Source organism: Ctenopharyngodon idella, chromosome 21 (assembly GCF_019924925.1).
Source record: "Ctenopharyngodon idella isolate HZGC_01 chromosome 21, HZGC01, whole genome shotgun sequence".
In the NCBI taxonomy this organism is placed as follows: Eukaryota; Metazoa; Chordata; class Actinopteri; order Cypriniformes; family Xenocyprididae; genus Ctenopharyngodon; species Ctenopharyngodon idella.
This window is the reverse complement of record NC_067240.1, coordinates 5347197-5491375: the sequence shown is the minus strand read 5'-3', so window position 1 is coordinate 5491375 and position 144179 is coordinate 5347197. Positions and strand designations below refer to the sequence as shown.

The 144179-nt window shown below is 36.3% G+C and overlaps 5 protein-coding genes and 1 long non-coding RNA gene across 13 annotated transcripts; 3 read left to right on the top strand and 3 right to left on the bottom strand.

Moving 5' to 3' along the window:
• Window positions 1-7272: 7272 nt before the first annotated feature.
• Window positions 7273-10784, bottom strand: crhbp (corticotropin releasing hormone binding protein). 2 transcript variants are annotated; one of them, XM_051878814.1, is made up of 7 exons: window positions 10618-10784; window positions 9909-10002; window positions 9508-9665; window positions 8266-8476; window positions 7929-8083; window positions 7724-7841; window positions 7273-7628 (listed from the first exon to the last, which is right to left on the bottom strand). In XM_051878814.1, the coding sequence occupies exons 1-7, from the start codon at window positions 10702-10704 to the stop codon at window positions 7474-7476; spliced, it is 978 nt and encodes a 325-aa protein (XP_051734774.1). In that variant the 5' UTR covers window positions 10705-10784; the 3' UTR covers window positions 7273-7473. The 2 variants fall into 2 exon arrangements, with proteins under 2 accessions (XP_051734774.1, XP_051734775.1); XM_051878815.1 differs by having other exon boundaries at window positions 7941-8083.
• Window positions 9646-14268, top strand: LOC127504259 (uncharacterized). Its single transcript, XR_007927321.1, has 3 exons — window positions 9646-9700; window positions 11531-11597; window positions 13501-14268. It is a non-coding gene; the product is annotated as an uncharacterized LOC127504259 (long non-coding RNA).
• Window positions 14269-32670: 18402 nt separating this feature from the next.
• aggf1 (angiogenic factor with G patch and FHA domains 1) lies at window positions 32671-48156 on the top strand. Of its 2 annotated transcripts, none has more exons than XM_051878264.1 (16): window positions 32671-32776; window positions 32863-32919; window positions 33434-33654; window positions 33801-33900; window positions 34518-34705; window positions 38788-38925; window positions 39004-39204; window positions 41447-41957; window positions 42130-42232; window positions 42335-42386; window positions 45079-45180; window positions 45279-45444; window positions 45572-45651; window positions 47318-47445; window positions 47583-47682; window positions 47773-48156. In XM_051878264.1, the coding sequence occupies exons 3-16, from the start codon at window positions 33451-33453 to the stop codon at window positions 47977-47979; spliced, it is 2280 nt and encodes a 759-aa protein (XP_051734224.1). In that variant the 5' UTR covers window positions 32671-32776; window positions 32863-32919; window positions 33434-33450; the 3' UTR covers window positions 47980-48156. The 2 variants fall into 2 exon arrangements, with proteins under 2 accessions (XP_051734224.1, XP_051734225.1); XM_051878265.1 differs by lacking the exon at window positions 41447-41957 and adding an exon at window positions 39548-39614.
• Window positions 48157-49265: 1109 nt separating this feature from the next.
• Window positions 49266-112714, top strand: pde8b (phosphodiesterase 8B). Of its 3 annotated transcripts, none has more exons than XM_051877375.1 (22): window positions 49266-49498; window positions 79327-79383; window positions 84497-84687; window positions 86166-86225; window positions 86323-86380; window positions 88688-88776; window positions 88869-88947; window positions 89387-89527; window positions 89673-89761; window positions 89895-89949; window positions 93415-93466; window positions 96482-96559; window positions 96882-96958; window positions 98832-98996; window positions 102356-102413; window positions 102954-103083; window positions 103199-103397; window positions 104779-104996; window positions 105078-105216; window positions 105294-105461; window positions 106280-106409; window positions 108660-112714. In XM_051877375.1, the coding sequence occupies exons 1-22, from the start codon at window positions 49454-49456 to the stop codon at window positions 108767-108769; spliced, it is 2388 nt and encodes a 795-aa protein (XP_051733335.1). In that variant the 5' UTR covers window positions 49266-49453; the 3' UTR covers window positions 108770-112714. The 3 variants fall into 3 exon arrangements, with proteins under 3 accessions (XP_051733335.1, XP_051733334.1, XP_051733336.1); XM_051877374.1 differs by lacking the exon at window positions 49266-49498 and adding an exon at window positions 55245-56033; XM_051877376.1 differs by lacking the exon at window positions 49266-49498 and adding an exon at window positions 78854-79241.
• Window positions 112715-115323: 2609 nt separating this feature from the next.
• On the bottom strand, window positions 115324-130207 carry wdr41 (WD repeat domain 41). 3 transcript variants are annotated; one of them, XM_051877378.1, is made up of 13 exons: window positions 129663-130207; window positions 127809-127924; window positions 126886-126934; window positions 123949-124077; window positions 123814-123876; window positions 123553-123664; window positions 122210-122272; window positions 121907-121978; window positions 121607-121791; window positions 121400-121521; window positions 121235-121320; window positions 118918-119054; window positions 115324-116098 (listed from the first exon to the last, which is right to left on the bottom strand). In XM_051877378.1, exons 1-13 carry the CDS (start codon window positions 129708-129710, stop codon window positions 115958-115960), a joined length of 1323 nt encoding a protein of 440 aa, XP_051733338.1. In that variant the 5' UTR covers window positions 129711-130207; the 3' UTR covers window positions 115324-115957. The 3 variants fall into 3 exon arrangements, with proteins under 3 accessions (XP_051733338.1, XP_051733337.1, XP_051733340.1); XM_051877377.1 differs by having other exon boundaries at window positions 121907-122008; window positions 129663-130204; XM_051877380.1 differs by lacking the exon at window positions 127809-127924 and having other exon boundaries at window positions 121907-122008; window positions 129663-130203.
• Window positions 130208-137854: 7647 nt separating this feature from the next.
• otpa (orthopedia homeobox a) lies at window positions 137855-142626 on the bottom strand. Of its 2 annotated transcripts, none has more exons than XM_051877373.1 (3): window positions 142477-142626; window positions 141622-142022; window positions 137855-139112 (listed from the first exon to the last, which is right to left on the bottom strand). In XM_051877373.1, the coding sequence occupies exons 1-3, from the start codon at window positions 142511-142513 to the stop codon at window positions 138591-138593; spliced, it is 960 nt and encodes a 319-aa protein (XP_051733333.1). In that variant the 5' UTR covers window positions 142514-142626; the 3' UTR covers window positions 137855-138590. The 2 variants fall into 2 exon arrangements, with proteins under 2 accessions (XP_051733333.1, XP_051733332.1); XM_051877372.1 differs by having other exon boundaries at window positions 142438-142619.
• Between the last annotated feature and the right edge of the window lie 1553 nt (window positions 142627-144179).

Here is a 144179-nt window from a genome sequence, read left to right as displayed (position 1 = left end):
ATAAGACTTTCATAAGGCAAACCCAAGGACAAAATAAGCTCAAAGTTTGGTACATCTGTTAGTACTGTTGTATCAGACGGCTCTCTGATCTCTGAAGTATTTCTGAGAACATATGCATTCGCAGGAGCTTGTGAGATGTGGTCAGGTGGTCACAAGGGTGGCACTTCTGATTGTTATTGTAGCTGTGCATCTGTCCCGCTGACGTAAATGACACAATCAAATATTGTGTAGCCTACAAAAACCACTCTAATCAGATTCTCAGATGTTCATTTGATTTCCATCTTAGATATATCAGTTGTTGCTTAAACAGAGCTGGGTGAAAAAGCTGATGGAGGGAATCAGATAAAGTCGCCATGAAATCACAATGGACAATTCTTGTTTTTTTATGAAATATTGCAGTGTTTATTATAAATTATTTATCCGTGCACATCATTATTTTTTGTTAAATTCATGTGCCCTTGTAATCTTTAATCAAAATTCCCATCCCACTTGCAGCGACATCTCTTCTCTGATGACGTGTTTATTGGCACGAAGGTCATGTCACTCACATGAGATCCACCAATAGCAAACCACAACCATCCAATCAATTCCTGATGAACAAGATCAAGCCCCGCCATACATTTTTTCTTGTTTGAGAAGCAGTTTCACTCAGATATACATCACAATAGGGAAGAAAAGTTTATCAGTTTCATGCCGACTTTAACAGACTGTCATCCCCAGACAGAGAGTGTCATGAACAACATAAGGGCTGATCCCTTGAGCGTAAGTGATGACGCTTTGAAGTGATGCTTGAGTGATCAAGAATATTCCAGTGTACTGTACAAATAAGCCTTCCTTTGATTCCCCCATCCTCATTTTTTCCCTTGCATCCTTCTTTCCTTCACATCCTAAGGGGGGTGGAGTTAGGAAGAGAGGAAAGGAAGTGAGTATGCACAAATAAGAAACGTGAAGCAGCCTAGATGTTGAAATGAAATGTTTTTGAGTAAAGTGGGGGAGCTGTAGTGTTTAATATTCTGTTTTGTGAGGATTAAGAAGAGTTTCTGTTGTGGTGTAGTTTTGGGGGTTACCATTGTGGTGAATAGTGGAGCTTATGCTTAGGTTAAAAACGGGAATAGCATCTTTAGACACAGACATTGGGTATGAAATTAGATTAGGTTTGGTGAAGTTTATTTTTGACATTTTATTGGGACTTTTCTGTTTAAGAAAAACAAGTTGTTTGAATTTACATTCATAATAACTATTTTAAAGGGATAGTTCACCCAAAAATGAAAATGATCCCATAATTTACTCACCCTCAAGACATCCTGTGTATATGACTTTCTTCTTTCAACCAAACACAATCAGAGTTATGTTAAATAATATCCTGGCTCTTCCAAGCTTTATAATGGGAGTGAATGGGGCTCAAGATTTTGAAGCCCAAAAAAGTGCATCCACCCATCATAAAAATAATCCACACGGCTCTAGTGGGTTAATAATGGCCTTCTAAAGCAAAGCAATTGTTTTTTCAAGAAAAATATCCATATTTAAAACTTCATAAACTAACTGGCTTCCGGAAACGGCCGTACGCAAGTCGAGTTCAGGCGAAAGAGTGACCTCTGACCCAACGCATGACGTATTGATGAACGTGGAAGTGCAGAGGAGAGAACAAAACAAAACACTGGTCATAAATTAGAAGTCTAAAACGAGAATTTTTAAAGAGAAACGCTGGAGGATTTCATTATAAGAGAAGAGGAGCTTGAGTTTGTTGCCCAGCCCTATTTGTTTAACCCTCGAGAGGCATCTAAGCTTATGCTACTCCTACATCATGCGTCAGGTCAGAGGTCACTTTTCCACTGGAACCATACTCACGTATGGCCATTGCTGGAAGCCAGTTATTATAGTTTATAAAGTTTTAAATATGGATATTTTTCTTACAAAAAACCTTCAGAAGGCCATTATTATCCCCATGGAGCTGTATGGATTACTTTTATGATGGATGGATGGATTTTTTGGGCTTCAAAATCTTGAGCCCCATTCACTACTATTATAAAGCTTGGAGGAGCCATGATATTTTTTAACATAACTCTGATTGCGTTTGTCTGAAAGAAGACAGTCATATACACCTAGGATGGCTTGAGGGTGAGTAAATCATGGGATAATTTTTATTTTTGGGTGAACTATCCCTTTAAGAATATTGATATTCAGATGTTTTAAAGTCACAATGAAATGGAAGTAGCAACAGCATATTCTTCTGTATTGTGTTGTACATCCAAGTGTAAAGGATTGTTGAAAAAGAAAAAAATGTAGGGCTGGGACTTCATCTATGCATCGGTTGTTGATTGGATGTCGAGTTGTGGGCGTGGCACTCAAAAGAGGCAGATGAACATGATTTTGCAGGGGCATGGTTTAAGTGGACTAAATGATTGGAGAAGTCTGGCATCGGTCCTGTCACCAGACAGAAGTCTGTTGTTTTCACCAGAAGACCCAGTTGACTTTTTGATTAAACATTAAGAGGACTAATTAACAAAGTTTGAGAGGAGCACGTTCAGATAATCTACCCAATCAGCGCAAGGAGGCCTATATATAAAAAGCAGACTCACTTCTTTGCCATGACAGTTTTCCAGCATCCTTCCTCTACCCCAGCTCCTCATTCTCAACTTTTCCTATCCCAGCCAGGGGCATACTCTGAATTCAGGCCACATTCTGAGTCCAGACAGCATGCCAAATATGCATACGCTTTACTCTATTCAATTATATGTAAATGTGAACCCATATTCTTTTTAAAGCTGAAAAGCCATTCATTGTTGTTGCATGGAAAAAGTTTTATTCAAAAATGTACCTTTAAAAAAAATGAAAGTTATACAGGCCTGGAAACAATATTTTTGAGAGTTTTAAAGCAAACTTTCAGTTACAACCCCAGATCTTTAACTGCACATTGTTAGCAAATTAATAATTATTAGCTAATACATTTTAATGCCTCTCGTTACTGTGATTCTATTGGAGGAAATGAAATCTGTTTAATAAAGCTCTCAAATTCAGTTGTCATTTTACATCTTGATTTGATCACTTTGACATGTTTTGCAATAGGCTACTTTATGAACGTGTTATTGTGAAACTCAGCTAGGCTGTGCTAAAACATCTCATGACGCAACCCTCTCCCGCAATCTCAATATCTCTCTTCCTCCTTCTTTTTTGTCTTTCTCTCTTGCTTATTCTCACTAACAGTCCCACGTGTGGTAGTGGTGGTGTAATTTCCACCGTTGGCTGATTTCTGCGCTGATGTGCGCAGTAGGGGACTAGCGCAGCTGTGCTTACCTCTTTGCACGTCCTGCTGGGATTCTCAGTTCGTTATCAATTATTCTGCTAAACTCTCTCTGGAGCGCGTGGTTCCGACCGGGATAATGTGAACGCCAACCTTTAATCAAGCGCGAGGCGACCCGTCTCATCAAATCCCACAGAGACGAAATAAGAGTCGTAGTTTCTCAAACACACACACACACACATTTCATTCATAAAACATTATGTATGAATGTTTCACACAACATATTAAATAGCCTAAACTTTTTGTTGTTGTTGTTGTTGTCAAATGATTTTTTTTGGTTTGATTTTTTAGGCTACTCGATCTAGATCTATATAATATCTTTATACTTTCTTCATTCAGGTAGGCTATATGTTATTGGTCTTATTGTATATGAACCAAACAGTTTATATGCCCCACTGACTTCTATAGTATGGCAAAAACAATACTATGGAAGTCAATGGGGCCCATAACTGTTTGGTTTCTGACATTGGAACAACTTGAGGGTGAGTAAATGATGACAGAATTTTCATTTTTGGGTGAACTATCCCTTTAAGCCCAAAGTACACTTAAAGGGGTGGTCACACTACACATTTCATTCCATTGACTTCCATTCAAATTCAAGCTCCTGCATAAAGTTTCGCATTTCGTTGCATTCCAGGGTTCAAGTTTGGTGAACTCTGACCTGCGAATTCACATCACAGGAAGACATGTGACCAGTAGAAGACCGATACATCAAGGCGTGACCTCTTGGCTGAATTAAAAAACAATATTTTTGCAGTAAAGTCAAGTAGATTGTATATTTTTACATTTTGAATGTAATACTATTTGAATTCATGTTTATAAAAAAGATACTGCAGAGTGTGACGTCACATCATGACCAAAGAAATTTCACAAGCTCAAAGTCTAGTGTGACCGCAGCTTTAGTTTTTTTATGCTTATGCTAGTGTATGAGTATAGTCGAACATGTAGCCTTTCAAAGTATACTCCATTCAATAGCGTGCGAGAACGCAGGCGGTCAACACATGCACTCTAGAAAGTTTCATCTTTGTCCAGTGTCTGCACTATTTTTCTCCAGAAGTTATGACAGATAAAAAAAAGTCTTTGTATTCTTTTAAACTAAAGTTGTGGCTATCTCATAACCCCCTCACACAAGCGCTTGTCAATGCAGGCGTCTGCTGTTGTTGCAGTCTCAGGTATTTTATTGTTGTTCCATCTCTTTGGTTGTGTTTTCTACTGTGAAACAACGTCCCATGCAGGCCAGTGTTGCCACCTTGTGGAAAAACGGATTAGTGCGAAAAAATTCAATGCGCATGTGTGACCTGCGCATAAAAAGTACAAAAATCAGGCAGCGTGCATTCTGGTGGAGAAATTTGCTTATTCACGCTTAATTTTGTGTACACGTAGAAACCAAAGTAGACTTCGGGCTTTACTCTTTTTTCCTTAAATTACACTTAAATTACACTCAATTATGTTGTTTTTATAATAAATAAAGTTTAGAATCAAATAATCATATTCCTACTCCAATTCGTTTTTTTTTTTGTTTTTTTTAAATCGTGACTGTCATAACTGATTTATTCAAACATACATTAAATATTGAAGAACATTATAATGAATATGTAACGGTGCATAGCTATATAAATCAGAATGCTGCTTTCTAGAGTTCACTTTTCTAGCTGACTAATGAGCTTGTGGTCACTGAATATGTTTTTCTGAGGTAAATGTGACGTTACGTGACATTGTTTACAAGCTGTTTTATTGACGTCTTTCCGAGGTTGAAACGCTGATTGAGCTATTACACGAGACATGATGTGGATTTCGGTAAGTTGTACTGTATATTTTAACATACCTTCAGATGTTTAGTCATGTTTATTTCGCGCTGTAACTGGTATTAAGGCGGAGGAGAGGATGTTCACATGCGCTTCGTGCTGCCGCTTCTCTTTAACTGAGGGGCCAAAGCGATCTGTCACGTCACATTAAACAGCGCCAAAACGGTATTTTTTATTATTATTATTTTTTTAATCTCAAAATAAGATGGACGTCATTTGAAATCTGAGACTTTGCTTCATACCAAAAGTAACAAAGCACAAAGATTAAATTAATAAATGGGGGGCGCGCTACATGTTCTGTTCATTTATCAACTGAAAACAGACTAGACTAATCGATTCTTGGGATTTAAGAATCGATATCAGTTCGTAAAAATGAGAATCGATTAAAATCGAGAAATCGATTTTACCCAGCCCTACAAACCATGTTCCCGTTTGCAAATCAGCATCCTTAGAAACGCTTTAAACAACTCAGAACGTCAGTGGAGAAAGGCATATAGTTCATCATAACATCGTTATATACATCATACATCCGTTATATTGCTAATATACGCAATTTTTCATATCAACAGAAAAATATACCAGGATAACCTGGCTTCTTGAAACTCTCCTGCTTCAGAGAGCAGTTATAGTTAATGACGTGCTAAAGCCCACCAGCATGTTGACGCCCTTGGTTGTGACGTCAGAAACACCAGCGATTTCTAACCGAGTATAGAAAATACTCAGCAATGGTGTTGACTTATGAATTTGCACATGGTTTGTATATTAAAAATACCACATAGACATATAAACAACATTAAAATCTTGATTTTTACAACAGGGGGACTTTAAAGGAGCAGCTACATTATATAATTCAGTTACAAAAAGATCAGTATTTATCTGGCACAAAAAGAATGTAATTTAGGCTAAATGCATCCAACTCAGGCCTGGTGTCAGGGGGGGCTTAGCCCTCCCTGCAATGATCTCATGCCCCCTCCCTCCTCCCCAGCAAAGCCTGGCGATGGAACACGATTTCAGCTGAGGGGGACACCCAATAGGTCATCCCATTAACATTACCCGAGCAGTTAAAAAATATGCTAAAAAACCATGTTCATTCAGGGACATGCATTTATTGCATGCACCAAGAGTATAATGTGTTTAACATAACTAGCCATCTTAGGCTGGTAGCAGGAAAAGTTTATATAACCGCACCTAAAACCCATTTTTAAATAGCAGTATATAATATTAACTTTGGGTGATCTATTCCTTTAAGTACCACCACTTCTTTTAGTGTCTGCGTCACGTTGGGGGACAGTCAAGATGTTGAGGGGACCTTGACGACGCCTAGCGCATGCAAAAAAAAAAGACGTGTCCTCCATCATAGGACAGATTTGACAGGATAAGGCAAAACTGAACTCCTCTGTGCTCATGATGTGAGCAGTTTGTCAGCGATAATGGCAAGCATCTGCAGTACAAGAGTGTGACGATAAAACATTAATCGATCTGTTGATTTAACAATGGTGATTAATTGCAGTCTATTGAATTCAGGGCAGCAATTTTTTTAATGAAGAGGCCCAAATGACTTGAGCTCATTAAAAGGATAATTGTGTATCTTGTCCTGGCATGTAGAGTTTTAGATGTGATTACATTTTTTGATAAAATGGCTTAATAACAATGCAGCTGATATATACTAGAGTGCTTTGACATTTTACTTTGCATTCATAAATCAGCATTGATATTCTTAAGCAATAATTGCTTTTTAGCGCATGATGACTGCTGACATTGGGTAACAAAAATTACATACCGTGAGATAATTAGATTCTGCTGTTTTAATGGCACTGAAAAAAAAAGCCAATAAGCATTGCAAATTCATTATATATATATAATAAAGCGATGTGTTTATATTCAGTAAGTTCGGGCTTGGTCACCAAGTAATTTGTGACATAACTAGTTCAGATAATTTGATGAGTAAATGTCAGTGTTTTCTGATGTAAAATTAATAATTACTGTAACCAGAGTTTGCTTTGCTCATGTCGACTGATTTTATTACAAAAGTTCTTTAATACAGATAAATAAATAAAGACAATTACATTTTTCGTACATACTGTATTTTAATACTTGTGCAGTACCGCTCGCTAGATTCCAGTTTTAATTTGGGCACTTCAAAATGAAACATGCTGAACAAAACAGTGATGTGCACCAACACAAGTACATATTTTTATTTAACATCAGCCACAGATCTTACAAGTTCATGATATTAAAAAGAACAGAAGAGTCAAATGAGAAGATGATGCAAAAAATAAATAATTTTTTAATAAGGAAAATATACAGGCTCAAACTCAAGTTAGTTTGGCATCCCCCCTAACAAGAGCAGGGAACAGGGAGAGGGTCTTATGCTCTTAAACACACGTCTTCAACGCTGTTGCCCTTCATCTGCTGAAGCTCTTGGTGGCCCAGTAGCCGATATCGGAAACTAACTCGATTTACAAACTTCCCGCTCGACACCATTCTGACCACAGTGTTATCACAGCCGACCTTCATTTGAGCTGAAGGGAAGATAGATATGGGCAGTTTTATAAGATTCTTTGTAACTCTAAATGAAGATGTGAAGATGCACAAAAGATAAAGAGAAAATTCTCACCTGGTCCATTAAAGGAGTAGCAGAGATCTGCCATAGGGAACATCTTGGATGTGTCCATGCCGTTTCCGCCCAGAAGCTCGACAAAGTCTCCAGAACCAGCACAGCCGAGAATGGACCGCTACATAGATAAAGCAGAAGTCTCAAACTCATCATACAGATATATTTTGTGTAAATGCTACGTTTCTTGACCAGAAATCAGATGTACCTGTATGCTCACCTTGAGATCATTGTGTTGGCCAAGACTGAGCTCTCCAATCTGGATCTCTACTGGATAGATTATGGAGAAACTGCAGTTCCTGTGCTGCTGTGGAATGACCATGGTGAAACTGCCCTCTGGGGTCTGAGAGACAACATTACAGGCTACAAAAAGAGAGAGAGACAGATGGTTAACCATCAGTATTTTACAAGTTAAGCTATGAGCATGGATTCTGCATGAGCCAAGTGTCATTCTGCTAAATCTAAATGCTCTGAACCCTTTGGGACAAAACCAACAGTTCATTAGTACTTGCAAAATGCCATGTTTTAAAAAAACGTGCACTTACGGAACGGGTTGATGAGTTTGCGGAATGTTACTGTGAAGCTGCTTCCTGATTGGTGGAGTCTGAAGAACAGCATGGCGACGTTCTGAGATGATCGTGTGATTGGTCGAGACACTCCGTTTTCGCAGTAATCAGAATAACGCTCATACAGAGGAAGAAGATGGTCCTGTGTGCTGGGAAACTTCTCGCCCTTCATAACCCAGCCATCAAATACCTTCAAGAAAAAAAAAAGTTTGCATTCAACAGCATCTACTGCATTCAGTGTACTATAAAAATGATTGTTCAAAGCTGAATATTGGAGTACATTTTACAAGAAAATACTACTTCAAAATATAATGTTTGATTCAATGTGTTACTTTCCATTTCTGAAATATACTAGCAATTTCTGAGTGAAAATTGCTTTAAAGCCATCTTTTTTCCCCAGTGCAGTTCTTTTCAGTTCAAGTTAACTGTGTTGAACTCATTTTAGTTCAGGTCAGGTTCAGTTTACATAATTCCCTTCAGTTCAAACCCGACTGCAATAGTTCCAGGTCAGTTGAGTTCATGCCAGTTTTGTTTCAGTGCTAATAAATTGTAATGAATTTCCACTTATTTCATGTCCGTTCCATTGAACAGGAATTAATTCAGTACATTAACTGTAACAATATCCCGTGTGCGTTTTTCAGTCCAATTAAACTGCATTTAATTGGCATAAACCTTGCACAGTCTATGAAAGCTGAACTTTTTCAGAATGTATGACGAAATTAGTTTGGAATTACTTTTGCAGTTTTGCTTAATTGGATCATTTTTTTTTAGAGCAGAATGTGTTTGATCAATGGAAATATGGTTGTTTGTGTACGGTTTGGCTTAAAATGACATCACACGTGATGCTTAGTGTACAATCCACAGGTACAGATATACACCCAAACACACCTGCTGTTTTTTCTCCATATGTATAATAAAATAAGTGTCTGTAATACAATTAAATGACATTTTGTAATCAAGACAGAAAAACAACAAGTATGTAAGTTGTTATGGGTGATGAATTGTGTATGTGCAAACTGTAAAAATTATTTTCATGATTTGTTATCACATTTTTTCTTTTGTCAAATCAACTCATGGTTCAGATAACATAATATTTTGAGTTTCTGTTGATTAAACCAATCGCCAAATTTTTAATTTCAATGAACTCAAAATTTTAAGGTAACTTACTTTTTTAAGTTAAACCAACAATTCTTTTTTACAGTGCATGTGTGAACATTTCACCTTTATGAAGTCTCCTCCTCTGCAGTCGATGTTGACCGAATCATACTCGATGCTAATGATGTCACTAGGCTCGCCAATGAAAAACACAGCGCAGTTTAACTGTGGACGTTCTGCTGTAAACGTAAACTGACCCTCTATGGCCACCATATCCAGACATCCTGAGAGGCACGGAGGAAGATAAAGACAAGAAAAGGTGAAAGGGCTGCACCATATGAAAATATACACAGTATATGTGATGAATAACCACTCTTTAAATATTAAGTAGTGCCTATATTGTGCTACCATATCAATTAGACAGTTAAAAAATGTATTTATTAAAACAAATATGAAGTCAACATAATGATACGTCATCGTGAGACGTGTGTTTTTTGGCAAATGAAATCCCAGAGGTTGTCACTCACTCAGCGCTCTGCGGTACACAAACTCCTCTGGTAACTCTCGCTTTAATTCATTGCTCAGCAGAGATAATAATCCTTCCGGGCTGATCTCGTTATCCTGATAAAACAAGAAACAAGACATGGTAAAAAATAAGCAATATTAATAAATTAGGATTGCATTTCAATCAGTTGTGCTCGAGAAAAAAACAATAGGATTTTTCCAAAATGGTTGGAAAGAGCTTGGAAGTTTCATAAAAGGCTCTAAAATATTATACAAAATACATTATAATATACAAAAACATATATTTAATCATACATATTTAATGCTAAAGCATATGTGCACTAGTAAAACTACTTTCACCATGGTGTAACCCAATGTAGTCAGCTTTAGTCTTATTAAACAATGGTTTTGCATTGAATCAAGCCTTTCAATTTAGATGTTACCACGTTTAAGTTACCTGACAAACATATTTTACAGTGCATACACTCACAATGAATGGCATAATAAGAATTGTACATACACATAATTTAGCTACAAATATATATCATATATATTATTTAGCATATACAAACATTACATTGTAGCTATAATGAATGTTAAATGCCAAAGTACTAATAAAAAACACATATATTGAGGTCACAGTAAAGGATATACACATCAAAAGTTGTATAAAGCTACTCTAATGATTGTGTCTATGTGTGAGAGAGAGGTGAGCAGGTGTGAATATCTCACCTGTATGTCCAGAAAGCGCGCGTGTCCTCGGAGAGCCGTGACGCTCAACAGGAGGAAACACAGCTGTGCGCGCGAAGTGCCCGACATCTCCGTGCCGTCTGTCCGCGTGGATTTGAGCAAAAAGAGAAAAATTCCGAGAGCTCCCGACCAGACTGCTCCTTTTATACCCCCTCACATAAATAGAAAAGGGGGGGCTGCCTGTATGGATCAATTGATGCGAGTCCGCGAGCTCGAGCGAGTGAGTGAGTGAGAAAGAAAGAGAGAGAGCATGACAGATGCCTAGTGTTTATTCTAGTTTAATAGTATTAATTTAATTGAATAGACTACTAGTAAAACATAGACTTTAGAAACTTTTTTTAAAAATTGTAGGCATACTAATAAAATGCTAAAAACTATAAAGGCATTCACAGTAGTAAAAGAACAGCTGTAGCAGGCTAAGAAATGTAACAAATGAGATTTTTGCCTCATAAATAGGCATCTAATAAGTACTAGTAAGGAATATGCAGTGATTATTAACTGATTATGTTCTAGTCACTATTAGAATACATACTAGTAGGCTTTCTAATGAATACAAGAGACATAAAAATAGAGATATTTTTTAATTATTGTATGTATGTATGTATGTATGTATGTGTGTGTGTGTGTGTGTGTGTATATATATATATATATATATAGTATACAGTAGGTCTGTATAATATTCAAAATAAGTACTATAAACAAAACATAAGTTGTTTTTTAATCATTTAAATATATATTCATTAAATATATGCATACATTTAGATTCACATGTTAAAACATCAGCTTAAAAAGACACTAAAAGATTGGTGCACATCTACGACCTCCTATACAAACCCATTTGGTGTAGTTTTTTGTTATTATGTCTTTGAGATTGACTTCTTATCTTTATCTATAGTGAAGATGTGCACTCCTGATTCTCAGCGCAGGGAAACATGAGGGAATTTCACTGCAGTGGGAGGATGGTAAGGTGGACTGATTGAAGTAATGAATGTCACAGTGAGTCAGTGAGGTATGATTGGGTGCTTTAAAGAAATAGTTCAACTAAAAAAAGAAAATTCTGTCATTTACTCACCATCACGTCATTTCATACTTGTATGAGTTGCTTTCTTCTGTGCAAATAAAAAAAAACCCAACGTGAACAGCCTTTAAAAAAATGTATTTTGTGTTATACAGTCACAACGGTGTGGAACAACATGAATGGGAGTAAATAATAACAGATTTTTTTTTTTTTTTTAATTTTTGGGTAAACTAACCTTTTAATGTTTATTTATTGTAATATAATGAGGCAGGTGAACTTTTCACTTGCATATTAATATTACTGTCCACTAATTGTCTCAGACTGGTGTTATTTTCTTACACCTACAGTGAACCAACTGTGTCAGGTGAGCTGAATAACAGCGTTTCACCTCAGTAAAACAAAGATTCACTGCTCTTAAACCTAATTGCTCTCAGCTTGAACGTCTTTGAGAATGTCGCTGAAAGTCACCTGCAGGTCAAAACCCAATCAGAATGTGTGTGTGTGTGTGTATGTGTGGTTCCTTGAAAACAGCTTCATAAGAAAACTGAATAATGTCTGGGTGTTTTAGGGTGCATTAAGTATTATTTCAGCAGAAGGTCCCGACCACAGTATAAAGATTTAATACAGTCATATCAAGCATTTTTATGATTATATTTATTTTTTCTGTGTTTCGTGACTATTTTTCACCCTCTCTCTGAACGGTCTGTTTAAGGAACGCCCCCTTTGTGTGCTGTGATTGAGTTTGCTGCTCAAACAGCAACGTGTATTTATCCGTGTGACGTCAGGAAATTGTGGGAAAGTATAGATGAGTCATTTTTGCTGTAGTTCAGTAAATGTTCTTGTTGGAAGTTTTAAGTTGCAGTGTACTTTTATAGTAAATTTTTTTCTCTATTATCTCATGATCTGACCTTTAAAAATGATGTTCATTCAGCTACTTTAAGTAATGTAAAATGTGCTGTGTATGTTTACTGGGGCTGCAATGGTTCAACTTACTCACGGTTTTTAATCACGGTAGGGTCACGGTTTCTGTAGGCTATGATTTGGTATGTGGTATGCTCAGGGGAAAAAGGACTATACTGTCAAATAAAAATAAAGAAAATAAGAACAAATAGTCAAACTACAAGCAACAGCACAAAAATACAGTAGAGAAAAGATACAAATAAACAGTGCTCTTCAGGTTTTTCAGGTATCAGTAGTTTTCAGGTAGGCCTACAGAAATTGAATAAAATAGCTAATCAAATGTAAAAACAACATTGCATATAATCTTTACTCTATAAATTAAATAAAGATGAATCATTATTAAGGTTACAAAAGCAATTCAATCAATAGCAGTGAGTAATTTCCATGTCTTTTGTTGTTTGATTAACATTAAAAACACAGACAGCAGGGAAATTAGGCGGCCGTCACTTTAAGGGGCTGTTTACACGACACCGTTTTCAACTAAAAACAGAACACTTTTTATGTGTTTTGGCTGTTCATTTACATGACAACAGCGTTTTGGTGGCCTCAAAACTCAAACTTTTGAAAATGGATTTCAAAGTGCAAGTTTCTGAACCGTGTAAACAACAAATAAGATACAATGCACGGATACAGTACACTGATAGCCCACTAAACACATGCGTTTAAGTTCACTTAAGACATAACCTACTATGTTTGGTAGGATACTCGCCAAGACAGGCATGTTTACATAATTTTTGTGTGAATTTGTCAGTTCAAGCTCAAGACTTGAGAACCGTTACACCCCTAATGTGTACTGAGGTTTTTTAAGGGCTTTCTAACACATTGCAATGAAACGGATCGCTTGCTGTTTGTGTTTGTCCTTACGCAGTGTGTACTATCATCTTCAGGGAGCTGCAGACGTTCCTACCCATCAAACACCCTGTTCTGGTATTTGAAAGCCGGCTTTTGCTCGGGTGTCCGCTTCTATCAGAGTCTTACCTGCCCCGGGTGAACTGAAAGGTCAGCTGTCTTTCTCACACTCCCTCTCTGGAATCAGGGGACATTTGCCTCTTGTGAACTATAGGGCCAGTACACCTTTCTGACTTCTGGCAGAATGTGAATGGATATATTCAGAATGGCATACTATGGTATTTGTGCAGTATGCATATGTATGTGCGCAGTATGAGATGTTTTTTGTATGTGTTGTATGATCTGAAATATATTTTTTTCAATATTCAGTATACAACCTGTGCATGTTGCATTTAAAACTGTATGCAATTGACCTTCCATATTTTGTATTTTATGAAGAAAAATCCCTGTCTTGACTCTTTACTTCATCAGAGTGCCACAAGTTAAGACAATTTACAAAAAAAAAAAAAAAAAAATGGATTAAAACTGCAAAATAAACATTTACTTATGATGGACCCCAAACAGGTTTCTTGATCACTCCTCCCATCTGCCATAGAGTGCAACAGTGCCCGGCCACTTTTTCAGCAGCGTTGGTTCCGGAAGTATTTTTTCCATTCATTTCTCCTATAGGGATTTTGAAAAAGTCTTTGTCAAAGCGTTATAAGCGCTGAACCAAACCAACTAGCTACGAGGTGAATCATAAAATTACAAACTTTGATTTGAAGCAAAAAAAGTATTTTAAAAACCGGACAAAAATACAAAGGTAGAAGACTGGGTACTTAACGGCTTTAATAACAGAAAGAACTACAATCCCATGAAGCATTGCGAACAGCATAATGGAATTAAAAATGGAGAAATATGAAACTGCTAATTTAAAAATGTTGATTATATATATATATATATATATATATAGGAACAATATATTTTAAGTTTATTGCAAAATATGCAAATATAGGCAAATATTTAAGTATTTTGAGAGACCAGGGAGGCCATCTTGATTACATAATTAGCAATGCTTCATGGGAGTGGGCGGAGCTAAATAGCTCTTTTGGTGCGGTTTGCTTGTTTCGATTCTGATTGTTGGAATTTTCTGTACAGCATCATGGGTAATGTAGTTTTTCCACCATGAATCCCACAGTTAAACATGATTATTTTAAAAAATAAGTTGAAATAATATGGGCTGACGTCTTCAACAGAAGCAAATACTATCGATTAACAACCTCATAGCTCACAGTAGGGCTGTCTTTAAAGGTTTATTAGTTATCGTTAAAAATCAATTTCCCTATGGAAAAAATGAATCGAGTTTTTACTTCCGGAACCTGACTGTTGCACTATTGGTCAAACATACAGTAGTCCTGCCCCCAATTCATGCCATTGGTTGAGCTAGTATTGCTGTGTCAGGCTGATTTAAACTGTTAACCTGATACCCATTATGGTGTATTTTTTAGTTTATTTTATTATTTTTTACATTTGTTAAATGTAGTTTAATAAATTAAATTTTTATTATTATTAATTATATTTATATTATTAATTATTAATAATACAGCCACACAACTTAAATGAGTCATTTAAGCAAAAACATCCTCTCACTCATAAATGCACCTGTGTGTGAATGTTTGTTCACTTGAACTCAACCTGTAGAACTCTATGAAACCTAATATAGTGCGCTATGTCTTTGTTCGTTATTTTACGACCTACTATAAGCTGTGTGATATGTATTTATTGGAATCTGACCCAAATTTCTGACTGATCCCGGCTAACTGTGTGGCGTCCCCCCTGCTTCGTTTATTTCATTCCTGCATCCATGCAGTGGAGAGTACAGCGGGAGAGAAGAAAGAATGACGCACTTTGGCAGATAGGAGGCCAGTGTTGTAGCATTAATCTTCCATTTCTCCGAGGATATCATTCGCACACACAGACGTATTAACTTGTCTGAACTGGAATGTATTTCCGTTGGCCCTCTAACCAGTACGCACAGATCGAGATGTTGAAATCACTACGGTATAAGCGACTGGAAAGTCTCTTGTGTGTGTCTTTCTGTGGCCTCTTTGTGTTTCAAGAATGACTTATTGAGATTTTATACGGATTAAAAGGAATGTTTCAGGTTCAATATAAGTTAAGCTCTATTGACAGAATCTGTGACATGCTGTCAATGACCACAGAAAATGTTTCTCTGTTAGCAAAAACAAAAATTGTGTTTACAGCAATGCACTTGCAATGGAAGTCAATGGGGAAAGACAGTTCAAATTAGAGTTTAAAGGCAGAAATGCACTTTTTTAAATTCCTTTTAGCAGTGGGACCTCACACCAAGGACGATAACTATAAAGATAACGATAAAGATAAAGTTCTTAAAATATGTTCTAAATATAAAAGAATAGCACCACACCACAATTACAACGATAATGGCACAGAGAACCAATATTGTTGGAATCACTTTCAGAATGATTTTTTTCCAGCTGATGAACGATAAAAACATTGACAGCCAATCAGAATCCACCAGGTTCCCTATGATCCAATGATGTATAACTAGTCATCGATGTCTTGCTCTGGAGGCAGTCATATGCAAAATATTTGCCTGTGTGACGTCTCAAATCCCACAATATCCAAACAAGCTGTTTTGGAGCTTTATTAAATAAATGCTTTGTTTATAATGAGGAGGACATTTTAAGCTATGAAACTTGCAGGATGTTTTAATGGTACAAAGACCTCTTATATGTCAAAAGATCAAGGCAAATTTGATTTTTCCATTATAAATGCAGTACTGACCAATCATCATGTTCTCACGCAGTGAAAAAGATACATGCAGAGCAAAGAGGACACTGACAACGCGTCGACAGACAAGACAGAGAAGGTTACTTTCGATATGAAACAAACTCTCAAATTTCAAATACTGTAATTTTAAAAAAAATTAAACAATAAATACCATTTTGTGGCTCTTTAATGTGTCGTGACAGATCGCTGTAGCTCAGTTCAAGCGGCTTGTGAACCGATCATCTCTTCCTACTAGTTAATTTATAGCATCAAGTAAACATGAAAGAACATCAGAAAAAATGTTGTTTCAGCCGTGGAAAGACGTCAGTACCATTTTTCAGGTTCAAGTCCACCGACGTAATTTACTAACTCCTGACTGCTTTGTCGGACATAATGGTGGATTCGGCATTATGATTGGTTAGATCGCCTGTCAATCAAAAGTGTAGAAAACTGAGGCTGCGTCCGAAAACTGGAAAATGCTGCCTTCGGAGGACACATTTCAAGGTAGGAAGTTATCAAGGCACGTCCGAATCCAATGTTAGCTTCACTTCCTGTCTCCTGAGATCCCTTCATCTGATCATTTTTGAAGGCAGCATAGATGTATCCTTCGCTGTGTTTGATATCCCACAATCCTGTGCTTTACATTCTGTGACAGTAGAGTACCTCAGAGATGACGTGTTTTTGTAGGCCAACCCGGAAGTTAGCGGTGCACGGGTTCCCTCGATCGAAAGCCTATGCATTTTTCCCATAGACTTTTGGAAAATCGCAAAAAATAAGCTCTGTGTTTAACAAAGGGTTATGACACTTATACGTTTTGTCTATCAAGATAATCTTTACACAACACAACATTTATACATTTTGAAGCCTAAATAAAGTCGTCAGATATAAAAAGCTAACAGTAGGCTATAAACGGACTACAGCACACCATGGTCGCGGATCAAGGTCACCACCAAGCTTTCTCAAACTTTATTTAAAAAACAACTTTATTTAAAAGCATGCTCGCTGATTATGATCTGCGCTCTGTATGAATACTTACCCACTTTTTCATGAGAAATGCTGTCCAAATGTCCCATTTGTCATGATGACGTCTAAAGTCCCCGCCAAAGGAAGTAGTCCATTTTAGCAACTTGTTAGCAACCACCATTTTTAAGACACAAAACGTGAAAATATTTAGAGGCTTTGTTAACCACAGACCTTATTTCAGGCGATTTAGCAAAAACCCATAGACTTTAGGGCGATGGAACTGGAAGTCCTAAAATGCTAACTCGCTTCCGGTTTTGCATACAAAAACACGTCATCTCTGAGGTACTCTGTTGAGCTAGAAAAATAAAGATGGCGTCCGAAAGTTGCGTTTGCTGGTCAGTTTGTGTGTAAATGTACGTTTTTGACCAACATTATCCACTTTTGATGTCATTTCTAGCGAGAAATTACTACTGTAGGAATTAAACATTTGTTTAGTTCTCACCAAAGCTCGCGCTATTTTGCGGTTGATCATTAAACCGTTACGCCGCCTCAGAAGTCTGTCCGAAATCAGTTTCGTGAGGTGCCTTCATGCACAAACGCTGCCTTACAAGTCATTGCCTGATAGGGCAGTGAGGCAACAAGTCAGCTGCCTAGGTTTTCGGATGCAGCCTGAATCATACCTATCATGCAACTGTCCGTGATAGAAAAAAAAAAAGTTTTTTTTTTTTTTTTTTTTTTTAGTGTAAAGTCTAAAAATAGATAAATCCAAAATGTTGAAGATTAGCTGATGGTGAATCATTAAATGCCGTTTTCCCAGCGTAGTGAAGCCTCTCTTCCATTAAAAAAAAAAAAAAAAAAAAAAAAAAACCGCCTCGGGTCTCCTTCCCTGCCTTCCGCAGCGTTATGCTAGTTTTTGCTAACCTTGTAGACTTGCATTAAAGCGGCTTTTTCTTAGCGTTCGTTTCCATGGTGATTCCTGGATTCGGCGCTCGATAGTTTGAACTTACTCCAGACCGCGGGTTTTGGAACCTGCACGAGTAAGTCTGGAATACACAGCATCCGTTTACATAGATAAACCGATAGAAGGAGAAGGCAATCATTCAGCTGTGAGGGAGACAAACACACACGAGTGTACAACACATGGAGCTTTTGGCTCCAGCGCCCTGTTTGTTAAGATAAATATGATGAATGTGTTTATGAGACATTCTTGAATTGTTTGATGATGGCAGAAAAATATAGCCATGTGTTCATTATGAAACAGTAGAAGAGAACTTACTCATGACGGTATGGAGATCTGCTACAATACTCACATTTATAGTATTTACTCTAAAATAAATTACCAGTCAAAGGTTTGGGGTCAGTAAATGTTTTTAATCTTTTGAAAGTAGTCTTATGCTCACCAAGGCTGCCTTTATTTGATAAATAATACAGTAAAACCAGTAATATTGTGAAATATAATTTTAAATAACTGTATTCTGTTTTAATACATTTTAAAATGTAATTTATTCCTGTGATGCAAAGCTGAATTTTCAGCTCTTTTAGTGATCCTTCAGAAATCATTCTAATATGCTGATTTGCTGCTCAAGAAATATTTTTTATTATTATCAGTGTTGAAAACACTGCTTAATATTATTGTGCAAATTGTGATGTAACATTATTAATGTCTTTATTATCACATGTGATCAATTTAATGCATCCTTGCTGATTAAAAAGTATTACAATTAAAAAAAAAATAAATTACTAACCCCAGACTTTACATTTCATTAAAATGAAACAAAAGTAACAATTATGATCAAAATAAACTATAAAAAAACCTCTGTTGACCACCTATTGAATAAATGAAATATTGCACACAAAAGTGGCTTAGTGAATTTGCCCATGAAAATGCACTGCAGGTGATTTTCAGCAAGCAATGACTTAAATTTCAGTCTTTTTCTCACAAAAATAAGGGGGAATGGATTCTATAATTGTAAAATGTGTCATTAATTCCATAAAGTATTTCATCACTATATACGCTCGGGAACCGTAAAAAGACTCAGATGCTCCGTGTGACGGGGTTTGTGCTCAATTCTCTTTAAAACGCTCATCCTGACATATAAAGTGGAGCGTTTGATGAGGGACTGCTGGACGAGGTCACACACCAACTCTTCATGTAATAATGACGAACATGAGTGATTTCTCTTTGAGAGGCCTTCACACACTCAGAATGACGTGCGTGTGTACATGTGTGACAACGGAAAGAGAGAATTTATACAAGAGCCTCTCTTGAACACTTCAACCAGAGAGAGAGGCGACCGAAAGAGAGGGAAATAGGCTGTATAAACAGGGGCCCGTATCTGCATGCAGAAGTAAATAAAGCAATGCCCTTTGGTAAATGAGGGGTAGATGGCTTTTCATAACTGGCAGACATGGAATTACACATTTTAATGGTTCAGTGTTTCACGGTCAATAATGGAACACGCAGACCCGCTCGCCTTTATAGAGAGGCTGTTCGTTTGAGACGTTATGTTTTATAAACATGTACATATTCAGTGTTCTGAAAGCCTCCAGCACAAATTACTCTAGAAATACTAATGTAATGCTAATATAATATTAGCTTAATGATAACGTAATGTGACGCTGAAGCTGCTTTTCATAAAACATATGCAACTGGAATCAGGAGACACATAGCCAAAGTGCCTGAGGTACACACACACACACACACACACACACACAGGTTTCCATGTTTTATGGGGACTTTCCATAGACAATTTTTTTATACTGAACAAACTGTATATTCTTTCCCCTACTCCTAAACCTACCATCACAGAAAACTTTCTACATTTTTAGATTTTCAAAAAACTTATATTTCGTATGATTTATATACTGTTTTCCTCATGGTGTAACCTATAGTGCATTGTAAATGATCCACATGACACAGGTTACCATTTGTATTTTGTTTAAAGAAAAACACAAAGCAGAACGAATGAAAGACTCGGGGAAACCCCAAACATGGGTCTTAAAGTAACATACCCAGACCATTACAATGGGGACCAAAAAATGTCCACAAGGTCAAAAATTACCAGTATTACTATCCTTGTGGGGACATTTGGTCACTATAACATAGGGAATCCCAAGTACACACACTCACACAGGCCTGATTTATTCTAAAATTTATTCCTGTGGTCAAAGCTGAATTTTCAGCATCGTTACTCCAGTCTTCAGTGTCACATGATCCTTCAGAAATCATTATAATATGCTGATTTGCTGCTCAAGAAACATTTCTTTTTATTATCAATGTTGAAAACAGTTGTGATACTTAATATTTTTATGGAAACCAAGATAATTTTTTTCAGGATTTATTGATGAATAGAAAGAACAGCATTTATTTGAAATAGAAATATAGAAATGTCTTTACTGTCACTTTTGAACAATTGTATGCATCCTAATTCAATAAAAGTATTAATTTCTTTCAAACAGAAATCTTACTGACCCCAAATATTTGAATGGTAAAGTGTATATGAATTAAAAAAAAAAAAAAAAGCACCAATTTTCTCTAAAAGTTATCAAATCTTTCATCATCCGTCCCCAGTACTTTATTTTTCCTAGTTTTCCAGATGGCCAACTTTGCCGTATACTAACATAATTCATCAGACAACATGTTGTCTTTCTTGAGCTCTGTATTTTACTCCTATAAAAGAAGAGATAAATAAACATGAGCACTGCAGAGACGTAATAGCTGTAATTTGTTTAATGGAGCGGCTCATGAGGAAGTGATCCACACGGCCCTCAGAGATATCAGTCATTTATGAACGTGAGGAGTCAGCAGTGCATGCACTGTTATATTTGTCGGAAAACCACTCAGATGAACCATGCATCGTCCTAATTATTGATGTCGTCGATCTGACAGTGCTCAAAGGAGCCGTTTTCTGGTCTCAGATGTCAAACATATTTGGAGCCAGATTGAATCACACAACCGTCAATAAAACACACATCTAACCGTTCATCTGTTGAGCTCTTCTGTGCTGCTGTTACATGTGAGGAACAAATTCACTGACACTCTTCAGTGATCTCTCCACACTAGCGCTCTGCGAGTCGCAAACGCATGCCATGCTGTCAGGATTGATGAGAAATCAATGCACACATAAACAAATCACTGCAGTTTACACGCTTTTCTGTCTGTTGGCGTCAGTCTCATCTCAGAGGAGATTTTGATCAATGCTCTGAATCTGTGAGCATGTGTCACACACGTGTATTCACCAATCAGAGCTCAAACCAGAGAAAATCAAGCTTGCATGAAACATCGACATGGCCCAAAGCTGATGCTCATCTGAGAGTCATTCAGAGCAAATCAAGACTTCATATGCTTCACCTGAGGGCACTGTAGAGATTCTGCAAACAGACTTAGATGATTGTTTTTCTACATGGCATGGAGTGTCTTATGCTATGTTCACACTGTCAGTCCAAATCCAATTATTTGTATATCCTATTGGAATCTGATCTAAAATTATTGACGGTCCACATTGGCTACGTTCAGACTGTCAGTCCAAATGCGATTTTTGTGCATATCCGATTGAAATCCAATCAGATTTAGCAAGTGTGAATGGACAAAAATCACATTAAATGCGTTTTTTACAAATCTGTTTCAAGCTACATTCATATGTGGTTTGAAATCCTATTCAAATCACGTTTCTGGAAATCTGTTTCAGTCAGACCGCTCTGATTAGATTTCGCATGGTTTATGTGACTCTCACGGCACGTAAAAGGTAAACCTCAGACATTTTATATAGGAAACATGGCATGGATGTTGAGGATATGGTTATTAATTTCAATGCTTCTTGTACTGAAGTATTAAATGTAGTTGCTCCTCTCAAAGTTAAAAAAAACAAACGAAATAAGCAGACCTGGCTAAATGAAGACATTAGAGCTTTAAGGAAAAAATGTAGAAAGGCAGAAAGAATATGGAAACGGGACAAACTGCAAATTTCTTATCAACTTTTGCAAGCTAGTCTGTCTCAATATCAGAAAGCTATTTCTTTATCAAGGGCTAACTATTTTTCCAGTTTGATTGCAAAAAACTCCCATTGTCCGAAGACTCTATTTTCCACTTTAAACTCTGTGTTGAATCCTCCAGTTGAATCCGGTTTAGTTCCAAGTGCAGATCTGTGTGAGAAGTTTTGCAGCTTCTTCATAGACAAGATTGTTGGTATTAGGTCTCAGATTTTAATCATCCTCATCCAAAAGTTGTTATAATTTACAGATTATTTCTTCTAGTCTGTCTGCTTTTCAGACTATATCTCACTCTGTTTTGCTGGCTGTGATTTCTAATATGAAATTAATCACTTGTTCTCTTGATACTATTACTGCTGTCCTATTTAAGAAGGTATTGGATGTTGTTTTACCTAGTATACTTTCCATTATAAATGCCTCTCTGCATAGTAGCACTGTTCCATCCTGTTTAAAACATGCTGTGTTTCACCCCTTGCTAAAAAAAAAAAAAAACTAGATTCTTCTGAACTTCATAACTATAGATCCATTTCTAAGTTGCCCTTTTTGCTGAAAGTTCTGGAAAAAGTGGTTTTAAATCAATTTACACCTTATTTAATCTCAAATGACATCTTAGATCCTTTTCAGTCTGCTTTTAAGGCTAAGCACAGTACTGAGTCTGCCCTATTAAGAGTGACAAATTATATTTTGTTATCGTCAACTCTGAAAACTGTGCAGTCCTTGTTCTGTTGGATTTAAGCGCAGCCTTTGACACCGTGGACCATTGTATTCTGTTAAAAAGATTAAATCACGAGGTTGGCATCTGCGATGCTGCCTTAGATTGGTTTGAGTCTTATCTTTCAAATAGAAGTATATCTGTAGAAATTGGAGAATTTTCATCATCCCCAGTGCCAATCACCTGTGGGATGCCACAGGGTTCGATTCTGGGTCCAGTTTTATTTTCTCTTTACATGCTTCCACTGTGCTCGATCTTTGAGCGTCATAAGATCTCCTGTCACATCTATGCAGATGATACCCAGCTCTATTTACCATTAGACTCTGGTAGTGATTCTGTTTCTTCCCTTCTAGCATGTTTAAAGGATATTAAAGAATGGATGGATGAAAATTTTCTTCAGTTGAATGAAAACAAGACAGAGGTTTGGCTCCAAACCGCAGATTGACAAATACAGTGCTTTCTTGGGGCATCTTCAGTCAAACAATCACTCTTATGATAAAAATCTGGGGGTCATCTTTGATTCCGATCTGAAGTTTGACAAACAAATAAATTCAGTAGTCAGGACCAGCTTTTTCCAGCTAAAGCGACTTCGAAAGTTAAAGCACCTTCTTACTTTTAGGGATTTGGAGACCGTTATTCACGCATTTTTTTTCTCAAGGCTTGATACTGCAATGCCTAGTATGCTGGAATCAGTCAGTTATCACTCTCATGATTACAGATTGTCCAAAATGCTGCAGCTCATTTTCTGACTGGGACAAAAAAGAGGGAACATATTTCACCTATCCAGGCCTCTCTCCATTGGCCCCCTGTGAAACAAAGAATTGATTTTAAGGTTTTAATTTATGCGTTTAAAGCTCTACATGGACTTGCCCCTATTTATATATCAGAACTCTTTAAGTTTTTATTCTCCTCAGAGATCACTTAGATCTTCAGTCCAGCTGTTATTAAATGTCCCGAAATCTCGTTTGAAAACTAAAGGAGACAGGTCTTTTTCAGTCTGCTCCAAAACTTTAAAACACACTAACTTTAATGATTAGAGCTTCTCCTACATTAAGCATCTTTAAAGCATCAATTAAAACCTACCTTTTTTCTCAGGCTTACTCGTAACTTGGTTTTATTTTGTATGCATCTCTTAAATGCTAGGGGTTGCAGTTTTGTGATATACCAGGTTATGACTATTTATTTGACTATTATAAATTTTTCTGTTTTTTTATTCTTTTAAGTTTTTGGATTGAATACTTGTCATGTTTCTGTTTTACTATGTGTGTATTTCGCTCTGCTTGTGAAGCACTTTGGTCAACATTCATGTTGTTTTAAGGTGCTATATAAATAAACTTTGACCTTAACCTTGACCTTGAAAGGTGCTGCAGAAACAGTGTTGAGTTTTGAATCCAACGGAGACAAATAAAGTTTCCTACATTTCTGCCACTACCTAGTCCAGCGCGGCATCTACACATTGACATTTTTTAAAATAAGACAACATCTGTAATTGCAAACCCCTCCATGTTGCAGTTGCTGTTGTTGTTTTTGGCGTATTGCCTACCAATGCAACATCATCATTATAAAAACCAATGCAGATATTCGGGAAAACGAAAGAGTGGCATGAACATGCAAATCGGATCTGAACAGTTGCGATACACAATGTGGACAGTCAATTATTTTAGATCAGATTCCAGTCGGATACACAAATGATCGTATTTGGACTGACAGTGTGAATGTAGCCATTGTGTATCGCAACTGTTCAGATCCGATTTGTGTGTCCATGTCGCTCTTAAATAAATGCTTTGAACTATTCATCAAAGAGTCCTGAAAAAAGTGTCACAATTTGCACAAAAATATTAAGCAGCACAACTGTTTCAACATTGAAAATATGAATGATTTCTGATGGATCATGTGACAATAAAGACTGGAGTAATGATTTCATCCACAGGAATAAATTACATTTTAACAAATATTAAAATATAAAACAGTTATTTTAAATTGTAATAATATTATGTCACAATATTAGTGTTTTTACTATATTTTTGATCAAATAAATGCAGCCTTGGTGAGCTTCTTTCTAAAACACCCATAATGACCGCAAAGGCGCAAACGTTGAGCGGTGTATCCGTTTGGTTTAACTGACCCCCGGTTAAAACAGGAGAAGAAACACCTGTGATTGACTTGAATCTGGCATTAACATCAGCGATAGTAACACCACAGCACATTCATCAGCCCCGAGCTTCCCTACAGCGAGATGCTTCATTCAGTCTGACACCTTACCAACATAAAAACCAACAGCATAAACAGCCAAAGGGAGAAAAAGATGAAACACTGAAAAAAGAAGGAGGAAAAAAATGAGGCCAGACAGGAAATAAGCCAAAGGACAACGACAGGTTGTTGTGATGCAGAACGTATCTTCAGAAACACACACTCACAGAGGCGTTAGTGAGTTTTGATGTGTGTGTGTTTGGTGCATGTCTTCTCCATGCATCCAAAAAGGCTCTAATGTGATCTCTAAATATAGATCCTTCATGATATTCAGGTCTGATTCTGGCTGTAGCATCTTTGCCCTCTGGCACTTCATCTGCTGTGTCCATCAGCCTGAGCGTCCTAAGCGTCTGATGAAGCAGAAGGCTTATGAATGAGATCCAGGATCCTTCCTCAAGTCAGTATCGTCATTCAACTTTGACAAATGTGAGCTTCACTCTATTCACTTTATTTCAGATTTATGTTACTTTTAATTCAAGTAGCCTACATTAAAATCTATGCATGGATGGAGCTGAAAGACTATTTTTTTTCCTCCAGAGAAGTTTGACAGAATATCTGAGCTTCTCATTTCAATGTTGCAAAGAAAAAATGATATCACATCTATCAACAAAAATCCATAGTTTACAAAAGTAAAAGTAATTTTTAATATCTCAATTGTTTCTCCTAATCAAGAAGCTTAAAAAGAGAGTGAAAGGAGACATCTCCTTCTCAGCTGTTTCTCATAAGAAAATATTAGTACTTAGGATACTCACATCACGGGCCACTTACAGAGCCCCTACAATTATGTTTTTGATGATAACTTTTTTTTGTGCATGCTCAAGAAACTGTATGAGCACGGGAAATTCACATACTGTACACCGGAAATGGTATCGCGTGAGCGTGCGAATGTTCTTCTGTGCGCGCGCAAGTTTTTTTTGTGTGCGACTGCGCACACAAAAGTAAGGGTACGTTTACACGACAGCGATATGCTTAAAATGGAGAAGTTTTTCCTTTGAGTTTTCAGCGTATGATGACACCATTGTAAAAACAATCCCCATTCACACTTTTCCGCGCAAACGACTAAAAACGCTGTATTCTGCTGCCAGGCCATTAGATGGCGATGAAACACTATAGACTGAGCATGTAATACGCATGTGCATGACGTCATCGTTTCCACAGATTTGCGTTTTTGTTGTTTACACGGAGACCATTTTTAAAAACTTGCACTTTGAAACCTGTTTTCAAAAGTTTGTGTTTTCAGGCATTGAGCACATGAGGTTTTGAGCAAATCTCCTTATATGGTATGTTTACACGACAACGACATACTTAAAAAAATAAAGTTTTTCCTTTGTGTTTTTGAAAAGTTTCACGTACAGACGTGAGAAACAACCAGAAACGCTGTATTATGCATACCAGGCCAGTAGTTGGCGATGTCACTTTGTAAAGAAACACAACGCACCTATAGACTGAACACGTAATACGCATGTGCATAACATCACCGTCTTCACCATTGACTGAAAGATGGACTAGGCTATGCTTCTTCTCTGATTTTTTTTTTTTTCTTTTTGATGTTTCCTTTGATGCTATTTATGAATGTAACAGTTGAATATACTGTGATCCTCTGTAAGTGTATGTGTTCTTGTAGGGTATGTTCTTGTTAAATGCAACAGAAAAAAGATGGATGACTCACCTTCAATCTCTTCCATTGTAGAGAAGAGAAGCCGCCAATGCCCCAAGATGGCGCTGACATCTTGCGCTAATTACGTTGTTCGGAGCCCGAGTCTGCGCAGTATGAGCTGAAGCGGCCGCTGTATCAAGGTCCCGCCCATATACTCTCGCAGAATCGATCGCCACCACATGCCCCTCATCATTTTTTTAAGTGCCCTGACTGCTCCAATTTTAATGTCTGCTGATTGTAGTACAACTTAAGGCTTGTTGAAATAAGGTAAATACAACTACTAACCACATATCCCGAAAAAAGCCCGTCAGTGCCTCCTTGACTACTTCACTTAGAGAAGCTGTCGATCACAACGTCACGCCTAGTTTTACAGCATCAAATAACTAACTAAAAGCAAACTTATTTAAAAACGAACCCTTGAACTTACATCAGCGTGATAAAAACTGCCTAATGACAGAAACCATCTTTGGAACAAATTTATTTGAAGTGTAATTTAAGTGTTTAGTTTGTCTTACGTGACATTTGTTTACATGGAAAGGGCGGGGCTTATGACTTATACTGCATCCAGCCACCTGGAGTGATAGAAATGCTTTGGCTTCAATTTTCAGGACGTGTAGGCCTACCCGGTTTTCACTAATTCGCGTTTTTGTAGTTTACACGGAGAAACCAAAAGTCAAAAGTTTGGGTTTTCAGGCCCCCATCGTCATTGTCGTGTAAACGAACGGCCAAAACGCATAAAAAGCTTTACATTTTAGTTGAAAACGCTGTTGTGTAATCGGCTCCCTCTAGTGAGCCCAAGTAGTTGTGCTTCTAAGGTAAAAACAAGAAAATACTAATACTAAAACACTAATTAAGAAAATGTTTTTTATTATAAACATGAAACTGAGCTATAAGAACAACCTTTTTATTTGTGAAATTTGTTGCTGAAATTTAAGCCATGAAGAGTTCTGATAATGGCTCTACAGTGTTATTTCAGTATCGAGATACTATTATTATAGGTTTTTATTTTTGTATTTTCTGTTTTCGTTTTACTTTTAGTTAAAGTTTTAGTCATTTTGTTGTGTCCTTTTGTCATTTTTATTAGTTATTGTTTTTTTTAAAAATGTGTCTATACAGTTTCTATCCATTTTTATTTCAGTTTTAGTAATTTTAGTATACTACATCAATTAATTGCTTTACCAACAAGCTGAAATAAAATAAGTATATTTAAAATCTTAATAATTTTATTAACAAAAATGGTTTTTTTTTTTAAGATTTTATGTTTAGTTAACTATAATAACCCTACAGTATTCTCAAATAACAAATATTACAGAGGGACTGGAAAAACTGATGTAAGTTCTGATAGTGGGGGATATGAGCTGTTTGGTGTGATATTATCTCTTAACGCTTTGTGTTTTTTGGAGAGCTGTTCCTCACCAGGATGACGTTGTTGTTACGCACAACTCCATGTCATCATAATGCAAGTCCTGCAGAGCTTTCCCTTGTGTGTATGATACTTCACACACACACACACACACACACACACACACACACACACACACACACACATACATTCACAGAAGCATGATATGCTTGGCTCCAGGACAGAGCAGAATAAACATACTCTCCCTACACACACATACACATGCCTTGCACCGACAAACCCATTCACACTCTTCCTCACAAACACACACACAGGCTAATCTCTTCTCTGCAAAACGGTGCAACAGCCCCGACGCGCTGAGCTCATCAGAAAGGGCATTTGCATTTTGAATCCGAGTGCACAACAGGAATCTTTTGTCATTTATGACACTACAACAAGCAGCAATTCCATGCACAAACAAACGCTGATTGAATTCTTGGTGCGCGGAATATAAGAACGAGGCAGATCATATCTGATCTGTGTCTATGTTTATCCCTGCGGCTTCCCTTATTTCTTTTTGTAATTGTTTATTTGATAGCACAATCTTGAAAAAAAAAAATTAATCCTTTATCCATTGCTGAGATTTATCTCAGATGGCTGATAGTTGATCTAGTGTTTAGAGACCTGAGGTCACACAAACACTGCAGGGTTTATCTTGGATGCAAGCACATTTTGACCTCTGACTCAATGATGCAAAAATCTGTACATTATTTTATAGTTTTCAAATGGCACTGGTGACATTTATGCAACCATGTTCATTCCCTCTTGTTTCATAGTTGCAATCATGTACATGATGTAGTAGAAGGTCAGATGTATCAAGCATTGTAAAGCAATTAACTCAATTTTTATACAACCTGAAGAAAATTTGAGTGATTTTTGCCTGTCCAAAAGTTGTAGGTGGTTGCTAGGGCATTGCTATCTGGTTGCTAAGGTGTTCTGTGTGGTTGCTGCTTACTGACCTAAGTTTAAAAATAGCCCGCCTCCATGTCTTTATGATATTTTGTTTCGCCCATTAGGTGGGGTAACATTTACCACTGTTTGGCTGATTTTTCGCAGACAAAATCAGGTCATTTTAATAGGAAGCCACACTATCTGGGATTTTGCATTAGGGCTAAAGATTTCTCAGTGGGTTGGTAATGCAAATTCATCAAGAATTCATTGCTACATTATTTAAAATTGACAATGGATCTTTTTTTGCCCACGAAATTTTACTGAAACTTCGCTAAATGTGACTGCACCTTAAGGGATAAAATGTAAGTGTGATTGTTTAGAAAAATATAACTGTATGGTTTGAGGTGTTATTCATGTTTGTAGCACAAACAAAGCAGGTTGATTTATGCATAAAGACAATTCTTGTTTTTTGAATACTGCAGTGTTTATTATAAATGATGTGCTCATATTTTTATTATTATTATTAATAATAATAATAATAATCAAAAATGACATTTAATATGGCATATCTTCTCTGAGATGATGTGTGAGGGCAGGACAATAAAAATAAAAAATCCTTTTTTAAACTTTTTTTAAAAATAATTTATGAACCTTTAAGACAGCCTTAAGGCCTGTACACACCGGGACGAATATAGCGCGTGATTATCGCCGCCATTTAAAGCCTCGTGACTAAACAAAGGGCGCCAATGTGAGTGTGCACACCGACACGAAAAATGCCAGGCGTAAAAACGTAATTTTTTAAAAAAACACCTCGGGTTAGTTTTTTTGATTTGACGCGCCGCGTTAAAAACTGGCCGACCAATGAGATTGCCTTTTGTTCACGTGCCTGGAGCTGCTGAAGTTACAGTAAAACACAACGTGGTGGCGCTCAAGTACAAAACACATTGATACCAAGACGACTAAGACCCCTACAAACTATGGGTGCTCTGCCAGTTCTTGGCCACACCAATACTAGATGTGTATTATATGCCATTTTATTTCTGTATTTTTATTGTTTTTTTTTCTTTTACATTCAAGAAATATAGAAGTTTATTTGCACTACCGTTCAGCACATATACTGTCATATTTGCAAATTCACTCTGCGCATTGCCAGTGAAAATCGCTTGGGTATGAACACGAAAAACGCCGGGGATAAGCGCGCACGATATTCATCCTGGTGTGTACGAGGCTTTACTAGGTTATTAATCAATAGCATTTGCTTCTCTTGAAGCCCTTAGCCTGCATTATTTCAACTTAGTTTTAAAATAATTGTTCAACAGTGGAATTTGTGCTGAAAAACTACATTACCCATGATGCTGTACAGAAAATTCCACCAATCAGAGTCGAAACAAGCAAAACCTGCCAAAAGATCTTGTTAGCTCCGCCCACTCCCATGAAGCACCGCAAAGGACGTGGCTCGAGTCGTTCCCCCTATACTCTGAAAAAACGTACATATATATGCATATTTTGCGATAAACTTAAAATGTATTGTTTTAAAATTCAAAATTTGTAAATTAGTAGTTTCATATTTCACCATCGTTTTTTATTCGATTATGCGGTTCACAATGCTTCATGTGATTGTAATTTTTTCCCAAAGCCGTTAAGTACACAGTCTTGTAGGCTATCTTTCTATTTTTGTCCAGTTTTAAATAGGCTTTTTTTTTTTTTTTTTTTTGATTAAAATCAAAGTTTTTATTGTTATGATTAACCTCATAGCTGGTTGGTTGGTTCATGTTTTAAAATGGTTTAATGAAGGCTTTTTAAAAAATCCTTATAGGAGAAATGAATGGAAAAATACTTCCGGTGTTGTGCCAAATTTTGAGCCCCCTGCCAGATTATTACCCCCCTAGTATTGGTTTAGGAGTAGGTATGGAGGAGGGGTTAGGATTATGGGTGGGGTTAATATTAGGCAATCAGGTAGCGACTTCAACGAGGGGGGTGATAATTTGGCAGGGGGTCAGAATTCGGCACAACACCGGAACCAACGGCGCTGAAAAAGTGGACGGGGACTGTTGCACTAATAATCCCTCCTCTCAAATCCCGCTCTACATTTTCTTTCATTCAAGAAGCCTTTTTACTTGGATATACGGCACAATAGAGAAGAAAGTCAGAATTTCCATTTCATGCTGACCCTATAAGGAGTAGTTGTGATGCTTGACTTAACGAATACCACTTTTATGCTAATAGCTAATGCTACAAATTAAAATGATATGCAAATATTGCATAAGTCAAGAGAGATGGATGGTTTACTGTAATGTATTGTTTAAGGGAAGGGTTTACTTGTGGGTCATCATGACACTCACACATTCTGTCATAAGTGTCATCTGTTAGTGTGTGCGCTGAATGAGTGTGTATGTGCTTATCTCCGTGTCACTCATGACAAGTTCTCAACCTGTCAGCTTAATGAAGCTACAACTCTGAATGTAGTGGAGTAATTAAATAAACTCTTCCTTTATGTGATGAACATCCTGTTTTTGTAAATTATTAAGTTTCTGTCTTACAGATATCTTGTTTACATGAAGTTTGCGGTTTTGTCTAACAAGGAATGTGTCAGTACTTCCGTTAAGCCATCGTATGCTCTTGATGCAAATGCCAATTAGCTAACGCTTTAGGCGACAGAACCATGTAAGCGGTGAGAGGGAAAGCAAATCCTTCCCCCTTGATTTCCTCAAGCTGTCACTCTTTTATTTCCTGTCTATTACGGCGCTAAGCTTCTTTCATATTAAATGCACCTGTGGTCTCATCTTCTTCACCTTGCTGCCTGACGCAGGTGTTAGAATAAACAGTTTTAATTTGATTTAGTCTCATATCCTGAATAAAAGTGTTTAATGAGGGATGTCACAGACAGTTTGGCTTCCAAACTCAAAACTTTTTAGACTGGAATATGGTGACATTCAACACAGAGAAATCAGTTCGTTCAAAAGATTTTTAAACATCTCTTTGAAACTAAAGATGGAGTGTAATTGTACTTGCCTGTACTGCCCTCTGCTGGCCAAAATCAAATTGTCACTCAATATTTCAAATATGTTTCTTAGTCAATCAGCTTCAGTAGCCAAAAAAGTAGAAACTTTATTTAAAACAACACAGGGGCAATTTAAAGGGGTCACATGAGTAAAAAAAAAAGTGCATTTATTTATATTTTACTGTTTCAGGCCTCAACCATTATTTAGGTTTCAGACTAATTTTCTTCTTTGACGTCTTCTTGTAACTGATTAAAGGCTGAAACAGATCTTTATAAATTATTTTAATGTGTTGTATTTGTATTTGCAGTACCTGAACCTTCCTAAGCATACACAAACCAAACTTTGCACATACAATTATGTTATATTACAGGATGGAAGCATACTTGCTTTATTATACATTTTGTTTGTAAATCATGGTATCCTCAGTCTTTAAATTGTTTATTTGCGTATTAAAAAAGAAAAAGATGTTGTATTAGCCAAACGTCCAAACATTTTGGTATACCTGATACCAGGCAGTTGGCAGACTCCTACACTAGGGGTGCTGTGGTGCCCTAGAAAAAGCGGAAGTGACGCAGTAGTAAGTAAGCCATGACATCACAAAGTGAAAGTATGGCAGCGTTCGTTGAAGTGGGACTAAAGTTCATCGCGTTTGTTCCCTGTAACGCACTTTACGATAACACAAACTTCTACACGAATATGTGTCCAATGCACGCTGGTCATATGATGTTTATCTTTGATTTGCAGATTGACGCGCGCGCAGGAAATCTGGGAACGCGCAGAGAAAACGGGCGGGTTAAATCGGTGAGGATAATGTGCAATAATAAAAAAAAAATATGTTTCCTAATACAAAACATAACTTATCTGTTTATTAACATACTCTTATTATATCTTCTTATACTGAATATAAAATTAGAGGAGTCATTTGTTTGATTGTTTTGCTCAGACTATGGTCGTTTAATTGTTTTCAGTTTATGCATATTCACCGTGTCCTTCACTGATTGGTTGATCTAGTTATTTCTCAAATCTTTTGATGCTAGGTACCCCCAAATATCATAGGAGCTCACTTCCTGAACAATATAAATGTAGTTATATTTTCACGTTTTAAGGCCTGTTTTTAAGAATTATTTTTTTCCTCAGATTGAGATTGGATATAAATAGAGACAAATTAAATGACTTGTAAGAGAAAGACTTCATTTGTAAAAACTTATACTGTGTATTACTATATATAATATGTATTACATGGTGATTTGAATCTACAGAATTAGAATATTTTATTTTAGTCAATTATACTCTCTTATTCTAATCTACATTTTAGGTAGAACATCCTCAGCAATGGCTGCAGAAGGAAAACCAGACTCTGAACCCAATGATCAGGGTTTGCAAGCAGAGCTTGTGTCTTTGAAATCACAAGCAGAGGCACTACGACAGGAGCTGAAGGCATGTAAGGATGAACTTCAGAAGTTACAGAAACAGCTCAGCCAAAGTGAACGACTTCAGAAAACCACAGAAAGCTACAATGAAGATCTCAGACAGCAGGTGAGCCAGGTGTCGTGGAGAACTGTGAAAACATGATGGTTCCATTTTTAGGCTATTTTTTATGATTATTGTACTCCCAAAACTTGCCAACACAAGAACATTGTTGATAACATGATAAAATATATTGCTTTTGACCTGTGATTTAGGTTGATAAACTGAGTGCAGAAATCCATGAGCGAAAGAAAAGAGAGAGGGAGAAAGTGGATGCTGAGACTCAGACAGAGGAGTATACCTGGACAGAGACAGGTTAGTCTTTTATTTCATTGTTAAAGGGATAGTTCAAGCAAAAATGAAAATTGTGTCATCATTTACTCACCCTCAAGTCGTTCCAAACCTGTGTTTTTGGAATACAAAGGTATTTTAATGAAATCTGAGACATTTCTGTCCCTTCACAGTCCATTCACACTGTGTCTACACTGGACGAAACCGTTAGTCCAAGTCTCTGGAAGAGACACGATCACTTTATATGATGAACAGATTTAATTTAAGCTTTTATTTACATATAAATAATGATCAGCAAACATAAACAGAAGCTCAACCAGACTTGTATCTCTTAAGGTGATGATACACGGGGCAACTTTTTGAGCAATGTTGCTGGGTATCATCACCATTTAGGGAATGTTTTGAAGCGTCAGAGTTTTGGGTGAGCAGACTTTCAATAGAAATCTCTCAGATTTTATTAAAAATATCTTAATTTGTGTTCTGAAGATGAACCAAAGTCTTATGGGTGTGGAACGACATGAGAATGACTAAATGATGACAGAATTTTCATTTTTGGGTGAACTAACCCTGTAATGTTCCAGTTATCTACAGCATGTATGTGAGGTTTAAATGTTTTTTTTTTTTTTTTCTTCCTGAAACAGATTATTATAATTATTACTATGGCGGATACTACCAGTCAGGAACAGAGACAACAGCAGAAACACAGGAGAATGTTGTCATGGAATCTCAAGAGTGTTCTGAACAGAATGAGAAGCATCCCATAACAGCTGAGATGGCACCAGCCAATCCTGAGCAACCAAATGAATCAAGTGACTTTCCACAAACAGAGGTATGAGAAGTGTTAGTACTTATTTAAGTGTTATTTAATATTGTTAACAGATCTAGGTATTTATTAATGTGGGTATTGACCTGGTTTGTATGCATGGTTTGTATGCATTGCGTATTCAGGTGAATTCTACAAAACCCTGTTGTTGTATGTCATTCAGAAATTTAGTTTCTAAAAAGAGTGTTTAAAATGTGAATGATGTCTTTTCTATTTTGGCTAGTACAGTCAAACGCCAATGTCTATCCTAAAATATGGCTAAAATAATCCAGCAACTCAGGTAGTTTAAATTAAAACCAGATTTATCCAGCATAACACTAAATACGTCTAAAATATGGCCAATATAATCTGAAATATTGCTGAAGCTATTTATATTATTGCTAAGATAATAACATTTCACAAAGCATCAAAATATGGCCAAAATATAGCTAAAACAATATAAATTGACAAAACAATCCAATGTATAGCCAAAACAGCCTAAAATATGGCCAAAATAATCCAGCACTATGCTAAATAAAACTCCAAGGCCAAATTAATCCAACATATTGCAGAATGACTAAAATATGGCCAATATAATTTGAAATATGAGATATGGCCAAAATGTGTATATATAAAAAAAAAAAAAAATGTGTGTGAGTGTGTGTGTATATATATAATAAATATAAATAAATATATATATATATATATATATATATATATATATATATATATATATATATATATATATATAATATGTGTGTGTGTGTGTATTAGGGGTGGGACGGTTCGCTGTAAAAAAAAAATCGAACCGTTCGGTTCTCCACCCACGATTCGGCACACGCTTGCACCGCGGTTCATCCCAAATCTGACGACGCATCTATAACAGTGCCGATCCTACACTTCTGGGGGCCCTAAGCAAAACTTTGAAGGGGCCCCTGTCAGTGCATTCTTAAAAAACCCCAAATTTTCATAATCTTTATTATTGCATGAACCAATAATTATAATGGTTTATGCAAGGTGCACTGCCAGTTTTCTATAGCTAATGGGATTAAAACATCAAGGAAACAAACTGCAAGTTATGAAAAACATATATAAATATGTAAAGGGAAACCCATTAAAACACGTTTAATTGGCAGTAAAAACAATAAAGTAAAATTAAAACCAAATTTTCGTTGACAGCTAAATTAATGCTTTTTGAAAGTAGTAATGCTCTGGTACCATCTAGCTGTCAGAAAAACTATAACACACAGCCGAATTCGCTTTCTAAATGCGTGGTTTACTTAAGAAATGACAGCATGTTAAACAATAATAATAAGTTTAAACCCAAATCTGGGGTCGAATATGGAAAAACCTAACCATTGGTTTACATATTTTTAGTTACATTTTTAACCCAACGGTTGGGTTTGTCCATTTTGACCCAAATCAACAACCCAGCATTTTTTAGAGCGAAGAAGGCAGGTAAACATACAAAAATACATAGCCTAAATAATTCTCTAAATTAGCTAATTTTAGACTATGGGCATTGTTTTTAAAGTAGGCCTACCTGAGTCACACAGCTTGTAATACCGAACAGGAATGTTTATTTCTTATGTACATTAAACCATGCATAAGAACGTTTTGATTATTGATGTGTACCAACACAAACCGAAAGTTACATGTCATCATTGGTCATTTCTAACGAAACACGGTGGAGCCCTGGACTGGAGTTATTGCTTTACGACTTGCTTATGAATTTACTGCTTTGTCTAGAAGACTAAATAAGAAATTGAAAATGTTACAAAAAAAAAACATACATACTTCGTTCTTAGCACTTTTTGTCTGTTCCAGAAGGATAATTTTGTTTTGCAGCCATAGCCATGTCAAGACATGATGTCCGAGTTCGAAACAGTTATTGAATCAATATAAATCATTATTAAAATATTTCCACATGACTCCGCCAATGTTTAGTAGACATCACACATATTTTTGCATGTTATAAAGTAATATTCACGTTATGGTAAATTATCGTAATGTTTATTTTATATAGTGATGAGCAAGGGGCCCGCTGGTGGTTCGGGGGCCCTACGCAACTTGTGTAGCTTGCGTATAGGGAGGGTTTTTGTGTGTTGTAAATATAAATTTATTCTGAAGCAATATTCTTTTTTCTGAATATTCTTTCAGAATATTGCAGTTTTGACATTTAAATCTGCATATTTGTGATATTTATTCCAAATTTTTTTTTTAACCTTTATAAATTCTTAAATTTGATCAATAAATTTAATTAGAGTAATAACACACTATGGGCCCAAGTAGACTCTCCAGTACTGCCGCACAAGCGCGAGATATTGCTTTCCTGCCGAATCGAAACAAATGAGCGCAGCACAAGAACTCGGTTAAATGCTGCTGTAAAAATGTTAAGCAACACCACACGACCAAGAGTGCTGTCTTACTGAATACCGTCATGATTGTAAACGTGACACTGATTTCATACAACAGTTAATAAACAAGTAGTTAATATTAAGTCACTTACATTTTAGAAGGGATACTGACTGTTTTTGTTCTGTTTTAGCAGCGAAAATAGTTAAAATAAACATCACAGCAGAACCAGAGCGCATCTCGCAGCAACACTCGACCGTGTTTTCTTTACCGTGTTTTTGAGTGATTCAGCGTTTTGAACGAATCGGTTATAATATTTTTGTAAATATTTTATTATCTTTTCATGTGACAACACTGAAGAAATGACACTTTGCTACAATGTAAAGTAGTGAGTGTACAGCTTGTACAACAGTGTAAATTTGCTGTCCCCTCAAAATAACTCAACACACAGCCATTAATGTCTAAACCGCTGGCCAAAAAAAGTGAGTACACCCCTAAGTGAAAATATCTAAATTGGTCCCAAAGTGTCAATATTTTGTGTGGCCACCATTATTTTCCAGCACTGCCTTAACCCTCTTGGGCATGGAGTTCACCAGAGCTTCACAGGTTGCCATTGGAGTCCTCTTTCACTCCTCCGTGACGACATCACGGAGCTGGTGGATGTTAGAGACCTTGTGTTCCTCCACCTTCCGTTTGAGGATGCCCCACAGATGCTCAATAGGGTTTAGGTCTGGAGACATGCTTGGAGGCTTCCTTCTGGGACGACAGCCATGCAGACCAATTTGATGCAGTGTGCGGCGTATGGTCTGAGCACTGACAGGCTGACCCCCCACCCCTTCAACCTCTGCAGCAATGCTGGCAGCACTCATACGTCTATTTCCCAGACACAATCTCTGGATATGACGCTGAACACGTGCACTCAACTTCTTGGCGAGGCCTGTTCTGAGTGGAACCTGTCCTGTTAAACCGCTGTATGGTCTTGGCCACCGTGCTGCAGCTCAGTTTCAGGGTCTTGGCAAACTTTTTATAGCCTACGCCATCTTTATGTAGAGCAACAATTCTTTTTTTTCAGATCCTCAGAGAGTACTTTGCCATGAGGTGCCATGTTGAACTTCCGGTGACCAGTATGAGAGAGTGAGAGCGATAACACCAAATTTAACACACCTGCTCCCCATTCACACCTGAGACCTTGTAACACTAACGAGTCACATGACACCGGGGAGAGAGAATGGCTAATTGGACACAATTTGGACATTTTTACTTAGGGGTGTACTCAATTTTGTGGCCAGCGGTTTAGACATTAACGTGTGTTGAGTTATTTTGAGGGGACAGCAAATTTACACTGTTATACAAGCTGTACACTCAATACTTTACATTGTAGCAAAGTGTCATTTCTTCAGTGTTGTCACATGAAAATATATAATAAAATATTTACAAAAATGTGAGGGGTGTACTCACTTCTGTGAGATACTGTGTGTGTGTATATATATGTATGGCCAAAATATAGCCCAAACAGAAAAAATATAAGCAAGTAAAGTAAATTATTCTAACATAACATCAGAAATCTAAAATAAGGCCAAAAAGATCTAATTTATATTTAAGTTAATCTAACATATTGGCAGAAGTTTCAAATGTGGCCACAATAACCCAACATTCAGCCAGAATTTTCAAACATATATCCAAAACAAATGTAGTGTAATATGAATAATTATTAGCCAGTTTCTTGACTGTGTAAACACTGTATTTGTTCTCAGGAGGCCTCTGGAGAAGGCGGCTCTATAGCAGACATGCTGAGAGCAACAGCAGAGGAAGCATTGAACCAGACCAACTTTGTGTTTGATGAAAGTTCCGGCATGTACTACGACCACGGCACTGGATTTTACTACGACTCTGTAAGTTGTTCTTCTCTGGGGACGTTTGACTACTGTTCTTAATCGCCTGTGTTAATGTGTTTTTTCCTCTTCCCCCAGTCCAGTCAGCTGTACTATGATGCCAACACAGGCATGTACTATTACTACGATCCAGAAAGCGGAAAATACCAGTTCCACTCTAGGATAGAGGTGCCTACAGCACACCCCGAAGTGGAGCAGACGCCACAGAGGAAGACCAAAGATTGGAAAAACAGGAAGTCGGTGAAGAACACAGATAGAGCTTCCTGTCCCGATGGAGGGGTGAGATGCACACAGACACACATTGTCTTTACATAGTTTTGTGATCACAGAGATTTAGTGGTTAACTCTCAATGCCCCTTACCTTCCTCAACTTGATTTTCCATTTCCATTTCAAGTTCAAATTCAGTTTTTCAATTTAAACCTTTTGTTTTAAAACCATCTTGAGTCTCAGTTTTCAGTATTGTTTCAACTTTTTGGCGTCTGGTTCTTTCTCTCATTGAATAGCAATTGATGATTGTGAGGGTCCGTAGAACAGTCTGGGGTCTTAGAAAGGGGTCCGTCGAGCAATTCTGGAGATTTGATGCCTGGTGGAGCTGACCGTGTGCTCTTCCTTTCGCTGTAGGTTCAGGATTTGACTTGCTCAATGGCTCAGTTGAAGATAGAACATTTGAGACTGGTTGGAGTAAGAGGTACGCACTTGTTTATAGCTTTAAAGTTATAGAATTTTAGTATTTTTTTTCCCCCTAAATGGTCATAACTAGGGCTGTCACGATTCAATTTGTGTTGAGTAACCAGCAAAAACCGGAAGTGGTGCACTCCACGGACGAGAATCCATGAACCGCATTATTAGACCGTTTTTGAAGGCTGCACAATGTATTAAAACCATTTAAAAATGATAATATAGCATAATGCTATTGTGAAATCATAAAGGCTGTGAATTCCATTAAATATATGCGCTGAAATTGAACCGTAACGCTTTAATTATTTAAACGCTTGCAGGTTACAAGTTTCTTTCGTTTCAGAGCAGCTTCGTTCATAGAAGCTTTGCAAGAACTCGATCTCTACATGGGTTTCCAATAACATGCATTTGGGAATGCGTAACGTCTGGCATGCTTTGTGTTTCATACGAATTGTTGCACTGTTCTACATGCATGGAGTGCGTTTCCATTTCTACATATTCTGTGAGTTTGGGTTGCTTATAACGTTCATCTGGGAAAGCAATGTGCACCATTTCATCAGATCTGTAACGTAAATCATTTATAAACCTAAGCAAACACAGGAGAATACATATATGCAAACTGTTAATCACGATTAGAAATAAGTTTAAACCCTAGTTCTGAGTTTGCGTGTTTTGATGTCCACATGTACTTATTCAAGAAATTACAGTAGCTGTAGCGTTTACATCGTAAAGAAGTGGCCAAATATTAAACATTGATCTGCTGCATAACAATCACTAGGCCGTTGGCGCCCTCTGCAGGCATTTGTTATAATACATAATGCATTTTCTATTTTTATTACCACAAAAAATCGCATTGATTAATCGTCAAAATAATCGATTGATTACTCAATTACCAAAATAATCGTTAGTGACAGCCCTAGTTGTAGCAAGCTAAAGTCAGTCAGGGCCTCTTTATTTTTAATTTTTATGTTTTTTCACGTTTTGATTAAATACACTACTGTTCAAAAGTTTGGGGTCAGTAAATTCTTTTTAAGGTATTAATACTTGTATTCAGCAAGAATGCATTAAATTGACCAGTAAAGAGATTTATATTGTTACAAAAAAAATCTATTTTGAATAAATGCTGTTCTTTTGAACTTTCTTGAGCAGCAAATCAGCATATTAGAATTATTTCTGAAGGATCATGTGACACTGAATACTGGAATAATGATGCTGAAAATTCAGCTTTGCATCACAGGAATGAATTATTTATATATATATATATATATATATATATAATACACTATTTATATTTCACACTATTTCTGTTTGTACTGTTTTTTTTTTTTGTTTTTTTTATTAAAAAGGATTACTTTAAAATAACATTTTAAAAAATCTTACTGACCTCAAAACTTTTGAATCTGTTATTTCTTTTGTATTTGCCTCCTGTCAGTGTGATTTAGCCTGTTTTTTTTTTATTTAATTTATCATTTATTGGTTGTGTTTTGACTGGGCCAGGACATCATGTGGTGTCAGAGCTGTGGCCTAGCAGTTTGCGCACATGCTTGTTTCCTCAAATCTGGATTTCTTATCCCATGCCGAACTCTTCTCTGCCTGATTTTTGTCAATAAAGTGGTGAAAACGACAAGAATTATATAAATATCCAGGCTTGAGCAAGACTGAAAAGCGCTGTTTGGATGTTGACATTTTAGATGGTGGTTTTGCATCATTTTCTTGAACTAACTCAAAACTGAGACTCAAATGAACCTTGAAAGCCGAAACAAATCTTATATTTTCACATCAAAACAATGTGGAGACACTATTGGCGACGTCCTGATTGGCTAAGTGTTTGCTCACTGACAGGACCATAAAGAGGCGGGGTCTGAGATTGACAGACAGTCTGAAAACCACCACAGAGGTAAGAAGGATGATGCGTCATCACTTAAAAAAGGACGAAAGTCTCGGTCCCGAAGCCCCCAGAGACCCAGTGGTACAGAACGACCCAGGCGGACCAAGAGCCGAGACAGAAGCAGAGAGCGCTCTACGAACAGAAAGAAAACCCGGAGGCGGAGCGGATCGCATTCTGATGACTCTCACAGCAGGAGGCGGAGAGAGAACGGGTCGCATTCGGATGACACGCACAGCGGGAAGAGGAAGAAGAAGAGGAGAGAGAGGAAGAGGTCACGTTCTGTGACTTGCAGAGACAGGAAGTCACGCTCCGATAACATGAGCGGTGAGAGTGAGCCGGAAGAGGGCGAGATCACAGAGTCGGATGGAGGGAACGAACCTTCTTCATCATCCTCAGCTACATCTCCTGTCCAACCAGCACATGACAGTCCTGAAAGAGAACTGGAAATGCAGATACAGGAGGAAGGTGAGGAGGCACATTCAGAGGGAAGTGAACGCTACTCCCCTGGTTGGCTGTTTGTTTCTTATTGGTTGTTTGTAGATGCAGTGTTAAATAGAATGTGTATCAGGTGAATGCGCACACTACTGTAGGATTTTATTTTCGTCTATCCGTAATTTGTGCGATTTTTATATTTCAGAAGCCTGGCCGCCATGTGTTCGGGTAACTGTGGTTCGCTCTCCTGTTCTGCAGACCGGAACGCTCTTCATCCTCACGGCTGACACGGTCGCCACTATCGGCCGGTCTGTATAGTTCTGTGTGTGTGTGTGTGTGTGTGTGTGTGTGTGTGTGTGGTTCTTTTCATCTATTGTGTTTTTTTAACATGTTTGTGTATCTGTTCGCAGAGAGAAGGACATGAATCATGCCATCAGGATCCCTGAGATGGGAGTCAGTAAGGTAAAACAAAACGAAACAAACTATACGAAAACACTCAAATCAAACACACATTCTTGACCAAAAGAACTTTTACTATGACATTAAACAATCTAAAGTACTGAGACTTTTGTGGCCTAATGTCTTATTGGTGATGGTTTTCAGTTAAAGGGTTAAATGAAATTTCTGTCATTAATTACTCACCCTCGTGTTATTCCAAACCCGTAAGACCTTCGTTCATCTTTGGAACACAAATTAAGATATTTTTGATGAAATCCAAGAGGCTTCTGAGCAACATAATTACCACATTCAAGGTCCAGAAAGTATTAACACTTTCAAGCATGAGTTTAAAATATTCTAACTGACCCCCCCAGAGTAAGCTTTTTAAGGCGACCGTTATTTTAGAACGTTTTCCCTTATAGTTCCATGTCACGTACGCTGAACGCAGCCACAATAACACTGTATGACAGATGGATCGCTATTATTTTGTTTTTCCTTTTTTATTTAAAATATTCATCAGTTTATCCTGAAATATATGCAAGTAAGTGGCTGATGAACTGGAAGAATAATAGAGTAAACTTTATAGTTACTTAGGCCCATTATAGTGTCTGATATGAATAAATGTTGGCAAATTATATTTGAATGGATTGTTATTGCTGCTTCCACTGATGTCTGACATCAGTGTGTATTTTATAAACTCTAAATTTATTGTTTTACTGGTGCTTATGCGTATTTAAATGTCTGAAACCTTAAAAGAAACATTATGTGGAAAACACCGCATAGCTGTGATATATGACAAGAGCTGAGCGCGTCCGTCTCACAGCCAAAACGCGAAAGCACAGTTTGAATCTGGCAGTTATGTGACGTCGCTGAATGTTCTAAATCCCATATGTGGGATTGTACGCCCAGGGGCACAGAAATAAAAATCCCATATGTGGGTCCGTACCGCTGAAAGGGTTAAAGGATTGGTTCACTTCAGAATTAAAATTTCCTGATAATTTACTCACCCCCATGTCATCTAAGATGTCCATGTCCTTCTTTCTTTAGTCGAAAAGAAATTAAGTTTTTTGAGGAAAACATTCCAGGATTATTCTCCTTATAGTGGACTTCAATGGCCTCCAAACGGTTGAAGCTCAAAATGACAGTTTCAGTACAGCTTCAAAGGGCTTTAAACGATACCAGACGAGGAATAAGGGTCTTAACTAGCGAAACGATCGGTCATTTCCTTAAAAAAAAAATAAAAATGTATATGCTTTATAAACACATGCTCGCCTTCCAAGTGCTTCCGCCAGACCGCCTTCCGTGTCCTACACCTTCCCTATTCAACTTAGGGAACTAACGCGGTGCCAGTTCCGTTTTTCCGTAATTTGAATACGGAATGCGGTCTGGCAGAAGCTAGATATTTGTTTTCATAACTTGTTTAAATATGGATATTTTTTTATACAAATGCATCGCTTCGCTTCAGAAGGCCTTTATTAACCCCCCGGAGCCGTGTGGAGTACACGTTTATGATGGATGTGGATGGAAGGTCTTTCTTCAGCTCATACTCGTGGGTCCCGTTCACTGCCATTATAAAGCTCAGATGCGTCAGGATATTTATTAATATTTCTTTGTTCATCAGAAAGAAGAAAGTCATATACACCTAGGATGGCTTGAGGGTGCGAGTAAAGCTTGGGCTAATTTTCATTTGAAAGTGAACTAATCCTTTAAAGACGCCGTTAAAACAGTCACGTGACTGCAGTGGTTCAACCTTAATGTTATGATGCGATGAGAATACTTTTTGTGCGCAACAACACAACAAAAATAACTTTATTCAACAATTTCTTCTCTTCTATGTCAGTCTTTTACGCTGTTGACGTAGTAAACAGTGCAGCGCTACCGTGTTTGCATCCAAACGCCAGCTATTTAAAAATAACAATTTTGTTTAAAAATTGTTTGTCATTTTTCTAAGTTTTTGCTTTCTTTAAAATGTCTACATTGTTTTTATTCATTTTTAGTTGTTTTTTTTTTTGCAAAATGGGAAATGTCTTATTACTAGCTGAAATAAAATGTTTTTATATATATATATATATATATATATATATATATATATATATAAATTTTTTTTTTTTTTCAGTTAACATTTATTTTAATTCAAATAACAATTTTCATTTTTTTATATTTCTTTTTAAAAATATATTGTCGTCTAAGTATTTTAAAACATCAATTGCGTACAATTTAGCTTTTGTATTAAGACTTTTTACGTAATTTACATTTTTAATATATTTTTAAATTTCTGTGATGCAAAGCTGTTTTTTCAGCATCAGTGTCTTCAGTGTCACATGACCCTTCAGAAAACATTGTAATATGTTGATTTGCTGCTCAAGAAACATTTTTTTATATTTATCAATGTTGAAAACATAATTTTTTTTTTTTTTTTTAGGATTCTTTAAATAAACATTTAAGCGTTTATTTGAAATTATTCTCCACTGTCATTTTTGATATATTTAATGCACCTTGCTAAATAAAAGATTTAACTTCTTTTTCCAAAAAATCTTACTGACCTCAAACTTTTAAACATCAGTGTATTTTTGAGTGAAATAATGTAGTAATAATAAGACCAGGAACATGTTTCAAAAAGTAAATGAGGCCAATTTGAATTAATTTTAACGGCATATTAACTAATCGTTGATGTTTTTCTCTCTGACTGTGTGTGTGTGTGTGTGTGTGAGAATAGTCCCATGCAGAAGTTTATTTTGACCAGGACCAGCAGTGTTATATGCTGATAGATCAGGGCAGTCAGAACGGCACCGTCCTCAACGGGAACAGAATACTACAGGTAACACAAACAACTGTTGTTTCCCAGCATCCTTTTGAACATATCTCAATATAAGGATGTTTATTGGAATTGTAAATATGTTTTCTGTGTCCCTACAGCCCAAAGTTCGCTGTGACCCTTGCCCTCTGACTCACGGGGATGAAGTGAAGATGGGAGAAACGGTGTTATCCTTCCACATCCACACAGGCACAGACACATGTGACGGCTGTGAACCAGGACAGATCATAGCACACCTGAGTCGCCATAAGAGAGATGAGACCTCTGGTATGCATTCACACATTGACAAAAACAACTTCTTCTGCTATCTTATACACATCTCTGAACTGCTTTACTATGAATCAGTTGCAGCTTGCGTTCTTTTGCAATACATGTATATGCACATGTGTTTCAGGAGCTGTTCTCAGTAAAGAAGACAAGGAGGTTCAAAGACAGAAGGAACTGAAGATGATGAAGGTTAAATATGGTCTTAAAGTAAGTTTTTATGTCACGTACAAGCTCTTTTGGTGGTGAATTATGTTTTAAAGCTCAAGTCAGGTGTGTTAATTTGGTTTGCTAATTGTGTGCAGTCAGTGCTGCCCTCTTCTGGTCAGCAAGTAGAAAATCACACTATTCCTGGGTGTTGCAAATTGCAAGCTATAACAGGTATAATATTTAACCACTAAAACAATGCTTCTGTCATCCAAGATATCATGCTATGACAAGCATCACTATTATTATTGTCTACTTTGTCCAAGGGTTTGTTTCAAATCATTAACGCCAAGTATTGAACATTGGCACATAACTTCCTGCAATATTTGTGCTACTCAGTGGTTCTTGACTTTTTAACTTGAAGGTGCCCTGTTGTCCAACCAGTGTGTTTTTTTTTTTTTTTTTTTTTTAAGTATCACTGGTATGCTTTAATTATGGTACGCTCTAATTTTTGTTAATATTTTTGGATCAGATTTTATATTTTCTGTTTTCATTTTAATTTTAGTTAGTGTTTTTGTCATTTTTATTAGTTTTTTTCTGTATAGTTTTTATGTTTTAGTTTATTTTTAGTTGACAACTTCTTTTCAAACTTTTTCACCAGAAACTAAGCATATTAGTATAATAAATTAATTAACCAGAATTCAGTTTGTGGGTGTTTAAGTATTGTTACAATGCCATTGCTGTTTGGTGGTGGTTGTATTATATATTTCATAGGCATAATTCAGAAAATGTTCTTGATTTTGTTGTTGTTTTGTTTAAAGACGTTTATAATTTCAGCATTGCTATTGGTCTACTGGTTGTGACTTTAAAGGGGTCCTATAATGCCCCTTTCACAAGATGTAATATAAGTCTCTGGTGTCTCCAGAATGTGTCTGTGAAGTTTCAGCTCAAAATACCCCACAGATCATTTAGTATAGCTTGTCAAATTTGCCGCAATTTGGGTGTGAGCAAAAACACGCCGTTTTTGTGTGTCCCTTTAAATGCAAATGAGCTGTGCTTCCGGCCCCCTTTCCAGAAGAGGGTGAAGCTTTAACAGCTCTCGCTTTGGTTTCTCAACAACAACAAAACTGGAGAATCTCACACAGCCAAAATGACGATTGTCAGTAACGGTGTTCAGCCTTACATTGGTCAAACCACTGATGGAGAAACTCAGGAAGAAGTTTACAACTTTTAGAACACATCTGGACGTTTCTGAATGGTTAGTGGATAAATTTATGCAGTTGCTGTGGAGTTGATTCAACTCATCGACTAGCATGTGCCGTCATTTTAATCTTTTGTGCAAATCCAGTGTTGAATTGACCCTCGTTTGTGAAGCAGTCCGGCGTAAAATGACGGCATGGTAACAACACTCTACTACAACAACTCTTCCTCTTCTCTAAAGCAGCCCAACATGGTCTCACCCCCTTTGTTGTGTGTTCTCGGGGGCAGGGTTTATGTAAATTTTGGGGTTTGTGATGTCACCAGCCTGGGGAGAAGCTCGTTGTAGTCCTTAAAAAGCAATTCCTGTATAAGAAAATATCTCCCTTTGCATTGAACTTTGAGCGTCGTAACTTTGCAGATGTTGTTTATGCTCAAACAGCAACATTACACACTAACTAAAGTTTAAAAAGTGAAATAATAAGGGACCCCTTTAATGCTTGTTTTACACGAAGACTTGCGTGTGTTTCAGAGCAGTGATTATGAGGAGCAGAAGGCCCTGAAGAACAGCAGGTATAAGGACAGAGCAGAAAACCGCCGGCAGACAGTCGGAAGCGAGGGAACGTTCCAGAGAGACGATGCTCCTGCTTCTGTTCATGTGTATGTAACCTGTTCAGTCAAACATTTACACCTGTAAACAGATCTGTACTGCAGTAGCATTCTTGCATAACAAAATGAAGGTTAAAGATTTTTTTCTCAGACTTGTGCTTTTTCTCACTGTGTTTGTTTGTATATAGTGAAATCGGAGATGAGAATAAGGGTAGACAGATGCTGGAGAAGATGGGCTGGAAACGAGGAGAAGGACTCGGCAAGGATGGAGCTGGAATGAAGGATCCGGTAATATAATTTCTCCCCATTTGTTTACGCAGTGTCATGTATGTAAGCGCATGAGATTTACGCTCACTTCCCTTTGTGTGTGCGTCGTAGATTCAGCTGCATGTGCGCAAGGCCCAGTCTGGTCTTGGTTCTGGAGCTGCCGTGTCGGTAGAGGACGCCTCACTCGCCAGAACCAAAACCCAGAGGAACTGGGAGCGTGCACGGGAACGCTTCTCTGGAACCTGCCAGGCTGACTCCACCCATCCTGAAACGAGCCAATCGCCTAAAGCCTGGGTCAAAAGTCAGGATACAGAGTGACTTCTTAGTGATAATTTGGTCTGATGCCGGGCATTATTTTGGTTAATTTTTTTTAATCATTTCAGTGGAAGACCTTATTCTTAAAAGGTTTGTAAATAGACATAAGTTTGTTTTAAAGATTGCTGTTTTTTTGTTTACGGTGAAATATCTTGAACAAATAAACAATACAAAACAATACATGCTTTCCAGTTTATACATTTATATTAGTGTTCACTATAAAATTAAATTGCTGTGTAAGATGCTTGCTAAAGGTTGCATATGTGCAAAAGGTTGCCATACAGTATCTGCAAAGTCACGTTTTGTGGATCATGTTGTAGCATAACTAGTTGTGCAACTCCTTTATAGTCTTATAGTTTTGTAACTGCTGCTTGTCTATGGACAACAAATAATTGGTTACGGAGTAGAAAACAAAAACCCATGTGTTGTGATTGTGAAGCAGTTACCTTGGTATCAACACATATTGGTCTACACATAAAGTGGTTGTGGCCAGTTTGTTTGTCTTTATTGTATCAACCTCATGTCTGGGTCACATCTCCGCTCAAAATCAAAAGAGAAAATATTGCAAAAGGATATTTTTAGGCTATAAGTTTGTTGCGTTAGGACACTATTTTTCCCAAATTCTCAATAACGTAATGGACCTTGATGTTTTACTTTTGGTGTTCTTTGTAATTTTCATTCTCGGTGGTGATTCTCATCAGATCACCTGTTAAAACATGATGTTTATTAAAATAATAATAGTTGTTATTATTAGCATTAGAATTAAAATTATTATTATAAGCATTCCCAAAAATGCGTTTAAATTAGGAAACGTATAATATGGTAACAGTCATTTCCCTTATACTGAATTAAAACAAGCAAAAATATCTGGAACAGTGTGTTTTTAGTATCACTGATGTTATAGTTTTGTTAATATTTTGAATTAATTTTATTTTTATATTTTCTGTTTTCATTTTAGTTAAAGTTATAGTAATTTTGTTATGTGTTTGTCATAATTACGTATTTTCAAAAAATTAATAATAATGTTTTAGTACTTCAACTTATCGAAAATGAGAAATGTTGCCTTGGTAGCTAGATAAATATTTTCATTTATCATGTAACAGTAATTGAGAATTACAAACAACTCGGCAAATAATTGGTAATTGTCCAAATTAATAAATAATCCTTATGCAAAGAGTTTTTATATTATTTTGAGTTGAAATGTGACCGCGAGATTCCCCTTATTTCGCAGCAGAGCGCGCTGATCCGGCGGCGCTAGGACCGCGCAGTTGTCCGTTCTTGTTCGTGTGGGTGAAAAAGTTCAGAGAAACGTCGCCTACCTAAAACCTCAAAAACTTCCCAGACAGCCTTGCCTATCGATGTGATGTGGTGGAGAGAATGCTGTCAAAATGTGCTTTCCGCGAGGTTTTAACTCTAAATAGGCGGGATTTCATGTAACCGAACCTCTCAGGGTAGTTCGGACCGGGGACGGACAGAGATGAGCGCGAGCACACAGCTGCTGTCCAACGGACCAAGGAGAGAGGTGAGATTCACTTTGATCGCTTCGCAACCTTCGGATCCAACGTTTATAGGTTTCTCATAAAACACGGCTTAGCTTTTTATCTGGCCGTCGAAGGTCGTTTCATAACTAGGTGTTTGGCGTTTTAAAAAAAAGAGTAGTTTAACTAGATTAAGTTCAACCAATGTGACCGTTTTGAAACGGCAACAGGGAATAACACGACTCTGTGTTCAGTTCTTTCTCCCCTGTGTGTGAAAAAATATAAGTCCATAAGTTTAAATGGTTGAATAATTAATTTGACTTGTTCTGCTTAGTCCGTTAGTCAATGCTCTTCATGACAGCTTTCAGTTCGTTCACAGTATGGGGGAGTGGGGTAAGTTGGGACACTTTAGGCAAAGAGAAATGACAGAAATAGCACTAATAGGCTACACCCAAATATATTTCAGTTATTTGTTATCTACTGAAATAAAAGCAATTAAATATGACTTGACTTGAAATGAAAGTTTAGGGCCCTAAAAATATGACACTGCCAAAAAAAAGTGAAGTGAACTTGACCAGTGTTTGGGTTAAGTTAAGTCACTGGGGAATGCTTGAGAAATGTGCATTTTAAATACAAATCTGAATATCTGGTCAGGATTATTAAAATGATTTATACAAATTTTTATACATCGGTGAATCACCAGCATAATATATTAAATATATACAGACCTGAATACATTTGCTTTGACATGAAACTCATTTATTTGCCATGTAGAATGCTGTGTAAATTAAATAATAATAAATCAACGTATTTAATGTACTATAAAAATATAAAGATAAAAAACTAAAGATTATGTATTTCAGCCTATTTAGCTTTGATTGGGCTCTGTCTTAATATTATTGTGCAGTTTCCTAGATTAAGGCGGTGTCACATTTTACCCTACTCTCTCCTTTAACTGTATGTGCAAATTAATAGTGGCTTAACGATGAGCACCAATCAGTTTGTTCTTTAAAGTAGTTGTGTTTGTTCTTTCACTTCTCATTGCTGTCATTATTAGTAATTGAAGCGTTTTTTGGTGTACTCGAATGTTACACTAACTAAGCATTCCCGTTACATTCTTCATGTTAAGTGTTAGGAGATTACAATTGCCGTCATTTCACCTGGATAGTACTTAAATTCTCCAGCAGAGGGCGGTCATGGGTGGTTTGTGTATTATAGAGCAGAAGGTCAGGTCAACAATCAATGTAACATGCTTGGGTACAGTAGAAAGTTTTATTTCTTTGATGAAGGTGGGATGTTGTAATCTGTTAAACTCCACTGGTTGCTGGAGAGATTAGGTGTTTTGTTTAAAGCAACAAATATCTCAGTCGAAGCTTCCAGCTAAAACCCTTATAAGATATTCCAAAGAATAATTTTCACAGCTAATCTAATCCACATTTTTCATTTTGTAATTGCACTGTAGCGCCGTGCAATTACATTAAGAATAGGTGATTAAAGCATACTTAACAATCACATTGACAGTTCATGCATAATGAATCTGCTACAAGCTTCTGTAATTTTCTAACATTGAAGAGGTGTAAAAACGTAGCATTGCAACCTGGGAAAAAAAAACACTTTTAATCGCTCTATTCAGGCCTAACATCCTGAGTTGACAACCTGAAGATTTCCCACTGGTTATATAAATGTTTAACCACTGCCTGTTTTATTACTGCCTTTGTATTTTTGATTTATACCTTGGTACTGGATGATTACCATATTTATATAACATGGCATTTACATGGTGTCTGATTTACTTTATTGAACAGTATTTTGTCCAGAAAACATAATAACAACATGGTACATTTTTTGCAATGCAATGTCACATATGTTTTCTTTGAACGGACATTTTGATAATAACTTAGTTTGTGTTTCATGGGGAAAAAGTCACATGAGTTCCGAGAGACATAAGGGTGGGTAGATTTTTCAGTTTAAGTAAACGATCTGTGGAAGGCGTGACTCAATTGGACTGAGCAAAAAATGTGTCTACAATAATTGCACTAACTAATTTTTTTAAAGACACAAATCATCTTCATTCAAAAATCTGTATGCACTACATGTAATTTGGGTATAGTTCAAAATTCAAACCATAGTAAAGCGCATTCCCTGTGAATAGAATTTCCCGCTGGTTATGTAAATGTTTAACTGCTGTATATTTAGTTTATCAGAATAGCGCATCTAAGAAATTATTGGCATTTCCAGAATATGCAATGTCAAACACAATTGCATTGACTATTGAATATTTTGCATATATATGTATGGCACATGTGCAGAGTGACTTGGAATAGTGGCAAAAGTTGGGCCAAAAACATTTTTCCCACCCAAGCAAGAATCTGTTAAGTAAACTCCAGTACGATAAAAGATCAGTGTAATCCTATAAAATCATATGGGCTTATCAGTCATTTACAGATGTTTGGAAGATTTTACAGCTTGGATCTGTAATATGCAAACATTTGGAAACCCAGATGTGCTATCACTGATCCTGGAGTCTTGCACTGTACATTTTATGCATTTGGCATTTGCTGTAAGTGAACTATTACATTTATATTTTATTGGTTCATGCACTCTCTGGGTATTGAACCCTTGACTATGCTCTACCATTCTAATCTTTGAAGAGCTCTGAAGTCATTGTTTATTATGGAAGCTTGTTTCTGCCACTAAATAAAAAAATAAAAAAAGGTAATTGCGACTTTTTTTCTCAGAATTGTGAGTTAAAAAGTCAGAATTGCATGATATAAATTCAGAATTGGGAGATATAAAGTCACAATTCTAAAATTTTTTATTACGTATTTCTGACTTTCTCAGAATTGTGAGATATAAACTCGCAATTCTGAGAAGAAACATCAGTCTTTTCCTCTCACAGTTGAACATTATAACACACAATTGCAAGTTTATATCTCACAATTATGAGAAAAAAAAGTCAGAATTGCAAGTTATAAAGTCAGAATTACATGACAAAAACTTGCAATTTCGAGAAAAAAGTCAGAATTGTGACTTTATATCTCACAATTCTGAATTTATAACTTGCAATTCTGACATTATATCATGTATTTCTGACTATATCACACAATTTTGACTTTATATCACACAATTCTGACTTTATTTCGCACATTTCTGACTTTATATCACACAATTCTGACTTTATAACTTGCAATTCTGACATTATATCATGTATTTCTGACTATATCACACAATTTTGACTTTATATCACACAATTCTGACTTTATATCACACAATTCTGACTTTATAACTTGCAATTCTGACATTATATCACGCGATTCTGACTTTATATCAAGAAATTCTGACTTTATGTCACACAATTCTGACTATAACTCACAATTCTGACTTTATATCACGCAATTCTGACTTTATATCACGCAATTCTGACTTTATATCAAGCAATTCTGACTTTATATCTCGCAATTCTGACTTTATATCACGCAATTCTGACTTTATATCTCGCAATTCTGACTTTATATCACGCAATTCTGACTTTATATCTCGCAATTATGACTTTATATTTCGCAATTCTGACTTTATATCTTGCAATTCTGACTTTATATCACACAATTCTGACTTTATATCACGCAATTCTGACTTTATAACTCACAATTCTGACTTTATATCTCGCAATTCTGACTTTATATCTCGCAATTCTGACTTTATATCAAGCAATTCTGACTTTATATCACACAATTCTGACTTTATATCTCGCAATTCTGACTTTATATCTCGCAATTCTGACTTTATATCACGCAATTCTGACTTTATAACTCACAATTCTGACTTTATAACTCACAGTTCTGACTTTATATCATGCAATTCTGATTTTATAACTTGCAATTCTGACTTTATATCTCGCAATTCTGACTTTATATCACGCAATTCTGACTTTATATCAAGCAATTCTGACTTTATATCACGCAATTCTGACTTTATATCACGCAATTTTGACTTTATATCTCGCAATTCTGATTTTATAACTTGCAATTCTGACTTTATAACTCACAGTTCTGACTTTATATCATGCAATTCTGATTTTATAACTTGCAATTCTGACTTTATATCTCGCAATTCTGACTTTATATCACGCAATTCTGACTTTATATCAAGCAATTCTGACTTTATATCACGCAATTCTGACTTTATATCACGCAATTCTGACTTTATATCACGCAATTCTGACTTTATATCTCGCAATTCTGACTTTATAACTCACAATTTTGACTTTATATCACACAGTTCTGACTTTATGTCTCGCAATTCTGACTTTATATCTCGCAATTCTGACTTTATATCTCGCAATTCTGACTTTATATCACACAATTCTGACTTTATATCACGCAATTCTGACTTTATATCTCGCAATTCTGACTTTATATCACGCAATTCTGATTTTATAACTTGCAATTCTGACTTTATAACTTGCAATTCTGACATTATATCATGCAATTCTGACTTTATATCACGCAATTCTGACTTTATATCACGCAATTCTGACTTTATATCTCGCAATTCTGACTTTATATCTCGCAATTCTGATTTTATAACTTGCAATTCTGACTTTATAACTTGCAATTCTGACATTATATCACGCAATTCTGACTTAATATCACACAATTCTGACTTTATATCTCGCAATTCTGACTTTATATCACGCAATTCTGATTTTATAACTTGCAATTCTGACTTTATAACTTGCAATTCTGACATTATATCATGCAATTCTGACTTTATATCAAGCAATTCTGACTTTATATCACGCAATTCTGACTTTATAACTTGCAATTTTGACTTTGTCTCACAATTTTGACTTTATAACACAATTCTGACTTTATATCACGCAATTCTGACTATATCACACAATTCTGACTTTATATCACACAATTCTGACTTAATATCACACAATTCTGACTTTATATCTCGCAATTCTGACTTTATATCACGCAATTCTGACTTTATATCGAGCAATTCTGACTTTATAACTTGCAATTCTGACTATATCACACAATTCTGACTTTATATCAAGCAATTCTGTATTTATAACTCGCAATAGTGAGTTTATATCGCAATTCTGAGAAAAAAAGTCAGCATTGTGAGATATAAACTCGCAATTGCGAGAAAAAAGTCACAATTACCTTTTTTATTTTTATTTCATGGTGGAAACAAGCTTCCATAGTTTATGAACATTAAGAATGTTCAAAGCATTTTTGATGCGTCAAGGTGAAGGTCAATTGAGTTGTAGTTCCTCCAGCTGTATGGATTTATAACACATATTTTCTGTTTCTTTTTGAGTGAATTATAAATAAATAAGCTTTCAAATGCACGAAAGCTTCTTTTGTGGAAAAAGGTTCTTTAGATCTTTTAAGAACTGTTCACTGAAAGATTCTTCACTGGCACAAAATTTTCTATTACATTGCTGTGAAAACTCATTTTTGGAACTTTTATTTTCAGGACTTGTAAGTGTTAAGCAACGTTGTATACTTTAATTGCTTTCATTCAATTATATCTGCATTTATCGGCCACCCTGCTGTCCAGATATCTGCATGGTATCGTTTGTTGAGTCAATCACTAGTCTTGTTTGTGCATTTGCATGCTATTAAATGGGATTAGTCATGAATATCAGTGTCTCTCTGCTCAAGTTCATCGTCTAAACTCTGCAAACAGCAAAAGATGAATCCAGCATTATTCCAGACTGAATTAATAGGCAGACAGAGTGTGTGTGTGTGTGTGTGTGTGTGTGTGTTCATGGGAAGAGGGAGTCATTGATGTGCGTGTCTGTCACTGATGACGCTCGTGTGTCTTAAAGGACCATGAGTGTAAGTTTGAGACATATTCTCGGAGTCTGATGCTTTGCGCCTGTTATTTAAGAGCTCCGACGTCGTGATGAACATACAGATTATCAATATCGAGAGAAAATGGATCGTATCGAGCAGCCTGAACCTGTAGTCTCTTACGCCGAGGTGAAATGAGGGTGTAATTTGTCCAAAATGTGACATGGCACAAGCGCAACGGGCTCACGGTTGGACAGCCGAGGTGTCATTGATCTGATCTGATATGATCACTGATAAATAACGCGGCGAGATGGATCTCCTCTACGTTTTTCCTTGATGCGCGCGGGAGGCAGGCGGAACTGAGCAGCGCGAACACCGGCCAATGTACCGGGGGAACGGCGGCGTGATAGCGGCCCGGCAGCGGCGGCGGCGGCGGCGGTCTTGAGATCAGTTCCTCCGGGTTTTACGCAGCGAGGCGCGGGGAACGATGGGCTGCGCTCCCAGCATCCACGTCTCGCAGAGCGGGGTGATCTACTGCCGCGACTCGGACGAGTCCAACTCGCCGCACCAGACCACCACCATCTCGCAGGGCACGGCGACCACCCTGCACGGCCTCTTCATCAAGACCGACGCGGCGGACACCATCCCCTCCGTGATCGCGTACCAGAGCAGGCACACACGGACCAGCTCTCACCGGGAGCGGAAAGAGAACAGCGGCGGACACATGTGCACAGAGGCCGAGACTCAAACCAGCAGCACCAGCGTCAAGGTACGAGGAATGAATGAATGAATGGCAAGATTTTAGATCTTTATCTCGCATTATATATTTCCACCATCTTGTCATTCATTCAGTGTTTTAGTGTCATTCATGTTGTTGTGAATCATCAGCTGGATGCTTATTGTGTGCTGTTTATTATGCATTACACTTCCTATACTATACAAATGTAGGTTAAGTGAATGAGTTTTGTTCATTCTCAAACTTCAAACAGGTGAGAGACCGTAAAGGCTATTTTTTTGCCCTGTGGATGTGATTTTAAGGGGCATTATTTACCTTTATGAGGTAAAACACATCATGCCATCCATTTATGTCAAATTTTTCAATTGAATCAGTGTTTTGATGAACAATTATTGCTGTTGCTTATGTAATGAACATCAAAATATAAAGTAGATATTGTAGATGTGCAAGATGTTGTAATCTGCTGCTGCTGTTTACATGATCGGCTGATCTCTCAGCAGCTGTCAGAGCAGATTTTGATCTATAGATGGATGATAATGTCACTATGGTGTGTGCAGAGGCACTAAACCCATCACTATTTAGGTATTGAATATTATATAAAATGTTAGATAACAGATAAAAAGGAAGAAAGTATGTGGAGCATTTTTGCTCTAAACCCTTATGTTTTTGACCCTGCTGGGAGCTGCTGTGTGGGAACATAGTTTGTACCATGATAGTCCTTATATGTTCAACTGGTGGGTCGCAACTGTTTTGATATAGTCACATTTACATTTATGCATTTGGCAGACCTAAAATGCATTCAAGGTATACAGCTTCATCGTTTCAGTATCAGTTCATGCATTCCCTGGGAATCGAACCCATGACCTTGGTGTTGCTAGCATCATGCTCTACTGTAAAAGGCATATGCTAATGGTCAGCAGTGAAGAAAACAAGTTACATAAAATGCAACTAACAACATAATTTTGTATGACAGTGAAATATTAACTCATGGTAGCTTTTCAAATTTATATAGGGCAAAGAAAACACATTTTGTTTTTTGACATCAAAGGCAGTGCGTCCAATCAAACTGCTTTAGTTTGGTATGAAAATACAGCATTGTATTTTTAAATATCATTATATTAGTTTTTTTTTTACACCTTTTATGCACCATTATACACCTTTCAAACTCATAGTATCTGTGAATATGACGCATGTAATTTCCACACTGCAAAACTCCTTCCTTCATAAAAAAGAATTGTTGGTTTAACTTAAAAAAGGCCATTGTATTAAACGAGTCAGATCGGATTTATCGAACAGGACTGTGCATGCTAATAAAATTTGGCATATTGTTTCATGTTTGATTTTAAGGACGTTTTTGTTGACATTTTACATGATAAACAATTTTGTTACTGATTCGGGTCACCAGTCGATTAAAGTAAAATCTGGGGCACGATGAAAAATCAGTTATACTGTATATATATATATCAGTTATACTGCTGCCTTATACTGTATAAGTACATATAAAAAGATATTTGCATACAGTATCTGTATCCACTGTATCCATATGCCATAATTGGTGTCTTTTATCAAAACCGTTAAATAAATGCTTTGTTTGTTTTTTGTTAAAAAAACTGCTGTGTGGAAATTTCCATAGAAAATAATTTTTTAAGGGGACCTATCATGCCCCTTTTCACAATGTGTAATATAACACTCTGGCATCCCAAGAATGTGTCTGTGAAGTTACAGCTCAAAATACCCCATGGATCATTTATTATAGCTTGTCAAATTTGGCCCTATCTGGGTGTGAGCAAAAACACGCCGTTTTTGTGTGTCCCTTTGGATGGAAATGAGCTGCTGCTCCCGGCCCGCTTTCCAGAAGAGGGCGGAGCTTTAACAGCTCACGCTTTGGTTCCTCAACAGCAACAAAGCTGGAGAATCTCACACAGCCAAAATGAGGATTGTCAGTAACGGTGTTCAGCCTTACATTGTTTAAACAGGAGTCAGACACTGATGGAGAGACTCAGGAAGAAGTTACAACTTTTAGAATGAAACTGGTCATTTCTGAATGGTTAGTGGATCAATTTATTAGGGGTGTAAATCAGACGGTTCATCACGATTCGATACAATATTGATTCTCATAGCCAGCGATACAATATTTTCCGATACCTCAAAAAGTTCTGTGATACGATTACGATGCGATTAGATTCGATCGATATTTCGATATTATGAGCCTATTTTACAAAACCAGTTGAATTTTTATTAACTCACAACTGCAACCAAAATATATAACAAACATTTATTTCAAAATTTCATCTGAACCCTGATTGGGACATCCACAAATAAAAAATTCACACAGTAATATAATGACAGCTTATGACCTGATAATAGTCAAGAAAGTATTTTAATTCTGTGCTAAAATGTGTAATGTTTAACTGATAAACAAGGAATATATATATATATATATATATATATATATATACACACACACACACAATTAAAAGACTTCTTTTAAATGTATAGCGCAGCTTTTTTATAAAAAGCAACAACATATTATAGGTAGGACAAAACAAGACAGGCTATTAATATTCTTTCAATGTGCAAATTAATTTAAAAAAAGTTTCAGTACAGAGCGTTACAAAGCACTTATGCGCATCCCGTGTGCAGAATGATGCGCTTGAAGCAACACAGAGTCACAGCGCGCAGCGCTCCTACGCAGCAGTTTATTGAGCATTTTCTTTTAACAGTTTTAAATTTCAGTTACTGTGTGTGTAAAGAATGATTCATAGCGCTCTGTTCTCCAGTGTTGTGCTCTAACAGACACTGTTTGAGATGTGTGCGCACTGCTTTTTGCAAGGCTTTAAACACAAGCAAATTATAAACTTTCGTGAAGATTCAGCACTGGCCCGATCGGGACAGTGACAGTTCCATCTACTATCGAGCATCTTTCACAAGTTCTGAAAGATAGTTTAAACAAGAATGCACGCGTTGGCGATAATGCAGACTGATATTGTGTTAAATGTGGAGAGTGTTAAAACAAAGGTGCCTCTATAAATTAATACATTAGATCGATGTATCGGTCTTTTGTGCAAATCCAGTGTTGAATTGACCCTCGTTTGTTAAGCAGTCTGGCGTAAAATGACGGCATGGTAACAACACTCTACTACAACAACTCTTCCTCTTCTCTAAAGCAGCCCAACATGGCCTCGTTCCCTTTGTTGCGTGTTCTCGGGGGCAGGGTTTATGTAAATTTTACGGTTTGTGATGTCACCAGCCTGGGAAGAAGCTTGTTGTAGTCCCTACCAGCCGTTTGTTGTAGTCCTTCAAAAGTGATTTCTGTAAAAGAAAATATCTCCCTTTGCATTGAACTTTGAGCGTCGTAACTTTGCAGATGTTGTTTGTGCTCTAACAGCAACATTACACACTAACTAAAGTTAAAAAAGTGAAATCATAATCAAGGACCCCTTTAATAAACTATAATTGACTTCATTTACTTTCGTTTCAGTGTACCTTTACTAATAATGGAATAGAAAATCCGTGTTTTTTTTTAATCTTACCCAACCATGGTAACATTATAGTATTTTTTTTTGCAAGGCTAGACTCTTCGCCATCTGCTTCAGAGTGCTTGAATGTAGCATTGAGATTTATTGTTGAAAAATGTATCTTTTTTTGTCTCTTTCTGGGCTATCTTTCCTTTACAGTTTGCTTACATTCTGGAGATGATGTTGGAAGGCTGTTGACCGGAACGCCGTAATTCCTGCCATGTTTAGAATGACCATCAGCCTTATCTGAGTTAAAGTGTTTACAGTCAGATCGCGTGTAGAATATTAGAAATGTTCTCACACTGCAGGTGAGCGCACTCTCTTAGACCTGTAATAAACACACACTTTTTTGTTAGTTTTGTCGAAGAATGATTACATTTTTCCTGTCAGAGAATGATAAAATCATGGTCAGCGGTTTACTTGGACTGATTAGCCAAATAAAACCTGCCAAATCAATGGGATTTTAAAACCAGCCAAATCGATGGTATTTGTGTTATGAAACACAAATCAATTACTAATGTAATTTTAAAATCCTACAAGGACAGTTTATAGATCTGTGGATAGATTTATATAATGACTTTTAGAGGGCACTTTGTGTGTGTGGCCAGCTGTATTTTGGTCATCTGTCAGTATGAAAGGAGACGTAGCGATTTTGGTACACTCTGCTAGACTGGCGAGGAACTCAATGATGCCATTGAAGTGTGTATAACGCTGTACGGCTCTCTATCGCTCATACACATTCTCATTGTGTTCACAGCAACAGAGCCGATATCCATTTTAAATTGAATGTGCGTGTGAGAGAGCGGTCCTGCTCACTTCTGTGTGTCTATGCATCTCAACGTCTTTGCAAGAGATAGAGGCCCTGTGTTAAAGAAAGAGCGATTTTGTGTTTCTTTGTATGCATTTGTGTGTGTTCAGGCCACTGAGTTTGTTTACCCCTCTGGCTGTGAGCTCTGCAGGGTGTGAACTATCACATGCAAAAAGGCTGATGAATCTCAGACCAGATACACACACACACACACGGTCAGAGCGAGGCATTGGTAAGAGATGCCCTGAGACATGTAGCAGGGCATCCGCGGTCTCGACTGACATAGGGACAAATCACTGTCACAGTGTAGCCTAACGCAAAGTACAATCTGATTGGCCGCGGCTTCCCTTAGGAGGTCAGGAACATTTAGATAACAGCATGAAATCTCTCCCCTCTGATAAGTGCCATCCTACAGCGTCTGTCCCATGAGTTTTCATCATCTAGTTAGCAGAATTCTTTGCGCTTGCTAACAGGGGACACATTAGGACATATTTGTACCAGATAAAGATGAAGATATGACTCTATCCCTCCGATGGCTGGCTTTTATTTACCTCCGTGGTAGTGATGCAGTGACGTTATTCTCCAGCGTATTTGAAGATGTTCTGTCCTCTCCATTAGAGAAAGATCATGTGTATTATTAGTCCGAGTAGTTGCATGGTACGGTCTTGAGTAGTGGTTAAACATCTGGATTAGCAACCTAAAGGTTGTAGGTTCAAACCCCAGATGGTTTTCAGTAAATGAGCATTTTAAAAAAAAGTGTTTAAAGGTGTTTTAGAAATCTGAAGTCTAAACAAATAATAATAATTGACCATTACTACAACATTTTGTAAAAATATAAAATTGTAATAATAATATATATATATTAATAATGTATTCATTTTAAAGTAAATATTGATATCTAGTGTAATATATATATTATTAATGATCATCAATAATATATGTGTGTTTATATATATTTATATATATATATATTTGGGTCAATGACGTGACGGGTCATTTTTTTTGTCCAAACTAAGGCCTTAATAATAATAAAAAGATATGACATCCAAAGTATGTAAGGTAGTACATCTAGATCTCTTTTATTGAATCCAAAAGGTTTTAATTATATTTTGCTACATATTTGAAAGATTTTGAAGTGTCAAAAGGTCATTTGGTTTAACCGTCCAAAGGCAAATACAGCCATTTGATTTGTGATTAAAATATCTTAAAATGTAATAAATGTATATATTTTTTATTCTGGCATGATTTTATAACATCATATATCAACATAGTGCAAAATGGTATTAAAATTATGTGTAGAAGTCGCTTTGTTATGAGAAAGAATGTCCGGAAAAATACATTTCATTAATGTCATTTGGAGTAATCAATATAAAGGGACCGTTTTGGATCAAGTCATGCAGTAAATATCACGTCACAGGATGTGACATCATTCAGACACCTGCAAAGGACTATATGGTCATGAAGTAAAGTAACTAACCCTCTCTTAACTATTTGAAAAATTAATGTTTTCACTTGCTCATTTCACTTGTTCACTTGATCAATTCATTTGGTACAACCGCTATAAAACATGGAAAATGTTGTAATATTTTAAAAACTTGTACTAAATATAAAATGTTTCATTTTCCTTTTGCTAGATATCAGCCTGTTAGCATTGTTTGAAAATATCGTCATTCGGTATTTCCAAAAGTGTCATTCGGTAAAACCGAAATTTTGGTTAAACTGAATGACTTTTTTGGTGACAAATTTTGTCCATCTTGTAAAAAATGACAAAAGCAGTGTTAATTGATTATAAAATCACACAATCTCACTGTTAACACTTAATAAAACTTCAAAATTAATTGTATCTCCATTATGTTTTTTTACACTTTTAAAAACCTTATTCGTCAATGACCCATATATATATATATATATATATATATATATATATATATATAGATGTATTACACTAGATATCAGTATTTACTTTTTATCATTCAAAAGGTTTTTTTTTTTTTTTTTTTGCTTTTTATTCAGCTTTGCATTACAGAAATAAATTACATTTTAAAATATATTCAAATAGAAGACAGTTATTTTAAATTGTAGTAATATTTCACAATATTACCATTATTACTCTAAAAATCTTACCCACCCCAAACTTTTGAATGGTAGTACACATAATATAATTTAATTTCAGTAAATAGTATGCACATAATATTTGTACAGTTCACCATAAACTAAAATGATATATTAATAAAATAAGGCTGTAGATGGAACTGATTCATTGGGAGCAGACAAGAAAATAGCCAAATACTGCCTAATTTATCAGCCTGGTTGATATCTAGTATTACCGTTGTTAAAGGTCCAGAGAAAGCTGTTTTATTCTACATAAGAGTAGAGTAAAATAAGATATTGCTTCATGATGGCTTTCACTGTCAGAACCAATCATAAGAAATGTAAACAAGGTTAACATGATACACAAGATCATTTTCCTGTCATTCGATAGGTTGTGACCTCAGATTCCCCATACCGTGACTGATTTGTAGATGTGATCCGAGCATTGACTAGCTTGATTATGGTGTATCTGCTACATGTGTGGGATACTGCTGTCGGTTCTAGTATGAAAATTACTAACTGGTGCCAAATAGTGAGTTTTTCAGGTTTGACAGGAAACTAAAATTAGACATTTTTTCTCTGTTTGTTCACGTGTGAGTGCTTTCCTTTCATTTCTGTGTGTGTGTGTGTGTGTGTGTTAAAGTTGTGTTACAGACTGTGTTCTCAGTCAGCGAGAGCAACAGAACTCCAAAGTAGTCCATGATGGTGGCATTAGTAACGTTGTTTATCATCTGGGAGTTTTTTGTAAACACTTGAAAGCATCGTGGGAGTATGTAGGATCTTACAGGATGGGAACAGATTGTTTGAAATATGTTTAAATGTGAAACATTCTGGTTTACAAGCTGGACGCACAAAGAGGAGCTCTGCTAACAGACAGCAAGAGCTATAATGTTGAGTTTATTCATTTTATTAGGATGCAAGATTGGTGGAGATACTCTGAAACTTTACTTTCCCAAGCTACTCTTTAAACTCAAAAAAAAAAAAAAAAAAGAAGAAGAAGAAGAAGAAGAAGAAAAAAAAGATTTTTTAATATAAAAAATCATATAAAAGTAGCTGGAAATGATGAACTATTATGAAAACAGCTGAACTACTTGAAAAAATATAGTCACAGCTTTTAGTTAGTTGCTCCCAATCAGTGTTAGTTTAGCTATATTTATATAGTATTAATATTTTGGATTAGCTTTTATTTTTATATTTTTAGTTTTCATTTTAATTTATTTAAATTTTGGTAATGTTTTTTTGTGCTTTTAACTTTAGTTTTTTATATTTTTATTTAGCTTTAATTTGTTTTTGTTGAGTTTTAGTAATTTTAGTACTTTAGTTCAGAACAACTGAACTTTCATGTTTGTGAAAAATTATAGTTAGGCTTACATTAGTTGTCACAGCTTTTAGTCAATTTGCTCCCAATCAGTGTTACTTTAGTATTATTTAATATTTAGAATTAGCTTTTATTTTTATATTTTCAGTTTCATTTTAATTTTTAAGTTTAGTTATTTTATGTGCTTTTGTAATTTTTATTTGTTTTTATGTGATATGTGATGGCTGTGAAACGCTGTATATTAAACAAATGAAGCCTATCACTGTTAAAAATTGTCCTGTGAATTTACAGTAAAATACTGGCAAAAAAGTTGCCAATAATTTACTGTTAATTTTACTGTTCTTTACCGTAATCAATGTTACAGTATGTTGCTGTAAAAATACCATGCACTCAGTTAAAACTCGAGTCAACAAATTTCATTTGCAGAAATCAACTGCCTTAAATTGGCTGACTGCCGTTTAAATTCTTAAACTAATGTTTATAACTATATGAGCATATTATTCACTTGAACTTATTTCATTTGAGTCCACTATAAAAGAATATTACTAAAGTAAAAATAACCAAATTAAACAAAATCATTAAAACCAGAAACAACAAGTCAGCTTAAATCTCTTGCAGATAACTGCTAGCTAACAACAGCACATGTGCAATTAAAATTAGTTAAGAGATTGTCACTGCATCAGCAACTACAGTTACTGCCTTTAAATAAAACAACATGCAGCATAACATCAGCGTTTCTCAGCTCATCACTGACTGAAGCACAGGCTCTACTCTCCAGCACAATGGTGACCCACAAAATTCAACATCTTGTGCAAAAACACATAAAATACCACTTCAATTCAACATTTAATCTACTGATCAATTATTGAGTTCTATTAAATTTCACTAATACTTCAGTGAAATTAACTTGTTTCATTCAATAAATTTGACTTACGTTTTACAGTACGTTGCTGTTTTTTTATGATTTTACGGTAATCTACTGGCAACAGAGTTGCCAGTAAATTACTGTTTTTCTACAGTTTGTTGCTGTAAAATTCATTTACAGTTTATTACTGTAGAAAAGTGTTTCACTATGCGTGTTTTTTCATCTTACACCTTTAACCCTTTAAACCCCACAACAAAATCCCCAGTGTTTAATTAACACTTACATGTGTCCACACTACATAGTGTTAGAGTAACACTGAAGCAGTGTTGAAGTCAATGAGATAATTCAGTGATTAATTAAGTGATAATTGAGAATTGGTGATAAACACCTGCTGTTAACAAGCAGAATCACTAGAGGAAAAGAAAAAAACAAGAACAGAAAAAAGACAAGCAGAAACACAAGAACTACAACAGATTTCAGCCACAGCCTTAGATGAAATCAACTGAAGATAAAAGAAGACATTAAATCTCTCAGTATCTCAGCAGAGGAGGGTTAAACAACAAAAGGAATATTGCCAGCTTCACTTATTACTAACCAGATTGACTTTATTTCTGTCAGATATCTACAGAAGCTCTTATTGAGAACTAACAGAGCTTCCGATGTTGTATTATTGTTTCGTTTGACGTTACCATGATGGAGATCAGTGCTTGCTTTAGTTGTGCTCTTGAAACTTGACTTGTAACATAAGTTTCTCTTTGTTTGCTATAAACGTGTTCAAGACACACTTGTTATGGCATGAAGAATCTAAGAGAAGATGTGATAATGTGTTGCTGGTCATGTTTTGATTATGACATGATCATTATGTAATGTTTAATTCACTGAACATTCCAGTGTCTAATCCATTATCAGAATTTTTTTTTAATAAATTTAGTTTTATGTTGCCAACACTGTGATACTACAGCAAAGGATAAAGCAGTGCTGAGCAATCAGTTAAGGATTTTTAAACTCATCATTTACAAAAAATGTTTGAACTACGGCATCATTTAGATTCACAGAGACATCAAGAATCAGCGTATGAATCTCAACAACGGTGACAATCAACAAAAAGATAAACAGATCAGCTCTGAACATCACAAAACACTACAAAAAGTCAACACAAAAACAACAGCAAAAATAAAGGCAAACAATAAGAATTAAAGAAAATAACCAGACAATTCAGCTGCATAATTTATTCATGCTGCAATGCATGCTGGGAGTCATGGATGATTTTAGTACCATTAATAATTGGCTAACATCATCTGATCACATTTTTCTTTTTTGCCATAGTAAATGTGTTTTAAAAACACAATTACAGCAGCCAAAGAAAAACTAGTGTTAGGGTCAAGAGCACAACTAAAGCAAACACTGACCTCCATCATGGTAATGTCAAACAAAACAATAAAACAACATCTAAGCCTCTGTTAATTCTCAATAAGAACTTCTGTAGACGTGACAGAAATAAAGTCAGTCTGGTTAGTAATAAGTGAAGCTGGTAATGCTGTTTGTGGAGTTGTTTAATCAGATCTTGAGAGATTTAATGTCTTCTTTTATCTTCAGTTGATTTAATCTTTTTCTGTTCTTGTTTCTCTCTCCTTCATTGATTCTGCTTGTTAACAGCAGGTGTTCATCAGTGTCTGAATTCACACACGTGTTTTCATTCACTCTCTCTCGAGTGGACTATATTAGTGAACTAATGTAGGGAATAGTGAATGAGGGTATAGGGTGTGATTTGGAACACAGCCTCAGAGTGTCAACTTTCAGCGCTGTTAATTCACAGTATATTGCTGTAGGCTGGAAACGCCAAATATTCTCGAAAACGTCAAATATTACCCAGAATGCATTGTTTTCTACGGTATATTACTGTTTTAATGGAAAACAGCATGTTACTGTCGAAATCTGGCCGTTTTTTTACAGCAATTTTTTACAGTGTATATCCAGCCTTTGCTTGGGCTGAACGTCTGCTGTTTAATGACTTGGCGGATGACAAATTTTTAAAAGCAGATTCGGGTGACGTTTGAGCTGATCCGCGCATCACTAACAGCTAATAATGTGTTGCTAATGTTACACAAACCATATTCCCATTCGCGAGTCCGACAGCTGTCTTCTAAAAATCAGTATCCTTAGAAACGCTTTAAACAACTCAGAACGTCAGTGGAGAAAGGCATATAGTTCATCATAACATCGTAATATACATCATACACCCGCTATATTGCTAAATCTAACCGATTTTTCATATCAACACAAAAATATACCGGGATAACCTTCTCTTGAGACTCCCCTGCATTAGATCGGTCATTGTTAATGATATGCTAAAGCCCGCCGACGCATGACGTGATTGGTTACAAGGTAGTTTGTGACATCATAGACACCAGCGATTTCAAACTGCATTTTTGAAACTGTCTTTAGGTCCCTGAAGTTTTAAATAGAAAATACTCAGTATTTTCTATGGTACTGACCTGGTATTGACTTATGAATTTGCACATGGTTTGTCTTAAATCATATAAAAAGAATATAAAAACACCACATATACACATATAAACAACATTAAAACTTGATTTTCACCACAGCGGGACTTTAAAAATAACATTTCTCCCAATTACAGTTATGGTGATGTATTTGATTTGTGACACTGAGGTGTCACTGGGATATTGGTTTTGCTGTAGTGTTGGCGTTAACACAAGTCATAACTGCTACCCATAGCTAAAGAATCACAAACCTCTCATTATCACATATTCCCACTTCTAATTTATTACTCTGTCTGTGTCATCAGACATCTTACTGTGCCTGTTTATCTACTAATGACCATCCGTTTCCCCCTCAACCAGCATCTCTCTCTCTCTCTCTCTCTCTCTCTCTCTCTCTCTCTCCTCCCCCTCTGTCTCATTCTCTTGGGCAGTTATTAATATCCATTGAACAGAGACTCCATCACTGGAACCTGTGTGCAGTTTCACCCTTAATGAACCAACTGCACCAAGTGAAGATAGGAAAGTGAAGAAAAAAAAAAGTGACATTGAAAAATGGAAAGCCAGACAGGTAAAATTTAGGTAAAGTTACTGATTTTTATTTACAAATTAAAGTTAGGTGTAGTAGCTTTTTCAACATTTGATCTCATTGATGGAATGATAATCATGATTTCTTTCACCTAAAGAAATTTATTATTTTGGAAAATCTTTGGTGCAACCTGAAAAAAATAAAATTGTAATTTTCTATAATATATATATAAAATTATTTCCATCCATTTATTTTTATAAACTACAATGGTGTATACATACCAAATAAATCCCTTGATGCGCAACAACAGGCTCACGTGACTTTGACTCAACAGAGGATGTGATTGGATAACTGGACTAGCCAACGAACCAATCGCACAGCATCTCAAATGTTGTTTTGGTCATTATGAAACACCTGAGCCAAAGTCTGACATCAGAATTATCCAGCGTTAGCGTCAGTTCTGGCAGGTCATGTCAGTCAAGCTCGCATCAGCTGACTCCCAAGTGACTTATGTCTACCTATAGGAATACGACGCCTATCACAGCATCCATATATAAGCTCCTCAGTATCATCAGCAGCTATTGCATTTCTCAGGAGCTAATTACCCTCCTCCATCCCCAGCTCCTCCTCTCTTCAGTCAGGATTGGCCTTATGATTCCCCTGAATCAGACTAATTCTTGAAATATGTGTACATGTTAAATTATTGACATTAATTATATCTGCATATGTTGGTTCTGTTCTGTTTATCCTAGGGGGGGTTATTGCTGCTCTCCCTGCTCTTATCCATGCTAGGCTGCATGGATGCGCAGGGAGTTCTTACCCAGAACAGCACCATACCGCCAATACAAACTCTATGCAATTATCAGTCATATTTGACGATAGTGGTCCTGACAGAAATTTGGTTTATTTCCCTCCCGGAAGTGTCTCAGATGATTCCCAAACACTAGGCATCCGATTCGAATGCAAGATAACGTGACAGAGTTTATTCCATTCTTCTTCACGCTCTGAGATGCAAGTCATTATTATGTAGAAAAAGCAACACATTTTAGTACAGGTATTTTGCGCCAAATTCCCAGGAAGTGACTATTTTGTTCTCTTGAAAACATGGGATAAACGCTGCTTTATTCACAAATATTTTATGTGATATTCCAAGTTAAATTCGCATCTTTGGATAGATAGCTACAGACTAGATTAGAAAATGCTCTTTGTGAGTAGCAATTACATACAACTGGAAAGTCATGAAAAGGTCACTAAGAAGGGATAAACTTGATCTAATTTGTATGATTTATAGTTTTACAACAGATAGATTAGACATATTCTTATATACCATTGTGAAGATTTATAGATTTTGTTGTTTACTTTCGGTGTATATGGCTTGAAGTGAATTTGTGTACATCTTGACCTCTTCTGGTTGCCTAGCTGTGCATGTTGAGTTACAACTTCAGGAAGATGAACTGATTAGTCACTCAGCTGGCAAGTTGTATATTCATAGATAACACTCTGCTTTATGAGGTTATTTATAGCCCAGTTTAGAGGAACTCACGAGAGAAAACTCTTGTTTTACACCAGTATTGACACTTTGAATTATATCTGTATCGGGAAGCTCTTATCAGTGGTTATTGAATGATAGATATTCAGTTCATAAACTGCTTTGTTTGTGGTCTTGTTTTTGTGAATATTTCATGTATTTACTATTTACAATGAAAAAATAAGCATGATTGGCTCAGGGGAAAAATGTAGCTGCTGGACATGATTAGGGAATTTTGAAGTAACAATTTGAAAGTAAAAAACAAAAAAAGTTGTCTAAAAACTTTGACAATGTTGCACATTCCAGCATGATGTGATCTTTAAGTCATTTTTTTTTTTCAGCCCAAATTGATTCATAGTTACTTTGCATTTCACAGTCCTCAGTTTGTCCTTCAGAGAGCATGTATGTCTTGTTGAAATACTGAAAAATATTTCAGACTTGCCAATTATATTATGTTTTAATATAGCCTGTGCTAATGAGCTTTTTTTTTTTTTTTTGTGCTCACATAACCTGTCATTTACCTCAGTCTGTTTCTGCAGTGGCAAATGTATTTTATATCCTTTACTAAGGCATTTTTGGAAGTGGCATTGACATGTTAGGTGGGCATTATCACATTTGACAGGGTAATTTGGCAATATGTGGAATTCAGAAACTCTTATTAGTGACAACTGTGACCATTAAGTGAACTGCAGCCAGCAACTTATTGCTCGTGCGCACGTAACGTACAAGAGAATGAGCATGATTTAAAGGCACACTATGTAAGTTTGGCTGCTAGAGGTCGCTTATTCAAAACCAATAACAAAGGCGTAGCTTGATGACGCCGTGAATGAGCGTGGAATCATGGGAGTTGAAAGCAATCCAAGGGGATTTAAGCAGAACAACCCTCTACGCTTGAGTTGCCATTGGCTAGTAAACTTTTACTTTACTTGCCAGACTTTTTACATGGATTGCAAGAACACTGCAAATGAAAAAAAAGTCTATATAAATATAATATAAATAAACAGTCTGTAATAAAATAAGAACAAATAATCAAACTACAAGCAATAGCACACATACACACAATAGAACAAAGATTCAAATGAAATGAACAGTGCTTTTCAGGTTTTTCAGGTAGATCTAACAGTAGTTAGATACAGATTAGGTAGATTATGTACAGAAATTGAATAAAGTCTAAAATGTGAAATAACACTGCATAGTCTTCACTGTATAAATTAAATACAGACAAATCCTTATTAAAGCTGTTGAGTCTAGAACATTGAGTGATTTTTTTATTTTTATTTATTTTATTTTTTTGCAGTGAGTTTGTTGTTTGATTAACATTAAAAACACAGACAGCAGCAGGAATATTAGGCTTCTGTCACTTTAAGACATAATGCACGGATCCAATACACTGATACTGTTAAACGTGTCTTTCTCGACTATTCATGTTCACTTGACATAACCGACTATGTTTACTATAGTACTATAGGATAATAAAATGAATAAAGGCCTTTTGAAGTAAAGCGATGTGTTTTTGTAAGAAAAATATCCATATTTAATACTTTATAAATTCAAATACCTAGCTTCCAATGGACGGCCGTACGCATACTGCGTAAGTAGACTTATGCCAAAAGAGTAACCCCTGACACAATGTATGACGTAGAATGTAGGAGTATCTTAAGCTTAGACGCCTCTCAGGGTTTAAACAAATAAGGATGGGCAATAAACTCAAGCTCCTCTTCTCTTTTATCAAAATCCTCTGAAATTTCTCTCTTTTAGACTTCTAATTCATGACCAGTGTTTTGTTTTGCTCTATCCTCTGCGCTTCCGCGCTCATCATTACGTCATGAGGGTCAGAGGTCACTCTTCCACTACAAGAGTGACGACTGTCATGCGTATGGCTGTCTGCCGGAAGCTAGTTATTATAGTTAATAAAATTTAAAAGGCCGTTATTAACCCCCTGGAGCCGTATGGATTGCTTTTATAATGGATGGATGAATTTTTTTGGGCTTCAAAATCTGGCCCCCCCTTCACTACCATTATAAAGCTTAGAGGAGCAAGGCTTCTTGTGTTCGTCTGAAAGAATATAGTCATATACACCTAGGATGGCTTGAGGTTGAGTAAATCATGGGATAGTTTTCATTTTTGGGTGAACTAACTAACCCTTTAACAATTTTACATTTAATTTTTGCTTCGGAACAGGTAAACAACAGTTTCTAACTGTGCAGTATGCTATTTTTCATATGAAATATCGTAACAAATAATCTTTAAAAAGCTTGGTAATGAGGAGTTACCTGTGGTCACCATGTAAGAACTATGGTAACTTTTCGTAAGAGATGTGCTTGTTGTGTTGGCTACACGCAAATCTATTTGACCTTTTTGTTGGTGTCAGTGAGTGAAGACTTTAAAGGGATCTTTGAATGATTACTTAACGACCCTGTACTGATGGACACTACTGATAAAAGCAGCACACTGCATCACACGCGGTCTTAAGATCGCAGTCATACACTTGTGTGCATGCATAGTGTGTGTGTGTGTGTTCACCAAATTTGTCCACAGAAAAAGTGAGCTAAATTTGACAAAACTGTCCTTTGGAGACTTACAGGGATATCTTCAACTGGAAAACATATATTTATACATTCATATAATTTATAAATAAGTTATCTATCTATCTATCTATCTATATATATATATATATATATATATGTATGTATGTATATATGTATATAAATATAGATACACCTTGCTAGTACCGGGTTAGAGTCCCTTTTGCCTTCAGAACTGCCTTAATTCTTCAGTGGCATAGATTCAAGGTGCTGGAAAGAGTCCTCTGAGATTTGGGTCTATATTGACATGATAGCATCACACAATTGCTGTTGATACAAGGCAGGATGGAGCCATGCTTTTATGTTGTTCACCCCAAATTCTGACCCTACTGTCTGAATGCTGCAGCAGAAATTGAGACTCATCAGACCAGGCAACTTTTTTCCCAATCTTCTATTGTCCTTCTGTTGCCTTTCTATCAGCTCAAACCAGTCTGGCCATTGTCCTCTGACCTCTGGCATCAACGAGGCATTTTTTGCCCACAGAACTGCCACTCACTGGATAGTTTTTCTTTTTCAGACCATTCTCTGTAAAGCCTAGAGATGGTTGTGTGTGAAATTCCCAGTAGATCAGCAGTTTCTGAAATACTCAGACCAGCCCAACAACCATGTCACGTTCAGAGTCTTCAAGGTCACTTAAATCAACTTTCTTCCCCATTCTGATGCTCAGTTTGAACAGTTCTTGACCATGTCTACATGCATAAATATATTGAGTTGCTGCCATTTGATTGGCAGATATATATATATATATATATATATATATATATGTAATTAAAACTCAAACAAGCCCATGAAAATAAGGAGAAAAAATGTAAGGAGTTGAGTTTTTTTTACAGTGTGTGTACATATTAATATTTTTTATATATTTTACATATTTCTTTTTCTAGGGTTATTGAGTAGTGTGATAAGCTTTATACATGAAATAAAAGTTTCTAACATGCACCCATTTAGATACCTAAAATGTATTGAGTGTAGCACATAGAATATGATGGGTTGGTGGTATTAAACAAAAATGAACTGACGACACATATAACATATTTTTAGAGCGACCATTTATAGCTTTTCTTATATAACGTTATATATAATTTAAAATGCATTAATTTGTGTTACCTTATAATACATAACATTACATTAAAAAAAATAATATATTAAAAAGTAGGACGCTTGCAACAAGATGAGATAACTTTTTCATAGTTATTGTTCAAAATGTCCAAAGCTAAAGCTAAGCATGTTAAAGCGCCATTGTTATAAATAATATATATTAAAAATAAATATATATTTTTTCTTAAATAAAAAAACTTGTATTGTCCTCCTCAAGTTTGCACCCATGAGAATGTGATTTGATTCTTCCATCTTCAAGTCAATCAACCGTGTGATTCCTCTGAGGTAACAGGACAGAAACACTATCTAGGTGATATCTTATGTAACACGTGATAAGAAAATCTGAATCAATAAAGCAGCAGTGCTGCTTGCCTACTGTCATCTGGGGGTTCTAAATATAGCGGGGATCATATTTTATCGTGACCCCGTACTCTGTGAAGGAAGGCCTTTGTTCTGTATGTGGTTTTATGTCTCTCAGTGTGGGTGTGTGTGTTCGTTGTCCTCAATAAAAGCACATGACTGAGTCAAAACACACACAATGTGCTGGGAAGAGGAACACACCACGAGAGAGAGAGAAACTCGGGATGCTTGAAAATACAGGAGATGAAAGAGTTTAAAATAAGATTAAGATGACAAAAGAGACTTCTTTATCAAAAAAAATCTTACTGAGCCCAAACTTTTGAACAGTGTACTTTATATTATTTATATATAGCTACTTTGCTTTGTAGATATTGATATTGTCATCAGCCATTAAAACAGACTACTGTATATCATTGCCTAGATTTGCTCTACATTGGTCTGGATATTAAAATTTTTTATAATGTCACATCTCTAGAAATAATGCACATGTATGGAGCCCTTAGAGATATTTATCATGGTAACCAAAGATTCCACTAAGATACCTCCATACAGTTACTCACTCCATCAGTTTGTACCACAATGTCCTTAATAAAATTTAATTGCATAACTGGTTGCATCCGAAATCTAGAAGACAATTTCATTGGTTTCTGATTATTTTTAAATGTGTTTATTTTGATTGTCCTTTTTATTTGAAATTGTTTTTGATTCCATATAGATCTTATTCACTTATGCAATATCCTTTTTTTCTAGCTCCTAAAATTTTCAGTGAAGTCGGTCGTAGGTCATTTCAGTATAAAGCTCCTTTTGATTGGAATAATCTTCCTCTTTCTTTGAGATCTATTACCTCTTTTCATCGCTTTAGGCTATCTTTATTTTCTCATCTTAAAATAACTTATGTGTTTGAATTTGAGGATTTTCTGTTATTAATTTCTCTCATGTTGATGTTACTGATGTATGATGTTGAGTTCTTGTAATTCAGAATGTGGTTTGTGGGGGACAGGTTGAGCATTTCATTTGTTTTGTATATTTGTAGTGTGTATATTTTTTGTGAAGTTGTTTTGTTTTGTTTGTGTTGAAATATTCTGTTTATGTGTTTTTAGGACCCCCTTGAAAATGAGATGTTACATCTCAAGGGGCTATCCTCTCAATAAATTTAAATAAAATAAGTTAAGTAAGAGTCACGAAGGAGTCCTCTATTCATTGATTCAAGTTTTACATTTATAACTGTGGTCAATTTGGCAGAAATCATAGGATCAGGTTAGAGGTCCTTGATAGCGACAGTCAGATACTTCAAAGATTAGTTTCTAAAAACCTCAAATGAGCCCAGAATTCATTCAGCACCTCTGTTTCAGTGTCAGAAATCATGTGTGTGTGTGTGTGTGTGTGTGTTTAAAATCCAGGAGAGTAGCACAGATCTTTTATCCTGGCGAGAACTGCAGCATGAGAGGAGCTGAAAGCTACCGTCTCTCTTTGAAGAGCTCACGACGAGAGAGACTGAAATGAAGCGTGTGGAGTCACTTAAAGATAATTAGGAGAAATTTGAAGAAGTAAAATGCTTGGTTTGTTTATTGACACAGCCATCAAACGCTTCATGATCTCTGTATCACTACTGACCATCACATAATTTTACTGCATTTGTCATTCCTTAAAGGTGAAGTATGTCATTTTTTATGTTAAAAATGGAATATTGCAGTATTTATTATAAATGATTCATCCGTGCACATTGTGTCATTGTAATCTTTTATCAAAATAACTTCCCCTCCCTCTTGAAGTGACATACCTTCTCTTCTCTGATGATGTGTTTACTGGTGCGAGGGCGGGACAACCTGTCAATCACATGAGATCCACCAATAGCAAACCACAACCATCCAATCATCTAATCAATTCCCAATAGTCAGAATTAAGTCCTGCCCTACATTTTTTTCTCATTCGAAAAGCTGTTTCACTCAGATATACGGCACAATATGTAGCCACGCACATGACATGTGGAAAAAAATGTTTATCATGGCAATTACTACTAATTAGTGTTGTCAAAAGTACCAACCGCGATACCAAGTCGATACCGAAATTTTAAAAATGTGATGCTTTGAGCGCTAATTGGCCATTGTGTTCACACGCTCATCAGATATGTCTGTGATTGGCTACAATGATCAATGCTTCAAAAACATGCTTGTAAATAGACATCAATGACGCTCTTAACCGAGCGCTTACACTGATACACACGGGAGCATTTGAAAGAGTCTTTCAACTTTAAGTCTGAGACAGGATGACCTAAAAGGGGTGTTTGGGAAACCTGTTATTAGACTTCAGATGTGTAATTTTTCCAGCACTGTTTTTACTGTGGACATTAAATCCGTAGGTGTGTGCTATTACACATACCTATTTTTGCCTGGCAGATAATAAAACAGGCAAAAAATAGATCCCATAAAATTTTTTTTAGACCAGTATGCAACCACCTAGCAACACCCGGGCAGCCATTAAAATGAGTTTTGCACTTTTCTTAAGCACATTTTTGCAAATGAAGTTCCTAAACGTAAGTTAGAGAGGAACAAGCCCATCTAATCTTTCAATCAACAGCCAGAATATATAAACAGCTGCTTACCTCTCTTCAGTCTCAGCTGTTCCAGCATCCCTCCACCTCCCCAAACTCCACCTCCATCTTAGGTACCTTGCCCTATGTAATCATATCCTATATTTAGTCATTGTGGGGGTTTATCAGAGCTTGAGTTGAAGCTGCTTCATCGAGCCCCTCATCAGTGGACAGCAAGCCAAATAAGTTTAATCTAATATTGTAAAGATTATATGGGCAAATAAACTTGTTAATTCCATATTTGTGCAGTTATTGGTTCACTTACATCATCTTTAATATTCCATCTGACGGCAGCTGTTAAGTGTAAAGAGTGACAGTAAATTCTGCATTTAGCTAATTGTATAGGAATTTTGTGGACTTAATGCTCAGGCTTTAGCTGCTCTGTGTGTGTGTGTGTGTGTGTGTGTGTGTGTGTGTGTGTGTGTGTGTGTGTGTGTGTGTGTGTGTGTGTGTGTGTCGCTTTCTAGGAAATTAAATGTAACGTCAGTGCCAAGAAGTGAGAAACATCAAGTATGGGGTCAGGAGTGAGAAAAGAAAAGAGAAAAGATTACGGAAAAGTTTGGGACAGTTTATGAAAATGTAACAGAAATGTTTGGCTGTGTATTGGTTGCATACAGTATATATATATATACACTACCGTTCAAAAGTTTGGGATCGGTAATATTTTTAATGTTTTTAAAAGAAGTTTCGTCTGCTTACCAAGGCTGCATTTATTTGATTAAAAATACAGTAAAAACAGTAATATTGTGAAATATTATTACAATTTAAAATAACTGTTTTCTATTTTAATATATTTTAAAATGTAATTTATTCTTGTGACGGCAAAGCTGAAATTTCAGCATCATTACTCCAGTCTTCAGTGTCACATGATCCTTCAGAAATCATTCTAATATGCTGACTTTCTGCTCAAGAAACATTTATTGTGTACAATATTTTTTTTTTCAGGATTCTTTGATGAATAGGAAGTTCAAAAGAACAGCGTTTATTTGAAATATAATCTTTTGTAACATTGTAAATGTCTTTACTGTCACTTTTGATCGATTTAATGCATCCTTGCTTAATAAAAGTATTAATTTCTTTAAAAAAAAATTAAAATGAATAATTCTTACTGACCCCAAACTTTTGAACGGTAGTGTATAATGTTACAAAAGCTTTGTATTTCAGATAAATGCTGTTCTTTTGAACTTTCTATTCATCAAGGAATCCTGAAAAAAAAGTACACAACTGTTTTCAACATTGATAATAATAAGAAATGTTTCTTGAGCAGCAAATCAGCATATTAGAATGATTTCTGAAGGATCATGTGACACTGAAGACTGGAGTAATGATGCTCAAAATTCAGTTTTGCCAACACAAGAATAAATTACATTGTAAAATATATTCAAATAGAAAACAGTTATTTTAAATTGTAATATATTACTGTTTTTACTGTATTTTTAATTAAATAAATGCAGCCTTGGTGAGCAGACGAAGCTTCTTTTAAAGTCCCAAAACCGATCCGACTTTTGAATGGTAGTGTATATATATACTCTCTCTCTCTCTCTCTCTCTCTCTATATATATATAGTATATTAGTGTGTGTGTGTGTGTGTGTGTGTGTTTTCATGAGAGTTAAAAAACATAAATTATCAGTTACGAGACAATGTAGGAAGTGTTTCATTTTTAAATTGAATTATAATGGATTTAAACACAGATTCAAACATTCTCTAGTTTTTTGTCTTGTGTTGTCTTGTGTAACTGGTTTCAGTAATGGCCTTTGGCTTGAAAATAGGGAGCAGTGTTGATGCCGATTGTGTCTGGAGTGAATTAAATCTAGTTACTACTGCAGCACATTTCAGCTTTATTTGTAAAGAATTGGAGTGCCAGTGTCTTTCTCTCTTTTAAAGGGGTTGTAGCAAGAAAAATCAGATTTTCCTTAATCTTTTAAACTAAGAGTTTAAAGTACCATGTAAAAATAGTGTAACTTTCAGACCTCAAAACTTAGGAAAGTGTAAAGTGGTCTTGAGAAACGAAATAAAAAGATTAACGAAACAAAAAAGATTAAATTTATGACCCCTTAAATGGTTTCATAGAAAAGTAGGTGGCCTTCACAGGGTCTGTGGCTCAACTCAATTTTGGCTTAACTAAGGGACCTGCAGAGATTCAATGGCATTTAAAGGGCCTGAAAACGCAAAATTTTGAAAACGGGTTTCAAAGTGCAAGCTTTTGAAAAAGACACCGTTATCGACTTCGTGTAAACTACAAAACATGGATTTGTGAAAATGGTGACGTCATGCACATGTGTATTACATGTTCAGGCTGTAGGCATGTAGTGTTTCTTTACAAAGTGACATCGCCAACTACAGGCCTGGCATGAATAATACAGCTGTTTTAATCATTTTCGTGGATCCATGTGAACGGGGATCGTTTTGACAATGTTGTAGTCTGTACGCCAAAAACACAAAGGAAAAATGTTTCAGTTTTTAGTAGGCTACATAATTGTCATGTAAATGTACCCTCAGTGAGTTTTACTACCTGTGACGTTTGTAATTGTTAATTGCAGTTGTTGAAACCGTAATTGTGTCTCTTTAGAGATTGTGATTACATTGCGACTGTAGGTCTGTCCAAATAAACAGTGTGTGTGTGTGTGTGTGTGTGTGTGTGTGTGTGGTCAGGAATAGAAGCTCTTGACTGTAGATAACCTCTCAATGGGCACAATTAACATAAAACCAAAACAAATTTATGCTCTGCAATTTACAAAAGAGTGAAAGAGAGAAGCAGTTTTGGTTCTAAAGTAAATTGATTTTAATAAAAAAAAATGCCTTTTTTTTTACTGAAAAACAATCAAAACAAAGAATTCTGTTTTTGCAGTGCATCTAAATATCTTTACTCATTTCTTTTGCCTTCTTGCAAAATGAAATGCGCATTACATATGGTGCTTTTATTGTGATTTTGAGCCGTATTTAGCTTGTGAAGGCTTTTTGTACATGTGTGTTTTGTGAGTGAGCGTGTGATTCCTGCTGAGAGGCTTATGTGTAGTGTTAAAGTGGATGACGCAGAAAGCTTTAAGCCACCTGCTCTCTGTCATTGCAACAATGCTGCTGCACCATTTGGACAACACTATAAAAAATAGCCTATTACTTTTTTTACAATGTACATCATATCTGAAGACTCCTGTTAGAGGCTTTAAAACAGTGCTTAAAGCTGTTTGGCAATAGGAATATGGATAACCATGCTCAAATCAGCTGGATAACACGGTTGGATTGGAGTTCATGCTGATCAGGACGGCTAAGTCTTGCGATCACATCAACATTAGTTCAACCTGTGAAACATTATTTCTTCGGTGGACTGACATTGTCTCGTCTAGTTTGCGTAAATGGTTGAACTGGTGGACATTCAAGCACATGTGCAAACAGTGCGTGATTAAAAACAGGCTAGGCATGTCAGAATGTTGCTTCAGGGCTCTGAGATGGTAAAACCGAATACATTCTTCAATTTTTTTTCCCTTTGTAACCTCATTTCAGCAAAACTTACCTGTTTTTCTCAATCTCTCCCAGGTGTCTGCTGCAGAAGAGCGTCTGGGGCCGATGCGACTGACACAGGAGCCCATTCAGGTATAGTCCTGATGTTTAATCATTGTGTGATTGCTGGAAAATGAATGCATGTGCATTCAAAAGTTTGGAGTCGGTATGATTTTTTAATGTCTTGGAAAGAAGTCTCTTCTGCTCATTAAGGCTGCATTTATTTGATCAAAAATACAGTAAAAACTGTAATATTGTGAGATATTATCACAATTTAAAAGAGCTTTTTTCTATTGTAATATATTTTAAAATGTAATTTATTTCTGTGATGCAAAGCTGAATTTTCAGCATCATTACTCCAGTCTTCAGTGTCACATGATCCTTCAGAAATCATTTTGATATGCTGGTTTGGTGCTCAAGAAATTATTATCAAAGCTGAATGCTGCTTAATATTTTTTGTGGAAACCGTGACACTTTCTTTTTTAGGATTCTTTGATGAATAGAAATTTCATAAGAACAGCATTTATTTGAAATAGAAATCTTTTGTAACTTTATGAATGTCTTTACTGTCACTTTTAATCAATTTAAAGCTGCAGTCCATAACTTTTTTTGGCTAAAAATGATCCAAAATCAATTTTTGAGCAAGTACATAACCAGCCAGTGTTCAAAACTATCTCTTACCTTAGCCCGATTCACAATGGTAAGCTTGTAATAATGTTTTTTTAATTTGAGTGGTACTGGTAGGTTTCCGCGGGAAATATGAGTTTGCCTTTGCATCACTACGTCACTTCTGTATACATAAAGAAGGAGTCCCGGATGCTACAGGTGCCGGATCACTTAAAGCCTTTTCTCACTGCAGCTGGAGTAATTAAACTTGTCATTTTGATGGCAGATTTTAATCCAGAATGGTCCAAACGACAATCATAAGTGACAACTGGAGATTCACCCGTAATCAAAGGCAAAAGATTTCAGACGCTAATACACACTAAATACACAGTCACGCAATGCTGATGTTGTTAACATTAACAATTTGAGAACAAAGTATAACAATAATAATAATTTGCACGGTTTTGATGTGATATGAGCTAAGCAATCATTAGATTTAATCACCATTGGTAGCGCAATTTATTGTAATGCTTTTTTCTCAGTTGGTCAGAACAAAAGTGGCAGATTTGTTACTTACTTATTCAGATAACATTTTCCAGTGAACATTCTTATTTTGGTCATACTTCCAAGAAGTAGAATCTGTGATTCGGAAGTACAGTATCCACTGGTATGGTGACTGACAGCCACACATTCTCCTTAAAACATTAGATTCATCCGCGCTGAGGAGCCGTGTCGATGCACAACCCATGTAAAGATGATAATTCTGCAAATAACTGCAATTGCAGGTTTCAAACAGAGATGGCGACAAAGATGCAAAACTTACAGACTGCAGCTTTAATGTGTTCTTGCTAAATAAAAGTATTAAATTCTTTTTTTTTTCTTTTTTTTTTTATCTTACTCATCCCAAACTTTTGAATGGAAGGGTATTTATTGGCTTTTTAAGTCTTTGTCTAGATTAGGAGTTCTCAAAGCCAGGGTGTCCACCAAATAAATGTAGGGCCCTATGATTTACTATTTCGTTCCCTCGATTTACTAAATTGTGCGCATGATTTACAAATTCATTCCCTTGATTTGCTAAATAATGTGCATGATTTATAAATCGAGAGAACAAATTAGTAAATCATGCGCACGATTTATAAATCAAGGGGACAAAATAGTAAATCATGCACACTATTTAGCAAATCGGGGGAACAAAATAGTAAATTGTGTGCATGATTTAGTAAATCAAGGCAACGAATTAGTAAATCGTGCACAATTTTTTTCCCTACATGTCAGCTTGTTGAGCATCAGAAGTGTTAGATTCTCCTTGTTTCGACCTTGTCAATGGATAATAAATTTTTTTATGTGAATATTAGGTAAATATATTGAGTAAATTAATTTGTTTGATTTCAGCAATTTGTTAGCACTCGCTAAATGTCTGCATCAACCATTAAAAACATAAACAAATTGGACAACCACTATAAAATACACAGTTTCTAGAAATTTTGTCATTATTTCAGGTTAGCATAGTTTTGCAGTGAGGTTTGGGTTATTTTCAAGAGGGATTAAACGCGTAATTGCAGGTCACTGTGGAACCGTGTAGTGATGCATAATGATTGTCACATTATACAACCCAAACTAATGGAAAATGCCGTTAATGACAACCTCATTTACAAAAACTCTTTACAGTGTTTTTGCAGAAATGAACTGAACAACTAGTTGTTAATGACATATTTAAAATCTTTCTATTTCTATTTTATATGTGCAGTGCAAGCAATCACAGGGGAAGAGGTACAAGCATTGACTCATACATGTTGCCAGATCTTGAAAAAAAAAAAAAAAAAACAGCAAACAAGAACAAGCCCAGAATACACTGAAATAAATCCAATTATTGTATATTGAAAATAAGACCAAAATATCATAACCCCTACCTGCCCAAATGAAAATTTTGTCATCATTTACTCACCCTCACGTTGTTCCAAACTTGTGTATGAATGTATTTCTTTCTTTAGTTGAACACAAAAGAAGATATTTTAAAGAATATTGGTAACCAGACAATTGACTTCCATAGTATTTTTTTTTCTTCTACTATGAAAGTAAATGGCTACAGTCAACTGTTTGATTACCAACATTCTTTAAAATATCTTCTTTTGTGTTCAATAGAAGAAAGAAAATATTACAAGTATGGGTCAACATGAGCATGAGTGTGTGATAACAAAATTTTCATTTTTGGGTGAGCTATCCCTTTAACCTGGACTTGTGACCTCTGGGATAATCTTGAGATGTCTCAGGGGATTGACACAGAGATTATCCTTTGTGCTTGTGTGTGTGTGTGTGTGTGTGTGTGTGTGTGTGTGTGTGTGTGTGCATTGGTATGTGTGTGTATTAGTGTGTGGTATTAGTGGGAATTATGGTTAACTAAAAGTGGAATTGTGAAAGAAAGTGTATGTAATGTTAACCTAATGACTGACTGCCACTTGTCAGTCACGGTAAACTGAGATCGTTTATGTAATCTCTGACTCTGTGAGTCAGATTCAGTTGATATAACTGTGGAAATCAATCCAGATTGATTTTACAAATTAATCACCTGTCATCCTTTTTTTAGAGTCTTTCGAAATTGAATTGACTTTAGAAACTAATCCACCCGCTTACACACTCACTGAGTTCCAGTGTTATTTTAGTATAATTGAAATACTATTATAGTTTTTGTTAATATTTTTATTTTTATATTTTCTGTTTTTACTTTAATTTTAGTTAAAGGGTTAGTTCACCCAAAAGTGACATTTCTGTCATTAAGTACTCACCCTCATGTCGTCCCAAACCCGTAAGACCTTCGTTCATCTTCAGAACACAAATTAAGATATTTTTGATGAAATATTGGCATACAGATGTCTTTAGGCCAGGACTGTTATCACACATGTGAAGTTTGGGGCAGATCGGACATTGTATGCCTGAGTTACGACAGCTCCCTCTTTCATGGCGAAACATCAGACTAGCCGCCACGGACACGCCCTTCAACGAAAACTCAAGATCTTCACAATTTACCATCGCAAAGGCCTTTAGATTAGACTGACCAAATATGATGTTGCTCTGAGTAAAGCTCTAGGAGGAGTTTGTTAAAGTACAACATCTGGAAATGGCAAAAACTGTAAATATTTTGCAGAGAAAAGTCAAAATATCTCACTTCCTGTTGAGTTGGGACTTTTTTGTAGGTATTGGGCTGTTAAATGTGTCTACCGAATTTCAGTTGTATGTGAAATGTAGCGCGAAGGGCGCTTAATTTTGTAGGTGCCGCTATCGAGCCATTTTGCCACACCTAATTCTGAAACCCATATCAGACATAAATTTTCACCACTTCTGATGCGTGTGCAAAGTTTCATGAGTTTTCGAGCACGTTTAGGCCCTCAAAAATGTGATTCATTTCGGAGAAGAAGAAAAATTGACTGAGCAATTACAATAGGGTCCTCAACAACTTTATTCAACAAATTTGTCTGTCCCCTGTCAAACTGCTACGCTGTTTTCGTTGCAGAGCTTCATTGTTTATGTCAGAATGCGGGCTCAGTATTGGCCGGCTCCTGAGTCAGCATCACACGCATTCGTCGTGCTGCTCACGTGACCTAAGCCAGCCAATACTGTGCCGCCATTCGGACATACACTCTGAAGCTCTGCAACGAAAATAGCATAGCAGTATGACAGGGAAGAGACGAATTAGTTGAATAAAGTTGTTATTTCTGTTTTGTTTTTGCACACAAAAAGTATTATTGTCGCTTCATAATATTAAGGTTGAACCACTGTAGTCACATGGACTATTTTAATGATGTTTTTACTACTTTTCTGGACCTTGAATGTGATAATTACATTGCTTTCTATGGGGGATTAAAAAAAAACTCTTGGATTTCATCAAAAATATCTTAATTTGTGTTCTGAAGATGAATGAAGGTCTTATGGGTGTGGAACGACATGAGGGTGAGTAATTAATGACATTATTTTAATTTTTGGATGAACTAACCCTTTAAATATATTTTCGGCCCGCCACAGTCTAGTTAATGAAAGGGAAGGACTGAAATCTCTTTGTGGCGGTCAATGTTGATATTGTGGCGGGCTGCCACAAATAAATCAATGTATGGGAAACACTGGACACATGGTCAACCATATCAACCGTATTCTGTTGCTGTGTGAACGTGGCCTATGAGGATGTTAACTGTGACAGGATAATTGAGATTCCGGTTTACAGTGACAGAATGCATGTAAACTATGTGACAAAATGAATTTTACTATCTCTCAAAGCTTGCCTATTCTTCTGCTACACACTCAAAAAAAATCTACTTTTTCTTCACAAAAAGAGTAGGGCATAGCATAAGTAGGTGAATTGGGATGCAGCATTAGTTTGTGAGCGGGTGAGGTCACTCCGCCCCCTGTAGGTGGACATGCGACGCTGCACGGTAGGCCTCCAGAGTGAGGTAGCGGCGACAGAGGCGTCCTGAACGACCTGGGCCATGTGGAATTTCACATCGCAGCTCCATGGTTACACAACGTTCAAAAGGATGAAAGACTGTTGACCTTTCACACGCAACCAACAACAGCACCTCTCTCTCTCTCTCTCCGTCTCTCTCTCGCTCAGGTGTTACTGGTCTTCGCTAAAGAGGACAGTCAGAGCGATGCGTTCTGGTGGGCGTGTGAGCGGGCGGGCTTCAGGTGTAACATCGCACGAACACCTGAGTCTGCGGTGGAGTGTTTCTTGGATAAACACCACGAGATCGTCATCATTGATGGGCGGCACTCACGGTACTTTGAGGCTGAAGCCGTCTGCAGGTGGGTACAAGCAAACCATCCATCATCTCTCTCTCGCTCAGTTCTGTTCATCTCTTATACACAGTTAGATGGAAATTTCTGCACAGAGGCAGGATGGGAGGTTTTTTGCCACAAAGCTCCCCCTCAGGAAATTTTTTTCAATACAATTAATAACTCGGTTGCATTTTATTTTACAGTACGTGCACTTACTTGTTCTTACAGTGTACTTACCTAAGAAAGTAATATAAGGTAACTACATGGGTTAAGGTTAGGTTTAGGTGTAGGTTCAGGGTTCAGGGACACAGTTATAGCAATTACTATAATAAGTACATAGTATGTACATGGGGAACAGAACTGTAAAATAAAGTGCTCAATAAAGTACTAATAAGTCATTATCATATATGAAATTATACAAATGCTCAATGTTTTCACTAGGGCTGAATGTACAGAATTACAAAATTGATTCAATTCGATTTGATTCTGATTCATTTGGGTATATTTCAGTTATAATGTGAATTTTGCTTATACTACTGTTCAAAAGTTTGGGGTCAATAAGATTTTTTTCAAAGAAATTAATACTTTTATTCAGCAAGAATGCATTAAATTGATCAAAAGTCACAGTAAAGACATTTATAATGTTAGAAAACATTTTTATTTCAAATGCTGTTCTTTTAAACTTTCTATTCATCAAAGAATACTGAAAAAAATATCATGGTTTCCACAAAAATATTAAGGAGCACAACTGTTGATAATTATTGATAATAATAAACAACATTGATGATAATTTCTTGAGCAGCAAATCAGCATATTAGAATGATTTCTGAAGGATCATGTGACACTGAAGACTGGAGTAATGATGCTGAAAATTCATCACAGGAATAAATTGCATTTTAAAATATATTCAAATAGAAAATAATTCTTTTAAATTGTAATAATATTTCACAATATTACCGTTTTTACTGTATTTTTGATCAAATAAATGCAGCCTTGATAAGCATTTCAAAAGAAACTTCTTTCATTTAAAAAATCTTACAGACCCCAAACCTTTGAACGGTTGTGTGTGAAAAAATTGGGCTGCAACTGTATGTTTTTGCTTCACTAAAAAAAATTGGGTTAATTAGAATCAATTATTTGTGAATCTTTAAGAACACTTTAAGACCAGTTACATGTTGCCCAACACAGTGGCTGGCAGGTAAATAAGGCAAAACTACTCTCAATTGCGGAGGAAGCAGCCTGCCTTTTATTGGTGGCGGGTTTAATTCCTGCACAGAGGTTTAAACGCATGTGTGCACACACATTCAAAGCTGGCAACTTTCTGCCAAATCTAGTTGTTGCCAAATCACTTTTTTCCCAGTAGACGTCTGAGTGTGTGAGGGAGATTTGGAGTTGTGTGTGCAAGACAGAGAGAAACGTGTACGATATGCTTGATTTCACCGTTGTATTTGTCATTATAGAAAATATAAAAACCTATTTTTATTATTGTATGTGTTTTTAAACAGGATGATTCGAGCGACCAAGCCTTCTGAACACACTGTTATTTTGGCAGTGATGCCACAAACGTAAGGTTTACCTCAGAACACTTTTATCTATTATCCATGTGTTACGGATGTCCATCATATTCCTCCTACCGCTCTTGCTCTCTCCTCTCTCTTGCAGTCCCTCAGATCAGGAGGAACCATCTGTCCTTCCTCTTCTCTCTGCTGGCTTCTCCAGAGTGAGTATTTTACTCTAAAGGCCCCGATATAGTCATTGCAATGTAGAGCTGCACGATTAATCGTAAAAAGATCGCGATCTCGATTCAAGCACCCACGCGATCTTATTTTATTAATGACAACAATTTACCGATGACAACAATAGCGATCAAAATAGAGCAACCCACCTTTTGAAATGAACTTGGTGCGTCATAGTTGTATGATCGGTTGTATCAATTACATCTTATGCCACTAGGTGGTGACAAGTGACTGTTAAAAAATGTATTTGTCATTGAATCATTCATACAAAAGATTAGTTGAAAAACACTGATTCATCCTGTAATGAAACAAGTATTTATTAATGAGTCATTGAATTAATTCAAAACCATTTTTAAATAATTCATTCAAACATTTTTCAGCAATTAGAGTCAGCAATTAATATTTTGTCAGAACCTTTAGTAAATTACGTTATTTTGTTTAGTTGTATATTCAGAATCGTGATCTCTATTTGAAACCAAAAAATCGTGATTCTCATTTTATCCAGAATCGTGCAGCTCTATTGCGAAGTTATTTTTCGTTCTTCGCTTAGGTGTAAAAAGAAGTTTGAAATATGTGATCAGCGGTATACTGTTAGTGAACATTTAGACTCCACCCACACTGCTAAGAACGGTGTTTAGATGAAAATGTAAATATGTGTTGGGTACTTTCCTTTCAATAACAGAGTAAAAACGCAACAAAAATGAGAAAACAGCAGTTAAGAAAGCATCTGATAATAGCGATGTGGATGTGTTTGCATCAGATCTGCAATTCGGCTCTCCAGTCAAGTCATGTCACGTTTATTTAAATACCATTTTATATAATAGATTGCTGTAAAGCAGCAGCTTTACAGTATTAAACATGAAAAACACTGTCAGTGTCACTTAGATTTACAACTTCTATTTCTACAATAAATCAGCTCTTGAGTTTGTTTATGTTTTACTTGTGTCTGACCTCAACGGACTGAACAGAAGAAATGAACCAAAGAACATTACCACAACTTAAATAAATGCATGATTGCAAGTAAAAAATTCAAATTTTTCTTAATGCTGTTATGTTTGACATTTAAAAGTGTTTCTGTAATGTTGAAGTTTTTGTGGTTACCATTGTGCTGAAGAATAGATACATGAAGGTAAACACTACATTGACTCTATAAGCAATGGCTGCACTAATGTCAGTGACAAGTAATATCTTACTTGTTCATTAAATATACATGTTAAATAAGTTACATTTAGCATGTGCTATGATAGCTGTAGATTTTAACTAAAATAGATAAGATTAATTGGTATAGAGTTGTCAAAAGTACTGACTTTGGTACCAATCGGTACTGAAATTTTAATCAGAGGTGTTTACGAATCTGCTCAACAGCGCTCAAAGCGTCACATTTTTTAAATTTCAGTACCGACTAGGTACCAAAGTCAGTATTTTTGACCACCCTAAATTGGTTCCAGGGCTACAACTCTGATAGTTGGAAAAACTTTTTTTTGAGTAATCAACTTAAAAATTTGTGTTTATGCTACAAATTATTAAGCTCCTCTAACTCAATGTAGCTTGAACGTAAATTCATTCAAAGTTGTCATAACTCAAAAAAAATTGATGCAAACTGTTGCCTTAATTTGTGCAGAATCACCATGGACAAATGTTAGTTCAGAGGTGTTTACTAGCCAGAGCAAACTTTAAGGAAAGTTCACTTTGGCAAGCTGTTTCAAACTCCCAAAATGAACTTCGTTTTGTTCAAAATGATGTCACACCAGTTCGTTCTTTGGTTTTGCTTGAAGTATGTTGTGGCCTTAAAACGGCGACATCTGCTCTTCTACATGGGTGTGGGCTTGTCCTGTTCAGGCTAAGATGTACCAAACATTTCTTAAAGGACTGCTATCGGCAGCATTTTTACTCTTGATTACCACAGAATTTTTTTATTTGCCCCTTTTTTAATTATATAATATAAAAATAAATTGTTAGTTGTGCTTACATTTGTAATAATTGTAACTGTAGTTTGCTCATGGTCATGATTTGGATATCATTTTGCTCAGACAAAGTTGTTAAGTGATTCTATCACACTACTCTCACAAGTAACAATGTGCATTTTAGCATTCATCTCAGTTCAATGTCGTGTCCCATAGACTTCCCAGATGTTCCTCAATATAAATATCCAGAGCAGATAAGTTTGTTTACTGATCTCTGCCGGAAAATCTTGACTCAACTTTAGCAGGCAGTAGAAATTAGGACAGCATGCATACTGTGTGATATATGCAGTGCTGTATTAGACAGCTATATTCCTCTCTGTCTTTCAGAGGTACCTGGAGAACAGCAGTGTGTCGGCCTGCTATAATGAGTTAATCCAATTAGAACATGGAGAGGTTCGAGCTCAGTTCAAACTGAGGTAAGTCTCAAGCTTCAGCCTCAATTCCACAACTAAAGCAGCTGGTGTGAGATATATATATATAATATTTGTTTGTGTTTCTGTTGTTGCAGGGCTTGTAACTCTTTGTTTACTGCATTAGAACAGTGTCAGGAAGCCGTGGAGATCAGCAGTGAAGATCATGTCATTCAAGTGAGTTTTGGTATCCAAACAGATCATCCCACAGGGCTTTGGTTACATTTAAGCAGGCTCTTCAAATCAACATCCTTCAAGGACCGCCCTCTAGAGAACAGTGAATGGCCTGAAACTAAAGTGAACGTCATTTTTAACAGCAAGATTTTCATGTGTTTGATTTTTGATGTTTTGTAAATCCAAAATGATTTAGTGTAAGGTTGTCACAGTTATAAAATTTTGCTTCTGATTAATTGTCATAAAAATAATTGAGATTAACAGGATTAATTTAAGGCAGTCCATTTAAACCCTTGAACGTTCATGTCACATGTCAGACTTCTCATCTGTGTATTGCGACAAAAAAATCATGATATAAGAATACAATACATAATGATGTTTTCCCCTTTCTCTCATGTATACTTGATTATATGATTATATTTATTGTTCTGTGTGTTTTTAGTATGTAAATCCAGCATTTGAAAAGATGATGGGCTATCATAGAGGCGAAATGATCGGGAAAGAGTTGACTGAACTACCCAAGAGTGACAAGAACAGCGCCGACCTGCTGGACACCATCAACACCTGCATCAAGAAAGGAAAGGTCAGCCGGCCATAGCACACTGATTTATGAGGGTCATAATATTAGATTAGTAATGTGCCACTTTTTATAAACCTTATAATACTTATCATTAGTTCAATTATTAGCTGATTTTTAAAAAAAAATATGTATGTGTTTGCTTGCTTAGGAATGGCAGGGGATCTATTTCTCACGGAGGAAATCAGGGGACAGTATTCAGCAATATGTCAGAATCACTCCTGTGATTGGCCAGGGAGGGTAAGTCACATGATCGTAAAAAAGTGATAGAAATTGAAATAAAATTTTAAGCATACTGCTGCTATCATTGCTGTTTTTATTATATGTACAAATCAGTTACAATAAATAAGTAAACTGTTATCTTCTCTTCTAGAAAAATTCGCCATTTCGTGTCCATCAAGAGGCCTTACAGTGACAACCACAGACAGGTACATTTCTTATCTGCTTTTCCAGGTGATATTTTCATTAAGATTCCTTTTAATCAGTGAGTATCCAATAAATATTGAGCAAGCTATCAATTGAGCTCCCAAATTAGCACCAAAACTTAAAGTGTGCAAGGCTCGTGGGGACAGCAGTGGGCAGAAATGTTAGCTACGCTAAACCATCCATCCTGACAGGCCAGTGTCAGAGAGCCAGACGGGCGTCAGGGTTATTAATAACCCTCCACAGGCTCAAGCCTAAACCCTGCTGTTAGTTCTAGCATTAGGTGGAGCTGCTGATCAGAAAGGCCTGTGAGAAACAGACACACTGACGCGTGTGTGAAATAGCTGTAGCTTTACTCACTGGTGTTAGTATTACCGTTCACACACTCACTCGCGTCTGTTTCTGTTACAAGCCTTACAAAAATCGACCATGGTAACTAACCATACTTTCTGTCAAAATGCAGTGGATACTAGACTAGACTAGGCCAACTGGGTCAATGGAAACTTTTGTTAAGTAGCTTTCATGAGGCAATTAGTAAGTGTGTTTGTCTTGTAATTCAACAAAAATACACCCGAGATACATTTATACAAAACACAAGATACATTTATTTGAAAAGCAAAAATAATATGGCTTGTTTTCAGAGAATATAATTTGAATTTATTTTTCTTATCTTATTAGCAAATGCTTCTTTCTTGGTAACTAGATATTTTCACTGGAAAACATGATGGATATTAAAGGGGTCCTTGATTATGATTTCACTTTTTTAGCTTAAGTTAGTGTGTAATGTTGCTGTTAGAGCACAAACACCATCTGCAAAGTTACGACGCTCAAAGTTCAATGCAAAGGGAGATATTTTCTTTTACAGAAATCACTTTTTAAGGACTACAATAAAAGCTAGTAGGGACTACAACAAGCTTCTTCCTGGGTTGGTGACATCACAAACCCCAAAATTTACATAAACCCTGCCCCTGAGAACACGCAACAAAGGGGGTGAGGCCATGTTGGGCTGCTTTAGAGAAGAGGAAGAGTTGTTGTAGTAGAATGTTGTTACCATGCTGTCATTTGCAGAAAAATATTAACATGACGGCACATGCTAGTCGATGAGTTGAATCAACTCCACAGCAACTACATAAATTTGTCCACTAACCATTCAGAAACATCCAGATGCGTTCTAAAAGTTGTAACTTCTTCCTGAGTTTCTCCATCAGTGTCCGACTCCAGTTTGAACAATGTAAGGCTGAACACCGTTACTGACAATCCTCATTTTGGCTGTGTGAGATTCTCCAGCTTTGTTGTTGTTGAGAAACCGCAAGCTGTTAAAGCTCCACCCTCTACTGGAAAGGCGCCGGGAGTAGCAGCTCATTTGCATTTAAAGGACACACACAAAAACGCTGTGTTTTTGCTCACACCCAAATGCAAAAACAAATTTGACAAGCTATAATAAATGATCTGTGGGGTTTTTTGAGCTGAAACTTGACAGACACATTTTGGAGACACCAGAGACTTATATTACATCTTGTAAAAGGCGCATTATAGGTCCCCTTTAAAAATTGAATGAAATTAAATGCACGTTACAAAATTCCGCTGGATTAACCAAGAAGAAAGTAATGCACTAATTATCAGAGGGCATGCTGTAAATCTTCTCCTGTGGTGCAGTGAGAGTGTTTGTTATGAAACCTGTGGTCTCGGTTAATCAGATTTTGTGACCTCATCTTTCAGGACCATGTAACTAGGCTCTTTTATCCTCTTACCTACATGGCATCTATTTTTGAGTGTGTGTTTGTGCACATGTATGAGTGTGAAAGTACATGCAATATAGCCATATTCTGTTTCTGTCAGTAGCATGTAATCGCCCTGCATAGATTCATTTTTGGCAGTGCTCTCTAATCTCTAACCTAAGACTTAAAATCCTGTTTCATTCATTCAAAACTTGATCATGTTAAAAGGATTAAATGGATTGCGGTTGGCAGGATTTCCACCTAGGTGAACTTAACAAATGCTTAACCCATGTTCTGATCAGGCACAAACTCGACATATAGTGGATAAATCCTGTCTGTTCATAAGTTTATCTAAATCTCTATCCTAACCAGCCGCAACAAATGACAGGCAACAAGACATTTTGTTAGTTGCTTGGTTTCAGTCACAATGCGTAATTGAACATAAAATATGTTATTAATAGCTTTGATTTCATTGTAAAAGTATTTATATATTTACACAACCATTTAAAAGTTTGGGGTCAGTAAGAAGTCTCTTATGCTCACCAAGGCTAAAATACAGTAAAACAGTAATATTGTGAACTATTATTACAACTGTTTTCTATTTAAATATATTTTAAAATGTAATTTATTCCTGTGATCAAAGCTGAATTTTCAGCATCATTACTCCAGTCTTCAGTGTCACATGATCCTTCAGAAATCACTCTAATATGCTGATTTGCTCCTCAAGAAACTTTTCTTTTTTTATCAGTGTTGAAAACAGTTGTGCTGCTTAATATTTTTGTGGAAACTGGGACTCATTAATTATTTTGTAACAGTATAAATGTCTTTACTGTAACTTTAAGTCAATTTAAGGCATTCTTGCTGAATAAAAAAAAAACCTTACTGACTTAAAACTTTTGAATGGTAGTGTACCTCAAATCTTATATTTAATTACATTGAACAATTTAATAATTATATTTAATTACATATTAAATGTAATCGTATTTCATGTTTTCATATTTATTTTTAATGTCTCACTTTATAAATAAAGGAATTTGTTCAATAGCATTTTTGTTTTTGCGATGGTATTGAAATTAGTATCAAGTATTGACTGGCATTTGTATGGGCTACTAAAATGTTGGTAGTGTGTCAACCCCATGGCATATTGTAGCTTATTCTGGCCAAGAACCACCCACTTAGACAAGAAGGGGACATCTGACTAATATTTTAACAGCCAAGCATGTCTGAAGCTGGGAATTGTCTGAAAACTCTCTAAACTTACCCTCTTTATGCCACACAAAGGATAATCACCCTCTAATTGTCACCTGACATTATTTGCACATTTGCTATTGTTGTATTTTTGCTAGAGATCAGTGAGAGCTGAAACAAGTAGAGATCAGTGTGTGTGTGTGTGTGTGTGTGTGTGTGTGTGTGTTTATGTGGTCCTGGTAAACCCTACGTTATAGGGACAAAAAAATGTCCCAACATAGATGGCAATATCAGAAATCCTTGTCCTTGTGGACTTTTTTTTTTTTTGGTCCCCATGAGAAAAACAGCTTATAAATCATACTAACTGATGTTTTTTGAAAATGTAAAAATGCAGAAAGTTTTCATTGGGAGAAAGTGGGAAGTTTAGGGGTAGGGGACAGAGTACACTGGTTGTACAGTATAAAAATCATTGTGTCTATGGAATATGAAAACACAACGTGTGTGTGTGTGTGTGTAAGAGAGAGAGAGAGCGAGAGAGCGCTGATCAGAGATCTGTGTTTGCAGGTTCATAAGTTGAGCAAAGAAGACAAATGCTCTGGTGAACACTCACAATCAGGTACAGTAACAGACCGTCTGTCTTTGTTTGTTTGTTTGTTTGTTTACTGTTTGTTTGAATCCCTCATGCACTATTGCTTAATAAGCACACTGTAACCCATAACAGGTCTTTATAGATTTAGTTTGTGTGACATGCTGTGAAGCAAAGAAAAGCGTGATTGAAAATACATAGATCAATGCAGTATTGAGAAGTCGAGAGAAAAGACAGAGATAGGTCATGCTGCAGAACAGACAGATGGCTGCAGTGCACCCTGGGACTGTCAGACTGGTAAAATTAGCCATAATAATTTGCCTGCCAATATATTTGCGTGCATGTGCATATGTTACTTGACACAATAAAAGTATCAGCAGTCACCATTTCACATGCTGTTTTCTAGGGCTAAGAATCACTATTACGTTTGTTCATACTACATTAAAAAATGGTCTAAAATGAAAGAGAAAATGTTTGTTGAGTGTTTAATTTAAATAAAAAATGTATAATTTATACGTAAAAAATGTATATAAATCTCTCATATATATATATATATACGCTGATCAGGCATAACATTATGTCCACTGACAGGTGAAGTGAATAACACTGATTATCTCTTCATCACGGCAGCTGCAACTTTTGTTCTCAAAGTTGATGTGTTAGAAGCAGGAAAAATTGGAAGCGTGAGGATTTGAGCGAGTTTGACAAGAGCCAAATTGTGATTGCTAGACGACTGGGTCAGAGCATCTCCAAAACTGCAGCTCTTGTGGGGTGTTCCCGGTCTGCAGTGGTCAGTATCTATCAAAAGTGGTCCAAGGAAGGAACAGTGATGAACTGGCAACAGGGTCATGGGCGGCTAAGGCTCAGTGATGCACGTGGGGAGCAAAGGCTGGCTCGTGTGGTCCGATCCAACAGACGAGCTACTGTAGCTCAAATTGCTCAAGAAGTTAATGCTGGTTCTGATAGAAAGGTGTCAGAATACACAGTGCATCGCAGTTTGTTGCGTATGGGGCTGCATAGACACAGACCAGTCAGGGTGCCCATGCTGACCCCTGTCCACCGCTGAAAGAGCCAACAGTGGCACGTGAGCATCAGAACTGGACCACGGAGCAATGGAAGAAGGTGGCACATTTTCTTTTACATCATGTGGATGGCAGGGTGCGTGTGGGTCGTTTACCTGGGGAACACGTGGCACCAGGATGCACTATGGGAAGAAGGCAAGCCGGCGGAGGCAGAGTGATGCTTTGGGCAATGTTCTGCTGGGAAACCTTGGGTCCTGCCAACCATGTGGATATTACTTTTACACTTACCACCTACCTAAGCATTGTTGCAGACCATGTACACCCTTTCATGGAAACGGTATTCCCTGGTGGCTGTGGCCTCTTTCAGCAGGATAATGCGCCCTGCCACAAAGCAAAAATTGTTCAGGAATGGTTTGAGGAGCACAACAACGAGTTTGAGGTGTTGACTTGGCCTCCACATTCCCCAGATCTCAATCCAATCGAGCATCTGTGGGATGTGCTAAACAAACAAGTCTGATCCATGGAGGCTCCACCTCGCAACTTACAGGACTTAAAGGATCTGCTGCTAACATCTTGGTGACAGATACCACAGCACATCTTCAGGGGTCTAGTGGAGTCCATGCCTTGATGGGTCAGGGCTGTTTTGGCAGCCAAAGGGGGGACCAACACAATATTAGGAAGGTGGTCATAATGTTATGCCTGATCGGTGTGTGTATATATATATATATATATATATATATATAGCGTTACATTGTATGATCACGCTCTTATTCATGCAAATGAAATTAAACCTTTCAAGTGCAACAAGACGCAAAAGAGAATGCAGTGCAGTATTAGCGCACATCTGTGAATCTCCCACGACTCATGCGCACAAAAAGACACTTCAGACAGCACGTGGTGTTCTGACGAATAATACTATCTATTAGATTTTGCTACCAACACTATGTTTGCATTGTTTTAATGGTAGGTTTAGGGTAGGCGTAGGTAAGGATGTTAATAATGCCACATGAATATGATGCTGGTAGCATTTACCACTGTCAAATTTTGCTACCTACTAACACCGGTCGAAATGTCCATTTTGACGTATTTTCTTATTCCTCCATTCTTAAATGAGTTAAAGTCTTAAATGAACACAAAGAGTTGTGAGGAAATAGGATGCAAATCCGCGTCATGCATGGCAGGTCTTAAAGTGACAGCAGCCTAATAAACCGCTATAGTCTGCCATTAATATTAATCAAAGAACAAAAGAAAAAGAAAATCACTCACTGCTCTTAATTGAATAACATTTGTACAAATTAATCTATATTTTAATCTAGATTATGCAGTGAAGACTGTGAAATGTTTGACTGCTTTGATTCTAGATATTTAAAATATACTGTCTTTGTTTCTACATTAATTTGGTGATTAAATGTGAAATTATTACAATATAAAAATATTTTAAAAACTTTAATGTTAGGTGCGATTAATTACAGAAAAATGTGTGAACATGAACTATACCTCAAATCTTGCAACTTATTGAGGAAAGGTGTGCTATCACTTTTCTAAGCAATCAGACTTTTTGTTTTGCAGATTTCAACATACCAAAACATCAGAGTAAGCAATTACCTAGCAACCACCTAGAGCACCATAGCAACCTCTTTGGTGACACCCTGCAACCTTGTAGAAGACCTTATCAGCTGTATAGCAATGCAATAAAAACCACTCAACCTACGTAATACACCTTAGCAACTGCATAACAACACCCTGGCAGCCACCCACCCACTACTTGCAAGCATCACATCAGCAGCTTTTTTTTTTTAATGAGCATCTAGTCTTTTTTATTATTCTGAGAAAGGATAGTGTGTGTGATTTGTCTCAGTTGCTTCATGAAATCACTGCTGTGCTTGCGATGATGTTGATCGTAATAATAATGATGATGCAGGTAAAAATAGTGATGCTGGTTGGCTGTGTTTAGATAAAAGATTATTAATGTAGTTACGTGTTTATGGATGTGTGCGCTCGTTTCTCTTTTGTCTTTGTCCAGAGTGCAATTCCTTGCGTCACAAGGACCGGAGGAAAGAGTCTGTGGACGTCAGATCTATCAGCTCTCACAGCAGTGATGGTAAGAGAAAGAGAGGATGTGTTTCATCAGAATACACCATAAATGATGGAAAGCGAATCCCTTTAACAGTTTAGATGTAATGGAAACAAAAACGAGAGATTTGTGCTCATGCGTGCATGTGTTGTGTGTGTGTGTGTTTACAATGTATTTGTGTTTTATGTGAGTCAGCGTGTGTGTGTGTGTGTGAGAGAGAGAACTCCGGCTAAGAGGGGCTTTTTGTGACGTAGTTTGATGACATCAGCACACCCACAGCCTCAGTGCACTCTGACGCAGACGGAGCTATTTAAAGAGCTCTTTTCTTCTCTCTCTTCCTCTCTTTCAGCTCCCAGTCTACAGAATCGCAGATATTCCTCTATGGCCCGAATCCACTCCATGACTATTGAGGCTCCGATCACTAAGGTACACGTGCATTATCATGAATACAAAAAGCCCATAGACCTTTATAACCACCTACTTCACTAAAGATAACAACAACCACTTATACACTATATCTATCTATCTTTTGGTTCACCAAAACTGTAGCTCGTTTCTGTCTTTACAATGTTAACATTGTTGGAGCCTTGGTTCAACCTTCCACCTCCGTTAAAAACCTGGGTATAATCTTTGACTCATCATTCTCCTTCCTTCCACACATCTCTTCACTCACTAAGTCTGCCTTCTTTCACCTTCCAGTTGTCTGACTGTCTATCTGACTGTCTATCTATCTGTCTGGCTGTCTGTCCATCTGTCTGTCTTCCGGTTGTCTGACTGCCTATCTGTCCGTCTGACTGTCTATCTGTCTGTCTTCCAGTTGTCTGACTGTCTATCTGTCTGTCTGTCTGACTGACTATCTATCTGACTGTCTGTCTATCTGTCTGTCCCTCTGTCTGTCTTCCGGTTGTCTGTCTGAATGTCTGTCTGTCTATCTAACTGTCTGTCTGTCTGACTATCTATCTGTCTATCTGTCTGTCTGTCTGTCTATCTATCTATCTGTCTGATTGTCTATCTGACTATCTGTCTGTCTGTCTATCTGACTGTCTATCTATCTATCTGTCTGTGTGTCTGACTATCTATCTGACTGTCTGTCTGTCTGTCTGTCCGTCCGTCTGACTGTCTATCTATCTGTCTGTCTTCCGGTTTTCTGTCTGACTGTCTATTTGTCTATCTAACTGCCTATCTATCTGCCTGACTGTCTATCTGTCTATCTAACTAACTGTCTATCTGTCTGTCTGTCTGTCTGTCTGTCTATCTATCTGTCTGTCTGTCTGTCCGCCTATCTGTCTATCTATCTGTCTGTCTGTCTGTCCGCCTATCTGTCTGTCTATCTGTCTGTTTGTCTGTCCGTCTGTCTGATTGTCTATCTGTCTGTCTGACTATCTATCTGTCTGTCTATCTGTCCGTCTGACTGTCTATCTCTCTATCTATCTGTCTGTCTGTCTGTCTGACTATCTATCTGACTGTCCATCTATCTGTCTGTCTGTCTATCTCTTCCGGTTGTCTGACTGTCTATCTATCCGTCTATCTGTCTGTCTATCTGTCTGTCTTCCGGTTGTCTGACCGTCTGTCTGTCTGACTATCTATCTGACTGTCTATCTGTCTGTCCCTCTGACTGTCTATCTATCTGTCTGTCTTCCAGTTGTCTGTCTGACTGTCTATCTAACTGCCTAATTATCTGTCTGACTGTCTATCTATCTGTCCGTCTGTCTGTATGTCTGACTATCTATCTGACTGTCTATCTTGTCTGTCCGTCTATCTGTCTATCTATCTGTCTGTCTGTCTGTCTGTCTGGTTGTCTATCTGTCTGTCTATCTAGCTCTCATAAACTTAAAGTTTCAAGGCTTTTTAAACTTTTCAAACTTTCAAACAAGCCTTTGTCAAGCTAATATTCAGTCTTTACAAACTTTGCTTTTCTAGTTAAAAATAGCAGTTATATTAATATATTTGAATTAATTTTTTAAATAATAATAATAATAAATAATACATTTCAAATCCCTCCATTCAAATTCAAATGCAAACTTTGAATTTCTAGTTCTATTTCTTTGAATCAGTTCTAATTCAGTTCAGCTGGCACACATCCCTGAGACACGCACTGAACACCTTTGTCTGTCTGCGGTTGTATATTTACGATTACTTGGTCATGACTCTGGATTTGTTTGTGACAATGGAAGCAAAACAGATGTCAAAAGAGGAAATTCTTTACCGAAATATTTATGGATCTAAACCTTTGATTAGTGGTTTATTGTTGTCTCTCACCCTCTGTCTTCAGTCTGTCTGTATTTTGTTGCCTTTATAGGTGATAAATATCATTAACGCAGCACAGGAGAGCAGTCCTGTGACAGTAGCGGAAGCTCTGGATCGTGTTCTGGAGATTTTGCGGACCACCGAACTGTACTCACCCCAACTGGCCTCAAAGGAAGACGACCCCCACACCAATGACCTGGTGGGGGGTCTCATGAGTGTAAGTGAAGGTTCAGGGGTCATTCGGCATGTCTATTACTTCCTCTATTACAAGCATTCACCTTTTATTCTTAAAGCTATTTTATTTTATTTACTATTTTATTTTATTACTAACTAATTTAGTAATAAAATAAAATTAAAATACTAATAAAATAGTATTTTATTTATTTTATTACTAACCCTAACCCTATTCGTTTTACTTTATTTCATTTTATATTTTTATTTAAAAAGAGCAAGACAATCTTGTTTCCATCATATGATTCTGGTTTGTAATTAAATGGCACAACAGACTACAAATCATCTCAAACCACATGATACACAGAAATAGCTTTAAAATCCTCTTCAAACACATACAGTACAAAAACATCATAAACAGTACAGATCAATATTAAACAGCCGAGAAATTCCACAGACTGATTTCCTGTACGTAACCAAAAACTAGAGCAGATTTTTCAGCAGAGAATCATCATTACGGGAGATATTCAGACTTGCTCTGCCAGGAAAAAGTTCTTATCTACAGTGTGTGACTGTATGTCAGTGGCAGTCAGTAGATGTGAATGCTCTTGTTTTTGTGGCACAGATGCATTAAGCTCCATGCTGCCTGGCACGGGGTGTTTCACAGTTAGCCAGCCGTCTGTGACGACAGTGCCGCGCTTGTTTACAGAGCGGTCTCGCTGTCTGCCATCTCCACGTCTCCCCCTTTGAAAGTATTCCACTTTTAAACAAGATTTAAAATGTTTTAGACAAGAAAAGAGTTGTTAGACTGAAGGAGTCTTCACACAGACAGAGATTTGCAGAACAGAAGTCACTGATTTGAGAGTTGGTGATTTCAGGCAGCATGAGCGACAGTCTTTTGGTGATGCAAGTTGAGCAGTATGTCAGTGCACAGCGATGCAGTGTCTACCAAACAGTGGAGCTGCAAACATGAGTTAGAAGATTGTTAGTTTGCAGGGTTCCCACAGTCCTTGAAAACTTAGAGATATCAGGCCAGGAAAAATCATGGAAATAGTTCATTGAAATTTCCAATTATACTTAGTTCCAAAATATTTCTTTCTATAAATTATGCAAAGTAGATTTTTTAAAATTCTGATCTAGTCATCACAACTGGAAAATTCATGGGAATTCACTAGTTTCTTTTATAATTACTATGTAGGAATGTTTATGACCTATTAAAGGCACAATATGTAAGATTTTTATATAAAAAAATATCTAAAAACCACTTGCACAGTAGTGTTATATATCTCATTCAGCTGTGTTTTTACATTATCCTAAATGTTTCCAAGAATTTGTAAATTCAGAGAAATTCACAATTTTAAATAGTGCCCGTCCCTCCCTTGTACTGCATAGTAACCATGGCAACAGACGCGGACAGCTGCGTAATGTCTAGCGACACACTGTTGTTGTTTCATTCAAACATTATGGACCATAGCAAGCAAACTTTGGGACAAAAGGAAAAATAAAACTAGGAACAATATCGTCATGGCGTTTCCGAAATGGCTTTGCGACAACTTTGACTTGACAGAGATGCCGCTCTTGCACGTTATTAGACAAGGTAAGCAAATGTAGGCTACATAAGACTAATCAATGTTATATAGCTCAACACGATGAAATGTTAGAATATCATCAGTATGATATTGTAATGTTGATCTAGCTTACTGTCAAGTCTCATACAGCCAACAAACTAATACACCAAATAACATTACAACTTTCAACACACTCAAATGCAGTTTGATAGTGTAACGTGAGACCAAGTGAAACAGCGCTGCATTACCTCACAATTTTAATTCGTCAAATAAACTGACCTGTAGGCTATGAGAAGTATTTCAGCTTTCCAAGTAGTTGGGTAGAATGAAATGTCCTCATTCCTTTATATCCCCCGGGACTCGCGTGTGGCACTGACATCTGTCTCTCATTAGCAATCGCGCCCGCGATTCTCGGCCACGCCCTGCTATACCACAGTCATATTAAAAACATGAATGCATTCACTCATCCATAAACATTATTTCCCTATAAATATTATTAGATCCATCGGAATGACGACAAGTTCCATGAGTCCACGCTCATTCACTGCGTCATCAATCTACACCTTTGTTATTGTTTTGAAGAGTTTAGCGACCCCTAGCGGCTGTGCATTTAATTGAGAGATGATACTAAATATTATGTACTTTTAAAAATTAAATTTTTGTTTATACTTTCAAAACTGTGATAAACGTTTAAAAAAGTGTGATAGATGCATATTTTTATGTTTTTTTTTACATTATTTTTTACTTTTGTTGTAAGGCTTTTACTGTAAACACATGGTTACACAAATGAAATTATTAAATTATTCAACAACATTTGACTCAACAAGATGCTGTAAATAGAGTTGTATTTAATCTGGAATATTCATTTGAGGCAGATTTGAATCATTTACACAGTACTGTTCAAGAATTTTTTTGTGAAAGTAATGAATACTTTTATTGACCCTTTTCACATTTCCGGGTTTGTCAGAAGCGGAAGTTGTCATAGTTGGGTAAACTATAGCGTCGAATGAGAAAGATATTTTTTGTATTCCAATTTTCTCAAATAGCAAAAGAAAAACTCCACAATAGTGTTTCCACAACTTTCAAAAAGAGGGGAAAAAAATAGAGAGAGATTGATAGCGGCAGTCAGAAGAGAGAAAGATGTTATTTTTACCGTCACTCCCATAGCCGCTGTATTATATGGAACCTTGTTTCCGCCACTAAATTTAAAAAAAACGTTTTGATCAAATAAATGCCTGAGAGACTTCTTTGAAAAACATTTAAAAATCTTACTGACCCCAAACCAGCTCTGAATCTTAAAAATGCAAATTAACTACAAGCTAGATTCAGGCCGCTTCCTTTAGTAATGTCACTTTTTTTCTCTTACATGAAGGTCAAGCGGATGCGATGCACAAACCTCAAGAGTTTAAATGACCTTTTTGGTGGGTGACCTTTTGAGGGAGAGGTCAGAGGTCAATCACACAGTGAAATATCCGAGTTGAGATAGTGCAGCTGGAAGCCTGTGATCATTACAGACGGGATGTGTGTGTGTCATATTTATGCATGTACAGTTCTATTATCCTACGCCTGCAACATCTCAGACAGAGTTTGTTTTAAGTACTGGATGAGTCTATTTGAATCTGGATCTGCTTTCTGTGTGTTTAATATCCTCCAGGCCTGATAAACGGCTTTTCTCATGAGAGCAAGCTTGAGTGAGTTATGGGTAGCGTGGTAGTGCTGTGCTTAAGTCTGTTGTTATGATTATGTTGGCTGGAAACAATATTTTGGCTTCCTCAAGTCTTTTTTTTCTTTCATTTCAGTCAGATGTATTGATGTCTTCTATTTTTCTTTAATTCAGGACGGACTCAGAAGGCTCTCTGGGAATGAGTATGTCTTCTCCAAAAGTGCTTTACACAGTAAGTTCTAGCCCTGAAAATTATTATTGTAATTCAGGTTGGATAAAAAAAGTTGGACGTTGTAAACTAACTTTGAATAAACTATTAATAAAGACAGAATGAATTAAAAATTCACCCTATTTACCTTCTTTGATCATACCTAATATGTATTATATAGTATCATAGGATATTATATACACTTAAACATTATTAATTACAATTAGATCATGCAGAAAAAGGCTAGAAAATGTTTAACAGAAAGAAAATGAAAAGCTACAGAGTTGAAAAGTTTTATTATATTATTTGATATACAAAGAATAAATTTCAAAATTCATAAAATATTTATGAGGTGACTTTTTACTATATTATCAAGTATTACAAATTAATATTAAATATCTGTTTTACTTGATATGTGAAATGCCACACAGGGTGTTTGTTGTACATTTTTGAGTGATAATGCAAGTTAAAAAGTTTTCACTCATAGCTTTTTAAAGTGTCTGAATTATGTTTTTGTGTCTTTCTGCTATATTCCATCTTGACCTTGAACCTTTGACCCCTTAGATATGAGTCAGAGTCAGCTGGCAGTACCTGTGCCATTAAACGACATCCCGCCATCCATCGCAGAGCTGCTCAACGAGGAGGAACGCTGGGAATTCAATATCCTGGAGCTGGAAGCAGCTACACACAAGAGGTACCAGAAAGTTGGATCATTATTCTGTTCATTTCTTTGTGTAAAACTTTAGTTTTAATGGGAAAAGTTCTGAGTGCTTTAGTGTGTGTGTGTGTGTGTGTGTGTGTGTGTGCAGGCCGCTGTCATACCTGGGTCTGAAGATCTTCTCTGCTTTTGGCGTGTGTGAGTTCCTGAACTGCACAGAGGCCACGTTGCGCTCGTGGCTGCAGGTGATCGAGGCTAATTACCACGCCTCCAACTCCTACCACAACTCTACACACGCCGCAGACGTTCTGCACGCCACAGCCTACTTCCTGCGCAAGGACAGAGTCAAGGTAACCCTGACAACCAATCAGAATACAGAAACAGAAATGTCTCAATTTATATTTTCATCCAAAAATGAAAAATATGGTCAAAGGTAAGGAGAGCCTTCCAGAAGTACTTTAACTGATGATTTAGTGAGATTTATTTTGTTTACTTGAGCCACTCATCAGAACTGAGTTTGATCAATTATTCAAGAGTATATTGTACATTGTTATAAATTTCTAAATAAATAAATACATGTTTTGTTAAATTATATTAAGTATTTTATTATTTTAAAATAATTTTATTATAAATAAATGTATCATTTAAAATATAATTCTACAAATTAAATATAATAATAAAGTTGTGCCATACTGTTAAAGTTGCCAAATAAAATCAAAATATAAACTGGATTAAATCTGAATTTTATCAAAACTATCCAGACTGAATTATCAAATAGAGGCTGACTTATATTTCTCAATAGTTAATCATTTTATGCATATATATTTTTTTTTTCTAAATAATATCATTATATTATATTATATTATATTATATTATATTATTATACAAAATTAATATGAATTGATTATTCAAATACATTGTTAAACATTTCTAAAAAATATATTACATTTTAGAAGTATTAAAATAATATGAAATGAACATAAAATACAATTTTAACTGTTTAAAAAAATCTTTATAATTAATATTAAATAAACTGTTACAGTTGCCAAATAAAATCAAAATGTAAAATAGATTAAATCAGAATTTTATCAAAATTGCAGTATTATTTTTAATAAATATTATAAATATACTTTTATTATTATAGTATATTATATTTTATTATATTATATTTAGTATTTTTTATTTGTTTTTTGTTTGTTTTTTTTAAAAGAAATTGATATTAAGTATTAAAATAAAATGAAATTAATATAAAATACAATTTTAACTGTTTTAAAACATTTCTTTATAAATAAATGTTAAATAAACTGTTACAGTTGCCAAATAAAATCAAAAACAATAATGGATTGAATTAGAATTTTATCAAAATTATAGTATTATTTTTAATAAATATTATAAATTTACTTTTATTATTATAGTATATTAGTATTTTATATTTTATATAATATACAAAAAAAAATTGATAATTCAAATTCCAAATACAAGTGCTGAAATTAAAATCATACATTTAATATTCATATTTAACATCATTAATTTGTAACATTTAATAGTAATTAAACCTTAATAGTTATTCAAAATTCACTCTAAAATATTTGAAACAGAATTTGTGCATTATTTATTGACGAAGCCAGTTAAGTTTCCTCATTTATTGACTGATGCTGTTAATCTCAGAATGATCAATAAAGTTACTTTTAGAAGTTGCCTACATCAACGGTGTCTCTGCTGTGTTTGCAGGGCAGTCTTGACCAGTTAGATGAAGTTGCAGCACTATTGGCAGCCACGGTCCATGACGTCGATCACCCGGGCCGTACCAACTCATTCCTGTGCAATGCAGGGAGTGAGCTGGCGATTCTATACAACGACACAGCCGTCCTGGAGAGCCACCACGCCGCTCTTGCATTCCAGCTTACTGTACGAGACAGCAAGTGCAACATCTTCAAAAACATGGAAAGGTATCAGTGTCTGCTTAATCATACATTTTACATGACTCACATTACTCCAGTACTAATCTCTCTCAACCTCTCAATATTCAGGACTCAGTTTCGGACCCTACGGCAGGCCATAATTGACATGGTGTTGGCAACAGAAATGACTCGACACTTTGAACACGTCAATAAGTTCGTAAACAGCATCAACAAACCCATGAGTGCCATTGAGGAGACGAGCTCCAATGTAAGACACACGTTACTGTGTTTCCATACTGTATGTAAGAGTGAAATCTAACCACTGCTGTTCTGCATGTGAAACAGAGTGAAGGCAGTGATTGTGAGGGACAGGCCAGTATTCGCAACTCTCCTGAGAATCGTCTGTTAATTAAACGGATGCTGATTAAATGTGCCGATGTTGCCAATCCCTGCAGACCTCTGGAGCTCTGCATCGAATGGGCTGGTCGCATTTCAGAGGAGTACTTTGCTCAGGTAAACACATTCAATCACATATGCACCGCATTCTCTCATGCACATGCTTACAATGTCTTTTAACTTTCTTAACACAATGTATTTTCGATTGAAACAGAGTATTCAGTAATAAATAATGTAGAGCAGGACTTGATTTTATCCATCCGGATTTGATTGGACGATGAGAAGTGTTAAGATTTTACTGCATTTTGATATATATGATGTGTTTCAGAAGTTTGGGGTCAGTATGTTTTGTTTCATTTTTTTGAAAGAAATTAATATTTCTATTCGTCAATGATGCGTTAAATTGATCAAAAGTGACAGTAAAGCATTTATAATTTTACAATACATTTCTATTTCAAAACTTTTTAACTTTTCTATTCATCAAAGATTCCTGAAGAAAAAAAACATATCACAGTTTCCACAAAAATATTAAGCAGCACAACTGTTTTCAACACTGATAATAATTTTTTGAGCAGCAAATCAGCATATTAGAATGATTTCTGAAGGATCATGTGACGCTGAAGACTGGAGGAATGATGCTGAAAATTCAGCTTTGATCACAGGAATAAACTGCATTTTAAAATGTATTCAAATAAAAAATGGTTCTTTTAAATTGTAATAATATTCCACAACATTACTGTTTTTACTGTCTTTTTGATCAAATCAATGCAGCCTTGGTGAGAAAAAAATCTCAAAACATTAAAAAAATCATACTTTTGAACAGTAGTATATATATATTTATATTCGACTATGGTAAAATGTTGAAATATTTTTTACAAATATTTCCACTCTCTAATCGTTTGCTTTCTGTGTTTGCGATCTCCCTCTTTCCCTAGACTGATGAGGAGAAAAGACAAGGTTTGCCGGTTGTCATGCCAGTGTTTGACCGGAATACCTGCAGTATTCCTAAATCCCAGATCTCATTTATCGACTATTTCATCACAGACATGTTTGACGCCTGGGATGGTAAATATAAACATACTCACATATGCAATACATTGGTGATTTCTTACCATTTTCGCAATTAGGGTTGTGCCGTATAGATCAAAAAATATTTCTAAATAATATTTAGCCTTTTGACAATATTTTGATCTCAATATAAATGTATTTGCTTTCAGGCTCACAGTAATGTGTTATTTTAGTATTACTGAAATACTGTTATGATTTTTATTAATATTTTGAATTATTTTTCGTTTTATATTTTCTTACTTTCATTTCAATTTCAGTTTAAATTTTAAAAAATTTGCTGGTTTTTTTTCAGCATTTTTATTAGTTTAGTTTATATAGTTTTTATTTTCATTTCAGTTTTACTTTTGGTTGTTTTAATATGTCAAGGTAAACTAAATGAACATGAAAATCTTCCTTGGCAACTAGCTGAAATAAAATACTTTAAATGTTTTTGTATTTTATTTCAGTTAATGTTTAATTATAAGTAACAAACATGTTTTTTATGTTTTTAGTTTTAGTTAACTATAATAAACCTTCCTCACAGCCACAGTTGCCAAGATTGAAATATTAGGAATATTAGGAATGTTGTTCAACTAAAATACAATAAAAAAAGGCACAAAAATCACTGAATTCTGAATACAAGAAAGAAAATCTAGTCATTTTTATTTATATGTACATTGACTTAGAAATAAACAGCAATGTTGATCATCACTCAAAAATGTACAACAAAAAGCCTGAGTGGCATTTCACCTGTCTAGAGTAAACTATATGAAGATGCAAACTGAAAACACATGTTGCCAGAAAACCTTGAACTGGTCTAATAGATCTTGCCTTAAGATTACTGCAATATTTGTGATGAATTTTATATTGCCTTTGTGCATATAACATAAATATCACATGAATAATACAGGCACTACAAATATGGGAAAAATTCACCAAACATTGAGTAAAAAATGATCATTCTGGTACATAATAATGAGGAAGTATTGCGTACAGTATGTTTGTCTGAGTTTGAGAGAGAGCGAGAGAATACTTTCCCAGGCATCTTTTGACTCATCTGGTTCTCCTAAAAGAGATGAAATGGTCCATTAGCAGCAGAAGATGTTGGACTGGAGGGGTGAAGCACGGGCAAGGGGTGGAGGGGTGAAGCACGTCTATTAGATGGTTGCTGAGAGGTTGTGATAATGTTATCCAGAGGTTGAGTTGATTGTGGTGAGCTTTGGAAACTTTAGGTTCTGTTTCCCACTGAGCTGAACCCCAGAGAATAAACCTGCTTACTGTCAACACACAACAGCCATGATGTCACGGAAACTTTAAAAATGATGGAGAGGGGCAGGGGTGATTGTGTATGTGTGTGTGTGTGTGAGAGAGAGAGAGTGAGAGAGAGAGAGAAAGAATGTGCATCTGTGTGTGTGTCTTTGATTTCCGTAGTCTGGGGTCAGGATGCAGTGAAGCAGAATCTCTTGAGCTCTCCACAGATTTAGTTCCCAAGGTCACGATCAGGTCAGTTTATCATAGAGGAGCTGTGTGTGTGTGTGTGTGTGTGTGTGTGTGTGATACAGATTCAACGGGGGGCACTGAAAACATCCTCAAGAGGATGTAACAGGAATCTGAGAGTGTGTGCATATGTGTGAACATACAAATTGCCATATTTACACTCATGCAAACAAAAACACACACAGTCTACCGTCTGTAGTCCGTCTGCCAGAAACCAACGCAACCGAACAGATGGTAATATGAGGAAAAAGAAAAACATTAGAATGAACACCATTTGCTTACTGTCGTGAAAAAAGACTTGTGCTCACCAAGGCTGCATTTATTTGATCAGAAAGAGAGTAAAAATAGTAATGTTGTGGGATATTATTACAATTTAAAACAACTTTTTTCTATTTTAATACATTTTAAAATATGATGACAAAACTGATTTTTCAGTCTTCAGTGTCACATGGTCCTTCAGAAATCATTCTAATATGCTCAAGAAACATTTCTTATTATAAATATTTTGTGGAAACCTTCATTTTTTCACGACTCTTTAAAGAATAGAAAGATTCTATTTGAAATAGTAATATTTTGTACCATGTCTTTACTGTCACTGTTAATCACTTTAATGCAAGCTGAATAAAAGTATAATTTTTTTTTTTTAATTGCAGTTATCAGGCTGTCAATTATTGTTAATTGCCTAGACTTAATTTTGTACTCTCTCTCTCTCTCTCTCTCTCTCTCTCTCTCTCTCTCTTTCTCTCTCTCTCTCTCTGTCTCTCTCTCAAGCATTTGCCAGTTTGCCAGGTCTGATGGAGCATCTGGCAGAGAACTACAAATACTGGAAGCACTTGGATGAGATGAAATGTAAAAGCCTGCGGCCTCCGCCTCTTCCGTGAACCCTCGTGACCCCCTTACCCTCGAGGTCAAAGATCAGAGGTTGAATGTAGCATCTCTGCCGGGCCTCAAAGATTCCATCCACTGAACACAGATCAGCAGCCCTGTTTTTCCGACGACGCTCCACCCCTAGCGACAATCGCCCGGTAACAAGGGTAAAACACAAACAAACGACAAAATGAATGCACTTTATCAGCATACAGTCCTCTTCCAGCATCTTTTCACTTTCTTCTCTTCTCTTTTTTTAAATCCTCTGTGTTCTTTCAGCTGTTTTTAATGATTTCTGGACGGAGATTTTTTTTTATGTCTGACGCAAGAAGATAAAGACTGATCTTAGTCCAGCAGAGGACTGTATATACTATATGCGCTAAACTATGGGATATACACTGGGACTGAAACGTGTATGCTCAGAGAGGTCTGTAACTATACACATGCACATATAATATTAACAGACATGTGGGATCGTAGATCCAAAATGCCAAAAGGGCTTTATTTGGACTCTGAAGCAGTTATAAGGAGGAAAACTGTGTGTCAGTGGGACTAAACTACTTTGGAAACCACAAAGGACCCAGTAGGGAGCCCTGAGGCACTCCCTTCAGTCCTGCCACATCTTCCCCCTTATTAATTTGATCAAATTCAATGCAGATGGAATATTTTGACAGAATATTGTCGAGAGAAACTAATGTCAGGTTGCCAAACCGGAAGAACTGAAGACGTGCTTGTATCCGGACAATGAATTGGTATTGACCAGCACTGAAAACGATTCAGTGTGTGAGAATGTAAAAACTGCAACGGATCAGCCCGCTGCGGGCTGTCATTATTCCAGCATTTTCTGTATCAGAACAACTCAAGCCTTTCTCAGACTCCAAGGACTGGTGTGTAATAATCAATCATTTTGATATAAATAGCCAATAATAACAAAGAATATATTTCTCAGAAACACTGTATATCCAGACACATACTGTAATAACGTGAAGCTTGATGATGCGTGTGTGTGAGCGAGAGAACGAGTGTATGATATGATTTGCTTAGTGTTAAATGTATTTTACACATGGCAGTTAACATTCCTACTTCACGCAATGGTCCGTACGGATGCAACATTCCCTAATCTGTGTGTAAACCTAAACTCCAGCACAGCCTCATGACGAGACCACTGACACGTTTGCTCATGCTGACTGGTGAACTCACACGTATTATAAGTGTTACACCATTTTTAAGTATTATTTATTTACAAAATGAGCTCGGCTGTATATCGCTTTCCTAATCGCGGGTCTGCTTTTACCATAGACACACATCGCCGACAAGCTTCAAGCGTTCACCTTTTGTAGGCCAAAAAGCATCCAGTGCCAAAGGTGCGTTTATAATCAAGCACGATGATGAGTTTTAAACAGATGTTTGGCTGAAGCCGTTCCGACTGAAAAAAAGAACTAGTTTAGATTTCTCGAAATCAGTCACGCTGACCGATTGGTGAGAAGTTTGTTTTTTTAACCCGTATGTTTTTATTAAGCGTAGCTGTTAGTGTCATGGCACCTCATTTTTGCCGCATTGGCTAACAGACAGGCTCAGTAGGAATTCATTAAATGTTTATAACTCAGTTGACGTTCAGCCTTTTACTCTTTACACATTGCGTAGATGTGATTGGAAAGAATCTCTTGAGAGCGACCGTTCTAGTTCTAGAACTCACCAGCACGACACCACCGAGAGTGTTCCGACTGTGATGACATCATAATGACATCAACAGTTCTGATTCTACAATGCCCTTGTAAGATGGCAGCAGCTGTTTTTGTTGTTCTTCGGTTGGCAGTGCATCACAGTGACTGTTTTTAAGCGCTTGTGAAGTTAAAGGCATGCGGTGCACATTCAGCAGCTCGCAGGGTTTTGATTTTCCTCTTTCCTGTTCTCTCATCCTTCCTGATTCTATCTGTTTCCCTCCCTTTTTTCTTGTTGCTTTAATGTGGTCACAAGGGTAGAACAGTGGTTTTGGTAGCACTTTTGAAGCCTGTATATGTAATGTATTATATAAAGTATTCTGAATGCATGATATATCAGTAGGTATTGCCCAATATTTAAATTTTTTTAAATCATTAGTATTGTTCTAACTCAGACAATATTTTTTTTTTAGCAGATTTTTTAGGGATTATTTTTTACAATTAATGAAAAAAACGTTTTTGTGTGAGTAAAATGTTTCAGTGTAACCACTGGTATACGATTTAACATATGAAATTGGGTTATGATTATGAATTTTTAAGGCATTATACTTTTTAAAGGCATAGCTGTAATTAGGCATTGTAATGTATTGCAGTTACAAGAACCTACAACTGATGTATATTATATAAATGCATTAAGAATTCTTTTATAATATACTATATATGCATGCTTAATAGATATTATAGTTTTCTTTCACCCTTTTTTTTTTATTTACAGCTCTACAGATATTAATGCTGCAGTACAAATTATGCCGAATGCTCTTGTCACCATCTAGTGGTAAATCTAAAGAACCGTACACATTATTTGAAGGGATAGTTCACTCATAAATTAAAATTTTATTTATTCACCCTCAAGTTGTTGCAAACCTGTATGAATTTATTTCATTTGCTGAACATGAAAGAATGTATTTTTTTGGAATGCATGTAACCAAACAGTTGATGGTCCCCATTGACTTCCATATTATTTTTTTCCATACAATTGAAGTCAATAGGGACCAACTTGAGGGTGAGTAAATGATGAGTTTTGGGTGAACTATCCCTTTAAGTGCACGTACTTGCATTTTGCGTAACTATGAGCTTGTATTTGTTTATTTCTTAGGAAAAATTGCTTTGTTGATTTTTTTTTAATAGCATTATAATCATGTTCCCTGAGGTCCTTGTGATCTGTAACCAAGAAAAATACAACAAACAAAGTTTCTCATGACACTACCAGTCAAATGCTTGGACACACTTGAACTTGTCCAAACTTTTGACTGGTAGAGTACACAAAAGTGCTCCCTTTAACGGACAGGACATGCTTTCATTTATTGTGTAATGGTAAATTTTATTCATGTATATGTTCAGGGTATAATATTAGTGGTTAGCTGTATGTCACTGGCAGTTTCGACATCCTGTAGTGCGAAATCAAATAACATGCTTAAAATGAAATTCACTCAGTGAACAAAGAATCATCTCAGGCGAGTCTTGATCTGGTGTGATTCTGGGTTTGGAGCCGACAGAGATAAGCCATAGAACATTCTAGAACTAATAATGGAAGTGTAGGTCAGAAGATGATGTATCTATTCCCTCTTTTCCTGTCCTCCACCCCGCTCATCCTCTCTCTTCCTGACTCCTGTAGGCCTGCATTATCCTGCTCTGTAACAAAACATTTCATTGCATTGTCACACACAGGCTTTATAGGTAATTTAAAGTACAAAATGTACCCAGGGAATGTCCCTTTTTAAGCTCAGATGTTTTGACTATGAATTTATATGGACTCTTTTACAGATATTATACTATGTAGAGTTTAGAGAGCATATTCAGGTTCATGCCTTAATCTCTGTTATAGACACGCGGTGGGTTAAACCGGTCCTCGTTCACTCAGCACTGATGATGAGATTCTACAGCAGATTTAAAATATGACGTGACCATGTGATCCATTGTAATATTAACATGAGGATTATTAGTTGTTCCGGAGGTTATTGATAATTTAGTTACTGTTTATTGTTGAATGTTTAGTGATGATGTGCGTAAAGTTTCAGTACATGTTTTATCAACAGTATTTGGGGCGTAATTTTGATTACAATAGAAAATTATTTTGACTCATCCCTCTGTATTTATTTTTTATTTTTTATTTTTTTTTAAAGAAAAGCAAATATCGCAGATACAGTGGTGTACTTAAAAGTTACAAAGGGTTTAAAATAGGGATGCGCCGATATGAACATTTTGGCCGATAATTTTTTATATTTGAAAGCCGATAACCGATATATTGGCCGATAAATCTAAATCAAAATTTTTATATAATTTTTGACAGCCTGATTACAAAAAACAAAACTCTCACCATTAAAATCCATGTCCCAAGCACACGATTATAAAGCTCTCGTTATAATATTATGTAGCCTATATGACAGATATGCGCTGTACTGAACTGTATTTTCCTTTTGATTTCAATCATATTTCAAGCAACTGAAAACCATAATGGTGGACAGTGCACATCTGAAGTGTCTCAGCTGAAGGAAATTATCCATTAATTATCGGCTTTAATATATCGGCCAAATTTTCTTATCGGGCCGATAACAATAACATTGAATAATCGGTGATTGGTGCATCTCTATTTTTAGAGTGATATCTGCCGATACCGATAGTTTGGGGGTTCTGCCTTTTATACCTTCTTTTAAATTAATGATAATTTCATTATAAGGAATAATTAATCATTATATTTTGAAAGAAATGCAAATAAAAACTATTCTATCCAACTTGTTTTAGAGTAACTAGTATCAGTTATAAACATAAACACATTACTCAAATTAATATTAACACACATTAACTAAATTCCAAAGATTAAATTAATATTTCTTAACTTTCTGGAATGTTATTCATTCATATTATTACTATTAATATTGAACATCAGACTGGTTTCTTAGCATTTTCTTTACACAAAGCACAAATTCAATGCATTTTTCTGTCCTCTTTTGATTGACAGGATATATCGGCCCTGACTATCGGCTGTTTTTAACCTATCGATATATCGGCCACCATATCGGTATCAGCCGCTATATTCATTTTTGATTAGAGCGGCACAGATATATCGGCCAATAATCAATATTGGCTGATAAACGCAAGTTTTCACACTATCGGCTAGGCCGATATCGATTATTATCGGAGCCTCTCTAATTAAAAATGAATATAGCGGCCGATACTGATATGGTGGCCGATATATCGTGCATCCCTAGTTTAAAATCAGAAACATAAAGCTCATATTTATGATTTATAATATTTCTTTTTAAAAATAAATTTATTATGATTTATAATATTATTGTACCTGTAAAAACAAAACTGTAAGTCATGCTTTTTCAGCTGGAACTATTTTTTAGGTGGATGAACATCTATTTAAGCATTACTAATGTAATTTTTGCGATTGATTTCTGGTCTCCTTGAGCATATTTTGCAATTATTTTTGCTTTGAAGTCAATATTATGACATCAATGCTGTTGAGAAATTGAGGCAAAATATTTCTTTGATTAGATATGGTTACTGTTGTCTTGTAGGTTCACCCATAAGGTTAGTTTTTCATTTCAGCTGCATCTTATTTCAGATTTAAATTGAAAATCTCTGTGTAAAGTAACAGAAACACTCAGGCTCATGGGAAGCGCTCATGCTCTGTCCATTATCACTAGCTATGTTTCCATCCACCTATTTTTATGTGCAGAAATTCTATAAATACACATAAAAAACGTATGCGCTCAATAAGTTTTTATCCGATAAGAAGACACGCACTTAAACTACGACGGAAACACCAAATAAATCCCTCAATGCGCAACAACAGACTCATGTGACTTTGCCTCAACAGTGGATGTGATTGGATAACTGGACTAACCAGTGGACCAATCGCGTCGCACAGCATCTAAAATGTTGGTTTGATCATTCTGAAATGTCTAAGCCAAAGTCTGTCATTAAAATGATTTGGTTTAATTCCCTCCAAGAAGCATCTCACATGATTGCGTTCATAAACACTAGGCATTCGAACACAAGATCACAGCATTTATTCCGTTCGTCTGCTCGCTCTGAGTCATTTATGATGGAGTAAAAAGAGCCACAGTGGCTTCCCTGATTGTAGCAACTTCCATTTTTGTTACAGATATTTTGCAGTTTTGTTCTCTTGAACACATGGAATGGAAACGGTGCTTTATCTGAAGATGTTTCCAATTTTGGATGGAAACATAGCTATTGTCAGTACAGCATCATGTTGTGTTATTAAACAATTTCACCTAACTACTCAACTAACTTTACCTAACTACCTAAAGTATTAAAAAAATTTGTTGTTAAAATATTTCATGGCGGATCAGTCCATGGTCATATTTGAACGTTGCTGTGAATCTTTTCAAAGTCTCATCCTTCACACTTCACCCTCACGATCAAAGGGCTCTCTTATTGGCACACCATTATGACCTCACAGTGACATCATAGCCAGGGGCGGGTCTTGCTCTGAGAACCGGATGAGACGCAGCCTGGTCGATTAGCGAGCGTGAACTGTATCGATGGGTGCAGATTCTGTGCCAATTACTGTATTTTTGAAGTACTGGGAATGCACACGAGCATTATCCTTGCGCAAATGTATATGAACTATTTTTTATTGAACAAATACATCACTGAAAGTAAAAGTGGTCACATGCCATTCAACACGTTTTTGTCGTCGTAGGATTTTTTTTTTTTTTTTTTTTGTATTGTCAGTTGTACAAAGAAAATAGCATAAAACGTCTGTTTACTTCTGTTTGATTCTGTCTCTACATCTGCTGTTGTTTGGAGATGTCACTCCAACTCTGAAACCATTGTGTTTGTAAGACACAAAAAAATTAAAATTTGCAATAACATGTTTGTGATCTGAATTTACTTGGACACACCAAGCTTTAATCAACTGTGCTTTCGTCAAAAACAGAAGCATACATTCAAGAATCATACTGAAAAAAATATTTTGCTTTCATTCAAGTTAACCTGATTAGTTAACATCATCCAAAAATGAGCAATAGTGTGTATTTATTCATTTCAAAATTTACTAATACATTAACATCAAAAGTTGTATGCATCAGTTAATGCATTGTGAACATGAACAACTATTTGTATTAACTATCATTAACAAAGGTTAATACATGCTGAAACAAAAATCCTCATTATTAGATAATGCATTAACTAACGTTAACAAATAAGACTTTATTGTAAAGTGTTATCATTGCACTTTAAAAAATTCAGTTTTAAAACGACAAACTCTCATCAATCACACAATATATACAAATCAACAGATGTTTACTGTAAGACACTTATTTAACAGCCACTCATAAAACCAACAAATTAAAATCACAACATTGTAAGTATTTTATCACACTGAAACAATTTGAACATTAAAACACTGATGTGATGCGGCTTTGCAGATGGTTAGTAAGGCAAAGAATCATATTCATGTTTAAAACACAACCTGAAGATGATGGGGAAAAAGGTTCGCGGCTTAAATCACAGTTCCTGGTTTTCCTCCAGTTTCTGGAAGACGGCGAGACTGCGGAGTTGAGACTGCAGCTCTCCATCCTTCCACACGATGAGCAGGTGATCCGTGGAGCAGGTGACCAGACCCTTCTCCTTAAAACTCAGAAACATCTGGAACACAAGCCACAATAAGTCCTTTATTTACAGAGACCTCCATCATAACGTATCCACATTACTAAAAGCCTTTTGTAACTTGAATGTGTCTGGCTTCGATCAACGTGATTTAACCACGTACAACATGTTCCTGGAACAACATTCCAACCAACAAATCAAGTTTACAGTTTGTGTCAAGTTTAGGCTTAAAAGCAGGGTTAGGAGCTTCTTCATCAGTCACATATTTCCCACTGATTTTAGAGATAACTTATGGGTAGGGTTAAGTTTAGGGGTAGCGATAGCACTAAATTTTCAGACAGGAATGTTGTTCCACGATTAGAAAATACATTGATCCGGGAACATGTCTTGGCAAAATCACGGTGACCGCCGCTTCATTATCATCCGCTTTCAGTTATTTTTAGCTACACAAAACAGCTATTACGCCTTCCCTATTCAACTTATGGAAAAAAACAGAACTGCCGCCGCGTTCGTTCCGTAAGTTGAATATTGAAGGCGTAGGACATTCAGCGTAAGCTTTTTGAAGAATACGGAATCGCGTTCTGTGGAAGCACTTGTGGATGCGATCATTTGTGCCTATAAAGCATATACATTTAGATTTTTTTAGAAAATGACCGATCGTTTCGCTAGATAAGACCCTTATTCCTCGTCTGGTATCGTTTAAAGCCCTTTGAAGCTGCACTGAAACTGTCATTTTGACCTTCAACCGTTTGGAGACCATTGAAGTAATTTCTTTTCGACTGAAGAAAGAAAGAAAGACATGGACATCTTGGATGACATGGGGGTGAGTAAATTATCAGGAAATTTTTATTTGAAAGTAGACTAATCCTTTAAGTCTTGTTTTCTGTAAAATTGATTAAAATCAAGTGAATTAATGCTTAAACAAGAACAAATATCTACTACTAATGAGGTCAGAAAAATAAACTAAAAGGGATAGTTCACCCAAAAATGAAAATTATCCCATGACTTACTCATCCTCATCTTCTTTCAGACAAACACAATTGGAGATATATTTAAAAATATCCTGGCCATTTCAAGCTTTATAATGGGAGTGAATGGCGCTCACGAGGTTGTTTGTAAGAAAAATATCCATATTTAAAACTGTATAAACTAAAATAACTAGCTTCGGGCAGACGGCCTACGCAAATTGCCAAAAGAGTGACCTCTGACCCAACGCATAGACAAAAGTGGAAGTGCAGAGGATAGAGCAAAACACTGGTCACGAATTAGAAGTGTTAAACAAGAATTTTTAAAGTGAAATGTCGAAGGATTTCAATATAAGAAGAAGAGGAGCTTGAGTTTGTTGCACAGCCCTATTTGTTTAAACTGTGAGAGGCGTCTAAGCTTATGGTACTCCTACATCCTGCGTCATACATCTCGTCAGGGGTTACTTATTTGGTGCAAGTTGACTTATGTAGGCCATCTGCCAAAAGCTAGTTATTATAGTTTATAAAAGGTTTAAATATGGATATTTTTCTTTCAAAAACCCATTGCTTCGCTTCAGTAGGTCTTTATTAACCCCCTGGAGCCGTATGGATTACTTATTATGGATGGATGAGCTTTTTTTGAACTTCAAAATCGTGAGCGCCATTCACTCCCATTATTAAGCTTGGAAGAGCCAGGATATTTTTTAACATAACTCCGATTGTGTTTGTCTGAAAGAAGAAAGTCATATACACCTAGGATGGCTTGAGGGTGAGCAAATCATGGGATAATTTTTGAGTAAACTAACCTTTAATTCAAAGGGAAAATAAGGTCATTTTTCTGACACCACTGGCAGATATTTGTTCTTGTTTTAAGCATAAACTCAATCTTGATCAATTTTTCAGTCATTGTGCTTCTCAAGTAAATGTATCTTCATCTAAGAAAGTTTATTTGCACTGGAAAGAAAGACGAAAAATACTGAGTAAGAAATTTTTTTTTTTTTTTTTTTTTTTTTTGCAGTGTAGAAACTAACTAAAATGAATGACAAGAAATACTGACTAAAACAAAAGATATTTTTATCTAAAGACAAAAACCATGACTAAAACATGAAAACAAGAAATCCAGCAAACATTTGATCAGTATGTGAGTTCCCTGGGAGTTGAACCCATGACCTTGGCATTGCTGGAGCCGAATCTCTACCAGCTACAGGAACTACAACATTCTTAAACTTTATACACAGAACTAATAATAGAAGTGTAGGTCATTAGATGAAGTCTCTATTCGCCTCTTTTCCTGTCCTCCACCCCTCTCATCCTCTTTCTTCCGGCATTTCTGTGTTTCAGGGTTAAAAATGCTACTGTAAGTCAAATCAGGGCTCCTGTTAGCCTACACTGCCTTGGCCAAACAAACCTTTATTGTCAGAGAAAAGGTTTTTAGGTCAAATAAAAAAATAAAAGAAAAAAAAAAAGTTCTGTCAAGTTCAGATGGGAATGCGTAATAAGACATTGTACATGACTTAAAAGAACAGTCATCAATTACTCACCGACTTGTTTTTATATGCATGCCTAAATCACATTAAGATAAGCAAATAATAAAACTGGCTGAAGTTGACTGAAATGCTAATGTGATGGGTGTGCTGGTGATGCAGACTACATGTCAGATGATCAATGCGAAAGTTGACTTGTATGTAGATCACATCCTTCACTCTGTCAGAATGTTTAATTAAACTGCAGGTCAAAACGATTCAGGATCAATGACTCCTAATAAGACACTATTTCTACTCACATAATCAAAAGCTTTCATCTAAAACTAGTTCATGAAACTAGGTCGAGGAAAACACTCAATACCACTAGTCAAAGAAAAATCATCCATGCCACATTACCCACATACTCTACCTGCACAGCTCCAGAGTGACCAATCAGATCACCGGTCAGTTCCAGCGAGCGCAGACCAGGGACTTCTGGGATTTTCTTGGCAGGAGGGCATGACTGCTTACTGGACCTGCCAAAAGTGCCAAACATGCCAAAAAACCCTGAAAGAGAAAGCAAACATGAATTGCCCAAACCACCCAAAACTCACAATAATGTAAAATCATAATGATGCATTTAACTTTAAAATAAACCCACAAGCATCTGTTTTCAGTCATAAATCATTTAATTTAATGAGTTCTTTCTGGTTCTCGAATCTGATCGGCTGAGAGCCGTGTGATATTCTAGAGATAACAGCACTACCTTTTCACTGTTTGTATCACTCCGCTTGAAACGACTGTCATGGCGGCCGAGCAAATCCACTGTATTTTTTACAAATATTACACTTGTTGTACCACGAACTGTAGTTTTAAGAGTTTTTTAGGTGAGAATGTAGTTGTTTAGACCTAAAATTTGTCACTCATATTTAATCATAGCGCCTATTTCACAATTTGTTCAGATGTTTTCGAAGATGCGAGCTCCAGGCCGTCAGCAGCCGTTCAGTGCTCGTGTACCCGCCGAGAACAGCTTCATCTCAGCCAGTGCTTCGGGGATTCGCCGCTGGCTCTTATAGTGGTTAAACATGTGATATAATTCATTTTGGGTACATTAAACGGGCAAAATAAGGTCGCATTAATGTATTAACTAAGATGAACCAGCTATGAGCAATATATTTTTTTACATTTATTTATCTTTGTTAATGTTAGTTAATAAAAATGTTCATTATCATGTTAGTTCACACTTCATTAACTCATGTTAACATACAACTTTTTATTTTAAAAATGTATTAGTCAATTTTTAAATTAACATTGACTATGATTAATAAATGCTGTAGAAGTATTTTTTATTCTTAGTTCATGTTAACTAATGAAACCTTATTGTAAAGTGTTACCATTATAACTAAATGATTATAATATTAAAGTTATATAAGCAAAGTATACAGTCAGCTAGACATTATCCCAAAATTACAATTTCTGCAATAGACCAATCAGAATCAAGTATCCCAGAGTACTATTATTTATTATATCATTATAATAACATTTACTATCATAGTTTATTATTAATAGCATTTAAATGATGTGCAATTTAAGAACATATATAATGAAATATATAAGAAATATACAATGCTGTTTTTCTTCCATTTAAATATTGGTAATAATTTTACAGCAGCTGGACTGATCCACACACATAAACACACATCCTCTGCACAGGATAATGAAACAAATGATAATATGAGAACATCTGGATCAATTTCAGAAAGAGGACAAGAAAGGGGGAAGAAAGGGATGTTGGTTGTGATGGAAAGAGGAAAGGGGTAAGAAGGTATTTAAAGGATTAGTTCACTTCACAATTAAAATTTCTGATAATTTACTCACCCCTCATGTCATGCAAGATGTTTATGTCTTCCTTTCTTCAGACGAAATGAAATTAAGGTTTTTTAGGAAAACATTCCAGGATTTTCCTCCATATAGTGGACTTCACTGGGGTTCAACGGGTGGAAGGTCCAAACTGCAGTTTCAATGAAGCTTCGAAGGGCTCTACACGATCCCAGATGAGGAATAAGGGTCTTATCTAGTGAAACAATCTGTCATTTTCTGAAAAAATTAAAATGTATATAATTTTTAACCACAAATGCTCGTCTTGCACTGCTCTGCGATGCGCCACGCATTACGTAATCATGTTGGAAAGGTCACGCGTGACGTAGGCGGAAGTACCAATCCAGTGTCTACAAAGCGAACATGTAAAGACTAAGCCAAACGGCCTTTACAAAAAAAGGTAAAACAACAATGTCGGACGATTTTGAAGTTGGAGGAGAAAACGAGATGGAGTTTTTTCGCCCTACCGCGGTACTTCTGCCTACGTCACGCGTGACCTTTCCAACGTGATTACGTAATGCGTGCCGCATCGCAGAGCAGTGCAAGATGAGCTTTTGTGGTTAAAAGTGTATACACTCGTCTGGGATCGTGTAGAGCCCTTTGAAGCTGCACTGAAACTGCAATTTGGACCTTCAACCCGTTGAACCCCAGTGAAGTCCACTATATGGAGAAAAATCCTGGAATGTTTTCCTCAAAAACCTTAATTTCTTTTCGTCTGAAGAAAGAAAGACATCTTGGATGACATGGGGGTGAGTGAATTATCAGGAAATTTGAATTCTGAAGTGAACTAATCATTTAAGAGATAAAACAGAAGCTGAAATGAGATCTGAATGTGCTTGTGCTGTCAAAAGGGGGCGTGTCCTGCTCACCTGAGGAGGCGGGTTCAGCAGGGAGGGGGAGGTCCTGTAACTCCCACATCCTCACACTACCGTCCTCAGAGCACGTCATCAAGCGCCTACAAAACAAATATGAGACATTTTACTTGAATGTTTCATAAAAGATGTTTTTGAGAAAGTATTTGAAGGCTTTCATACCCCTCCTCCTGCAGCATGGTGTGTAAGACATTCGAATCATGGGCCATCTTCCTGTACGCCACCACACTCTTCATCGGCACATTATAAACATACAGACCACTGCCTACAGCTGCCACTATAAACTGAAAGAGGTTTAACTATGTAAGGAAAATTATCTTACACAAATGCATTTTCTCTATTTATAATGAAAGGTAAACGCTCCTTTACCTCTCCATCTGAGCTCATGTGTTGAATCGACCTCTCAATCTGTTTCTGGTGAGTCAGTCTGACCTCCGATTGGCTTTCTCCTGCTGGCTCCTCCCACAGAATGAGCTCATAAGCCTGGATCGTCCAATCCACTGAATCCCAGATGATGAGCTCACCGATATGAGAGCCACTCGCAAACAAGCCGTCTGAGATGAACAATAACCAACACTAAGCACAACAATAGCTGGTAGTAGATACAAAACGATCTTAATGTGTGTATGAGAAATGAAAATCGGTATTGATTGCTATCAAATGTCTCACCGTTGACGTTGATGAGAGAATGGATGGTGTCGTGATGGTCAGCTAGATGACGCATGGCCATAACCGCAATGTCTGAGCCAGACAGGTTCAACTTAAAAATCACTGAAACATCAGAAATCATTCATTTAACTAGAAGAAAAAACTTATTTAAAAAACATAACATTAAAGTTAAAAACAACATAAAAGTTTTTACTACTCAGAGGATTCTTAAAAATGAAGTATACTTGAGTGTAAATCTTTTAAAACATATTTGTTGAAAGTAACATTAATTTATTTTTAGGTATAAAAATATTTTTCAGTTACCAATCTCTTTATCCATAGCAGCTGCAATGAAGTTCTTCGGTAACTCCACCATTGCTGAGATTCCTTCAGGATGAAGCAGAAGATTTATTAAAATTAAAAATTAAATACACTGTACATATACTGTTCAAAAGTTAGGGGTCAGTAAGATTTTTTTTAAAGAAATTAATAATTTTATTCAGCAAGAATACATTAAATCGGTCAAAAGTGACAGTTCAGACATTTATAGCATTACAAAAGATTTCTATTCATCTATTCTATTCAAAAGATCTTTCAATTCATCAAGAATCCTGAAAATCTAAGTGTATCACGGTTTTCACAAAAAAATATTAAGAAGCACAACTGTTTTCAACATTGATAATAGTAAGAAATGTTTTTTGAGCAGCAAATCAGCATATTAGAATGATTTCTGATGGATCATGTGACACTGAAGACTGGAGTAATGATGATGAAAATTCAGCTTTGATCACAGGAATAAATTACATTTTAAAATCTATTCAAATAGAAAACAGTTATTTTAAACAGTAATAATATTTGAACAATATTACTATTTTTACTGTATTTTAGATTTTAAAAATGCAGCCTTGGTGAGCAGAATGGACATTTTGAAAGTAGTTTGAAAACAATTATTTTGGCAGTTCTATATGTGACCCTGGACCACAAAACCTTAAGGGTCAATTTTTTAAAATTAAGATTTATACATCATCTGAAAGCTGAATAAATAAGCTTTGGTTTGGATAGGACAATATTTGGTCGAGATACAACTACTTGAAAATCTGGACTCTGAGGGTGCAAAAAAATCAAAATATTGAGAAAAATCACCTTTAAAGTTGTTCAAATGAAGTCCTTAGCAATGCATATCCACTCACAAAAATACTTTTTTTTTTATATATTTACAAAATATCTACAAGGAACATGATCTGTACTTAATATCCTAATGATTTTTGGCATAAAAGAAAAATTAATAATTTTGACCCATACAATTTATTGTTGGCTATTCCTACAAATATACCCGTGCGACTTATGACTGGTTTTGTGGTCCAGGGTCACATATGGTGTTGCAGAAATTACATGTTGCCACTTTAAGTTTATAAAAATTCTAGTAATATGTGCTGCATTAAGGTTATCATGTGTTATATAGACAGTTTCAGGTCTTTGACAGAAGTTCCTGTGTTGTATTTGTTTTGCACGAACTTCATTCACTAGTTTCAGTCACTTTAGGGATAGGGGACAGAATATACAGTATTTACAGAATAAAAATCATTATGTCTATGGACAGTCCCCATAAATCATAAAAACCCAACATTTGTGTGTGTGTGTGTGTGTGTGTGTGGTTGTGTGTGTACCTGCATCACTGTGATGAACCATTTTACACTGCAGCTCAAAGTCTCTGTTCCAAACACACAGTTCATTTCCACCCGAAAGCCACACGTTCAAACGATCCAACACCAGCAAACACTGAAAAACAGACACATCAATCAGTGTGCAAACACACAAAATCCACCGACACACACTGAAAGAGGAACAGACCTGTTTACACACACAATCCAAACCAGCCGCACACTGAAAACAGGAAGGTGGCCACACACGCACTTCACATACTGTACCTTCACAGAGGACTGGAGATCAGATATATTCTGCACTCGGTTTCCTGAATCTGGATCCCATAACTGCTATAGAATTAAGGACAACCGTCGACACAAAGCACACATACACTTCAGCACATGTATGTAAAAGGATACACTGAGTGTTCGGTCTGATGAGGCTGTGATGAGCGCTGTGTGTGCGTTTCCGCCTCTGATGAAGGTGTATGATGTCATTGCAGTGATCTGCTGCGTATGGCCGCGCAACTCCAACAAACATTCACCAGTCTGAAACACACACAAACAAATGCTTATATTGAGCTTGAGGTCAGAGTAAATACAGTTATATAGTAATATGGCGGCATGCATATGGCAGCATGCAATTAAAAAGTATTAATTAATCTAATTAATTGCAATTTAATCGCACATCAATTTTGGCTGAGAAACCCAAAAGAAAAAGAGACATTATCATCAAAGAGACATTACAAAAAGTAGCTTTAGAAAGAAATATTTTTTTTGATTCAACATGAGGGTGAGTAAATGATGACATAATTTTAATTTTTGGGTAAACTATCCGTTTAATATTTTTTTATTATTATTATTAATATGGAAATATGATTTTTATATGAAGTGATACTCTAAAAAAGAATCTAAAACTGCCAGTAGGTGGCGGTAAATGTCTTAATAAGTGAGTCATTAAGTCATTCATTCATTCAATTCGTTCAAACGCCTGATTCATTCAGGAATCAAGTAAATGACGCTCTTTAGCAAAGGGCCAATGAATCATTGATTCACCCGATTGATTCGCTCAAAACGCGGATTCATTCAGAAATGAAATGCTCTGGCTTTATAGGTAATATTTTCATTGGCAAAATTGAGCAAAAGCAGACAATATTATGTCTAAAATATAACAATGTTAACTTCTGATCTAATGAATATCACATTTGTACTCGTGCTATTCGGGACAAAAAACAGCACTGGTGTGATATTGCGCTCGTTAAATATGAGACGACAACTCACAGGGGCATTTTTAACCAAATATCTTGAATTTTAGGATCATTCTAACTGCATTCTATAGGCATCATCACGCAGGGAGTTGTTTCCCTGCTTCATATTCGTCATCAGTCAACTGTATGAAATGTCAGATGACTTATAAGTCTGTAAACATAAAAGTCTGTAAATATATAATATGTGTGTATATCAGTGCCGTCGAATCGATTAATTGCATCTAACATAAAAGTTTGTAAATGTGTGTTTGTTTGTTTGTTTGTGTGTGTGTGTGTGTGTGTTTAAATTAGTGCTGTTGACTCGATTAATCGTGAAGTTTGTAAATATATATAATGTGTATATTAGTGCTGTCGAATCAATTAATTGCGATTAATTGCATCTAACATAAAAGTTTGTGTGTATTAGCGCTGTCAAATCGATTAACTGCGCTCAATTGCATCTAACATAAAAGTTTGTAAGTGTGAGTGTGTGTGTGTGTGTGTGTGTGTGTGTGTGTGTGTGTGTGTGTGTGTGTGTTTAAATTAGTGCTGTTGGCTCGATTAATCGTGATAAATCGCATCTAACATAAAAGTTTGTAAATATATAATGTGTGTGTATATTAGTGCTGTCGAATCGATTAATTGCATCTAACAAAAGTTTGTGTGTATTAGTGCTGTCAAATCGATTAATCGCAATTAATTGCATCTAACATAAAAGTCTGTAAATATATAATATGTGTGCTTAAATTAGTGCTGTCGACTTGATTAATTGCGATTAATTGCATCTAACATAAAAGTCTGTAAATATATAATATGTGTGTGCTTAAATTAGTGCTGTCGACTTGATTAATCGCGATTAATTGCATCTAACATAAGTCTGTAAATATGTGTGTATTTAAATTAGTGCTGTTGACTTGATTAATCGTGATTAATCGCATCTATCATAAAAGTTTGTAAATATATAATGTGTGTGTATATTAGTGCTGTCGAATCGACTAATTGCATGTAACATAAAAGTTTGTAAATGTGTGTGTGTGTGTTTAAATTAGTGCTGTTGACTCGATTAAACGTGAAGTTTGTAAATATATATATAATATATTATATATATATATTGTAAATATATATATAATAAAAGTTTGTGTGTATTAGCGCTGTCAAATCGATTAACTGCGATCAATTGCATCTAACATAAAAGTTTGTAAGTGTGTGTGTGTGTGTGTCTGTGTGTGTGTTTAAATTAGTGCTGTTGACTTGATTAATCGTGATTAATCGCATCTAACATAAAAGTTTGTAAATATATAATATGTGTGTTTAAATTAGTGCTGTCAAATCGATTAATCACGATTAATAGCATCTAAACATAAAAGTTTGTAAATATAGTGTGTGTATATTAGTGCTGTCAAATCGATTTATCGCGATCAATTGCATCTAACATAAAAGTTTGTAAATATATGTGTGTGTGTGTGTGTGTGTGTGTACATATTAGTGCTGTCGAATCGATTATTCGCGATTAATTGCATCTAACATAAAAGTTTGTAAATATATGTTTAAATTAGTGCTGTTGACTCCATTAATCATGATTAATCGCATCTAACATAAAAGTTTGTAAATATATGTGTGTGTCTGTGTGTATTAGTGCTGTCAAAAAGATTAATCGTGATTACTTGCATCTAAACATAAAAGTTTGTAAATATGTGTGTATTTAAATTAGTGCTGTCAAATCGATTAATCGCGATTAACTGCATCTAACATAAAAGTCTGTAAATATATATTTGTGTGTGTGTGTGTGTGTGTGTGTGTGTATGTGTGTACATATTAGTGCTGTCGAATCGATTATTCGCGATTAATTGCATCTAACAAAAGTTTGTGTGTGTATACAGAATGCTTTTGAGAACTGTGGTGTCACAATGCAAATGGTCTTAAAATTAGACATTATTAATAACAATCAATTATTATTAATACTAATATTATAAATAGTATTATTATTAATATTATTTATTATATTATTTATGCCAAAAGACTATCAACCCGCACCAGGCTGACCTATTTCATGTATTTACCATATCATTAACAAACGATTAGCATATTCATGAAGTTCCGTTCTGCTCACCTCAACATTCCAAATCAGCACCAGACCGTCGTCTCCTGCAGATGCAAACCTGCCAATCACAAAAACACACAGATGGCATGTTACTCTTTTTTTGCATTAGCTATTTGAATGGTTAAATCAAACAATAAAGCGCAAAACGTATCAAACGTTGCAGTTGCACTTTATTTTACAGTACATGCACTTTTAATGTACTTACAGTGTACTTACCCACAAAACTACTGAGTAATGTAAGGTAACTACATGGATTAAGGTTAGGTTCAGGGTTAGTACCTACTTATTACTCAGTGTCATTACTACAGTAAGTACATAGCATGCGAAACAGGACTGTAAAATAAAGTGCTACCACCAACATTGCCTGCGTGAAATAAAAAGCATGCACTATGACAGTTTTTCTCTTTTGATTGGATTTTAACAATTGCAGAGGTCACCTTTGACCCCTTGAGCTCAGAAATGAATCGTCTGCAGGAAGAACAGGAGAATGAAACTATGATAAAGGGATGAGACCAGGAAGTATGGAAGGGCTCACAGAAGAGAAACAGGACTCGGGACTCTAAAAGCAATCAGCGACGTTCTGCACACTGCCCTCACCTGAAACTCTCCTACTGCACCGAGATCACCAGGAGCAGCCAGCCGTAACACACACACACACACACTTCAAGAGAAATAAACCCTGCAATACACTGCCCTGCGCTGCGTGTTTGTATATACATGAGCTTTTTTAAAGCGGCGGTTAATGCGGACAGGCCCAGAGCTGATGGACACTATCAAGTGGATGTTGAAGTGCACACACACCAAACTCCCTCAAGCTGTGATGATTAAGCTCTTGTCACGCTCTGTAAGTTTGCTTTTGGAGAGGATCTGGCTCAGTCTTAGCTGTCAATCACTGGTCAGAGGCAGAAGAAGAGGAGAAGAGGATTGCTTACCTTAAGTCATCAATCTGCACCAGAAATCGAACAATGTCAAAGTGTCCTTTCAGCACCTGCATCTCCGTGAAACAGTTTTTGGGCTGTTCCTCGCCAATGAACAGCGCCGCGCTCTTCTGCCCACGGAGCGAATATAATAGACAAACGAATCATTGCTTCAATCTAGCACAGAATGTGCTGAAATGACTGCTGTTTGCTCGACTGCGTCGGCTTGTCTCTCTGATACATGCTCTGCACTCGTGCAACTATAAGACCAGTCTTTAAGAGAACTGGACACTGAAACTTGCTTCTTATCTTCTGCTTATTGGTAAATAATGGAAACAAAATGGACATGGCTTATGCTACAAAACTGGACTTTTTGTGACTTTTATAATGAATAGCTGATACCAGATTTTTTTTCAGTCTTTTTTGTCCAGCCTAACTTTTCCTTACTGTATTAAATAAAATACATTTTAACTATATAGACATTAGTGCTGTCAAATCGATTAATCACAATTAATTGCATCTAACATAAAAGCACTAGTGTGTATATATATGTGTGTTTGTGTGTGTGTGTGTGTGTGTGTATATATATATATTTATATATATACACACAGTCAAACCTAAAATTATTCAGACATTTTTTATATATTTTTACTAGTGGGTGTAGGACACTATAGTTCATTTATGTAAGTGAGGATAGCAAAATAAAATAAACTGTGACATATTATACCCAAAAATTCTTCATACAGTGGACTACCAGTAAAACTGATAAAAATTTGGGACCAAAAATTATTCAGACACTTTGACCTGACCATGTTTTGCTTAAGTGTTATCTGACATAATTAAGATTAATTTTTTCTGACACAGTTTAACTCTGAGATCTTGTCATATTTTATTACCATTTTTTTAAACTACACACATATATATATATATATATATATATATATATATACACACACAAATAGTATTTACAGTACCGGTCAAAAAATTTGGAAACATTACTATTTTTTATGTTTTTGAAAGAAGTTTCAAGACTGCATTTATTTGATCAAAAATACAGAATAAACAGAAATATTGTGAAAAAAAAAAAGAAATAAAAAAAATTACTGACTCTAAACTTTTGAACGGTAGTGTATATTGTTACAAAATATTTCTATTTTAAATAAATGTTGTTCTTTTTTCACTTTTTATTCATCAGAGAATCCTGAAAAAAGTATCACAGGTTATAAAAAATATTAAGCAGCACAACTGTTTCCAACATTGATAATAAACCGGCATATTAGAATGAATTATGAAGGATCATGTGACACTGAAGACTGGAGTAATGATACTGAAAATTCAGCTTTGCGTCACAGAAATAAATTATATTTTAAAGTATATTACAATAGAAAACCATTATTTTAAATTGTAATAATATTTCACAATATTACTGTTTTTTCTGTTTTTGATCAAATAAATGCAGCCTTGAAAAGCATAAGAGACTTCTTTCAAAAACATTAAAAATAGTAATGTTTCCAAACTTTTGAACAGTAGTGTATATTTACAAACTTTTATGTTAGTTGCGATTAATCGATTTGACAGCACTATATATATTGTAATAGGCCTACTTGCAATTATGTTTTCTAATAAACACCTTTTAAGACTTTATGGACACAGTACAACTAGCATGTCTGACTCTGAACTGTCAATTAAGGCACAGCTGTATCGTTACATATATTAATAAATGTTACAATGCAATTTATGAACACTTAACGACATTCTCTATGTGACACAGTCTTAAAGAAATCTGTTTTGGAAATGAATAAGACAGCACTTTCATAGAATGACCCACATACAATAGCTGTGGTTTATTGTGGCTTGTAGCCTACTCACCTCCACTGCCCCCTGAGCCTCTCGACCCCCCAGAATCCATCGCAGCATGTTGGTCCTTTAAAAAGAGCCACCTGATTTTACATGCAAACAAACGAATTTTGAATGCAAATAAATAATAAGACAAATCAGTGTAGCTGCATGTTGCGAAACCGCCTGACAGAGACGCGCGCTGCGTTCTGTTGATACTCTTTACTAAAACACAAAATCAGTCGCCTCAACTGAATTTATATTTACAACTGTGACACATCGAAACACTGTAGCGGGATCTGATTGACAGGACGCGTCACGCGTCGGGTCTGATACAATGTTTTGCTCCGGTTCTGCTCTTGATCTAAAAACACTACAGTTAGACCGGATAAAGGAGTCAGATCACTGTCGATGTTCGGAAACCTTCATATAAAATCATCTTTTATCACTCTGAGACTATTTTCGACCAGATTTGTCTCTGATCTATGACAGCTTCGTATCAGCTGCGACTACAAACAATATCCGAACTCATGTGACTAACTACGGAAGCTTCGAAGGGACACATGTGAGCCACAGCGTTCTCGAAGTGAAAAACACCAAAGGTCTACATTTGATCATTCATTGCAAGTTGGTTTCTGGCTGTAAGTCTCAATTTAAAACATATTAAGCAGCATATAAAAACAAACACAATCTGTGATATTGTGTGGATATATTTTTTCCTGCAAGCAAACTCTTTTAGATCATTTATTATGCTTTCAGTTATTATTTGTTGTGTTTTTATCATCATGATTTCATTGTTTTTATAAAAACAAAACATAATCAGTCATAGTATCTGTATTTTTTCTGCATGCAAATACTTTTAAAATTGATCTTTTGTTATTTTTATATTATTATTATTAATTTAAAAATGTAGGCTATTGCTGGTTTTATATATTTATATAAAACAAAAAAATATATTTGCAATACTGTGTAATTGTTCTGTAAGAAAATTCTTGCAGATAACTGAACTTAAATGTTTTATATTATTATTATTATTAGGCCTATTTTAAATATTGCTGTTCTTGTGGTTCATCACGGAACCGCTAGATGGCAGTATGAACCAACTCGAAAACCCTGTTGTTGAGGCCGTACATGCCTGAATACTGAGAGTCTAACGAGGTTATCCATAGCTTCATGGATTAAATTCAGTATATTCGATCATAAATGTCTGTGATCTCTTCCCAAATGTATTATTCACACGCATAAACGCAACAGTATGGCATTTGGCTACAGTATGCCATCTACTGAATAATCAAGTAAACGGATTAAAGTTCTCTCTGGCGACATTCTGCCTCAGGTCTTCAAAAGAGTGAGAGTGATGGACTCTGTGTGTATATGCTGAGTAATTATTTGAGGATTACCATCACCTTACAGAGATGTGGCCCCTCTCAAAATCCCACAGGGCCCGTGTGACCCTCCGGCACACATACACACAGAGAGAGAGAGAGAGAGAGAGAGAGAGAGAGAGAGAGAGATACAGGCCCACACTCACAGATGAGCGAATCGCGTGTGTTCTCAGATAGAGACGAGTGTGAGAGCGAGTGTGACCTTCATGCTGAGCTCTAGCGTTGATTTCTGATTTAGTGTCAATCCGCTGCGCTTGTCATGCCAGGCGAGGTGCTTTCCACAAGGTAATAGAAAAACTCAAGGGCAGAGAGAGAGGGGAGGGGAGGAGATGGAGGGAGATGTAACTATGGTTATCTGAACAAGGGCCACGAAACAACAGAAATGTCAAAATGCACAAGAAATTAAAGTAGGGACGGAGAGAAATGTTGGCAATTAAAAGTTAATTTACATTTCCTGAAGAACATTCACACCAAGAACAGACATAACGATAACTAGCTTCCCAACTAGAACTTTTCCGTTCTGTTTATTTTAAGCTTGTGCCGCAGTATGTGATGTGGACTCGGCTATTCTTTTATATTTAGAACGATTTTTAGTACTATATCTTAATCGTTATCGTCCTTGGTGTGAACGGTCCTTACAGTTAAAACGATAATAGAGGAACGATATTATTGGAATCACTTTCAGAACGATTTTTTACATCTGATGATCATAAAAACACTGACAGCCAATCAGAATCCACCATACTTTAAGAGCTCGAGAATTTAAAGAGACAGACAACAAAACTGCAGCGCGCTTAGAATAAAGTGAACAATAAAGTAGTATAGAGGGTCAGTGTACAGTGCGCGTGACGCGAATTTCATCATCAGAAGAGTATACGCACTGCCGGATTTTTGTAACCACGCGTACTTGTACGCGCAGGTCACACATGCACATTTAATTTTTTTTTGCAGTAATTAGTTTATTCACTAGGTGGCAACTGTGCCCTGAGGGCGTCGATTCACAAGGTAGTCGAAGAAAAACTGCATAAACAGAACAGACCGGAACACATGCAAGCTACAGTGACAATGGAGGCCTACATAGATGAGAGATTGTGCGAAGAGGTTGTGCGAAGTATCCACATTTGTACAACTCTAGCATGAAAGAATTCAAAGATGTTTACTTTGGTTGTAACTCGTGGCGAGAGATTGCGCAAAACTGCGCATGCTTTGAACGCCTGTGTATGCATACGAGTCAAGTGAAGTATACTTTCCAAGGCTGTGCATTCGACTGTGCACGTACACTAGCATACGAGTAAAAAAATGAAGTATACCCAGGGCTTAAACCATAGGCCTACATCATCATTGGTGTGGATATAGTTATCGTTATCGTTAGCTTATAGTAATAGTTATCGTTCTTGGTGTGTGAGCCCTAATTAAATATATTACATTGACATTATCACTGTCTGTCAGATTTTGAATATTTTCACAAAGTCTTGAAATGTTCTAATTTTAAAGGGACCTATAATGGCCCTTTTACAAGATGTCTCTGGTGTCCCCAGAATATAAATAAATACCCCACAGATCATTTATTATAGCTTGTGAAATTTGCTCCTATGTGGGTGTGAGCAACGCCGTTTTTGTGTGTGTCCCTTTAAATGCAAATGAGCTGCTGCTCCCGGCCCCCTTTCCAGAAGAGGGCAGAGCTTTAACAGCTCGCACTTCAATTGCTCAACAACAACAAAACTGGAGAATCTCACGCAGCCAAAATGATGATTGTCAGTAACAGTCTTCAGCCTTACATTATTCAAACTGGAGTCAGACACTGATGGAAAGATTCAGGAAACGTCATTTCTGAATGGTTAGTGGATAAATTTATGTAGTTGCTGTGGAGTTCAACTCATCAACTAGCATGTGCCATCATGTTAATCTTTCGTGCAAATCCAGTGTTGAATTGACCCTCATTTGTGAAGCAGTCCGGTGTAAAATGATGGCATGGCAACAACACTCTACTACAACAACTCTTCCTCTTCTTTAAAGCAGCCCAACCCAAACCCCCTTTGTTGTGTGTTCCCGGGGGCAGGGTTTATGTAAATTTTAGGGTTAGTGATGTCACTAACCCAGGAAGAAGCTCGTTGTAGTCCCTACCAGCCGTTTGTTGTAGTCCTTAACAGCAATTTCTGTAAAAGAAAATATCTCCCTTTGCATTGAACTTTGAGTGTTGTAACTTTGCAGATGTTGTTTATGCTCAAACAGCAACATTACACACTAACTAAAGTTAATTGGGGGGGGGGATAGGAGGAATTTCAATACAGTACTTTGAAAATTAAATTTTGTGCTCACAAATATAAAAACACCTGGTCACTAGTGGCATCATGTCAGACTCGATCAATTCACTGCTCAGAGAGATAAGAGAACATAAGATCCTCATGCTCTCTCTCTCTCTCATTCCTTCTCCTCTCCTCTCTCTGGGTCTGTCCATCCGGCGAGAGCAGAATAGATGGTTATTCTAAAAGGTGCTGATTTCAGCTATAAACTGTAGGGGGAATGCGTGTGATGTTCAATAAGGCTTTCCCATACAGAGACGGAGTAGAGAAGACGAACTCGTTTATGAGCAACACACAACCCTGTCCTCCTGTATTACCCACACACTAAATTCTGCTTTACACACACACAAACAACAGCAACACTTTGGGGGATTTGTGTGCAGTGTGTATGTTTTTCGCCTACCAAGCAAATATAGGTGCAAATATAGCCACTGAATCACTATTGCACATGCATTTTTGAAAAAAAGCATCAGCTTAACTTTCTGGAAAGCGCCAAGCAATGCCCTAGCAATCATGAACACAATAGCTACATAGCAACACCCTGGCAACCACCCACAACACTCTAGCATGATGGTGATGACAAATCTTAAGAAAATGTGAAAATCTAGGGTTGTACATACAGTTTTGTTTTTGTTTTTATCCCCTCTGATACATCAAAGTGATCATTTTTAGTGCTCAATTAATTTAGTCAAATCAATTAATCACAATTAATCGCATCTAACATAGGAATGTGATTTCTTTCATGACTGTTGTTGTGTGATAAAACAACTGTATTTTTGTTGCTTCTCATTCCTATGGCATGCAGCAACAAAAATGTAAAATGTAAATATTTTGTCGGTTTGTACAGTTTGTTTGCTACATTGCGTCTCCCATGACCTCAATATATTAAATCAATTCAGCAAATGGTACCAAGGTATCATTTTAGAAATAAAAGCGATTATTTAGCATAAAAAATGTCAACATTTTGCAGTCCATTCAATTATATTACGTCCAGTTCATTCATCATCCTGGAAAAGGTAATTCAGCTGCATCCAAAATCGCATACTTCCCTACATACTTGGCGAAAAACAGTATGTGACAAAAGAAGTATGTCTGAATTCAAAGTACTCATAAAGTACTCAGTGAAGCGAAGCACCTGACGCTGGCAGGTCACATGTACATTCATAATACACACACTCATACTATATAGAACATACTTTTTTAGTGGTCGTGAACTAATTACTTTTTCAAAATAAGTACCAAGAGAGTATGTAATTTCGGAAGCAGCCTAATTCAAGTTGAGTGCATTGCATTATGGGATATAGTACCTATTACAGCTTGGCTTTTTACTCGCCGTTTTGGCTGATGTCCTCTGGATATTCCATACATACAGAAAATATGCATAGAATAATAATGTAGGCTATTCCAATATAAAGAATGGAGACAGATTTTCCATTGTTTTCTTGTTTCGGTATGTGACTGAATTTAGCATAAATATTGTATTTAAAGCTGCATTCCTTGACTTCTTTTGGTTAAAAATTATCCAAAATCAATTTTTGAGCAAGTACATAACCAGCCAGTGTTCAAAACTATCTCCTTACCTTACCCCGATTCAAAACGGTAAGCTTATAATAATGTTTTATAATTCGAATGGTACTGGTAGGTTTCCGCGGGAAATTCGAGCATGCCGCTATTCGTCTTTGCGTCATTATGTCACGTCTGTTTAAATAAAGGATGAGTCCCAGCTAGTAGGCTATACCGCATGTGAGGATTCTGCAGGTGGCGGATCATTTATAGCCTTTTCTCACAGCATCTGGAATAATTAAACATCATTTTGATGGCGGATTGTATGGTATGACAAATTGACGTTACAGATTAGACTACAGAAATTAAAACCTACAGTTAACACTAATACTCACTAAATACACATAGTCAGGCAATGCTGATGTTGTTAATATTAACAGTTTGAGAACAATGTATAACAATAATAATAATTTGCACGGTTTGATGTGATCCGAGCTAAGCATCTTTAGATTTAATCACCATTGGTATCGCGATTTATTGTAATGCTTTTTTTCTCAGTTGGTCAGAACAAAAGAGGCAGACATGTTACTTACTTTTTCCGGTGAAAATTCTTATTTTGGTCATACTTCCAAGACTACAATCTGTGATTCCGAAGTACAGTATCCACCGGTGAGGTGACTGGCAGCCACACATTCTCCTCAAAACATTAGATTCATCCGCGCTGAGAACACACTTAAAGATGATAATTACGCAAATAACTGTAATTGCAGGTTTCAAACAGAGATGGCGACAAAGAGGCAAAACTTACGGACTGCAGAGCGCTTTCATTTAAAGAAGACTTATGTATTTCATATAGCTATGCAAGCATATTTGTAGACCTAGTTTTGCATAATGTTGTGTATATATTGTCTATAAGTTATGCTTCATGTTTTCTAATTATGCATTAAAGGGACAGTTCACCCAAAAAAATGAAAATTCTGTCATCATTTACTCACCCTCAAGTAGTTCCAAACCTGCATGAGTTTATTTATTCTGCTGAACACAAAAGAAGATATTTGGAAGAATGCGGGTAACCAAACAGCTGATTTGATTTTTTTTTTTTTCTCTCCATACTATGGAAGTCAATGGGACCCATCAACTGTTTGGTTAATACAGATTTGGAACAACTTGAGAGTGAGTAGGCTAAATGATGACAGAATTTTCATATTTGGGAGACCTATCCCTTTAATGTTGTATTTCTAGCGTGTAATCCTGTAACCTGATCTTTATATTCTTTATCTCTCTCTCTCTTAACTGCATGCCTGTAGTCTCTCTTTCAGACATAGCCTACATACGTTCACATGCGCGCGCGCACACACACACACACGCACACTTTTTAGGCCTGGAAAATTAATGAGTTCTCATTCATAACCCAGGCAGAGAGAGCTATATTCACCCTCCGATGCTTTATTGACTGATTTCATTTATTTGCAAGAGATGGATTGGAGGTAAGCAGGCGGCCTCCGCGCCACATTCTCCGCTCGGCTCTCTCCCGCAATGCATTGTGGCGGGTCAGTGTTCGCCTCTCTAGTCAGCGTGTGACAAATTAGCTAACGAGGAACGGCCTTCGCATTTCCACAAACTAATTAACCCGGCAGATACTGAGACAAATTATAATATTTATGTAATATCATTTCGCATCTGTTTGCAAGGAGCACATCCGTATCACCTGATCTCTCTTTTAGACGCATGCACGCGCTCACAAATACAACCTGCCTCTTCACTATTACGCGTTCAAACATGCAGTAAACCACTTGTATTTTATACGATTCCTGATTTTCAAACACTACTATGACTATTTCCACTGCGGGTTGGTTGATTGCGGAGCTCAGGGAGTGTTGATTATAATCTATAATTTGCAATGCCTCATCACAGTTATATGTCATTGCTTTTAACCTCATATAATTTGAGCCACAAGGTATAACTGAAGATTTGACATTTTTTGTAATAGCTATAAATGTAGACAACAACGTTCTAACATTATAATTTAATGACCAAATTTAATTAGTTTCATGCTGATAATTTTAGCAACAGCCTAAATATGTCTCTTTAGGCATTCATTTCTATTACCTAGCCTAATAATTATAATTATAATAACAAATAGCCTAAATAACAGTTCACCATACCTGTCCATTTGTGTATATAAGATATAATATATTTAGGTGGGAATACGAATTGTTGGTTTAACTTAAAAAAGTAAGTTACCTGGTTGCTTAAAAATTTTGAGTTCATTGAAACTAAAAATTTGAGTTAATACGATGAAGGCATTTGGTTTAATCAACAGAAACTCAAAATATTATGTTATCTGAACCACATTAATTATCTAAGTTGATCTGACAAAAGAACAAATGTTGTGATAAATCATGAAAATAATTTTTTACAGTGAAATGCCTCAATAAGAAATCCCCCCTTTTTTTTTTGGCCTTCTGGATGTATGAATTATGAATTATTTCAGGAGCTCTCGTACAGCAGTCATTGCGCCATATACATGATTGTATTATTATCGCATTGGTCTGTTCGACAGACAGTGATGGCGCGCTCTTGATATTGTATTTGGCTGAGTCCTGATTTCTCATCTATGAGGTCATAATGCCAAGAGCCCAAGAGCCAATCAGAGAGCGAGTTAATGTCAACCCCTGCAACATCTCCAAACTAGAGGAAAATAGTGCTGGGAGAGATAATGACTTAATTTGAAAACACTTAATAACTTTCAATAATAATCCATTAGCAGACATTATATAATGGAGACCATGAATGAATGAAAATATTAAAATAAAGGTTTTGCGACATTTCTAACTAATTTGAATATGCATTAGGCATACGTCAGTTAAGCAGCTAATACAATAATATGGATTTTTACTAGCTACATTAAAAGGTGTGTGACGTTTTACACAATACTAAACAAAAACAAATAAACGTTTCACAAACAAGATCTGCTTTCCCCCCACAGTTTCCCCAAGAACAACAGAAGATGCGAGTTGTCAATAATGACATATTGAAAATGATTTTATTCGTTAATTTACATTCAATCGTTATAAACATGTTCAGGAAACAAAACAGCCGTTAAGAAGATCAAACATTTAAGAAATTTATATTGGTATAAGCACATACATTAACTTAGAACATATCACAAACTGACCGAATGGGAACAGGTTAAGAATGCTTTATCTACACAAAACATCCTATATAACAGCATATAACAAAGTCATACTTTTCTTTTAAATGACATTTCCCCGTTGTTGTTGTTGTTGTTGTTGTTGTTGTTGATGTTGTTGTTTACCTTGGTGGTCGACACATGCAGTCAAGTTTCTTAATTCTTTTTGAGACATTTTCCTTCCTTTCTTCCACCGTTTCATAAAACAGTCTTAAAATGTGAACGATTTCTTCCATAATAATAATAATAATAATGACGATGATAATAATAAGAATAATACTAAAAACGAGTGCACCGTCGCTCGGCTTGTTTCTCTGAGATCAAATGCAAACAAATACATTGCAAAAGTGCAGATTATTTTCTGTCCAGGGCGTTGACATATTAAATTTGCAAAAACAAAGTGCTAATGAAATAAATAAGTAAATAAATTAATAAATAAATAAATACTGCTTTAGGTTTTATTTCCATCAGGCGCGCACAGTTCGTTTACTAGACGTATCCTTACACTTCCGTGTGCGTCACTGAGCCAGAAATGATGGGTGGACGAGAAACAGGAGGTGATCAGCACGTCAAAGTATTAGGTGAAACTCATGGACACTGTGTGCTCGAGCGCTTTGCGGCGCAGGGACGCGATGCTCGTCCCTCTCCAGACGTCAGTGTCCGGGGAGCTACACAGCTGAGGCGAGCCGGTCACATTGGTGGGGCCAGAGAGCGACGCTGGCACCATACCGGGGAAGGTGGGTTGGTAGAGGTGGGACTGGAGCCCGGAACCATTGGAGGACATGTTGGACAGGCTCATGGAGTTGGGCGGCGGTCCGGCGCCTAGGCTGCACTGGGATAGAGACTGTGCCATGGCTTGTTGTCGGCCTAGGGCGGGCGGTAACTGCAGCTGTGAGACTCCCGGCATCCCAGCCGCCGCCCAGCGGGTGTCATTAGCGTGAAAAGAGCACAAGCTGTCGCCCATGGCTGCCGCGGCCGCCGCGGCGGAGGGGAACTGCGGTAGGCCGTGGTGAGTGGGCAGCAAAGTGCCCGGAGCGCGAAACACGTTGGTGGTCTTCTTGCGCTTCTTCCATTTGGCGCGGCGGTTCTGAAACCAAACCTGCAAGTAGAGGGAACAACAAAAATAGCTCTCAAAATTCTGCTTACATTCCAATAGAAAGACTGTGTGCATTTAATAAAAAAGTTCAATAAAATATAAATTTAACATAGCCTCCAAGATTTCACAATGAGAAACTGTGACTGCATGTGATCATCATATGTTCACTATAAATAAGCAGACAATAAATAAATAAATCTCAAAACACAACATATTGTGTGTGTGTGTGTGTTTAAAACAAGAACCAAAAGTTCTTATATGTCGCATTATAGATGATTTAATATCAATGTTTGGCTTTTGGGCTCTTTAAAATATAGAGAATAAAACGCATAAAATAAAACGAATTGTTTTAAAAATGCTAAAAATATATAAATACGCAAAACAATTACCTACACTTTACATACCCGAAAAAAAAATTTTTTTTGCATTATTTTGTCACTTATGCAATAGTTTGTTTGTTTGCATGTTATGAGTAACATCAAAATTATATATATATATATATATATATATATATATATATATAGCCAAAAATGTATTTTTATTAAGTTTTTTTGTTGTTGTTTGTCTTTTTCTTGTCTCGACATCACAAAATTTGCGCTATAAATGCTGACTGAAATGATAAGCAATCATAATATTTAGACTCCATTATTATGTACTCGATTTTAAAACACCAGGGCGTAAAAAAAGGCCCACCCTGGACCGTAAATGGCTCACGCGGTGTTTATTTCCCGAGGTCCTTCAGGTTTATAGAGATCTCATGCGCGCTCACAATGATTAACGAGCAGATTCTGACCCAACGAAAAGGGGAGAAAAAATGCGAAGGGGTTCATATTAGATCCCCGAATCCCACTCCACGCAGCCAGCCGTGAAATCCGGCCTCAAATGCATTACACTTCAGAGGATAAAAGAAAATGCAATTTCTCATACCATTAAAAAAAGACAGAGCACCATCCGCGCGCAGGCCATTAAGACGTGCACGCTGACAGACCTATTTCACGAGACCGCAAAACAAACCTAGTGTGCTGTTTCAGATGTGCTTATAGAAGATCACCGCGCGGTCATCGTGTCACTAATTCATTTTTTATGCAAGTAAAATAGTTGCATCCGAGCTCGGGCCTGCTAATTATGATGATTATTATTTTACGCAGAACAGTCTTACGCATTGAGCTTAATAAGCCTGTTAAGTTATAAATAATTTTGAAATTGGTTGATAATAATGGTCTTGATTTTATTGCACTATCAACTTGAAAAGCTATACATATATAATGAGACTCTATACATCACAGAGGGAGGGAGAGAGCGCTGGAATGCCGCGCGCGCTCGATGCATCCTACGTTTATCTCTCGGGTTCATTTAACGCTGCATTTGCGACTGACCAATCACAGCAGCAGCACGAGTCATAATCTTATAAAAGTGATTAAGATATCGGTCTGCTCCGATGGCTGAGATAACAATAATGCTATTGTAAAAGGAAGATGACCTGAACATTAAATAATCATGAGAATCGCTCCATGTTTTAATTGGGTGCACATTCAAAAAACAAGAAAATGTTGATAAATGTAACTGAATCAAATACAAATATGCCTAGTAATATGTAGCAGCAATAATAATACAAAAAAATACAATAATAATAATACAATAAAACTGATGGTAGTATTTTGGGCTGCAGATAAATACTATTTTATAATCATAAAGCAAATTCGTGTGATTGGGATTAAAATATCTAATGTTTATGTTATTTTAAAATATAAAATAAAATGAGAAAATGCGATACTATTGATAAGAAAAAATAAATAGGACATACTGTCTCATTTAAAACACCCGACCATCGTGATTGTTTACGCTGAATATCAATATGAATTAACAGTTATGACAGTTCCTTTTCATTTTTAGAATTATTTTGCTTTTTTTCATGCATGTGATGATAGAGCTCATGTTTTCACGACCTTGAAGAACGTTTTTTTTTATAAACAACAAATTTTTAACGATTATTTTCATGCATTTATTTTTTGCTCATGTTCTGTTGACAAACTTTAAATCTCGGCTCATCATGTAAACAAACAAATGCAAATTCTCGTTACTCTATAATTTAAGAATAGGCTGCATTTGGGTATTTTTAAAAAATTAAGTTGAGCATTTTTTAAAAATTAAGTTATAACGCGTTATCATTTCCTGCTGTTTGTAGGATTCTTAAGCTTTGTATTTCCAAAAATAGAAAATTAGTAGGTTATTTGAATAACCTTTATGATCAATATTTAGCATAAATTATAGTGTTCACAACAGACAATATTTGATATGTCATTTTAGTAAGCATATCCGAATAATAATATCTTGCTTTATATGTACCATTTTTCATTTTAAACTTAACTGCAGCCTGCAATAACTCCTTCTCTTTTGTATATATATATATATATATATAGCTATATATTTTACAGAGTTAATACAATGTTACTGTCGATTCAGTAATGTAAATAAACCAATCCGAAACCTGTGATGATCATTCTCCACTCACCTGCACGCGTGATTCCGTCAAGCCGATCCGGAGCGCGAGCTCCTCCCGCATGAAGATGTCCGGATAGTGGGTTTTGGCGAAGCTGCGTTCCAGCTCGTTAAGCTGAGCCGGAGTAAAGCGAGTCCGGTGCCGTTTCTGTTTCTGACTCTGCTGCCCGCCGGACTGGGTGGGGTTCTGTTGCTGCTGCTGTTGCTTCTCCTGTTCCTTACTGTTCACCGTTACACCCGGCGGATTGGATCCAGCACTGTTGATATCGTCTCCGGGAAGAAGGGTGGCCCCTTCCACCGCATCGGAGACCGGGGCGAGTTCTCCGGGGTGGCCCGGGTCAGTTCCGCCGCCGCCCAGCCTGCATTTCAATGCCTCCCTGTGACCCAGAAGCTCGGCCGCGGCATCCTTCATCCCTGAAACAAAGAATTGGCCAAACTGAGTGAGCTCAAAAGTAACACCAAGCACTGCTGAAAAAGAGAGAAATGTTAGTGCAGAATATATTTTTCCTAGACAGTCACAGGCAAGCACTATTCTAAAGCAAAAAACTGCTATCATTACATCCATAACGTGCAAATAATGTTAAAAAATATTTTTCAAGACTAGCTCAGAACAGTAACACAACAGAATGACATCTTTTTTAAAAAAAACTAATTCCATTTGATTCCCCTCAATATCTTGGAAAACGACTAAATCAAATTACTGCGTAATATAATAATAATGATTACTTTTCCAATGAATTAGTTCGCTTAAATCGAATTAAGATAAAATAAGAGACAAATTGTCAATTTTCTCTGCTTGATTTAGATGAAAAAGAGTCCTCCAGCTTACAGTAGAGTTGCAGACCGGAGTTTGGCGTTGATAACTCACCGAGGCGAGCATCCAGCAGGTCGGCGTGCGAAAGCATCGCGCACCGCTCCAGAGCGAAATGCTTTTCCAAAAAAATCTCTATGACTTTAAACTATTTAAAAAATATATATGGCCTAAATGAAAGCAAATTCGGTTTGTGGTTAAAAAGGAGGTTCCTTGCATTATAATGTCCTTTAGAGGAACTGGGAGGCGCTTAATAGTTGAATGAACCCATGAGCTCCTTCAAATAAGAGCCAATCAGCGTTGAAGCCTGGAGGTGTCAGATGCGCGAAGCCTCTCTTGCCGCCCTCCCAAGTTCATCTCTCCTCGTTTTTGATCCCGACTCCCAAATTATAACCTTTAAAATGACCTCTTTTAGAAAGCTCTTGGAGAAACTCCCTCAGAATTGGTTTAATTGAGCGTGATGGCAGAATCATTGAGGGGACCTGATTATTTGAGGAGAAACAGCGAATTAAACTATTGTTATATAAACGTGTCATCCTTATCAAAGCCATATGGTTTAGTAATGGCTTCCCAAAGTTTATTACAGGACTAAACGATGAAACCGTGCTCTCTTTATTATATGAAGTCGTTTACTTGATTTTTATGCGCTTCTATTAGATCCAAAAACAACGCCGCCATTTTAATTATAAACTTCTTCTTTTGCAGCCCCGAGATTTTCCGCTTCTGTCACTTAATCGTTAGTGATAATTTCACGTTTCCTCATGGAAAAAAAGGCCTTCGTGTCGTGGTGGCATGTCCAACTCTCGCCTTTTGGAGACGAAGTGAACCTCTTCTAATGTTTCTAGTAGCCCGGGGCAGCCAACAACAAAGTTTAGATTAGCCATATATCTCAAACCAGGGTAATTTTCAACATCATTAGGCTTTTATGTAATTAGTCCCAAATCTATAAGCTTTTTATTACGATTATTAGCGAGATCAGTATAAATTAGGGCTGATTTAGTAGTGTTTAGGCCCGACTGTCACGGCGGGAGGAACTTGGAGTAAATGATATGTGAGCAAATTAGGTGCATAATTCGGTGGAAAGTCAGTCAGAAATGTGCTTCCAGGAACAGGGATACCCCCACGAAAGGAAAGGGGGAGTGCGAGGACTTTCGCACCAAAATAGATACATTTAGACTTTAAACACCCTACACTGACAAATTGTATTCGTTGCATTGATTTTTCATCCAATTGCCCCAAATTAACTTGATTTATTTAATGCAAAGAACACTCAACTGCCGGTGTAGCCCGCCAATAAACGAACCTGCATTTACTCCAATTAGCACAATAGCTTTTGTCACACATGGAACCGATGAAAAATATCAGTGCAAACAGACTCTAAGCAGATGTCAGTGGGATGGTTTAAAAGTACTCCTTTATTTGCAAGAGTGAATAGTGTCTTTTCACTGCACACAAAGGACGCGTCCGAGCGAGAAACTTTCGACTCTTTTTTTTGACAAGCCACCAATCTGGTGGTAAGAACAAGAGTGCTCGCCTCCAGTCGCCGGGTCAGACGCGACTCTTGACTCGCCGGGGAAATGTATATGCCTCGCTGAAAATGAGGAAAGGAAGAGAGTGCGGATTCAATTTGGAAACAATTGTTCTTGCGCTGCGTTTTGATATCCGAAATGTCAGAGAAGGCGATCGAGGCACCGGGCGCGTAATGGAAGATCTCGGGTTTGTGTTCATCTCACACTTTCCTTTTTGGCCAGGAAATAGAC

Bases quoted from the DNA above. Each gene is read 5' to 3' on its own strand.
- crhbp (XM_051878814.1), bottom strand. From the start codon at position 10,704: ATGTCGGGCACTTCGCGCGCACAGCTGTGTTTCCTCCTGTTGAGCGTC. The intron at 8,477-9,507 runs GTGAAATGTTCA...TTTTTCTTGAAG, and splicing joins GAGGAGGAGACTTCATAAAG to GTATTTGATGGCTGGGTTAT. The intron at 8,084-8,265 runs GTAAGTGCACGT...CTCTTTTTGTAG, and splicing joins CAAACTCATCAACCCGTTCC to CCTGTAATGTTGTCTCTCAG.
- aggf1 (XM_051878264.1), top strand. From the start codon at position 33,451: ATGGCTGCAGAAGGAAAACCAGACTCTGAACCCAATGATCAGGGTTTG. The intron at 33,655-33,800 runs GTGAGCCAGGTG...CCTGTGATTTAG, and splicing joins ATGAAGATCTCAGACAGCAG to GTTGATAAACTGAGTGCAGA. The intron at 45,445-45,571 runs GTATGCATTCAC...CATGTGTTTCAG, and splicing joins TAAGAGAGATGAGACCTCTG to GAGCTGTTCTCAGTAAAGAA.
- pde8b (XM_051877374.1), top strand. From the start codon at position 55,752: ATGGGCTGCGCTCCCAGCATCCACGTCTCGCAGAGCGGGGTGATCTAC. The intron at 88,777-88,868 runs GTAAGTCTCAAG...CTGTTGTTGCAG, and splicing joins CGAGCTCAGTTCAAACTGAG to GGCTTGTAACTCTTTGTTTA. The intron at 105,462-106,279 runs GTAAACACATTC...CTCTTTCCCTAG, and splicing joins CAGAGGAGTACTTTGCTCAG to ACTGATGAGGAGAAAAGACA.
- wdr41 (XM_051877377.1), bottom strand. From the start codon at position 129,710: ATGCTGCGATGGATTCTGGGGGGTCGAGAGGCTCAGGGGGCAGTGGAG. The intron at 126,935-127,808 runs GTAAGCAATCCT...TGTGATTGGCAG, and splicing joins GTGCAGATTGATGACTTAAG to GTTTGCATCTGCAGGAGACG. The intron at 121,522-121,606 runs GTAAAGGAGCGT...AACCTCTTTCAG, and splicing joins ACATGAGCTCAGATGGAGAG to TTTATAGTGGCAGCTGTAGG.
- otpa (XM_051877372.1), bottom strand. From the start codon at position 142,513: ATGCTTTCGCACGCCGACCTGCTGGATGCTCGCCTCGGTGAGTTATCA. The intron at 142,023-142,437 runs GTAAGCTGGAGG...TCTTTGTTTCAG, and splicing joins CTCCGGTCTGCAACTCTACT to GGATGAAGGATGCCGCGGCC. The intron at 139,113-141,621 runs GTGAGTGGAGAA...CTCTACTTGCAG, and splicing joins TGACGGAATCACGCGTGCAG to GTTTGGTTTCAGAACCGCCG.